This window comes from Thalassophryne amazonica, chromosome 2 (assembly GCF_902500255.1).
Source record: "Thalassophryne amazonica chromosome 2, fThaAma1.1, whole genome shotgun sequence".
Taxonomy (NCBI): domain Eukaryota; kingdom Metazoa; phylum Chordata; class Actinopteri; order Batrachoidiformes; family Batrachoididae; genus Thalassophryne; species Thalassophryne amazonica.
The window spans coordinates 138,618,467-138,759,337 of NC_047104.1; the positions used below are offsets into that span (position 1 = coordinate 138,618,467).

General features: G+C 42.1%; 1 protein-coding gene across 1 annotated transcript; it reads right to left on the minus strand.

Annotated features, from left to right (window-relative positions):
* Positions 1 to 254: 254 nt before the first annotated feature.
* LOC117531371 (interleukin-18 receptor 1-like) lies at positions 255 to 63,805 on the minus strand. Its single transcript, XM_034194455.1, has 10 exons — positions 63,689 to 63,805; positions 54,609 to 54,846; positions 54,056 to 54,209; positions 41,939 to 42,095; positions 41,781 to 41,843; positions 41,559 to 41,682; positions 37,577 to 37,734; positions 26,408 to 26,551; positions 21,636 to 21,788; positions 255 to 1,437 (listed from the first exon to the last, which is right to left on the minus strand). The coding sequence occupies exons 1-10, from the start codon at positions 63,729 to 63,731 to the stop codon at positions 1,091 to 1,093; spliced, it is 1,581 nt and encodes a 526-aa protein (XP_034050346.1). The 5' UTR covers positions 63,732 to 63,805; the 3' UTR covers positions 255 to 1,090.
* Between the last annotated feature and the right edge of the window lie 77,066 nt (positions 63,806 to 140,871).

The following is a 140,871-nucleotide window of genomic DNA, read 5'->3' on the forward strand; positions in this document are numbered from 1 at the left end:
CAGGTCATGGCCACATGCTTCAGGCTTCCTCCCTTGTTCTCGCAAGAATCTGCAAAACAACTCTATGTGTGGGCATGAACACACTTTGCGAGATTATCCTTAGCCATAACCAAGGTTGGGTAGTATTACTTTGAAATGTAATCCAAAAGTAATCAGATTACAAGTAATCCAAATGTATGTACATACATACATGTAATCCACATGTATTCCTTCAAAGTAATCCTACCCAACCCTGGCAATAACATATATTTTAAATGTCAGCAGGCTAGTGTGCACAGGTGTGCCTGCGGTTCAACACTTAGTTTCACAGCAACAATATAGACGGGGTACATCTTGTCTAGACATTCCACTGATACCAAACAGGCCGCATAAGCAGTTACACTATTCCCACAATTAGTCCAAAGTAGAATAATGAGTACAATGTCTTCAGCACATAATGTGCTCTTACAAAGAAGCCCTAAATCTAATACAGTGGATATTATACTAATATGAGTCTAAACACGTTCAACTGGACAGTGCAAGCATACACGAACACAATATGATCATAAGACAGTAGTTTTAGGATTATGGCAGAAACTTCATAGCGTGACTCAAACGTCAACATAACAGAATCAGGTCAAAAACATATACATTTTAATCATACAGACAGGATGATTTATTCTGGTTCTTTCTGAAATATAAGCACAAGAATTAGGAGCAGAAAATGCAGTTATAATCTTCAGACCCGGAGCACAAACGTTGAGGCGGTTTTGCAGGCGAGAGAACGCAGCTAGTCTGGTTAGCTGTGTAGGCTAACACCAACACGACCTCTCACATGTGCCTCATCTTCCCTTCTCCACTGGGAACCGGAAAAAAAAACTTTTCGCGGTTGCTTCGGTGATTGTAGCCGAAAGCAAAACAGTACATCATTTATCCGTGTGAAGTTATGCTGTGTATATATTGCACAACGGGAGCGGCTGCCACCATAAGTGGTCAAATCCCGCAATATCACGCAGGGTTCAAACGAGACTGCGCTGCCCTATTGAACAAAGATATAACCTAAAATCAGTACATTGCGAATCACACACAGAGCAGACATGGGCATGATTTATCACTTTGATATTAGTTGGTGAGAATAGCAGTATTTTTTTGATGCACTTTGTGGGGCAGGTAGGTGATAGCGGAGGTGTTTCCAGAAGGAGGAGGACAGCGGCTGAGACACGGCACCCTTCCAGGTGACACAGTGACCGGACTTCAGGAGGAGTTGTAAGGCCTCTGGTAATGAACCAGGACTGGGTGTTCCTGTTGTTTTGATGAAAACCAAGTGAGTCTTCCTCTCCACTAGGGCTTCATGGATAGCACTCAGTAGGCCAGACTCAAGGTCAGGATGTGGGTAGGTTGGAACTAAAACCACTGTACGGCTCTGCTCTATGCACTCTAACATCGCCTCTGCTGCAGCTGCAACCAAAAGCTCAAGTTATTCAAAAACCACCAACTAAGAGTGTGTTTTACAACACATAATGAAACATCCAGCAAACTGAAACCATGGAAATAGAGACCTGGAATGGACATGCGCGCCTCAATCTGTTAGCGTTGCTCAAGACAGGGCGGCAACATTAAGGGTGGAGATGTGCAGATCATAAATAATAAACTGACCGCTTTTTTCGCACTAGCGTCGCTATTTCTTAACAGATTTTAATAAATGTAGGCTTGTTTTAAAGCCCTTTGAAAGCTCTTTCTCGATGCATGTGTGGGTGAACTTTTATGTAAAATGCAGAAATTTGGGGAAATTATCACAAACTGTGCTGCTTTTCTCGCTCTATTGTCGCCATTTAACAGATTTTAATAAAAGTAGGCTTCTTTTAAAGCCCTTTAATTGATTTATGTCTGGGTAGAAAAAAAATGTTATATGTAAAGTGTGGAAATTTGGGGAAAAATAGGCAATTCTGTTCATTTACTGTGATGTTTTTTTCCTGTCATCATAATTCTCGATGGATTTTTATAAATGAGGCCTTGTAAGTTGTATTCAAGCTGATTAAAAGCTCTAATGAACCCATACATGCCTGGATAAAAAATCCTTATGTATTAAAATATAAATCTGAAGTATGCCTTGCCATTGTGCTCATTTACCTTGCTGCATTTTCCACTGTAATATTATTGCTTGTCTTTTAATGACAACAACATATATATGATTTTTACTAACATTTTATTACAAGTAGATATAAAGCCATTCAGAATTTATGACTTTTGACCCTCAGTCAGGGTAAAAAGTACCACCCCATCCCCTCCAACCACACTGTTAAAGTGTAAATGCCGCCTGTGACCACCATATATATATCATATTAAACAACTGCAAGTGTATATATATATATACACACACACACACACACACAAGGTTGGGTAGGATTACTTTGAAAGAATACATGTGGATTACATGTATGTATGTACATACATTTGGATTACTTGTAATCTGATTACTTTTGGATTATATTTCAAAGTAATCCTACCCAACCTTGTATATATATATATTCCGTATTTGTATGCATGTGAACGCAGCTTAATGAAAAGAACTTACGACTTTAAAATAGACATTTGTTTTACATAATTACTCTACATTAAGGCTATTGTCCAGTTCATTTTAGTGCAGTTGATGGCGAAGCATTGGCTGCCTTTTTTCCTCTCATTTTGCTTCTGTTTAACAGGTGCCATAACTGACTCAAGGCGCTCTCTCCACCGGCAGTAATGGCCGCCGTGTGGCACGCCGCTAGTCACGTGACGTCCATTCTAGGTCTATATTTCCATGACTGAAACAATCTCAGGGTAACCAATCCTGCTCCTGATGATCACCCTCCCTTCATGTTTTCCATGTCTAACTGCTGCAACAACTCCTGGTTAGTCAAGTGTGGTGTTTCCTAGCTCTTGATTAGCTGATTTGGCGGATTAGGAATAGGTGGAGCAGGGAGAGCTGGAAAACATGCAGGTGATCTCCAAGAGCAAGGTTGTGACTAGGCATGGGCCGGTATGAGATTTGGACGGTATGATAACTGTGGGCAAAAATACGGCGGTTTCACGGTATTATATATAGCTTTAAAATGTGCTTTAACAACATTATGACTATTTGCATATGAAGTGCGTGTGATTCAGGCGCACTAATTGACGCGATGTCTACCGCTACGAGCACTATACCACTGATAAATTTAGAGAAAATACCATAATAATAGTCTCTCTTTTAGACATGTAGCATCTGCCGCGTGGGAAACATGACTTACTTGCTTCGGGAGAAACGTGGTTGGAATAACATCCGGAACTCTGGATGCTCAATATTGGCCCAGCTTCACCAACAAAGTGCTTGGAATAGATGTATTTGTCCTTCTTGACGTTTGTGGGAGAAATTTGGTCGACCACCAGCACGACTCGAGTCCACTGCTTGTACTTCTCAGTGGTTTCAAAGATGGGAAAAAGTTTACTCCTTCCATGTAATCCTTTGCAGGTATCTTGAATCGCTCCGAGTCCGACACAGGCCATAGCTACGGTGCTTTGTTGCCACCGTTTTTGGTTTGAAGGGCTATTCCGCAGAAAATAAAACGAAAAAACCGACTTGGCCCTTTTAGATGGAGGGAAAAGTTCAGCGCAGGCTTCGCCTCCTTCAGCCATGATGCAGAGCTAGCTAACGTTAGCTACCTGTTTGTAAACAGAGACAGAGGTGTGCGCCAGGGGGAAGGGCGGCAGCAGCCGCCTCCACTCTGCCTGTCAAGAATTCTCATACCCCGCTCAATACCATTAGGGACGTGTAATGGAAAATTTTTGTGGTTTTGATACCGTGGCTGTTTCATACCCCGGTATACAGTGAAACCGGTTATCGGCCCATGTCTAGTTGTGACCCTTGCCGTAGTGCACATAAGCACTTGTCCACACAACATACCTTTGCCTGGTAGGACATCGCGATCATAGATACAAAGATTGTAACCAAACTCTTCTTCCAAAGCCGTCTCTAAATATTTTCTGTCATCTTCCATCAGTCCTGCTTTGGTGTTGCTCTCATAACACATCAAGAAGGCATCATAGCATTTCCCATCTTCAGAAATAAACACAGAAAAACAGCTCTGTCACTCCTGTCACTGTGTAAAGCCCATGAGATGACAGTTACGTAAGTATGTTAAAGACAGCAGTTAAATGTGATTGGCGGTTGCAAGATAACAGAATCCTGTAGCCCAGTAATATATGAACAGTTCATTTACAAAAATAAATGACTCAGAAATCTCATGTGTAATTGATCATTTATATGCTGTACTGGGAGCATGTGCTAGTGCCACGCATCACCACACAAGAGAACCACACTGGCACTGGAAACTACAAAGGCAGCCAATTGGTCCTGTTGTGGAATTTATGAGATGATGTTCAGCATAAAATGAGAGCAGCGGTGAACAAGCAATCAGGAGTCAGATATATCGAAGCAGAGAGATTTATTTTTCGTCGAAGCAGAAACAGATGCATCTGGAGAAGTCCTGGAAAAATACAGCATACAGTGTACCGTGAGAGTCTTCTGCCTTTCCATTGTCAGAGACCTGTGTTACGGACCTCTGCCATAATAAAATAAAAATCATAATACAAACATGACCTTTAGCTAGTCAGGACCATGATTAGATGTTTAGTCGTAAATTGGAGAAACACAAAGAGTTATATCAACAAGGAGGGGGAGGACCCTGAGCTGGTAGACATAGGCCCCTTCACACATAGTACGAATCTTGTCGAATTGCACATGAAGCAGGAATCGTATGAAATGCGTGTAACATCGTAGCTGCCTCCAACACCTCGTACACCTGCTGCTACAACTATTTGCGCACACCAGCGGCTGAAAGTCAGAGTGTGCGCTGTGAGAGCCCGTTCGATCCCTCTCGTGGCAGGTGTCGGACAAATTCCAGGTGACACACACGAACATCTAACACCACTTGCCTGACAGAAAATGTGTGGCTATTCGCGCTGTCAGCATGAAAACAGTCAGCAGACGAACACTTTCGAGCTGGATGTGAAATTTGTCTAAGTGTGAAGTTGCAAAAAGCAACACACGTGGTGCATGTGTCTCGCACTTGAGTGTGTGTTGCACACTTGCATAAAATGCTTATATGTATGTATAGCACTGATCGCATGGGGGCCGGACAGCGAGGTCTGAGAGCACACAGCACGGGGGGGGGGGGGGGGGGGGGGGGGGGGGATGTCAGTTGATCACAGCACACTGACAGCTGGATGACAGCTCAGTGCATACATTACAAACACAGAAACCACCACCAGGACAGCTATATAAATAATTACAACACCTACATATGCAGTTACATAACAAATAATAAAAATTAATGACCACATAACTCAGAGACACATTGGTCTGGGCACTGAATGGACAGGGGGGGCACTCAAATAAGCTGTTTCACTGTGATTCGCCCTGATTTGTACAATGTGTGAAGGGGCCCTAAGGAAAACATCAATGTTTCCTCTACAGGTCTAACACCACCTTCTGAAAGCATCTATCAATTTTTTCATCTCGGTGATACCTCCTCTTGGCCTTTGAGGCATTTGCACACTGGATAATTCTCAGGGAAGTACAATACTGAATTTCCATTGCTTACACCCAATGTTTGGATATGATTAGGTATCGAATCTTATTTATTTATTTATTTGAGGAGTTGGGGGTGGGGTGTTTGGGGTGGGTGGGGTTGAGGCAATAATGCAGAAAAATAAGTCAGGAATCACAAAACAGTAATGGGAGACCAGCGTCAGTCGGTCTCTGGCAGAATTCTGTTTGGACTGTGATTGAGTAGCAATCACACCAGGTTGTCATTCAAGTCTTTTGCCAAGTCTTCAAGACATGAGAAGGTCAGCTTCACGATTCAAGCTATGTCTTCAAGTTAGGCTAAATGTTCTGGTGCTCACAATATAACAGGCAAGGATACGTCCCCAGGACTGTGTGTACACCAGTTCTAGATACCACTCTATGCCAGTAAGCCATGCCATGCCCAATCTCCATGCAACGCTCAAGGATCACATTATGTGTGGTCTTCAATTCACACCTGGGCTCGGTTTCATAAAGCAATCTAATCTTTTACTCTACTAAGGTTACTTAGTCGACTAAGGTTAGTTGCCCAACATTATCCATTAAATCTCCGTTTCACAAACTTGTAGATTAGCCGTCTTATGTTAGTTGACATTTGTTACGGTCATTGTGGCCTCGCAAGTGCTGTTACCAGGAAATGCCTCCAATGCATGACAGTTTTTTTTTTACTTCCGGGTTGGTCAGTTTGCTACAAACAAGGCGGAGTCCACTGCAGCGGAGAAGTGCTCCCGACCTCAGCGTCAGTAAACATCTCCAATGGATTATTCTGCACCCGGCACACCCGCTCCCGCCACAAGTCTCTCCTTCCTTCCTCCTCCATCAAGTGGTGGCACATGATAGCCACCTGTTTTGAGGTAAGACAGTGACATTTTGTCAACTAAAATAAGATTACTGTACCAGGCTAACTCCGTCACCTGACTCCTTCCGACGTGCGGAACTCCTCCACACGTCTGTCTCAATGTGCCGAAAAAGTGCTGATGTCCACGTCTTTTCACAATTCCTGTGCTAGTCAGACGACATACCGGATCAAGACAGCGTCCAGTTTAGAAATGCACGGCACATTCCACTGTTACAGGAGTTTTTGTCATGGAAAGAGGAGCGGAGGAATTCCGCGCGTCGCGGTGGAGCCGCATGGCGCAAAGCAACGCCGTGAAGAAGCCTCACAGGACATGTTCTGGCATGTCCAGCTCATGCACAATTTCTCGGTTAGTCACACGACTGAAAATTCAAAGCCATTTCAAAGCCGTCCTGTGAGACCAACACGGAGGTGGTTTTGTGCCACGTAATGAACTGCTCCGTGGCGCGTCCCTCCGCTTTTCTTTCCATGAAAAAAAACTCCTGTAACAGTGGAATGTGCCGAAAAAGTGCTGATGTCCACGCCTTCTGCCTTTTTGTGAAAGTCAGACGACGTCCCGGATCAACAAAGCCTTCACGTTGGAAATGATCTGGTTGTTTCAGCGGGGTGTCAGCCTGTCGATCGGCGCTGGGAGCGCGGTGTGCTCTCAGGAGTTGTGGGCCGTCCTTAAAGCGGCAGTAACACTCCTTAATCTGTGTAATCCCCACAAAATTGTCCCTGAAAGCCATTGTTGTGTGGGCCGCTGAAGAGGAGGTACTGCTGGCCCACTACCACCAGAGGGCGCCCTGCTTGGAGTGCGGGCTCCAAGCACGAGAGGGCGCCAGACCCAGAGGAAGTGACAGCTGTCACTCATTACTCCAGCTGTCACTCATCTACACCACCATATAAGCCGGACTGCAACTCCACCTCCCCGCCGAGAAATCGACCACCAGTACCAAGGTAATTTCTCTGCTGACTGACACATTGTGTAACCAACTGAACTTCTATTGCAGCCGTTTTCCTGAAGTGTTGCCTTGTCTGGAGGATTGGCGTTTGGTGTGACAGTGACGGCTTCACCTCGCACCCCATCCCAGATAAGTGGTTGATCAGGAGCTGCACGAGTGTGTGTGATTTGGAGGTGGAGGTGCTCCCTCCTAACGGTGTCTGGACTGTAAATTACTGAGTGTGCGGACTCACACTCACACATCATCTTTCTGTTTTCTGCCAGCAGTACCAGGGTCGACAGCCGAAGACAGAGGCCACCTGGGGACTCGGGACTTGGCGGCTCCGGTGTTCTTCAGACCGTTGGTGGTGGAGGCCGTGTGGGACGCGGCTTCTCTCTCGTCGGGCGTCTTCTATCTTCGAGCCTGCCCACACGTCACCTGGTGTTTATTGACTGTGACAATTACGACACATTTCGTTGTGTATTATCACAACATTAAATTGTTACCTTTTGGCTTACTCATTGTCCGTTCATTTGCGCCCCCTGTTGTGGGTCCGTGCTACGACACCTTCCCAACAGCCATATTAATTTTCCGAACGGTGTCCACCTGGAGGTCTCTCACAGTTTCTGGAAAAAAATTGATGCAGCAAAGCTCCAAATCGCTCAGACATTTATTCGCAATAAAAATCCGACGAGGGGGTGGACCACTGCTCACACAAAGGCTGCTCACAGGCGAATAACACAACCGACAGGCGTGAAAAAACTCACGCATGCGCACGAAGGTTCAAGCTTGGCTGATGCAATCACACGTGATTCAAATCCATATGGTTTTTGCAAAAAATTAAAAGGTCTGATACTTTTTGGACAGACCTCGTATCTCCATGTCATACTAAGTTTCACACGATGTCAGATCTTCACACCACATCTTATCAGATGTCTGTGTTACACTGTTTTCATTCCTTGTCCAGTCTTTGCATCATGTCAGGACTCCACACCATATCAAGCCCTCACGTGAAGTACATCACATCACTATATCAGTTTTTCACTCTGTGTACACCTTCACTGATGAGTATGTGTGTTTGTCCTGAATATGAGTTCACTTGTAGTCAATCATAACAGAAATGGCTGATTTATAATTATTTTAAACTGTAAAGCTTAATTTTTTTTTTAGCATGAAGATATTTCTACATTTCTCCCATTGAGGACTTTTGTTTATTGATTTATTTCATTTGCATTTATATGATTTTCAAATGAACTTTTCATGTGTACAAGGTAAACAGAGGTTGTATGTTGGATGAAACAGCCATGAATTAAGACTCACCTGATCTGGTGCGGCAGAAAGCAACAGTGTCTCGTAGAAAAAGAGCAATGTCAATTTTAAGCGTCACATAAATAACGAGTGTTACACCCAGCACCAGTGTGATGCACACAATGCAGAGAGCCATCAAGAAGAAGGAGGGATGAGCTGTAAGGGTATAAGGAGAAGTTACAAATTATACAAATCAGAATAAATCAAGAAACTGCAAAAAAACAATCACATCAAACATTCATGCCACTTGAATTAAATTGACACCCACGTATCAAACCTAAGGGGATTTTAAACCTTGTCTGAAATACAGCCCCAAATCGGAAAAAGCCTGGGAGGTTATGGAAAATGCAAATTAAAAAAAAAAACCCACACTGATTCTTGCATTTATTTGTACTTCTAGTTCACTGCAGACAGTATGAACCCACGAGATTTCATGTTTTCTGTGGTCAATTTTATTTCATTTGTTAATATGCATCCATTTCTGCAACACATTCCCATAAAATTGGGCTAGAAATAAGGTAAGAACAATTAAATTAGAAGAACAATTAAAATGTTATTTCAAACAGGTGATGTCAACAGGCAATTGTAATCATGATACACATATTGTTTCCACAAAATGCTGGCTCAAAGATGGGAAGAAAGGATTTACAGTTTATCAACTGATAATTATAGTGGGTGATTTTAACATCCACACAGATGCTGAGAATGACAGCCTCAACACTGCATTTAATCTATTATTAGACTCAATTGGCTTTGCTCAAAATGTAAATGAGTCCACCCACCACTTTAATCATATCTTAGATCTTGTTCTGACTTATGGTATGGAAATTGAAGACTTAACAGTATTCCCTGAAAACTCCCTTCTGTCTGATCATTTCTTAATAACATTTACATTTACTCTGATGGACTACCCAGCAGTGGGGAATAAGTTTCATTACACTAGAAGTCTTTCAGAAAGCGCTGTAACTAGGTTTAAGGATATGATTCCTTCTTTATGTTCTCTAATGCCATATACCAACACAGTGCAGAGTAGCTACCTAAACTCTGTGAGTAAGATAGAGTATCTCGTCAATAGTTTTACATCCTCATTGAAGACAACTTTGGATGCTGTAGCTCCTCTGAAAAAGAGAGCCTTAAATCAGAAGTGCCTGACTCCGTGGTATAACTCACAAACTCGCAGCTTAAAGCAAATAACCCGTAAGTTGTAGAGGAAATGGCGTCTCACTAATTTAGAAGATCTTCACTTAGCCTGGAAAAAGAGTCTGTTGCTCTATAAAAAAGCTCTCCGCAAAGCTAGGACATCTTACTACTCATCACTAATTGAAGAAAATAAGAACAACCCCAGGTTTCTTTTCAGCACTGTAGCCAGGCTGACAAAGAGTCAGAGCTCTATTGAGCCGAGTATTCCTTTAACTTTAACTAGTAATGACTTCATGACTTTCTTTGCTAACAAAATTTTAACTATTAGAGAAAAAATTACTCATAACCATCCCAAAGACATATCGTTCTCTTGGCTGCTTTCAGTGATGCCGGTATTTGGTTAGACTCTTTCTCTCCGATTGTTCTGTCTGAGTTATTTTCATTAATTACTTCCTCCAAACCATCAACATGTCTATTAGACCCCATTCCTACCAGGCTGCTCAAGGAAGCCCTACCATTAATTAATGCTTCGATCTTAAATATGATCAATCTATCTTTATTAGTTGGCTATGTACCACAGGCTTTTAAGGTGGCAGTAATTAAACCATTACTTAAAAAGCCATCACTTGACCCAGCTATCTTAGCTAATTATAGGCCAATCTCCAACCTTCCTTTTCTCTCAAAAATTCTTGAAAGGGTAGCTGTAAAACAGCTAACTGATCATCTGCAGAGGAATGGTCTATTTGAAGAGTTTCAGTCAGGTTTTAGAATTCATCATAGTACAGAAACAGCATTAGTGAAGGTTACAAATGATCTTCTTATGGCCTCAGACAGTGGACTCATCTCTGTGCTTGTTCTGTTAGACCTCAGTGCTGCTTTTGATACTGTTGACCATAAAATTTTATTACAGAGATTAGAGCATGCCATAGGTATTAAAGGCACTGCGCTGCGGTGGTTTGAATCATATTTATCTAATAGATTACAATTTGTTCATGTAAATGGGGAATCTTCTTCACAGACTAAGGTTAATTATGGAGTTCCACAAGGTTCTGTGCTAGGACCAATTTTATTCACTTTATACATGTTTCCCTTAGGCAGTATTATTATCTATCCATGAAGCCAGAGGACACACATCAATTAGCTAAACTGCAGGATTGTCTTACAGACATAAAGACATGGATGACCTGTTGTGTGGGCCGCCAGAAGAGGAGGTACTGCTGGCCCACCACCAGAGGGCGCACTGTCTGGAGTGCGGGCTCCAGGCACCAGAGGGCGCAGCCGCCTCACAGGAGCAGCCAGGGTGACAGCTGTCACGCATCACCTGCAACAGCTGTTACCAATCATCCGATCAGCAGGGGTACATCAGCAGGACGACGTCTCCACCTCTTTGCCGAGATATCGTTCTACCTGGAAGGTAACGTACTCAGCTAACTGTGAGACACTAACCCTTTGTGACTTTGTGCGTTGTTTAGCAGACTCCTTTTTCCACGAGAGGTGCAGGTAGTTTTCCTACCGTGCGGATTGCTGGGTGCAAACGCGCCCACAGTTAATTGTTTCTTTGTTCCTCGCCAGCAGTACCAGGTCCGACACGCGGAGGCAGTGGCCACCTGGGAGTTCGGGACTTGGCGGCTCCAGTATTCCCGGGGTCTGGTGGCGGAGGAAATCGTGTGGTTCCGGTTCTGCTTTGGACAGACGTCTCCTATCTTCGAGCCTGCCCACACAACACCTTTTGTGAATTGACTTTGTCTATTGTTGCAATCTGTTGTATTTGTTGTGCCCATTCACAACAGTAAAGTGTTGTTATTTGACCTACTCCATTGTCCATTCATTTGCGCCCCCTGTTGTGGGTCCGTGTACCTACACTTTCCCAACAGGATATCTCGGCCAACGTCATGGACTCCGAGGGGCGTCAACAGGCTGTTGAACGGCCAATGGAAGAGCAGGGCGCACAGGCGTCCGCAGGAGGAATGATCGGTGAGTTGCAGCGAATCCTCACCGCCTTCACGGCTCGGTTGGATCTAATGACCGAGCAGAACGTCCTCCTTAACCGCAGGGTGGAGGCTCTCGCCGCACAGGTGGAAGCGCGCCCTCAGGGTGCTGCTGCGGCTCTCCCTCCTGTCGACCCTGTGCGTAACAGTGACGTTCCACAGGTCGTTCAACGACCCCTCCCACCTTCCCCGGAAGCATACATAAGCCCTCCAGAGCCGTACGGAGGTTGTGTGGAGACGTGCGCGGACTTCCTTATGCAGTGTTCGCTCGTCTTCGCACAACGTCCTGTCATGTACGCGACTGATGCCAGCAAGATAGCTTATGTAATAAATCTGCTTCGCGGTGAGGCACGCGCTTGGGCTACAGCGCTCTGGGAGCAGAATTCACGGCTCCTTCAGACATATGATGGGTTTGTGAGGGAGTTCAGAACAGTGTTCGATCACCCAAATAGAGGAGAGACCGCTTCAGCCGTGCTGCTGTCAATGAGACAGGGGCGCCGGAGCGCAGCTGCCTATGCAGTCGACTTCCGCATCGTGGCTGCGAGGTCTGGCTGGAATAGCACTGCCCTCCGCGCCGCCTTCGTAAACGGACTGTCGTTGGTCCTAAAGGAGCACCTGGTGGCTAAGGACGAACCGCGGGATTTAGATGGGCTTATTGATCTCGTTATACGATTAGACAATCGGTTAGAAGAACGCCGTCGGGAACGAGACGAAGGGCGTGGCCGGGCACGCGCCGTCCCTCTCCCTTCCAGTTCCGACCGAGTTCTGCCCTCCCCACGGCCCCTACGCTCCGTGTGGTTACAGCTCCCCCTGCTGACGAAGCTATGGACACGAGCAGGGCCACATTTAGGGCACCAGACAGACAGAGGAGGCTGGCCCGCGGAGCGTGTTTTGTTTGTGGCTCGATAGAGCATCAGGTAAGAGACTGCCCCGAGCGGTTAAACACCAACGCCCGCCCCTAGAAACTGGGCTAGGGGTGGGCCGAGACATTCACGTGGGACACACCCATATTGCACACGACTCCCAGTTACAATCCTTTATGAGGATTTAACCTGAAGGCCCCAGCACTGGTGGACACGGGCTCTGAAGGGAATCTGTTAGACAGCAGATGGGCCAGGGAGATAGGTCTCCCTCTGGTGGCGCTTACCTCGCCTGTGCAGGTGCGAGCACTAGATGGCTCCCTACTCCCTCCAATCACACATAAGACACCACCAGTAACTCTGGTGGTGTCAGGAAATCACTGGGAGGAGATCGAGTTTTTTGTGACTCCTGCCACCTCCCGTGTGTTCTAGGGTTCCCTGGATGTTAAAACAATCCCCGGATCAATTGGCCGTCCGGGGTAGTGGTTCAGTGGAGCGAGACCTGCCATCGGGTATGTTTAGGTTCCTCGGTTCCTCCCGGTTCCCAGGCTAAGGAGGAGGTCAGAGCCGCCCAATCTAGGGACGGTGCCGGTGGAGTACCATGACCTTGTGGATGTGTTCAGTAAGGATCTGGCGCTCACCCTTCCCCCCACCGTCCGTACGATTGTGCCATTGATTGGTTCCAGGCGTTGAGTTCCCATCCAGCAGGCTGTACAACCTCTCACGACCTGAGCGCGAATCAATGGAGACCTACATCCAGGACTCTTTAGCTGCCGGGTTGATCCGGAATTCCACTTCCCCGATGGGTGCAGGTTCTTTTTTGTGGGAAAAAGGATGGCGGACTACGTCCATGCATTGATTACAGGGGGCTGAACGAAATCACGGTTCGTAACCGATACCCTTGCCCTTGTTGGATTCAGTGTTCACGCCCCTGCATGGAGCCCAAATGTTCACCAGCTAGATCTCAGGAATGCGTATCACCTGGTTCGGATCCGGAAGGGAGACGAGTGGAAGACGGCATTTAACCCCGTTAGGTCACTTTGAGTACCTGGTCATGCCGTTCGGTCTTACAAACGCCCCCGCGACGTTCCAAGCATTGGTTAATGATGTCTTGCGGGATTTCCTGCACCGATTCGTCTTCGTATATCTGGACGATATACTCATCTTTTCTCCGGATCCTGAGACCCATGTCCGGCATGTACGTCAGGTCCTGCAGCGGTTGTTGGAGAACCGGCTGTTTGTGAAGAGCGAGAAGTGCGATTTCCACCGCACTTCTTTGTCCTCCTGGGTTTATCATCTCCCCTAACTCCGTCGCTCCTGATCCGGCCAAGGTCGCGGCGGTGAGAGACTGGCCCAACCCCACAGCCGTAGGAAACTGCAACAGTTCCTCGGCTTTGCTAATTTCTACAGGAGGTTCATTAAGGGCTACAGTCAGGTAGTTAGCTCCCTGACAGCCCTGACCTCCCCAAAAGTCCCCTTCACCTGGTCGGATCGTTGCGATGCCGCGTTCAAAGAGTTGAAACGGCGCTTCTCGTCTGCACCCCTTCTGGTGCAGCCGATCCTAGTCGCCAGTTAGTGGTTGAAGTGGACGCCTCGGACTCAGGGATAGGAGCTGTGCTTTCCCAGAGCGGGAAGACCGATAAGTTCCTTCACCCGTGTGCCTATTTTTCCCGCAGGTTGACCCCGGCCGAACGGAACTATGACGTCGGCAATCACCTTTTGTGAATTGACTTTGTCTATTGTTGCAATCTGTTGTATTTGTTGTGCCCATTCACAACAGTAAAGTGTTGTTATTTGACCTACGTGTTGTGTGGGCCGCTGAAGAGGAGGTACTGCTGGCCCACCACCACCAGAGGGCGCCCTGCCTGGAGTGCGGGCTCCAGGCACCAGAGGGCGCCGCCGCCTCACGGGAGCAGCCTCGGTGACAGCTGTCACCCATCACCTGAGACAGCTGACGGCAATCATCAGTGGGGTATATCAGCAGGACGGCATCTCCACCTCATTGCCGAGATATCGTTTCTACCGGAGAGGTAACGTATCGAAGCTAACGGAGTATATCTTTTTGGATTGAGCTAGTTTGTGGATTACTGTTTCCAACGAGAGGTGGAGGTAACTTCCCTGCTGTTCGGAGTCCTGGGTGCAAACGCGCCCCCATCTAACTGTTCTTTGTTCCTCGCCAGCAGTACCAGGTCCGACACGCGGAGGCAGTGGCCACCTGGGAGTTCGGGACTTGGCGGCTCCAGTATTCCCGGGGTCCTGTGGCGGAGGAAGCCGTGTGGTTCCGGTCTTACCTTGGAGAGGCGTCTCCTATCTTCGAGCCTGCCCACACGACACTTTTGTGAATTGACTGTTGTCCATTGCTGTGATTGGTTGTATTCGTTGTGCACATTCACAACAGTAAAGCGTTGTTATTTTGACTTACTCCATTGTCCGTTCATTTGCGCCCCCTGTTGTGGGTCCGTGTTCCTACACTTTCCCAACACTACTCCATTGTCCGTTCATTTGCGCCCCCTGTTGTGGGTCCGTGTACCTACACTTTCCCAACATGACCTCTAATTTCCTGCTTTTAAACTCAGATAAAACTGAAGTTATTGTACTTGGCCCCACAAATCTTAGAAACATGGTGTCTAACCAGATCCTTACTCTGGATGGCATTACCCTGACCTCTAGTAATACTGTGAGAAATCTTGGAGTCATTTGTGATCAGGATATGTCATTCAATGCGCATATTAAACAAATATCTCTAAAATTAGAAAGGTCTTGTCTCAGAGTGATGCTGAAAAACTAAATCATGCATTTATTTCCTCTAGGCTGGACTATTGTAATTCATTATTATCAGGTTGTCCTAAAAGTTCCCTGAAAAGCCTTCAGTTAATTCAAAATGCTGCAGCTAGAGTACTGACAGGGACTAGAAGGAGAGAGCATATCTCACCCATATTGGCTTCTCTTCACTGGCTTCCTGTTAATTCTAGAATAAGAATTTAAAATTCTTCCTTCTTACTTATAAGGTTTTGAATAATCAGTTCCCATCTTATCTTAGGGACCTCGTAGTACCATATCACCCCAATAGAGTGCTTCGCTCTCAGACTGCAGGCTTACTTGTAGTTCCTAGGGTTTTGTCAAGAGTAGAATGGGAGGCAGAGCCTTCAGCTTTCAGGCTCCTTCCTGTGGAAACCAGCTCCCCAATTCAGATCAGGGAGACAGACACCCTCTCTACTTTTAAGATTAGGCTTAAACTTTCCTTTTTGATAAAGCTTATAGTTAGGGCTGGATCAGGTGACCCTGAACCATCCCTTAGTTATGCTGCTATAGACTTAGACTGCTGGGGGGTTCCCATGATGCACTGAGTGTTTCTTTCTCTTTTTGCTCTGTATGCACCACTCTGCATTTAATCATTAGTGATTAGTGATCTCTGCTCCCCTCCACAGCATGTCTTTTTCCTGGTTCTCTCCCTCAGCCCCAACCAGTCCCAGCAGAAGACTGCCCCTCCCTGAACCTGGTTCTGCTGGAGGTTTCTTCCTGTTAAAAGGGAGTTTTTCCTTCCCACTGTCGCCAAGTGCTTGCTCAGAGGGGGTCGTTTTGACCGTTGGGGTTTTTCCGTAATTATTGTATGGCCTTGCCTTACAATATAAAGCGCCTTGGGGCAACTGTTTGTTGCGATTTGGCGCTATATAAATAAAATTGATTTGATTTGATTTGATCAACAAATGCATAACAAAGTGGTGCAGTGGTGGAGTGGTGCAAATGAAACCACCTGCAGCTGAACATTGCCAAAACAAAGGAGATGGTAGTGGACTTCAGAAGGTCTGGGCCCACTCTGCAGCCAGTCTCCATTGAGGGGGTCGATGTGGAGGTGGTCCAGACTTACAAATATCTGGGGACACTTATGGACGATAGGTTGGATTGGTCAGCCAATACTGACACCCTCTACAGGAAGGGACAGAGCAGACTGTACTTCCTGAGGAGGTTAGGGTCCTTCAGGATCTGCCATAAACTCCTGCGAATGTTCTACCAGTCTGTGGTAGCTCTTCTCTGTGGTGGTCTGCTGGGGGAGCAGCATGAAGAGGAGGGACGCCGGGCGACTGGACAGGCTGGTGAGGAAAGCTGGTTTAGTGCTGGGAACAGAGCTGGAGACACTAACATCAGTGGCAGAGAGAAGGACCCTCAGTAAACTGCTGGCCATCATGGACAATGTTGAGCACCCTCTGCACAGTGCCATCATCAGGCAGAGGAGCTCATTCAGCGGCAGACTGCTGTCCCAGTCCTGCCACATGTACAGATTCAGGAAGTTTTTGTCCCTCAGGCCATCAGACTGTTCAACTCTTGACCTTTTATTGCTTTCTTTTGCACTACCAACACTGTTTACAATGCTTACTTCTTTGCACAACCTACACTGTTCACATTGTGTACTGTTTACATCTGTGCTACCTCCTCACTACTGCACTACTACATTTACTCCTCCGTCATATTCTCTGAGACTGGATGCTGTACTTGCACACAAATTTTATTTTTTAGTTAGTAGCTTTTATTGATTAGTCCATTTTCTTTCATTTACTAACCCTATTTGTGTGTCTGGTGCAATGTGTGTGTCTTGTCTAATGTGTAAGCTGCTGGATGATGCCTTGAATTTCCCTCTGGGATCAATAAAGTATGTATGTATGTATGTATGTATGTATGTATGTATGTATGTATGTGTATGTATGTATGTATGTATGTATGTATCTATCTATCTATCTATCTATATCTATCTATCTATCTATCTATCTATCTATCTATCTATCTATCTATCTATCTATCTATCTACCTACCTACCTACCTACCTACCTACCTACTACCTACCTACCTACCTACCTACCTACCTACCTACCTATCTATCTATCTATCTATCTATCTATCTAAAATGATTGAAATGCTTTAAATAAACACCATTTCTCAAAGAAATATGGGATAGGATTATATGTGGTTTATATTTCTATGTATAAATATGGGACATTTCTCCATCCAGAGTGGATATCATGAAACGATTCAAGGAATCTGGAGGAATTTCAGTGTGTAAAGGGACAAGAGCACAAGCCGAAGCTGAACACCCATGATCTCCAACCCCTTAGACAGCACACCATTCATCAATAGCTGACATAACAACATGGGCAAGGGATTACTGTGGGAAACCTTTGTCAAACATGAAGCAAACAGTATGGAGTTATATTCACATGTGCTACTTAAAATTTTACAGTGCAAAAAAAAAGACATGTTAAACTTGTTTAGAAGCAGCATTGACTTCTCTGGGTTCTGAGGCATCTGGGTTAGATTATGACACAGTGGAAACATGTTGTAGTCAGACAAATCAATGTTCCACATCTTTTTTGGAAGAAAAATACCCCATGTACTACAGACCAAGGATGAAAAGGACCGTCCAGAGTGATCAGCAACAAGTTTAAAAGCCAGGGTGTGTCATGGGATGGGGTTGTGTCAGTGCCCTTGGTAAAGGTAATTTACACTTTTGTGGTGGCAGCATTAATGCAGAAAAGTACTTTTAGATTTTAGAGCAACATGTGCTGCTTTCAAGAAATCATCTTTTCCAAGGACATACTATACAAACATTTTTGACAAGACAGTGCACAACAACATTCTGCACACATTACAAAAGCAAGACTGCAGAACAACAGGGTATGAGTAGCCACATAATTGCTTCAGAAAATGATTCAGTGCATTGAAACACCCAAAATACAAATGTATATAGTAGTTTTACAAAATATTTACTGGGTTGATAATCTTGAAATACTAAAAGCATTGGTTCAATAATTAGGCTTTACAAAATTATGTAAACACTAATTGAACTGCTTCAGAAACGTATGTCCAAATGCTCAGAACACTCTACAAAAATGTATCCTTTTTTAAAGTATTTGAAACAGAATATGAAGCAGTTATGTGAGACCATGATTCTGTATAAATAAAATTGAACAACTGTTTCAAAAGTATTCATGGTTTGGAAATTGGGCAAAACATTAAATGAAACAATTAATTCAAATAATCAATAGTTCACTATTATAAAACACTGAAAACACAAACTGGACCATTAATGTTCCCAGTTGCATAATGTGTAATGCTTGATAAAATATCACATCAGGAAATATTCTGTTGTTGTTGATGTTAATATTTGAAAAACTAAACTAAACAAGTGCAAGAAACAATGATTTGCTGAGGAGTGTTACTACCGCTTTAAGGACGGCCCACAATGGCGCACGGCGCGCCGCACTCCGAGCCGTGATCGACAGGCAGAAACCACCAGATCATTTCTAAACGGATGGCTGTGTGGATCCGGATCGTCTTGTGCAATTTCTCTGGTTATCACAAGAGCTGGACATCAGCCAATTTCCGGCAGATTTCACTTTTAACAAGAGGTTTTGTCATGGAAAGCCGCGCGGAGGCTTCGCGCGTCATGACGGATTCGCTGATGGAGCGAGACAAAGAACACCTCCATTTTGGAGTGTCAGAGGACAAGTTGGGACATGCCCAGCTCTCCACAATTTCTCTTATACTCACTCGACTGGTAAGCCACTGAAAGCCGAGATAGGCATGTCCCAACTTGTCCTCTGACACTCCAAAACGGAGGCGTTCTTTGTCTCGCTCCATCAGCGGCTCCGTCATGACGCGCGAAGCCTCCGCGGGTCTTTTCATGACAAAATCTCTTGTCTTGTTGTCTCTGTCTCTAACAGTTTCTGAAAATATTCTGATGGAACAAAGCCCAAATCATTCCGCCATTTCCTCGCAATGAAAAAACGACGAGGGGGTGGACCAGTGCTCACTCAAAGCCTGCCCACAGGCGAATGACGCAACCGACAGGCGTGAAAAAACTCACGCATGCGCACGAAGGTTCAAGCTTGGCTGACGTAAAAACATATGAATCAAATCCATATATTTTTGCATAAAATAAAAAGATCCGTTACTTTTTGAACAGACCTCGTATTGTGTATAGTATGTTGCTATACAAAAATACAAAAATATGACGGAAACCCTAAATCTTACAGTTTCTCCAGAAATAAATTCAATATTACCAAATGCTTTAAACAGCAAGTGATAAAATTGTTACAGAAATTCATTGTGACTAAATTCTCAAATTATCAACATAAGTAAACACTTACATTATGTTTGTGCACAGTACACGCATGACAGACACACAGCTATAATGCATACCTTTTTGACAAGGGTCACGGTGACATTACACGAACAACTGGACTGTGAAATGGAGGTAGATTCCAGTTTACAGGTGTATACGTTTGATAAGTCCTCTTCTGACACTTTTCTGATGACAAGGGATGCTGTCATCCTTATCTCATCATTATGTTTATTGCTAGAAAGAGATTAAGAGGAAGGATGAGAAGTGAAGTGAATGACCATATATATATTAAACAACTGCAAGTGTATATATATATATACACACACACACACACACAAGGTTGGGTAGGATTACTTTGAAAGAATACATGTGGATTACATGTATGTATGTACATACATTTGGATTACTTGTAATCTGATTACTTTTGGATTATATTTCAAAGTAATCCTACCCAACCTTGTATATATATATTCCGTATTTGTATGCATGTGAACGCAGCTTAATGAAAAGAACTTACGACTTTAAAATAGACATTTGTTTTACATAATTACTCTACATTAAGGCTATTGTCCAGTTCATTTTAGTGCAGTTGATGGCGAAGCATTGGCTGCCTTTTTCCTCTCATTTTGCTTCTGTTTAACAGGTGCCATAACTGACTCAAGGCGCTCTCTCCACCGGCAGTAATGGCCGCCGTGTGGCACGCCGCTAGTCACGTGACGTCCATTCTAGGTCTATATTTCCATGACTGAAACAATCTCAGGGTAACCAATCCTGCTCCTGATGATCACCCTCCCTTCATGTTTTCCATGTCTAACTGCTGCAACAACTCCTGGTTAGTCAAGTGTGGTGTTTCCTAGCTCTTGATTAGCTGATTTGGCGGATTAGGAATAGGTGGAGCAGGGAGAGCTGGAAAACATGCAGGTGATCTCCAAGAGCAAGGTTGTGACTAGGCATGGGCCGGTATGAGATTTGGACGGTATGAAACTGTGGGCAAAAATACGGCGGTTTCACGGTATTATATATAGCTTTAAAATGTGCTTTAACAACATTATGACTATTTGCATATGAAGTGCGTGTGATTCAGGCGCACTAATTGACGCGATGTCTACCGCTACGAGCACTATACCACTGATAAATTTAGAGAAAATACCATAATAATAGTCTCTTTTAGACATGTAGCATCTGCCGCGTGGGAAACATGACTTACTTGCTTCGGGAGAAACGTGGTTGGAATAACATCCGGAACTCTGGATGCTCAATATTGGCCCAGCTTCACCAACAAAGTGCTTGGAATAGATGTATTTGTCCTTCTTGACGTTTGTGGGAGAAATTTGGTCGACCACCAGCACGACTCGAGTCCACTGCTTGTACTTCTCAGTGGTTTCAAAGATGGGAAAAAGTTTACTCCTTCCATGTAATCCTTTGCAGGTATCTTGAATCGCTCCGAGTCCGACACAGGCCATAGCTACGGTGCTTTGTTGCCACCGTTTTTGGTTTGAAGGGCTATTCCGCAGAAAATAAAACGAAAAAACCGACTTGGCCCTTTTAGATGGAGGGAAAAGTTCAGCGCAGGCTTCGCCTCCTTCAGCCATGAGCAGAGCTAGCTAACGTTAGCTACCTGTTTGTAAACAGAGACAGAGGTGTGCGCCAGGGGGAAGGGCGGCAGCAGCCGCCTCCACTCTGCCTGTCAAGAATTCTCATACCCCGCTCAATACCATTAGGGACGTGTAATGGAAAATTTTTGTGGTTTTGATACCGTGGCTGTTTCATACCCCGGTATACAGTGAAACCGGTTATCGGCCCATGTCTAGTTGTGACCCTTGCCGTAGTGCACATAAGCACTTGTCCACACAACATACCTTTGCCTGGTAGGACATCGCGATCATAGATACAAAGATTGTAACCAAACTCTTCTTCCAAAGCCGTCTCTAAATATTTTCTGTCATCTTCCATCAGTCCTGCTTTGGTGTTGCTCTCATAACACATCAAGAAGGCATCATAGCATTTCCCATCTTCAGAAATAAACACAGAAAAACAGCTCTGTCACTCCTGTCACTGTGTAAAGCCCATGAGATGACAGTTACGTAAGTATGTTAAAGACAGCAGTTAAATGTGATTGGCGGTTGCAAGATAACAGAATCCTGTAGCCCAGTAATATATGAACAGTTCATTTACAAAAATAAATGACTCAGAAATCTCATGTGTAATTGATCATTTATATGCTGTACTGGGAGCATGTGCTAGTGCCACGCATCACCACACAAGAGAACCACACTGGCACTGGAAACTACAAAGGCAGCCAATTGGTCCTGTTGTGGAATTTATGAGATGATGTTCAGCATAAAATGAGAGCAGCGGTGAACAAGCAATCAGGAGTCAGATATATCGAAGCAGAGAGATTTATTTTTCGTCGAAGCAGAAACAGATGCATCTGGAGAAGTCCTGGAAAAATACAGCATACAGTGTACCGTGAGAGTCTTCTGCCTTTCCATTGTCAGAGACCTGTGTTACGGACCTCTGCCATAATAAAAAAAAAATCATAATACAAACATGACCTTTAGCTAGTCAGGACCATGATTAGATGTTTAGTCGTAAATTGGAGAAACACAAAGAGTTATATCAACAAGGAGGGGGAGGACCCTGAGCTGGTAGACATAGGCCCCTTCACACATAGTACGAATCTTGTCGAATTGCACATGAAGCAGGAATCGTATGAAATGCGTGTAACATCGTAGCTGCCTCCAACACCTCGTACACCTGCTGCTACAACTATTTGCGCACACCAGCGGCTGAAAGTCAGAGTGTGCGCTGTGAGAGCCCGTTCGATCCCTCTCGTGGCAGGTGTCGGACAAATTCCAGGTGACACACACGAACATCTAACACCACTTGCCTGACAGAAAATGTGTGGCTATTCGCGCTGTCAGCATGAAAACAGTCAGCAGACGAACACTTTCGAGCTGGATGTGAAATTTGTCTAAGTGTGAAGTTGCAAAAAGCAACACACGTGGTGCATGTGTCTCGCACTTGAGTGTGTGTTGCACACTTGCATAAAATGCTTATATGTATGTATAGCACTGATCGCATGGGGGCCGGACAGCGAGGTCTGAGAGCACACAGCACGGGGGGGGGGGGGGGGGCGGGGGGGGATGTCAGTTGATCACAGCACACTGACAGCTGGATGACAGCTCAGTGCATACATTACAAACACAGAAACCACCACCAGGACAGCTATATAAATAATTACAACACCTACATATGCAGTTACATAACAAATAATAAAAATTAATGACCACATAACTCAGAGACACATTGGTCTGGGCACTGAATGGACAGGGGGGGCACTCAAATAAGCTGTTTCACTGTGATTCGCCCTGATTTGTACAATGTGTGAAGGGGCCCTAAGGAAAACATCAATGTTTCCTCTACAGGTCTAACACCACCTTCTGAAAGCATCTATCAATTTTTTCATCTCGGTGATACCTCCTCTTGGCCTTTGAGGCATTTGCACACTGGATAATTCTCAGGGAAGTACAATACTGAATTTCCATTGCTTACACCCAATGTTTGGATATGATTAGGTATCGAATCTTATTTATTTATTTATTTGAGGAGTTGGGGGTGGGGTGTTTGGGGTGGGTGGGGTTGAGGCAATAATGCAGAAAAATAAGTCAGGAATCACAAAACAGTAATGGGAGACCAGCGTCAGTCGGTCTCTGGCAGAATTCTGTTTGGACTGTGATTGAGTAGCAATCACACCAGGTTGTCATTCAAGTCTTTTGCCAAGTCTTCAAGACATGAGAAGGTCAGCTTCACGATTCAAGCTATGTCTTCAAGTTAGGCTAAATGTTCTGGTGCTCACAATATAACAGGCAAGGATACGTCCCCAGGACTGTGTGTACACCAGTTCTAGATACCACTCTATGCCAGTAAGCCATGCCATGCCCAATCTCCATGCAACGCTCAAGGATCACATTATGTGTGGTCTTCAATTCACACCTGGGCTCGGTTTCATAAAGCAATCTAATCTTTTACTCTACTAAGGTTACTTAGTCGACTAAGGTTAGTTGCCCAACATTATCCATTAAATCTCCGTTTCACAAACTTGTAGATTAGCCGTCTTATGTTAGTTGACATTTGTTACGGTCATTGTGGCCTCGCAAGTGCTGTTACCAGGAAATGCCTCCAATGCATGACAGTTTTTTTTTTACTTCCGGGTTGGTCAGTTTGCTACAAACAAGGCGGAGTCCACTGCAGCGGAGAAGTGCTCCCGACCTCAGCGTCAGTAAACATCTCCAATGGATTATTCTGCACCCGGCACACCCGCTCCCGCCACAAGTCTCTCCTTCCTTCCTCCTCCATCAAGTGGTGGCACATGATAGCCACCTGTTTTGAGGTAAGACAGTGACATTTTGTCAACTAAAATAAGATTACTGTACCAGGCTAACTCCGTCACCTGACTCCTTCCGACGTGCGGAACTCCTCCACACGTCTGTCTCAATGTGCCGAAAAAGTGCTGATGTCCACGTCTTTTCACAATTCCTGTGCTAGTCAGACGACATACCGGATCAAGACAGCGTCCAGTTTAGAAATGCACGGCACATTCCACTGTTACAGGAGTTTTTGTCATGGAAAGAGGAGCGGAGGAATTCCGCGCGTCGCGGTGGAGCCGCATGGCGCAAAGCAACGCCGTGAAGAAGCCTCACAGGACATGTTCTGGCATGTCCAGCTCATGCACAATTTCTCGGTTAGTCACACGACTGAAAATTCAAAGCCATTTCAAAGCCGTCCTGTGAGACCAACACGGAGGTGGTTTTGTGCCACGTAATGAACTGCTCCGTGGCGCGTCCCTCCGCTTTCTTTCCATGAAAAAAAACTCCTGTAACAGTGGAATGTGCCGAAAAAGTGCTGATGTCCACGCCTTCTGCCTTTTTGTGAAAGTCAGACGACGTCCCGGATCAACAAAGCCTTCACGTTGGAAATGATCTGGTTGTTTCAGCGGGGTGTCAGCCTGTCGATCGGCGCTGGGAGCGCGGTGTGCTCTCAGGAGTTGTGGGCCGTCCTTAAAGCGGCAGTAACACTCCTTAATCTGTGTAATCCCCACAAAATTGTCCCTGAAAGCCATTGTTGTGTGGGCCGCTGAAGAGGAGGTACTGCTGGCCCACTACCACCAGAGGGCGCCCTGCTTGGAGTGCGGGCTCCAAGCACGAGAGGGCGCCAGACCCAGAGGAAGTGACAGCTGTCACTCATTACTCCAGCTGTCACTCATCTACACCACCATATAAGCCGGACTGCAACTCCACCTCCCCGCCGAGAAATCGACCACCAGTACCAAGGTAATTTCTCTGCTGACTGACACATTGTGTAACCAACTGAACTTCTATTGCAGCCGTTTTCCTGAAGTGTTGCCTTGTCTGGAGGATTGGCGTTTGGTGTGACAGTGACGGCTTCACCTCGCACCCCATCCCAGATAAGTGGTTGATCAGGAGCTGCACGAGTGTGTGTGATTTGGAGGTGGAGGTGCTCCCTCCTAACGGTGTCTGGACTGTAAATTACTGAGTGTGCGGACTCACACTCACACATCATCTTTCTGTTTTCTGCCAGCAGTACCAGGGTCGACAGCCGAAGACAGAGGCCACCTGGGGACTCGGGACTTGGCGGCTCCGGTGTTCTTCAGACCGTTGGTGGTGGAGGCCGTGTGGGACGCGGCTTCTCTCTCGGGCGTCTTCTATCTTCGAGCCTGCCCACACGTCACCTGGTGTTTATTGACTGTGACAATTACGACACATTTCGTTGTGTATTATCACAACATTAAATTGTTACCTTTTGGCTTACTCATTGTCCGTTCATTTGCGCCCCCTGTTGTGGGTCCGTGCTACGACACCTTCCCAACAGCCATATTAATTTTCCGAACGGTGTCCACCTGGAGGTCTCTCACAGTTTCTGGAAAAAAATTGATGCAGCAAAGCTCCAAATCGCTCAGACATTTATTCGCAATAAAAATCCGAGGGGGTGGACCACTGCTCACACAAAGGCTGCTCACAGGCGAATAACACAACCGACAGGCGTGAAAAAACTCACGCATGCGCACGAAGGTTCAAGCTTGGCTGATGCAATCACACGTGATTCAAATCCATATGGTTTTTGCAAAAAATTAAAAGGTCTGATACTTTTTGGACAGACCTCGTATCTCCATGTCATACTAAGTTTCACACGATGTCAGATCTTCACACCACATCTTATCAGATGTCTGTGTTACACTGTTTTCATTCCTTGTCCAGTCTTTGCATCATGTCAGGACTCCACACCATATCAAGCCCTCACGTGAAGTACATCACATCACTATATCAGTTTTTCACTCTGTGTACACCTTCACTGATGAGTATGTGTGTTTGTCCTGAATATGAGTTCACTTGTAGTCAATCATAACAGAAATGGCTGATTTATAATTATTTTAAACTGTAAAGCTTAATTTTTTTTTTAGCATGAAGATATTTCTACATTTCTCCCATTGAGGACTTTTGTTTATTGATTTATTTCATTTGCATTTATATGATTTTCAAATGAACTTTTCATGTGTACAAGGTAAACAGAGGTTGTATGTTGGATGAAACAGCCATGAATTAAGACTCACCTGATCTGGTGCGGCAGAAAGCAACAGTGTCTCGTAGAAAAAGAGCAATGTCAATTTTAAGCGTCACATAAATAACGAGTGTTACACCCAGCACCAGTGTGATGCACACAATGCAGAGAGCCATCAAGAAGAAGGAGGGATGAGCTGTAAGGGTATAAAGGAGAAGTTACAAATTATACAAATCAGAATAAATCAAGAAACTGCAAAAAAACAATCACATCAAACATTCATGCCACTTGAATTAAATTGACACCCACGTATCAAACCTAAGGGGATTTTAAACCTTGTCTGAAATACAGCCCCAAATCGGAAAAAGCCTGGGAGGTTATGGAAAATGCAAATTAAAAAAAAAACCCACACTGATTCTTGCATTTATTTGTACTTCTAGTTCACTGCAGACAGTATGAACCCACGAGATTTCATGTTTTCTGTGGTCAATTTTATTTCATTTGTTAATATGCATCCATTTCTGCAACACATTCCCATAAAATTGGGCTAGAAATAAGGTAAGAACAATTAAATTAGAAGAACAATTAAAATGTTATTTCAAACAGGTGATGTCAACAGGCAATTGTAATCATGATACACATTGTTTCCACAAAATGCTGGCTCAAAGATGGGAAGAAAGGATTTACAGTTTATCAACTGATAATTATAGTGGGTGATTTTAACATCCACACGATGCTGAGAATGACAGCCTCAACACTGCATTTAATCTATTATTAGACTCAATTGGCTTTGCTCAAAATGTAAATGAGTCCACCCACCACTTTAATCATATCTTAGATCTTGTTCTGACTTATGGTATGGAAATTGAAGACTTAACAGTATTCCCTGAAAACTCCCTTCTGTCTGATCATTTCTTAATAACATTTACATTTACTCTGATGGACTACCCAGCAGTGGGGAATAAGTTTCATTACACTAGAAGTCTTTCAGAAAGCGCTGTAACTAGGTTTAAGGATATGATTCCTTCTTTATGTTCTCTAATGCCATATACCAACACAGTGCAGAGTAGCTACCTAAACTCTGTGAGTAAGATAGAGTATCGTCAATAGTTTTACATCCTCATTGAAGACAACTTTGGATGCTGTAGCTCCTCTGAAAAAGAGAGCCTTAAATCAGAAGTGCCTGACTCCGTGGTATAACTCACAAACTCGCAGCTTAAAGCAAATAACCCGTAAGTTGTAGAGGAAATGGCGTCTCACTAATTTAGAAGATCTTCACTTAGCCTGGAAAAAGAGTCTGTTGCTCTATAAAAAAGCTCTCCGCAAAGCTAGGACATCTTACTACTCATCACTAATTGAAGAAAATAAGAACAACCCCAGGTTTCTTTTCAGCACTGTAGCCAGGCTGACAAAGAGTCAGAGCTCTATTGAGCCGAGTATTCCTTTAACTTTAACTAGTAATGACTTCATGACTTTCTTTGCTAACAAAATTTTAACTATTAGAGAAAAAATTACTCATAACCATCCCAAAGACATATCGTTCTCTTTGGCTGCTTTCAGTGATGCCGGTATTTGGTTAGACTCTTTCTCTCCGATTGTTCTGTCTGAGTTATTTTCATTAATTACTTCCTCCAAACCATCAACATGTCTATTAGACCCCATTCCTACCAGGCTGCTCAAGGAAGCCCTACCATTAATTAATGCTTCGATCTTAAATATGATCAATCTATCTTTATTAGTTGGCTATGTACCACAGGCTTTTAAGGTGGCAGTAATTAAACCATTACTTAAAAAGCCATCACTTGACCCAGCTATCTTAGCTAATTATAGGCCAATCTCCAACCTTCCTTTTCTCTCAAAAATTCTTGAAAGGGTAGCTGTAAAACAGCTAACTGATCATCTGCAGAGGAATGGTCTATTTGAAGAGTTTCAGTCAGGTTTTAGAATTCATCATAGTACAGAAACAGCATTAGTGAAGGTTACAAATGATCTTCTTATGGCCTCAGACAGTGGACTCATCTCTGTGCTTGTTCTGTTAGACCTCAGTGCTGCTTTTGATACTGTTGACCATAAAATTTTATTACAGAGATTAGAGCATGCCATAGGTATTAAAGGCACTGCGCTGCGGTGGTTTGAATCATATTTATCTAATAGATTACATTTGTTCATGTAAATGGGGAATCTTCTTCACAGACTAAGGTTAATTATGGAGTTCCACAAGGTTCTGTGCTAGGACCAATTTTATTCACTTTATACATGTTTCCCTTAGGCAGTATTATTATCTATCCATGAAGCCAGAGGACACATCAATTAGCTAAACTGCAGGATTGTCTTACAGACATAAAGACATGGATGACCTGTTGTGTGGGCCGCCAGAAGAGGAGGTACTGCTGGCCCACCACCAGAGGGCGCACTGTCTGGAGTGCGGGCTCCAGGCACCAGAGGGCGCAGCCGCCTCACAGGAGCAGCCAGGGTGACAGCTGTCACGCATCACCTGCAACAGCTGTTACCAATCATCCGATCAGCAGGGGTACATCAGCAGGACGACGTCTCCACCTCTTTGCCGGATATCGTTCTACCTGGAAGGTAACGTACTCAGCTAACTGTGAGACACTAACCCTTTGTGACTTTGTGCGTTGTTTTAGCAGACTCCTTTTTCCACGAGAGGTGCAGGTAGTTTTCCTACCGTGCGGATTGCTGGGTGCAAACGCGCCCACAGTTAATTGTTTCTTTGTTCCTCGCCAGCAGTACCAGGTCCGACACGCGGAGGCAGTGGCCACCTGGGAGTTCGGGACTTGGCGGCTCCAGTATTCCAGGGGTCTGGTGGCGGAGGAAATCGTGTGGTTCCGGTTCTGCTTTGGACAGACGTCTCCTATCTTCGAGCCTGCCCACACAACACCTTTTGTGAATTGACTTTGTCTATTGTTGCAATCTGTTGTATTTGTTGTGCCCATTCACAACAGTAAAGTGTTGTTATTTGACCTACTCCATTGTCCATTCATTTGCGCCCCCTGTTTGTGGGTCCGTGTACCTACACTTTCCCAACAGGATATCTCGGCCAACGTCATGGACTCCGAGGGGCGTCACAGGCTGTTGAACGGCCAATGGAAGAGCAGGGCGCACAGGCGTCCGCAGGAGGAATGATCGGTGAGTTGCAGCGAATCCTCACCGCCTTCACGGCTCTGGTTGGATCTAATGACCGAGCAGAACGTCCTCCTTAACCGCAGGGTGGAGGCTCTCGCCGCACAGGTGGAAGCGCGCCCTCAGGGTGCTGCTGCGGCTCTCCCTCCTGTCGACCCTGTGCGTAACAGTGACGTTCCACAGGTCGTTCAACGGACCCCTCCCACCTTCCCCGGAAGCATACATAAGCCCTCCAGAGCCGTACGGAGGTTGTGTGGAGACGTGCGCGGACTTCCTTATGCAGTGTTCGCTCGTCTCGCACAACGTCCTGTCATGTACGCGACTGATGCCAGCAAGATAGCTTATGTAATAAATCTGCTTCGCGGTGAGGCACGCGCTTGGGCTACAGCGCTCTGGGAGCAGAATTCACGGCTCCTTCAGACATATGGGGTTTGTGAGGGAGTTCAGAACAGTGTTCGATCACCCAAATAGAGGAGAGACCGCTTCAGCCGTGCTGCTGTCAATGAGACAGGGGCGCCGGAGCGCAGCTGCCTATGCAGTCGACTTCCGCATCGTGGCTGCGAGGTCCGGCTGGAATAGCACTGCCCTCCGCGCCGCCTTCGTAAACGGACTGTCGTTGGTCCTAAAGGAGCACCTGGTGGCTAAGGACGAAACCGCGGGATTTAGATGGGCTATTGATCTCGTTATACGATTAGACAATCGGTTAGAAGAACGCCGTCGGACGAGACGAAGGGCGTGGCCGGGCACGCGCCGTCCCTCTCCCTTCCAGTTCACGACCGAGTTCTGGCCCTCCCCACGGCCCCTACGCTCAGTGTGGGTTACAGCTCCCCCTGCTGACGAAGCTATGGACACGAGCAGGGCCACATTTAGGGCACCAGACAGACAGAGGAGGCTGGGCCCCGGAGCGGTTTTGTTTGTGGCTCGATAGAGCATCCAGGTAAGAGACTGCCCCGATGCGGTTTTAAACACCAACGCCCGCCCCTAGAAACTGGGCTAGGGGTGGGCCGAGACATTCACGTGGGACACACCCATATTGCCACACGACTCCCAGTTACAATCCTTTATGAGGATTTAACCCTGAAGGCCCCAGCACTGGTGGACACGGGCTCTGAAGGGAATCTGTTAGACAGCAGATGGGCCAGGGAGATAGGTCTCCCTCTGGTGGCGCTTACCTCGCCTGTGCAGGTGCGAGCACTAGATGGCTCCCTACTCCCTCCAATCACACATAAGACACCACCAGTAACTCTGGTGGTGTCAGGAAATCACTGGGAGGAGATCGAGTTTTTTGTGACTCCTGCCACCTCCCGTGTGATTCTAGGGTTCCCCTGGATGTTAAAACACAATCCCCGGATCAATTGGCCGTCCGGGGTAGTGGTTCAGTGGAGCGAGACCTGCCATCGGGTATGTTTAGGTTCCTCGGTTCCTCCCGGTTCCCAGGCTAAGGAGGAGGTCAGAGTCCCGCCCAATCTAGGGACGGTGCCGGTGGAGTACCATGACCTTGTGGATGTGTTCAGTAAGGATCTGGCGCTCACCCTTCCCCCCCACCGTCCGTACGATTGTGCCATTGATTTGGTTCCAGGCGTTGAGTTCCCATCCAGCAGGCTGTACAACCTCTCACGACCTGAGCGCGAATCAATGGAGACCTACATCCAGGACTCTTTAGCTGCCGGGTTGATCCGGAATTCCACTTCCCCGATGGGTGCAGGTTTCTTTTTTGTGGGAAAAAAGGATGGCGGACTACGTCCATGCATTGATTACAGGGGGCTGAACGAAATCACGGTTCGTAACCGATACCCATTGCCCTTGTTGGATTCAGTGTCACGCCCCTGCATGGAGCCCAAATGTTCACCAAGCTAGATCTCAGGAATGCGTATCACCTGGTTCGGATCCGGAAGGGAGACGAGTGGAAGACGGCATTTAACACCCCGTTAGGTCACTTTGAGTACCTGGTCATGCCGTTCGGTCTTACAAACGCCCCCGCGACGTTCCAAGCATTGGTTAATGATGTCTTGCGGGATTTCCTGCACCGATTCGTCTTCGTATATCTGGACGATATACTCATCTTTTCTCCGGATCCTGAGACCCATGTCCGGCATGTACGTCAGGTCCTGCAGCGGTTGTTGGAGAACCGGCTGTTTGTGAAGAGCGAGAAGTGCGATTTCCACCGCACTTCTTTGTCCTTCCTGGGGTTTATCATCTCCCCTAACTCCGTCGCTCCTGATCCGGCCAAGGTCGCGGCGGTGAGAGACTGGCCCCAACCCACCAGCCGTAGGAAACTGCAACAGTTCCTCGGCTTTGCTAATTTCTACAGGAGGTTCATTAAGGGCTACAGTCAGGTAGTTAGCTCCCTGACAGCCCTGACCTCCCCAAAAGTCCCCTTCACCTGGTCGGATCGTTGCGATGCCGCGTTCAAAGAGTTTGAAACGGCGTTCTCGTCTGCACCCCTTCTGGTGCAGCCCGATCCTAGTCGCCAGTTAGTGGTTGAAGTGGACGCCTCGGACTCAGGGATAGGAGCTGTGCTTTCCCAGAGCGGGAAGACCAGATAAGTTCCTTCACCCGTGTGCCTATTTTTCCCGCAGGTTGACCCGGCCGAACGGAACTATGACGTCGGCAATCACCTTTTGTGAATTGACTTTGTCTATTGTTGCAATCTGTTGTATTTGTTGTGCCCATTCACAACAGTAAGTGTTGTTATTTGACCTACGTGTTGTGTGGGCCGCTGAAGAGGAGGTACTGCTGGCCCACCACCACCAGAGGGCGCCCTGCCTGGAGTGCGGGCTCCAGGCACCAGAGGGCGCCGCCGCCTCACGGGAGCAGCCTCGGTGACAGCTGTCACCCATCACCTGAGACAGCTGACGGCAATCATCAGTGGGGTATATCAGCAGGACGGCATCTCCACCTCATTGCCGAGATATCGTTTCTACCGGAGAGGTAACGTACGAAGCTAACGGAGTATATCTTTTTGGATTGAGCTAGTTTGTGGATTACTGTTTCCAACGAGAGGTGGAGGTAACTTCCCTGCTGTTCGGAGTCCTGGGTGCAAACGCGCCCCCATCTAACTGTTCTTTGTTCCTCGCCAGCAGTACCAGGTCCGACACGCGGAGGCAGTGGCCACCTGGGAGTTCGGGACTTGGCGGCTCCAGTATTCCCGGGGTCCTGTGGCGGAGGAAGCCGTGTGGTTCCGGTCTTACCTTGGAGAGGCGTCTCCTATCTTCGAGCCTGCCCACACGACACTTTTGTGAATTGACTGTTGTCCATTGCTGTGATTGGTTGTATTCGTTGTGCACATTCACAACAGTAAAGCGTTGTTATTTTGACTTACTCCATTGTCCGTTCATTTGCGCCCCCTGTTGTGGGTCCGTGTTCCTACACTTTCCCAACACTACTCCATTGTCCGTTCATTTGCGCCCCCTGTTGTGGGTCCGTGTACCTACACTTCCCAACATGACCTCTAATTTCTGCTTTTAAACTCAGATAAAACTGAAGTTATTGTACTTGGCCCCACAAATCTTAGAAACATGGTGTCTAACCAGATCCTTACTCTGGATGGCATTACCCTGACCTCTAGTAATACTGTGAGAAATCTTGGAGTCATTTGTGATCAGGATATGTCATTCAATGCGCATATTAAACAAATATCTCTAAAATTAGAAAGGTCTTGTCTCAGAGTGATGCTGAAAAACTAAATCATGCATTTATTTCCTCTAGGCTGGACTATTGTAATCATTATTATCAGGTTGTCCTAAAAGTTCCCTGAAAAGCCTTCAGTTAATTCAAATGCTGCAGCTAGAGTACTGACAGGGACTAGAAGGAGAGAGCATATCTCACCCATATTGGCTTCTCTTCACTGGCTTCCTGTAATTCTAGAATAGAATTTAAATTCTTCTTCTTACTTATAAGGTTTGAATAATCAGTTCCCATCTTATCTAGGGACCTCGTAGTACCATATCACCCCAATAGAGTGCTTCGCTCTCAGACTGCAGGCTTACTTGTAGTTCCTAGGGTTTGCAAGAGTAGAATGGGAGGCAGAGCCTTCAGCTTTCAGGCTCCTCTCCTGTGGAACCAGCTCCCAATTCAGATCAGGGAGACAGACACCCTCTCTACTTTTAAGATTAGGCTTAAAACTTTCCTTTTTGCTAAAGCTTATAGTTAGGGCTGGATCAGGTGACCCTGAACCATCCCTTAGTTATGCTGCTATAGACTTAGACTGCTGGGGGGTTCCCATGATGCACTGAGTGTTTCTTTCTCTTTTTGCTCTGTATGCACCACTCTGCATTTAATCATTAGTGATTAGTGATCTCTGCTCCCCTCCACAGCATGTCTTTTTCCTGGTTCTCTCCCTCAGCCCCAACCAGTCCCAGCAGAAGACTGCCCCTCCCTGAACCTGGTTCTGCTGGAGGTTTCTTCCTGTTAAAAGGGAGTTTTTCCTTCCCACTGTCGCCAAGTGCTTGCTCAGAGGGGGTCGTTTTGACCGTTGGGGTTTTTCCGTAATTATTGTATGGCCTTGCCTTACAATATAAAGCGCCTTGGGGCAACTGTTGTTGCGATTTGGCGCTATATAAATAAAATTGATTTGATTTGATTTGATCAACAAATGCATAACAAAGTGGTGCAGTGGTGGAGTGGTGCAAATGAAACCACCTGCAGCTGAACATTGCCAAAACAAAGGAGATGGTAGTGGACTTCAGAAGGTCTGGGCCCACTCTGCAGCCAGTCTCCATTGAGGGGGTCGATGTGGAGGTGGTCCAGACTTACAAATATCTGGGGACACTTATGGACGATAGGTTGGATTGGTCAGCCAATACTGACACCCTCTACAGGAAGGGACAGAGCAGACTGTACTTCCTGAGGAGGTTAGGGTCCTCAGGATCTGCCATAAACTCCTGCGAATGTTCTACCAGTCTGTGGTAGCTCTTCTCTGTGGTGGTCTGCTGGGGGAGCAGCATGAAGAGGAGGGACGCCGGGCGACTGGACAGGCTGGTGAGGAAAGCTGGTTTAGTGCTGGGAACAGAGCTGGAGACACTAACATCAGTGGCAGAGAGAAGGACCCTCAGTAAACTGCTGGCCATCATGGACAATGTTGAGCACCCTCTGCACAGTGCCATCATCAGGCAGAGGAGCTCATTCAGCGGCAGACTGCTGTCCCAGTCCTGCCACATGTACAGATTCAGGAAGTCTTTTGTCCCTCAGGCCATCAGACTGTTCAACTCTTGACCTTTTATTGCTTTCTTTTGCACTACCAACACTGTTTACAATGCTTACTTCTTTGCACAACCTACACTGTTCACATTGTGTACTGTTTACATCTGTGCTACCTCCTCACTACTGCACTACTACATTTACTCCTCCGTCATATTCTCTGAGACTGGATGCTGTACTTGCACACAAATTTTATTTTTTAGTTAGTAGCTTTTATTGATTAGTCCATTTTTCTTTCATTTACTTAACCCTATTTTGTGTGTCTGGTGCAATGTGTGTGTCTTGTCTAATGTGTAAGCTGCTGGATGATGCCTTGAATTTCCCTCTGGGATCAATAAAGTATGTATGTATGTATGTATGTATGTATGTATGTATGTATGTATGTATGTATGTATGTATGTATGTATGTATGTATCTATCTATCTATCTATCTATCTATCTATCTATCTATCTATCTATCTATCTATCTATCTATCTATCTATCTATCTATCTATCTACCTACCTACCTACCTACCTACCTACCTACCTACCTACCTACCTACCTACCTACCTACCTATCTATCTATCTATCTATCTATCTATCTATCTAAAATGATTGAAATGCTTTAAATAAACACCATTTCTCAAAGAAATATGGGATAGGATTATATGTGGTTTATATTTCTATGTATAAATATGGGACATTTCTCCATCCAGAGTGGATATCATGAAACGATTCAAGGAATCTGGAGGAATTTCAGTGTGTAAAGGGACAAGAGCACAAGCCGAAGCTGAACACCCATGATCTCCAACCCCTTAGACAGCACACCATTCATCAATAGCTGACATAACAACATGGGCAAGGGATTACTGTGGGAAACCTTTGTCAAACATGAAGCAAACAGTATGGAGTTATATTCACATGTGCTACTTAAAATTTTACAGTGCAAAAAAAAGACATGTTAAACTTGTTTAGAAGCAGCATTGACTTCTCTGGGTTCTGAGGCATCTGGGTTAGATTATGACACAGTGGAAACATGTTGTAGTCAGACAAATCAATGTTCCACATCTTTTTTGGAAGAAAAATACCCCATGTACTACAGACAAGGATGAAAAGGACCGTCCAGAGTGATCAGCAACAAGTTTAAAAGCCAGGGTGTGTCATGGGATGGGGTTGTGTCAGTGCCCTTGGTAAAGGTAATTTACACTTTTGTGGTGGCAGCATTAATGCAGAAAAGTACTTTTAGATTTTAGAGCAACATGTGCTGCTTTCAAGAAATCATCTTTTCCAAGGACATACTATACAAACATTTTTGACAAGACAGTGCACAACAACATTCTGCACACATTACAAAGCAAGACTGCAGAACAACAGGGTATGAGTAGCCACATAATTGCTTCAGAAAATGATTCAGTGCATTGAAACACCCAAAATACAAATGTATATAGTAGTTTTACAAAATATTTACTGGGTTGATAATCTTGAAATACTAAAAGCATTGGTTCAATAATTAGGCTTTACAAAATTATGTAAACACTAATTGAACTGCTTCAGAAACGTATGTCCAAATGCTCAGAACACTCTACAAAAATGTATCCTTTTTTAAAGTATTTGAAACAGAATATGAAGCAGTTATGTGAGACCATGATTCTGTATAAATAAATTGAACAACTGTTTCAAAAGTATTCATGGTTTGGAAATTGGGCAAAACATTAAATGAAACAATTAATTCAAATAATCAATAGTTCACTATTATAAAACACTGAAAACACAAACTGGACCATTAATGTTCCCAGTTGCATAATGTGTAATGCTTGATAAAATATCACATCAGGAAATATTCTGTTGTTGTTGATGTTAATATTTGAAAAACTAAACTAAACAAGTGCAAGAAACAATGATTTGCTGAGGAGTGTTACTACCGCTTTAAGGACGGCCCACAATGGCGCACGGCGCGCCGCACTCCGAGCCGTGATCGACAGCAGAAACCACCAGATCATTTCTAAACGGATGGCTGTGTGGATCCGGATCGTCTTGTGCAATTTCTCTGGTTATCACAAGAGCTGGACATCAGCCAATTTCCGGCAGATTTCACTTTTAACAAGAGGTTTTGTCATGGAAAGCCGCGCGGAGGCTTCGCGCGTCATGACGGATTCGCTGATGGAGCGAGACAAAGAACACCTCCATTTTGGAGTGTCAGAGGACAAGTTGGGACATGCCCAGCTCTCCACAATTTCTCTTATACTCACTCGACTGGTAAGCCACTGAAAGCCGAGATAGGCATGTCCCAACTTGTCCTCTGACACTCCAAAACGGAGGCGTTCTTTGTCTCGCTCCATCAGCGGCTCCGTCATGACGCGCGAAGCCTCCGCGGGTCTTTTCATGACAAAATCTCTTGTCTTGTTGTCTCTGTCTCTAACAGTTTCTGAAAATATTCTGATGGAACAAAGCCCAAATCATTCCGCCATTTCCTCGCAATGAAAAAACGACGAGGGGGTGGACCAGTGCTCACTCAAAGCCTGCCCACAGGCGAATGACGCAACCGACAGGCGTGAAAAAACTCACGCATGCGCACGAAGGTTCAAGCTTGGCTGACGTAAAAACATATGAATCAAATCCATATATTTTTTGCATAAAATAAAAAGATCCGTTACTTTTTGAACAGACCTCGTATTGTGTATAGTATGTTGCTATACAAAAATACAAAAATATGACGGAAACCCTAAATCTTACAGTTTCTCCAGAAATAATTCAATATTACCAAATGCTTTAAACAGCAAGTGATAAAATTGTTACAGAAATTCATTGTGACTAAATTCTCAAATTATCAACATAAGTAAACACTTACATTATGTTTGTGCACAGTACACGCATGACAGACACACAGCTATAATGCATACCTTTTTTGACAAGGGTCACGGTGACATTACACGAACAACTGGACTGTGAAATGGAGGTAGATTCCAGTTTACAGGTGTATACGTTTGATAAGTCCTCTTCTGACACTTTTCTGATGACAAGGGATGCTGTCATCCTTATCTCATCATTATGTTTATTGCTAGAAAGAGATTAAGAGGAAGGATGAGAAGTGAAGTGAATGACAGTCACCTATATTTGCAGTGGTAGGCACAGTTCCGCAAAAACGCTAATTATCGAAGCTAACTTTTTTGTTAGTGGATTAGCTTTTCAGCTAAGTTCAAAACCATCAGCGGACCAATTACCTTCCGATAACTTTTACACCACTAACGTTTTTTTTTTTACATAGTAACGGTGAAAAAAACGTTATAAACTCCGTTGGCTCCTGTCTGCTATGTATTTTGCAGCAGTAAGGCAACTGAGAGTAGCTGAGCTCAACTCTAACCCAGCAGAAGGGGCCTGGCCACCAGGCTACTAGAAAAGAAAGAAAAACAACAACAACAAAACAAAAGTCATTACCCTTTACATAATACAGCAGGCCAGCCATGAGGCTGAAGACCTCAAAAGGAAAGTTCGTTTGACTTATGGTTTTGATAAAAGGAAAGCACGTTTGACTTATATTTTTGATTTACAAATCAAATTAATCCGGATAGTTTAACGGCATTAAAATGGAAAATGTCAACTCTGTCACTTGTACAAGTGAAAATATAACACATATCTTTTAATTTTAAAATAATGCACTAACTCTGACGTTTTGATCATTAACACAGATGCCAAACATTCATTTAACCCACACAAAACTTCACATGAGTGTTGGCTTTTACAAATAAATGTATATTTGTAAAATATGTAATTTTTTTCATTTGTTAACAAAAGGCATTTTAGCCAGGTGCCATTCATTCATTCACTGCCATCCAGTAGATGGCATTTCTTTGCGCCGAGCGGCTGCACTGTGACGCTCGGAACTCCTCCGCACGTCTGTCTTAATGTGCCGAAAAAGTGCTGATGTCCACGTCTTTTCACAATTCCTGTGCTAGTCAGATGACATACCAGATCAAGACAGCGTCCAGTTTAAAAATGAACGGTACATTTCACTGTTACAGGAGTTTTTGTCATGGAAAGAGAAACGGCTCCACCGCGCGTTGCGGTGCAGCCGCTCGGCGCAAAGAAACGCTGTGATGAAGCCTCACAGGACACGTTCTGGCATGTCCAGCTCATGCACAATCACAATCGGATATTCACACGACTGGAAAGCAACCGGAATCCATCTGAAATCCACCTGAAAGCCGTCCTGTGAGACCAACACCGAGGTGGTTTTGTCCCACGTAATGAACAGCTCCGTGGCGCGTCCCTCCGCTTTTCTTTCCATGAAAAAAACACCTGTAACGGTGGAATGTGCCGGAAAAAGTGCTGATGTCTACATCTTCTGCCTTTTTGTGAAAGTCAGACGAGGTCCCGGATCAACAAAGCCTTCACGTTGGAAATGATCTGGTTGTTTCAGCGGGGTGTCAGCCTGTCGATGGGGGCTGGGAGCGCGCCGCGCTCTCAGCAGTTGTGGGCCGTCCTTAAAGCGGCAGTAACACTCCTTAATCTGTTTAATCCCCATAAAATCATCCCTGAAAGCCATATTAATTTTTCGAACAGTGTCCACCTGGAGGTCTCTCACAGTTTCTGGAAAGAAATTGATGCAGCAAAGCTCCAAATCGTTCAGACATTTATTCGCAATAAAAATCCGCCGAGAGGGTGGACCAGTGCTCACACAAAGCCTGCTCACAGGCGAATGACGCAACCGACAGGCATGAAAAAACTCACGCATGCGCACGAGGGTTCAAGCTTGTCTGACGCAATCACACGTGATTCAAATCCATATGGTTTTTTAAAAAATAATAACGTCTGATACTTTTGTAATAGACCTCGTATTTTTTCTGCTTCAGGCTCAAAACCTCTCAGTTCCCCCTCGTACATTAGGCTTTTCTCATACAGAAAGGTATTAGCTGTTAGAGAGAGGAGAGAAGGGAGGGTTGGGAAGGAGTGGCCTCGAAGGAAACCATGTGGTACTATTGTGACATCAAGAGACAGAAAAATCATTCAGCACACTGTTAATTCACACACACAGTTGTGGTTGTAAAGCTCCCCTGGCACGAGCATGTCTCTGATTCACACAGTAGCATGCAAGTCATCATGACGATCCCACCCGCTGTAATCCCAGCTGGACGCCGTTCTTTGTTCTACCGGCTGTCACGCACTCTGCGCTGGATGCTGTGTATATAAAATAATTGTTTTGTGTCAGATGAATCATTTTCTCTGCAAATTGGCTGTTGAAAATGGCTGTAATCACTTCCTGAATCACACAGGACCGCTCCAGCTTCAGCCATTCGCGCGCACGTGCACGCTTAACAAGCTGCAGAAAGCATTTTGAGCCATCTAAAAAGGTATTTGTCATGTTTACATTGTCATGGCATGGTAAAACAGTTGCGTGTTCTTTCCTCCTTGTGTGCATCTGTTAAAGTATGTTTATAACAGATTTAACTTCTTGTTATAATAGTTTAGACAAGCTGCGCTCTGATGCGATCCGCTGACGTCACCACTCGCTCTGTTCACTTCTTCACTCCACTTGATGAGCTGCACATCGTGTTGGCAATTAGATCATGCCACGTAGCACAACATGTATGCGTGAAAGATTTTTTTGAACATTTAAAAATTCTCTGTGCGCAATAGCACGCACCGGCGTCCCTCTCACGTACTGTCTGCACCCATTAAAGAGAAGTTTACTCTCCAGCACAACACAGGTCATGCTAGTGCGTGAGTCAAAGGCATGCTCGTGTCAGGGGGCCTTATGTTTATATACACTCATCATGGGTGTGAATGTCATGGGAATTTACGGCTTTTAATGATGTCTTTGAACTGTTCCTCTTGTCGTTGTGGCCAAATAGCTCAATCTTTGTCTCATCTGGCCAAAAATCCTTATTCATGCAGTGCCCCTGCAAATTTCAGTCCAGTTTGATGGTGTTGATTTTGGAGCAGGGGCTTCTTTCTTGATCAGCGCCCTTCCAGTACACAGCAATGTAAAACTTGCTTCACTCTAGAGAATGACGCTGGTGTTCCAACAGTTTGCAATTCACGGGAGGACAAAGCATTTGTGGTTCCTGAGTTGTTCCAGAAGATCCTAACCAATTTACTCTCAGTTGACAGTTTTGGGTCTTCTTCCAGACCTTGGCAAAGTGGTGGCACATCCAACTAGCTTTTACATAAGTATAATTGTTTGAACTGATAATCTTGGAATCTATAGTTGTTTAGAAATTGGCTCCAAGAGACTTTCCCATCTTGTTTAAGTCTACAATTATCCTTTTTTGACCTCCCTAAATTCTTTGGACTTTTCCATTGTTCAGAGTATTGATCAGTCTAATGAGTTCTGTCAAACATGTCCTTTTTATGGTGGCAAAAAGAGAAACTACCAGTTGTGATCAATCATGATCACTAAGGAGGAGTTAATAGGCCTTGACCTTATCACGTTAAAAGATATTGCAGAACCTTCTGTACCACGTATTAAAAAATGTAGGTACATGTATGTATATACCTGAGCCTGTATTTATAATTTTGACCCTGTTTGGATTAGAGAAGATCCAAAATAAATTCAAATTTGCGCACCTAAGTCTTGTTTTTTTTAAAGTCATCATTCCTCCCTGGTAAAAGAACAGTTCAAGGACATCATAAACAACCCTAAATTACCATGACACGTGTATGTAAACTTCCTACCACAACTGTACAATTCACAACACATAGAACTATCAATAGGCGTTTTTCAGAGTTTCACAATTTTCAAACAGAAAGTGACAAGGACGGGCTGACAGATCATTGTGGGTATATCTGAAACGGCAGAATTTAAAAAGGAATGAAAAGGCTTTTGTATCGTACCCCAGTGTTTGTATTCCAACCACAGTTTGAGTATGTGTTTGAGGTGTTTACCTTGTATTCTTGTAGTACACTCGTAGGCTGTCATTTGTTTCCACAAATGATTTCCCACTTAACCAATATACTAAATCAAGCGGTGAGTACATAACAGCTTTACAATCAATAATCAGCATTGACCCTAGGAAAAAAATAAAAATAAATAAAATCACAGTTAACATTGGCTTTAAAAGTTGTGATTTATAAGCATATAGCCTTGTGTATTTGTTCTACACTCACCAAAATCTACATAAAATACATCACGTGCATTCGGTGTAATAATCGCTGGGGTTTTCCATTGTTCTGGCAACACAATGGAAAGACACATTACAGTTTTTATCTTCAAATATGGATATCGATTCAGTGCATTTAAGATTTGTAAAATATGTTTCTCTTACGACCAGGTTTGATATCCAGTACTGTTGTAAAGGTCATCTTATATTTTTGACTTTGATAAAGGTAAGACCTGGTACATGTGTACATGCCACGATCTTTATCTTCTGCTCTCTGAAAATAGTAATAGTCTCCAAGTGAATCTGGTAATGACCCATCCTCCTACAGAAGATTAAATTAAAATGTTAGACATAAAATTTAACATTTTTCTTGTTTCACTTAAAATTTTCAGCACTCAAGTCAGCAAAATGGATAAAAAAATAAATAAAATAAAAATTTTAACCACACTAGTAAATGGCTCACCACATATGATATTAATGATGATGAAATTGCTCAAGCAAATTTCAAGTTGCATTTTGTGAAATCAAACAATCAATAAAACAACCTGTCTGGAAAGTAGAGAAAAAAATAGACAAATATCTACCCAGCTATTTACTGTAACCTTAGATATGACAGAGTTATATCTGGTTCCTCAAGTAGTTGGTGGATTAAATATCCAATAAGGTATGCTTAATGTCATGGCCTCTATGCAACCAATGCAATGTCCTCATTACAAATAAAAATTTGAATTATTATGGAAAAAAACAAAGAAAAAAGGCAACCATCACCATTAGGAGGTGAGGTGACGGCCAGGTGCAGGGGCATTCAACTCGTTCCAGAAAGGGCTGAGAGGGTGCAGGATTTCTTTGTAACCACCCACATCACCAGGTGATTTCACTGATTAACTGATTCCATCTGCTCAAAGTGATGTTAATCAGGGAAATCACCTGGAGGAGTGGGTGGTTACAAAGAAAACCTGCATCTTCTCGGCCCTTTCTGGAACAAGTTGAATACCACTGACCTAGTGGTTAAAGCAGTGGGCTTGTAAAAAGACGGTTCTTGGTTCAAATCCCAATCAGACTGGAAGATCACTCAGGGTCTTTGGGCAAGGTCCTTAATCCCCAAGTTGCTCCCACTGTGTAGTCAGCACTTTGGATGGCAGCACCCTGACATCAGCGAGTGGGTGAATACCATGTAAAACGTTTTAACCAGGAAAGCACCATATAAAGGCAGTCTGTTTACTTTTAAAATGACTATTCCTAGGGTTTGGAAAAGCATAGGCATGCAACTTACATAATGCAATGAGTGAATGAATAGATAGATCGATTAATTGAAACACAATAAATAACAAACACCTTAAACGCTTGTATGGTCTCAGAATTTAATGTATTGCAAAACTCCAGTCAAGATATTCCTGTACCCATTAAACCCAAAGACAGCCTAGATACTGTAGGTAGAAGAATCCACATCTGTGATTTTTGCTAACACAACTCAAAGCCATGCTAATATTTTTTTTTTGCCCCTCCAAATTAAAAGGGCATAAATGAGGATGAACTGTTAAAATTTGGTGAACATTGATGCATGAGATCAATCCAAAAATTTACTTTGTTTTGCTTATATATTATTCCACAGGCATGTCTGCCACTTGCTGAACACTACCATCTTAGTCCGGGAGCCCAATGGGGTTTTATTAGCAATTTTTGCCCAAAAGGTTTGAGGTGAGCACTACATGTGGTGTTGCTTAGGGTCTTTAGAAACGGCATTCTTAAGTTCCACAAATGTGGGATAAAGGAGGGGGAGCCACTGAGAGTAATCCCAAAATAGTTATGAACTGGAAATTTGTGCCCAAATAAAATATTACTGTCTACTGAAAGGTATTGGTGTACTGATCCCAAAAATATAACTTAAGAAAACTTATTCAGCGGGAAAGGCCTCTTAAGAAATCCCCCAATTAACAGTAATTAAGGGGTTAATTAGCAATTTGAGCCCATCAATGAAACTTTGGCTAAAACATAGATCGGAGTAACCAAAATCAAAATCGCTTACTTAAGAATCTAATCTTTGTGGGCTTGTTTACTTAAGAAGGGGATCCACTTAAAGTCCGCCTAATTTAATTATGAATTAGTCATTTGTGCCCAAATAAAATATGACATGCTATTTAAAGGTATTGGTGTACTGACTTCAAAAATATAAATTAAGAAAATAATTTCAGTGGGAAAGATCACTTAAGAAGTCCGCTAATTAGTAGTAATTAAGGGGTTAATTAGCAATTTGTGCCCATCAATGAAACTGTGGCTAAAGCAATGACTGGAATGACCAAAATCAAAATTGCTAACCTAAGAACTTAATTTTTGTTGGTTTGCTTAATTAAGAAATGGGGAGCCACTCAAAAAAAGCAGCTGAGAAATTACTGAAAAAGAAAATCATCGTTCAAAAATGTTTTATTGAAGGAATTACACTGTAATTAAACATAAAATGCTGTCATTAAAATGATCAGCTAGCCTTTCAGTACCTCAGTTAACATTCAGAAAATAAATGATCTTCACAAAACAAGCGGATTAATCAACAATTTCCACAATATTAGCAGATGAACAACACATTTTGTGTTTTGAAATTATTATATATAGCCAGGTGCTATTAGTTTAGGTGAATTACCCAGTATGTAAAATTAAACTTCGGTTTTCTTTCTTTGACCTCACAAACAACAATCAACATTGACATGTGCTCTAGAGTCATTCACCTCATATCAAATTAAAGCTTTTTCACAGTGTGAACATTTTAATCAGAATCAGCGAGGTGCGCCTCATCAGAGCCAAGATCCCCTGCCTCATCATCTGTTGAGAGCACATAGCCGTCATCACTATCCCCAACACTGGCAAACGCTCCTTCCTCTGGAACCAAGGCATCAGGAAACTGCTGACCCACGAACCAGATGATGTTGTATGTATCATTCTCAAGCTCCCAGACAATCACTTTTTTGTCTGCATTTGCCCAGATGGTGGCAATGAATGCCGAGCGGTTGACAAGACAAGTCAGTTCTGATTCACATGGTAGAAGTCCACTTGCATCCAAACCCTTCAGTTTCTCTAAGGGATTTCTGGTTGTGGCTCTTGGGCCACAGGCCTTCTGGAATACCTTGTGTCTGAACTTGTTGAGAGGCATCTCTCTCTCCTTTAGCTTTGCTCCATACATAGAAGCCGTGAATGCTTGGAGCGCCGTAAGGTTGCTGTCTGTGACCCCCTCAGATACAAGACTGGTGAAGACTCAATGTATGTCGTTGTTTTTTTCGAGTTTTGTAAAGGGACGCTTCTTTCCTTTTCTCACAAAAGCAGATGTGTAGTCACAGCCAGTGAATGCATGAAGTGCAGGCAATGACTGGCATAGGAGTGGGACTAAAACTTCACCTATGGCTGTGAGATTTATGTACCTCCTTGTAGTCTTTGTGCTTGTCCCTGTATCCATCCACAGTGTGGCAGTGAAGATTGGAGAATGGTACAAAAGAATGATGGCTATGTCTGTGTCACTTTCCCTTACAACGTTTCTGGTTTCTCCACTGTTGTTAATTTGCCTGGCATGGAAGCACACCATGGTATCAGCTTATTCATGATTCGTTGTCATGTCTTCAACCGACTCATGGATCACCTGACCATCTTGTACATAGTAATGGTAACAGTTCCCACGCATTCCTAAGTAAATATCACATGATCCAATGATATGGACCTAAGACTGGTCATGCCATTCGTCAGCAAGAAAGAGTGTCGATATCTTCAATGCAAATTGTGGTGGAGGGTGGACTTTTTTCTGGTTCCGGAGCACAGCGGTGTTCTGCTGTATCTGTTAGCTGTTTGAACTGAGCTGTTTGAGTTCTTTGAATTAACAGTCTTTTTCAAGACTTTTTTACTTTTTTTTACTTTTTCACCGTGCTCCAACGCCTAAAGAAGACCTCTAACGGTCGAAGCATCGCGACGGAGCTCTTTTATCAGCTAACCTTCATCAGCGTTGGCAAGCTAACTAGCTTGCTAACGCTTTCGTTTTTATTTTTATTTTATTTTTTAGCACTGTTGTCGTGCTGCTCCACAGCCTGCCTAGTGGATTTTTATTTTATTTTAGCACTGTTGTCGTGCGTTACCTGTGCTGCTCCACAGCCTGTCCAGTGGATTTTTATTTTGTTTTAGCACTGTTGTCGTGCGTTACCTGTGCTGCTCCACAGCCTGTCTAGTGGATTTTTATTTTGTTTTAGCACTGTTGTCGTGCGTTACCTGTGCTGCTCCACAGCCTGCCTAGTGGATTTTTATTTTGTTTTAGCACTGTTGTTGTGCGTTACCTGTGCTGCTCCACAGCCTGTCTAGTGGATTTTTATTTTGTTTTAGCACTGTTGTCGTGCGTTACCTGTGCTGCTCCACAGCCTGTCTAGTGGATTTTTATTTTGTTTTAGCACTGTTGTTGTGCGTTACCTGTGCTGCTCCACAGCCTGTCTAGTGGATTTCTATTTTGTTTTAGCACTGTTGTCGTGCGTTACCTGTGCTGCTCCACAGCCTGTCTAGTGGATTTTTTTTTTTGTTTTAGCACTGTTGTTGTGCGTTACCTGTGCTGCTCCACAGCCTGTCCAGTGGATTTTTATTTTTATTTTATTTTATTTTTTAGCACTGTTGTTGTGCGTTACCTGTGCTGCTCCACAGCCTGTCTAGTGGATTTTTATTTTATTTTAGCACTGTTGTCGTGCGTTACCTGTGCTGCTCCACAGCCTGTCTAGTGGATTTTTATTTTGTTTTAGCACTGTTGTCGTGCGTTGCCTGTGCTGCTCCACAGCCTGTCCAGTGGATTTTGATTTTTATTTTATTTTTTTTGGCACTGTTGTCGTGTGTTACCTGTGCTGCTCCACAGCCTGTCTAGTGGATTTTTATTTATTTTTTACCACTGTTGTCGTGTGTTACCTGTGCTGCTCCGCAGCCTGTCCAGTGGATTTTTATTTTATTATTTTATTTTATTTATTTATTTATTTATTTATTTTTGATTTATTATTTTTTTTTAGCACTGTTGTCGTGCGTTACCTGTGCTGCTCCACAGCCTGTCCAGTGGATTTTTATTTTATTTTTTAGCACTGTTGTCGTGCGTTACCTGTGCTGCTCCACAGCCTGTCCAGTGGATTTTTATTTTATTTTTTACCACTGTTGTCGTTCGTTACCTGTGCTGCTCCACAGCCTGTCCAGTGGATTTTGATTTTTATTTTATTTTTTTGGGCGCTGTTGTCGTGCGTTACCTGTGCTGCTCCACAGCCTGTCCAGTGGATTTTTATTTAGCGCTGTTGTCGTGCGTTACCTGTGCTGCTCCACAGCATGTCTAGTGGATTTTTATTTTGTTTTAGCACTGTTGTCGTGCGTTGCCTGTGCTGCTCCACAGCCTGTCCAGTGGATTTTTATTTTTATTTTATTTTTTAGCACTGTTGTTGTGCGTTACCTGTGCTGCTCCACAGCCTGTCCAGTGGATTTTTATTTTGTTTTAGCACTGTTGTTGTGCGTTACCTGTGCTGCTCCACAGCCTGTCTAGTGGATTTTTATTTTGTTTTAGCACTGTTGTCGTGCGTTACCTGTGCTGCTCCACAGCCTGTCTAGTGGATTTTTATTTTGTTTTAGCACTGTTGTCGTGCGTTACCTGTGCTGCTCCACAGCCTGTCTAGTGGATTTCTATTTTGTTTTAGCACTGTTGTCGTGCGTTACCTGTGCTGCTCCACAGCCTGTCTAGTGGATTTTTATTTTGTTTTAGCACTGTTGTCGTGCGTTGCCTGTGCTGCTCCACAGCCTGTCCAGTGGATTTTTATTTTTATTTTATTTTATTTTTTAGCACTGTTGTTGTGCGTTACCTGTGCTGCTCCACAGCTTGTCCAGTGGATTTTTATTTTTATTTTATTTTATTTTTTAGCACTGTTGTTGTGCGTTACCTGTGTTGCTCCACAGCCTGTCTAGTGGATTTTTATTTTATTTTAGCACTGTTGTCATGCGTTACCTGTGCTGCTCCACAGCCTGTCTAGTGGATTTTTATTTTGTTTTAGCACTGTTGTCGTGCGTTGCCTGTGCTGCTCCACAGCCTGTCCAGTGGATTTTTATTTTTATTTTATTTTATTTTTTAGCACTGTTGTTGTGCGTTACCTGTGCTGCTCCACAGCCTGTCTAGTGGATTTTTATTTTATTTTAGCACTGTTGTCGTGCGTTACCTGTGCTGCTCCACAGCCTGTCTAGTGTCGGATTCCCTGTTTGGGAATCCGCTAGCTTAGCGTAGCTACTAGCTCTTAGCCGTTTTAGCATGGCGGCTTCTCCTGTCTCTCCCGTACTTTTCTGCTCTGGGTGTGAAATGTTTAGTTATTCCTCGGCCTCTTTTAGCAGTAACGGTACATGTAATAAGTGCAGCTTATTCGTAGCTTTGGAGGCCAGGCTGGGCGAATTGGAGGCTCGGCTCCGCACCGTGGAAAATTCTACAGCTAGCCAGGCCCCTGTAGTCGGTGCGGACCAAGGTAGCTTAGCCGCCGTTAGTTCCCCCCTGGCAGACCCCGTGCAGTCGGGAAGGCAGGCTGACTGGGTGACTGTGAGGAGGAAGCGTAGCCCTAAACAGAAGCCCCGTGTACACCGTCAGCCCGTTCAATTCAATTCAATTCAATTTTTTTTTTTTATATAGCGTTCACATCTCTAACCGTTTTTCCCCACTCGACGATACACTCGCCGAGGATCAAACTCTGGTTATTGGCGACTCTGTTTTGAGAAATGTGAAGTTAGCGACACCAGCAACCATTGTCAATTGTCTTCCGGGGGCCAGAGCAGGCGACATCGAAGGACATTTGAAATTGCTGGCTAAGGCTAAGCATAAATTTGGTAAGATTGTAATTCACGTCGGCAGTAATGACACTCGGTTACGCCAATCGGAGGTCACTAAAATTAACATTGAATCGGTGTGTAACTTTGCAAAAACAATGTCGGACTCTGTTGTTTTCTCTGGGCCCCTCCCCAATCAGACCGGGAGTGACATGTTTAGCCGCATGTTCTCCTTGAATTGCTGGCTGTCTGAGTGGTGTCCAAAAAATGAGGTGGGCTTCATTGATAATTGGCAAAGCTTCTGGGGAAAACCTGGTCTTGTTAGGAGAGACGGCATCCATCCCACTTTAGAGGGAGCAGCTCTCATTTCTAGAAATCTGGCCAATTTTTTGGGATCCTCCAAACTGTGACTGTCTAGCGTTGGGACCAGGAGGCAGAGCTGTGGTCTTATACACCTCTCTGCAGCTTCTCTCCCCCTGCCATCCCCCTATTACCCCATCCCCGTAGAGATGGTGCCTGCTCCCAGACCACCAATAACTAGCAAAAATCTATTTAAGCATAAAATTCAAAAAGAAAAAATAATATAGCACCTTCAATTGCACCACAGACTAAAACAGTTAAATGTGGTCTATTAAACATTAGGTCTCTTTCTTCTAAGTCCCTGTTGGTAAATGATATAATAATTGATCAACGTATTGATTTATTCTGCCTAACAGAAACTTGGTTACAGCAGGATGAATATGTTAGTTTAAATGAGTCAACACCCCCGAGTCACACTAACTGTCAGAATGCTCGTAGCACGGGCCGGGGCGGAGGATTAGCAGCAATCTTCCATTCCAGCTTATTAATTAATCAAAAACCTAGACAGAGCTTTAATTCATTTGAAAGCTTGTCTCTTAGTCTTGTCCATCCAAATTGGAAGTCCCAAAAACCAGTTTTATTTGTTATTATCTATCGTCCACCTGGTCGTTACTGTGAGTTTCTCTGTGAATTTTCAGACCTTTTGTCTGACTTAGTGCTTAGCTCAGATAAGATAATTATAGTGGGCGATTTTAACATCCACACAGATGCTGAGAATGACAGCCTCAACACTGCATTTAATCTATTATTAGACTCTATCGGCTTTGCTCAAAAAGTAAATGAGTCCACCCACCACTTTAATCATATTTTAGATCTTGTTCTGACTTATGGTATGGAAATAGAAGACTTAACAGTATTCCCTGAAAACTCCCTTTTGTCTGATCATTTTTTAATAACATTTACATTTACCCTGATGGACTACCCTGCAGTGGGGAATAAGTTTCATTACACTAGAAGTCTTTCAGAAAGCGCTGTAACTAGGTTTAAGGATATGATTCCTTCTTTATGTTCTCTAATGTCATATACCAACACAGAGCAGAGTAGCTACCTAAACTCTGTAAGGGAGTTAGAGTATCTTGTCAATAGTTTTACATCCTCATTGAAGACAACTTTGGATGCTGTAGCTCCTCTGAAAAAGAGAGCTTTAAATCAGAAGTGTCTGACTCCGTGGTATAACTCACAAACTCGTAGCTTAAAGCAGATAATCCGTAAGTTGGAGAGGAAATGGCGTCTCACTAATTTAGAAGATCTTCACTTAGCCTGGAAAAAGAGTTTGTTGCTCTATAAGAAAGCCCTTCGTGAAGCTAGGACATCTTTCTACTCATCACTAATTGAAGAAAATAAGAACAACCCCAGGTTTCTTTTCAGCACTGTAGCCAGGCTGACAAAGAGTCAGAGCTCTATTGAGCTGAGTATTCCATTAACTTTAACTAGTAATGACTTCATGACTTTCTTTGCTAACAAAATTTTGACTATTAGAGAAAAAATTACTCATAACCATCCCAAAGATGTATCGTTATCTTTGGCTGCTTTCAGTGATGCCGGTATTTGGTTAGACTCTTTCTCTCCGATTGTTCTGTCTGAGTTATTTTCATTAGTTACTTCATCCAAACCATCAACATGCTTATTAGACCCCATTCCTGCCAGGCTGCTCAAGGAAGTCCTACCATTATTTAATGCTTCAATCTTAAATATGATCAATCTATCTTTGTTAGTTGGTTATGTACCACAGGCCTTTAAGGTGGCAGTAATTAAACCATTACTTAAAAAGCCATCACTTGACCCAGCTATCTTAGCTAATTATAGGCCAATCTCCAACCTTCCTTTTCTCTCAAAGATTCTTGAGAGGGTAGTTGTAAAACAGCTAACTGATCACCTGCAGAGGAATGGTCTATTTGAAGAGTTTCAGTCAGGTTTTAGAATTCATCATAGTACAGAAACAGCATTAGTGAAGGTTACAAATGATCTTCTTATGGCTTCGGACAGTGGACTTATCTCTGTGCTTGTTCTGTTGGACCTCAGTGCTGCTTTTGATACTGTTGACCATAAAATTTTATTACAGAGATTAGAGCATGTCATAGGTATTAAAGGCATTGCGCTGCGGTGGTTTGAATCATATTTGTCTAATAGATTACAGTTTGTTCATGTAAATGGGGAATCTTCTTCACAGACTAAAGTTAATTATGGAGTTCCACAAGGTTCTGTGCTAGGACCAATTTTATTCACTTTATACATGCTTCCCTTGGGCAGTATTATTAGACGGTATTGCTTAAATTTTCATTGTTACGCAGATGATACCCAGCTTTATCTATCCATGAAGCCAGAGGATACGCACCAATTAGCTAAACTGCAGGATTGTCTTACAGACATAAAGACATGGATGACCTCTAATTTCCTGCTTTTAAACTCAGATAAAACTGAAGTTATTGTACTTGGCCCCACAAATCTTAGAAGCATGGTGTCTAACCAGATCGTTACTCTGGATGGCATTTCCCTGATCTCTAGTAATACTGTGAGAAATCTTGGAGTTATTTTTGATCAGGATATGTCATTCAAAGCGCATATTAAACAAATATGTAGGACTGCCTTTTTGCATTTACGCAATATCTCTAAAATCAGAAAGGTCTTGTCTCAGAGTGATGCTGAAAAACTAATTCATGCATTTGTTTCCTCTAGGCTGGACTATTGTAATTCATTATTATCAGGTTGTCCTAAAAGTTCCCTAAAAAGCCTTCAGTTGGTTCAGAATGCTGCAGCTAGAGTACTGACGGGGACTAGCAGGAGAGAGCATATCTCACCCGTGTTGGCCTCCCTTCATTGGCTTCCTGTTAATGCTAGAATAGAATTTAAAATTCTTCTTCTTACTTATAAGGTTTTGAATAATCAGGTCCCATCTTATCTTAGGGACCTCGTAGTACCATATTACCCCATTAGAGCGCTTCGCTTACTTGTAGTTCCTAGGGTTTGTAAGAGTAGAATGGGAGGCAGAGCCTTCAGCTTTCAGGCTCCTCTCCTGTGGAACCAGCTCCCAATTCAGATCAGGGAGACAGATACCCTCTCTACTTTTAAGATTAGGCTTAAAACTTTCCTTTTCGCTAAGGCTTATAGTTAGGGCTGGATCGGGTGACCCTGGACCATCCCTTGGTTATGTTGCTTTAGACGTAGACTGTGTTTCATAATTATTGTATGGCCTTGCCTTGCAATGTGGAGCGCCTTGGGGCAACTGTTTGTTGTGATTTGGCGCTATACAAGAAAAAAGTTGATTGATTGATTGAAATTGTGAATTTGGTGTATATCTTGAATCCAGGAGATGAATTTTTGTAACTTCTTAAAATAGTGTAAAAATTGTAAACATGAAGAGTGTGATTAAGCCTTTTGTCACTGAGACATGCACTTCCCCTTTATTCGCAAGAATCAATGTCGTGTAGAAGCAACCAATGAGGTGACTGCATGCTAAATTGCCATTGGTTATCCCATAATTATGAATTGTTAGTCGTGGAGCATGGGGCCGCATACACCTTTGAAGTGAAAAATATATGTGTACCTTCAATGAAATTTTTATTATTTAAATTACGGGGGAATAAGAGAACTTCTCAGGCAACAGCAGGGTGCACCGACCTCTGTATAACCACAAGAAGAAAGCTATAGTAAACCAAAGAGAGAGTATGTACATCACATGTACTGATTGTTGGTTGGGAAGCATGAGTTTTCCAGAAAGTGAAAGTGAAATCTGAAAATCCCCTAATCCGTTGAGTGGCTCCCCCTTTCTTAAAGAAGCAAACCCACAAAAAATTAAGTTCTTAAGTTAGCAATTTTGATTTTGGGCATTCCAGTCATTGCTTTGCTCAAAGTTTCATTGATGGTGCAAATTGCTAATTAACCCCTTAATTACTACTAATTAGTGCACTTCTTAAGTGGTCTTTCCCACTGAAAATATTTTCTTAATTTATGTTTTTTGAAGTCGGTACACCAATACCTTTAAATAAAATGTCATATTTTATTTGGGCACAAATTACTAATTCATAGTTATATTAGGGGGACTGTTGCAGAGGTGGTGGCCAAGTGGTTAATGCGCTTGGTTTCAGTACAGAAGGTTCTGGGTTCAAATCCCACCCCTCCCACCTTTCTCCATGTAACGTGGAGTTGCGTCAGGAAGGTCATTGGGCGTAAAACCTGTGCCAATTCAACATGCAGATCCACCTCAGATTTGCTGTGGCGACCCCGAGTGCAAACAAGGGAGCAGCCGAAGGGACTTACAATTATATTAGGGGGACTTTAAGTGGAACCCCCTTCTTAAGTAAACAAACCCACAAAGATTAGATTCTTAAGTAAGCGCTTTTGATTTTAGTCACTCCGATCTATGTTTTAGCCAAAGTTTCATTGATGGGCTCAAATTGCTAATTAAGCCCTTAATTACTGCTAATTGGGGGACTTCTTAAGAGGCCTTTCCCGCTGAATAAGTTTTCTTAAGTTATATTTTTTGGATCAGTACACCAGTCCCTTTCAGTAGACAGTAATATTTTATTTGGGCACAAATTTCCAATTTATATTTCAGTGGCTCCCCCTCCTTTATCCCACATTTGCGGAACTTAAGAATGCCGTTTCTAAAGACCCTAAGCAACAGTGCTCACTTCAAACCTTTTGGGCAAAAATTGCTAACTGTCTGCTGGACATGTCTGGGCTCATTGCAGGGAATAAGCATCATCACTTTAGGAGCAGGTGTGATTGAAATCATACACCTCTTGAAATTAGCTTAATTTCAAAAGGTTAGATCATGTGACCACCAAGACCAAGAATGCACATCATACTTGGAATAGATACTAAAATAATGCAAAATATGAGTTGTTGACCAAATAGGAGAAGATTTAGCAGTTTATACCTCGAAATTTGGTGTAACAGCAACTATCCAAGTTTTGATGTTTGACATCCGAGCAGATTTCTAAATATTAAATTCACTTGCTGTGTTCTGTCTCGCTCAATGACATTTCGATGCATAGACAATATTCGTTGGGATTTACTACTCCATTTTTTTAATTTTTTAGTCACGTACTGACATGTGACATAATGTATGACACACAGAGATTCAATTATCAAAGCCAAATCCATGTCTCGCGTTAAAAAGTGATCTATCAAAAATACCTTGTTCCATAAAGTGCCATTCATGGTAATGTTCATTGCAGGAGGGATACGAGGATCACGACACTTCAGCTTGCAGGATTCATGGCTGTAGCATGTCTTACTCATCTGTGTTGTGTGTATTGTCAGCCTGAACAAGAAGGTCCTGCTGGCATTCCTGGAAAACAAAAGTTGGAGTTTGTAGACTGTCTTATAGAGAGTGGGTTGTTGCTACATTCAGACTGGTAATGAGGCAAAGACCACAAGGTCTTTAATGTACCTCAACCCACAACACAACAAATCTCAAAGTTCAGTTAATGACTGCTGGTTATTAACTGTAACTGTTGTATGGAATTTTGTCAAAATTGTTGACTACTGATGACTACGCTCTGTAACATTTAAAAAGCAATATGACTGGAATATTCATTAACCAACTCATGTATATGAGATACCTATATGTATATGTAAACTATGGTTTACATAGATTAATGCCAAGAACTAGATTATTGCTGTCCATTTAACATAATGATTGTACATCTTTTTCAGGGAAAGTAGTCTTCTGTCTTTTGATCTTTACCCCATAGAACATGAGTAATTCCCTTGATGGCTTAGAGAAACGTTCAGAATAACAAGGTTCCTCCCATGTATCACCAAACCCATCTGTCTCTGCTGATCCGGTGGCATGTTGGTCAGAATGGTCTCTTCAGTGGTGTCTGTGGTCCAGATCACATTACCATCATAGTTACACCGCAGCATTACCATCTGCCCCATTTGGGCATACTCCTGTTTTGCCTTCAGGGTGCATGTACCGATCACTGAGTGTGAGAACATGAAACATGGCATAAATGGGTTGGTTGACAGGAAGAATTATACAGTCAATAAATTGTTAAATAGATGATCTAAATGTTGCTGCTACATGAATAATTCAATAATCCTTCAGTTGTGTTTGATGTTGTGGTTACACATTGATCCAAGATAACATCTGGATTGTTTCATCAACAAGTGGCAGTGCCATGATGCAATACACTGTAAAAGCCAATGAGTTCATTCATTGCCAATTTTTGGCCCTTATTACCATCTACATTCCAAAAGTGAGGTAATCGGGCCCAGTTGTCCACAACAGCCATCTAAAGTTGTGTGGCTCGTATTAGACATGGTTATACACCAGTTTCCTATCAATTACAAGTGCAATAAATGCAGTCCAATGACAGGAAAGCACTGTGAGTACACTGTGTAGTGTATGCATTAATGTCTGTAGTAGTTATACAGTAACAATACGTTACTACACAGCTAAAATATATCTGTTGAGAAAACTGTCTTCTGCTGAAAAGTGCAGCAATGGGATTATTGATGTATACTGAATTTCCAGAGGGGATTTAAAGAGGTCAGGGAACAGTGAGTCTACAAACACACATAGACTGGCTGCACTCAACTGCCCACTCCAGTCAATGAAATCGCTTTGCTCAAAAAAAGAAAATATTCTGTATTGAATTTGGATTTCTGCCTGTAATTGTAACCTGGCATCAAAGTGACTGCACAACCAAATCCATACTCAAGCAGAAATGATTTATTTCATGATGCAATAATAAAATAAAAGCCAAAGTCATCTGTAAAATTAAAGTAAAAGACATATATTACGGCCTATCTGCCCAGATTACAGATTACATCTGATTATTCCAGCCCAGTGTCACGTCGTTTTTTTTTTGTGCTCCCGTGACGAAATTAGTCAAATTTTTGCATCTGGATTTTTTTAACTCACTATTCCTAACCCGGATAGCCCTTAGCTAGTACTCCCGGAGCACCCCCCCACAGGGTGCCCCAAGGGACACGGTTGAACGCCTTCTCCAGATCCAAAAAATACATGTGGACTGGTTGGGCGAACTCCCATGAACCCTCGAGCACCCGATGGAGCGTGTAGAGCTGGTCCAGTGTGCTGCGACCAGGACGAAAACCACACTGCTCCTCCTGAACCCGAGGTTCGACCATTGGTCGAATTCTCCTCTCCAGTACTCTGGAATAGACCTTACCGGGGAGGCTGAGGAGTGTGATCCCCCTATAGTTGGAACACACCCTCTGGTCCCCCTTCTTAAACAGAGGGACCACCACCCCGGTCTGCCAATCCAGAGGCACTGTCCCCGATCGCCACGCAATGTTGCAGAGGCGTGTCAGCCAAGACAGCCCCACAACATCCAGAGACTTAAGGTACTCAGGACGGATTTCATCCACCCCAGGAGCCTTGCCACCAAGGAGCTTTCGAACCACCTCGGTGACTTCGGCCCGAGTAATGGATGAGTCCGCCTCTGAGTCCCCAGTCTCTGCTTCCTCTTCGGAAGACGAGTGTGAAGCGTCCGGGATGAAAATCAGCACCTCCAAATCCGAGGCCATGGTTCTCGACCGGAAAAAGGTGTTTTACCCTCTTCAGGTCGGTGGAGTGTCCTTGCCTCAAGTGGAGGAGTTTAAGTATCTCGGGGTCTTGTTCATGAGTGAGGGACGGATGGAGCGTGAGATCGATAGACGGATTGGTGCAACATCTGCAGTGATGCGGTCGCTGTATCGGACCGTCGTGGTGAAGACAGAGCTGAGTAGGGGGGCAAAGCTACGTTCCGATCCTCACCTATGGTCATGAGATTTGGCTCATGACCGAAAGAACGCGGTCGCGAGTACAAGCGGCGAGATGAGTTTCCTCCGCAGGGTGGCTGGGCGCTCCCTTAGAGATAGGGTGAGGAGCTCGGTTACTCGGGAGGAGCTCGGAGTCGAGCCGCTGCTCCTCCACGTCGAAAGGAGTCAGTTGAGGTGGCTCGGGCATCTTTTCCGGATGCCCCCTGGATGCCTCGCATTGGGAGGAGGCCCCGGGGAAGACCCAGGACACACTGGAGGGACTACATCTCTCGGCTGTCTTGGGAACGCCTTGGGGTTCCCCCGGAGGACCTGGGAAAGGTGTGTGTGAATCGGGAGGTCTGGGCGGCTTTGCTTGAGCTGCTGCCCCCGCGACCCAACTCCGGATAAAGGGGAAGAAAATGGATGGATGGATGGATGGATGGACTATTCCTAACCCTACTCCTACCCTGACCCTAACCTTAACCATAACCTAATCGTACTCTTTCCCCCCACCGTAACCATAACCATCCCGACCCCCCCGCTTCACTTTTAATTTCGTGCAGCCATCATGGAATAAATTAGAATGAATTTGTGCTGCCGTGACGAAAATGACGCGCTTTTCGTCACAATATCACGAACCAATAGATTAAGGTATATTTTGTGCTGCTGAATCACGACTTGCTGTGAAATTAAGTTGGATTATTCACATTTGTGGATCATGACGCATCACAGCATCACAATTTATTTATTTATTTTTTGTCTTGTCCAAGGACGCAGACAGGTATCGTGAATGGGGTTAAAATCCAGGTCTACATATTGGCAGACCAACTCCTTATCCACTCATCCACCTGCTCTATTACAGAATAATATGCATATGTCACGGACATGAATGAGCGAAGCTCGTCAGCATCTCACCATGTCATTTAGGTCCTTCGGACTTTATTTTGAGTAAATGCTTCAGCAGAGCATTAGCATAGCAAAAACCTTTCAGCTTCTGGGGGAGCTCACCCCCCCCCAGACCCCCCACCTTTTTAAGCATTTTACTTATTTTGCCTTTCAGCTTCTGGGGGGGGCTCTGCTCCCCATACCCCCCACATTTTTAAGCATTTTTCTTTTTTTGCTTTTGAGCTGACCCCCCCAATTACAGCCCTCTTAACCCCCTGCCACTTTAAGCATTTTTTAATGTAGATGTAAATTAATATTCAAAGTTTTCAGCTAGTTGACAGTAGGGCTGTACAATATGACCAAATTATCACATCTCAATATTGGCATATAAATTGTTATGTAAATGTCACTTATATACATTCTGTCCATATTACTGAGCCGCTTAGGTGGGTAGGGAGAGTTCCCATGGGATAAAAAAAGCTTTTCAACCTACCATCCCTGGTTCTCAAGACCAGGCACCTAAGTTCAATCCAATCCACTTTATTTATATAGCACATTTAAACAACAGAACAGTTTCCAAAGTGCTGCACATAAAAATGATTATACAACTATACAAAACAATAAACCCACTCAGATACTAATAAATAAATAAACATAAAAACAATAAATAAATAAAACACTAGGCCAAAGACAACAGAGGACCATACAACTCATGCAGAGCTAAAAGCCAGAGAATAAAAGTGGGTCTTCAGACGAGACTTAAAACACTCCATTGTGGGGGCTGTTCGAACATGGAGAGGCAGAGCGTTCCAGAGTCTGGGCCCAGCCACAGAGAAGGCCCTGTCCCCCCTGGTCTTAAGTCTTGTCCTAGGCACCACAAGCTGGAGCTGGCCCTCAGACCTCAGAGCACGCGCTGGGGAGTAAATTTGGAGGAGGTCTACAATATATTGTGGGGCCAGTCCATTTAAAACTTTAAAAACAAATAATAAAATTTTAAATCAATTCTAAAATTAACAGGGAGCCAGTGCAAAGATGCAAGAATAGGTGTAATATGTTCATGTTTTTTGCTCCCAGTTAAGAGGCGTGCAGCAGCATTCTGGACTAACTGCAATCTGTGAAGTGTATTTTGATTAATTCCATAAAAAAGTGAATTGCAGTAGTCCAGGCGTGAAGAAATAAAAGCATGCATGACGCGCTCCAAGTCAGAAAAGGATAAAATTGATTTAATTTTGGTTAAAAGACGAAGCTGATAAAAGCTGGATTTAACAACCGCCTTGACCTGCCTGTCCAGTTTAAGATCAGAGTCCATAATGATGCCAAGGTTGGTGGCTGTGGGCTTCATGTGTTGACTGAGTGGCTCTACTCTCTCTCTCTCTCTCTCGCTTTTTTTTAAAAGATATTTAGGTGTACCTTAGTAAACACTAGTAGAGTTCCACCTTAGTTTTGGAATGTATAATAGAAGATATACCTTACTGAATTTTCATATCAACATGATATACAATATGACTATGATTCGACACAAAGTGCAGCAACAGTAAAAATTAAACATTCTTAAACAGAACAGTAATAATACCACACTCATTTTGCACTCATCATAAGGTTAAGATACTGTGCCCTCCAAAAGTATTGGAACACATGGAATTTCACACATCTTAACTTGTTTATGCCATTTTACATACAAGAAAAACAAAAAATAAAGAATAAAAATTTCTAAAATTATCTTCCTCAAACTCAAACTGAAAGCAAATCTCTAAAACTTGATAAAACCTGTAAATAATAATCAGTTTTCTTGCCAGTTTTCTTTAGACAAGTCAGGGGATGGAAACATGATAAATGATAAGAATGGTGACAAAGGTCAGTTTCAGTTTGTAACAGGGGTCAAAAGTTAAAGTTGTTCCATTAATTTTGCTCCAGCTGTATTTCTGCTGAATTTGATGCTTGTATCACCACTTTATCACCATCACCAAATATGTAGGACTGCTTTTTTGCATTTGCGCAATATCTCTAAAATTAGAAAGGTCTTGTCTCAGAGTGATGCTGAAAAGCTAATTCATGCATTTATTTCCTCTAGGCTGGACTATTGTAATTCATTATTATCAGGTTGTCCTAAAGGTTCCCTGAAAAGCCTTCAAATAATTCAAAATGCTGCAGCTAGAGTACTGACAGGGACTAGAAGGAGAGAGCATATTTCACCCATATTGGCTTCTCTTCATTGGATCCCTGTTAATTCCAGAATAGAATTTAAAATTATTCTTCTTACTTATAAGGTTTTGAATAATCAGGTCTCATCTTATATTAGGGACCTCATAGTACCATATCACCCCAATAGAGCGCTTCGCTCTCAGACTGCAGGCTTACTTGTAGTTCCTAGGGTTTGTAAGAGTAGAATGTGAGGCAGAGCCTTCAGCTTTCAGGCTCCTCTCCTGTGGAACCAGCTCCCAATTCAGATCAGGGAGACAGACACCCTCTCTACTTTTAAGATTAAGCTTAAAACTTTCCTTTTTGAAAAAGCTTATAGTTAGGGCTGGATCAGGTGACCCTGAACCATCCCTTAGTTATGCTGCTATAGACTTAGACTGCTGGGGAGTTCCCATGATGCACTGAGTGTTTCTTTCTCTTTTTGCTCTGTATGCACCACTCTGCATTTAATCATTAGTGATTGATCTCTGCTCTCTTCCACAGCATGTCTTTTTCCTGGTTCTCTCCCTCAGCCCCAACCAGTCCCAGCTGAAGACTGCCCCTCCCTGAGCCTGGTTCTGCTGGAGGTTTCTTCCTGTTAAAAGGGAGTTTTCCTTCCCACTGTCGCCAAGTGCTTGCTCATAGGGGGTCGTTTTGACCGTTGGGGTTTTTCTGTAATTATTGTATGGCTTTTGCCTTACAATATAAAGCACCTTGGGGCGACTGTTTGTTGTGATTTGGTGCTATATAAATAAAATTGATTTGAATTGATTTGATTTGATTTGAAGGATTGTTTCAGTTATCTGCTGCACTAAGCCAACAATACGCCACCCGAATTAAAGGAGAAATGCTGCTTTTAACAACCTGGACCTCATTTCTGACATAAAATATGGTCGTTTACTCACCAGTATAAGTTTGGTGTCATTAGAAGTCCATAGTTCAAACGACGTGTTCAGTTCAAATCTGAAGCAAACATTTTTCTTTTTCTTCTAAGGTGGAATAGAACTTTTTGTGGTACACAGCACAAACTACTGGACAGGAGGAACCTAGCAGTCAGTGTGACTCACTGATTTCAAAATGCAGCTCTTTCAACCAGACGTGTGATTCCGTGACATGTCAATCATCTGTGTCCAATCAGATTTCAGGAGAGTCCAGTGAAACCCCGGCCTACACTCTAGCTCCACTCATGCCAGGAAGTGTTCAACATTTCCTGTCTCACTTTGACTGAGAATTCGGCACTTCCTGTTTAAGTGTGAGCTTTCCACTGAGTTCCCGCAAGATTCCATGGGATCTCGTCTGTCAATCCCGCGAGATTCCATGGGATCAATCAATCTGTCAATCCAGGAAGTGTTTAAACATTTGAACATTTCTTGTTTTACTGTGGACTTGAATTTTGGCACTTCCTGTTTAGGACGCCCTGTACCATGAGTGAGCTCCGCGCCACTGCACGACACTTCGCTCATATTATACATGGATACAAAATACATAAAACAATGAACTTAAATTCATTTATTTTAATTTGTTAATTAAACATAAATTAAACATGTTTATTTGCTTAATTCATATATTGTTTGGTACTTGCATTACTTGACATAAATGGTTCAAGTCAGTAGATTTCCTCAAACTATTTGAACTGTACTAACTCATCAGGTTTTACAGTGTGTGGTAACAGTATATCTTGACCTTTGTGAATCAGTAATATGACATATTTGTTTTACTTCCAAGTTCCTAATTTCCAGTGACTGTTGGTCTTGTGATTTCATGTGGAATTAACATAGGCTAGTCATGTGAAGCGAAGAGTCATCTGCCCTCCACTGTTGTTGTTTAAGATATGAATAAAGTAAATGTAGAGACAAACATATTAGAGGCAGTGACACTTGTTTATATCAAAGTTGAGGGGTCATAATGTGCTAAAACTGTTTTTTACATACTTTTTGCAGTTACATATACAGTATTTTGCATTTCATGTCAAATATTGCCCACAATTTCATAACTGTGTATGTAGAATTTTCCCTGTGATAAGAAAAGTTCTGGCATTACATTGCTTGTTTCAGACTTATGTGACATTGGTCAGAGACTTCCTGTGTGAGGCGTATTTCAATGGAATAAAGAAACACACCCCGAGAGGGTATACTAAGCAACAGTTCTTTCTGCTGAAACATAAAGCTCTGAAAAAGTAGTTTCCGACAGGGCTGAAATTATTTTCTGGAGTGTATGCCCAGGTATCATGGTACAACAATGTACCATGATGCTTGCTGAAAATGTTAATAGTACGACCTCTTTAAATGTCACATGGTTGATGACACAGTAAAAAAAAAAAGAAAAAAAGTCAGTGACCGGCCCAGTTTCACCCTGCCCGTAACCCTAATTATAACCCCCACCGGCGCCCCATCACCCTGCATTTCGTGCTCCTGTCACGAAAATGTGGTGCTTTTCGTGATGCTATCACAAAATGCCGTGAGACAGGGTTGTCAATGACATATGAACAGGTTTGCAAACTGTAAATACTCTGAAAACAGATTAAAAGAACTTTTGATGAATGAAGAAACACACAACTTAATATCTTTCTAAGTTGTTGAAAGTATACACACGTCAACCTATACAGACTGTCCGTAAATGATACAGATTTTTCCGAGTTACAGAGTCATACGGACGAAAAATAAAGTCTTACAGATATTCAGGGTTTTCTGTTGTAAATTTATTTTACTGTTGTTTTTCTTAAACATCATCAAATTATGGTTCTAAACAAAGGATTATGAAACCGGATGCTTGTTTCCCAAGTCTCGCGCATTACCGTAAGTTGTGGTAACTTCTAGACTGGTCCCTGATACTTAAATTACGTATCAGGGACCTCATTACATTACATTAATGTGGGGACAAGTGACCCAGTGTCCGCAATCGTGAGACTTCGTTTGTATCCGGTCATGCGCACGATCAAGTGCCAAATGGTCATTGTTGCGTGGTTTTGTAATTACACAGTGTCTTTGAATAGTGTATTACTGAGCAAAAGAACGGGGACACCTAAAAAAAGAATGAAGTCCAGCGGGCGGTATCTCCCTGAATGGAAGAAGATGTGGGGTCATTGTGCCGGCGAAGAATGAGGAATATGTGCACTGCACAATTTGTGTGCGAGACATCAAGGTAGGAAATACTAATGATCCTGACTTTAATGTCATTGTGGCAACTCACAACCATACTGAATTTTGTATATCTATAGTGTATTTAATTGAACAGCTGTGTGACACAATATTCATGGGAAATATATTGAGTTCGTACAAAATACCTACAATGTACTTGTAGACATTTCATTGAGATTTTATTGAGAGCAAGCAATTTTACTGTGGAGCAAGAGGATTTAACTGTGGAGGACTTCCACCATAAAAGAGCCCATGGAGATCCCTGGTGTTAGTTATCAATATGTGGACAAAAACCCAGTTACGTGATACCGCTATGCGGTTGTGTGTAATGTAACAAAACTGATTTTGGTGCGATTTGGAGGTTATAAGGATTTTGTGTTCATTTTATGGATTTTCTCACTTGGTCATCCAGGTGGACCCTCAAAGGGGTTGACATGTATGAGTATGTGTTGAAATCAGTTTGTAAAAAGAGCCATAATACAGCATATACCATTTAGTTATGATCAGGTGGTGAACACATACACACATAAATAAATGAATTAATTAATTAATTTGAAAGCAAAATATGAGACTGCTAAATTTTGCCTTTATGTAAGCCTTTGTTAAAAAGGATTATACTTTTATCTTTATGATGACAAGATTATCATTAATATATCGGTGATACAGCAAATAACAAAAAAAGAAAAGCCAACCAAATGTCTGCTAACTGATTTTTAAAAACATTTATTCATTTATTTGATTATTATTTTTATTCTGCTGTTTGAGTCACACACTTTTTTGCAGATTGTATATGTTCTGCTGCACATTTCTACCTGTTATATACCTTGTTGTTGGTAAAGTGGTAACAAATGTGCCTTACCTTGGAGTAATGCAATGAGAAAAAAGAGTAGCACAGATTCCATTTTTAGGTGTAGAACCTTTAGAATCCCGCAGAACGTGTTACCATGTGGTGTCCTGAGGACTGACAGCTGAAGCTTCTCCTCATCAAAGCGCACACAGGAACTGAAACAGAAAATTCAGCGCATGAAACCAACCTTTAGACCCGGTGACCCGGGTCACCACGTGACAACATGGACCACGTGACGTCCCCCGAGCGGGGCGCGCGCAACGCTTTGCTTCCCCCCCCCCCCCACATATGCATAAAGTCTGTTTCTGAGGACGGCAGGAGACACACACACGGATAAAAACTTGTCAACCAGAAAGAACTTTCTACATAAAGAAGTTTATCCTGCTGCAGAGTGACCGTTTGTGACATGGGCGTAGACAGTGGGTGGAAACAGCCCCCCCAACCCCCAAGATAGTAAAGAAACACTTTTTAATACATTTTCACACGTTACTACTACTACCACTAATAATAATATTAATATATTTTTAACAACTTAAACATTCAGTCAATATTATGCTGAGTGTCCACATTTTTACTCCTACAATTCAGTGCTCAGAGGAATAGGGGGTCTATCTATCTATCTATCTATCTATCTCTATATATATATATATATATATATATATATATATATATATATATATATATATATATATATATATATATATATATATATATATATTCCCAGAGCAGTCACTGCACTGAACAATAACAAATTACATTAATCTGCACTTTTCAAAGTTTCTTGTGCAATATCTGTATCCATGTGCAATATTTTCCCGTGCAATGTCATTCCACAATTGTACATAATTCATGTTTTACATTTTATATTTTGTCTACATTTTATTTTTAGTTGTACATATATTTAAATAATTTGTTTTGTTAATTTTTATTGTCTGTTAATTTGGTTAAAAATTACTTGCACCTCGGAAAAGCACCTTTTGGAGTTGCACTCAAATCTCATTGTAGTGTAAATTACAATGACAATAACGGCGATTCTGATATATATATATATATATATATATATATATATATATATATATATATATATATATATATATATATATATATATATATATAAATGGTGTGTTTTATTCTGGAAAAAATAAAACAGAAAGTAGTAGTTGTTCTGTAAGACACAGTACAAAAATGCATACATAAATGCAAAGTTCACATGGGAGTGAATTAAATATGTTTGTGATGTTTTAGTGGAAAATGTAAGATGTGGACACCAACAATTTATAAATGTTCAGGTACAACAAGCATAGTGAACCTGTCTGGGTTAAAGCAGGGGTCTCCAACCTTTTTTCCTCTGAGAGCTACTTTTACAAAATGAAAATGACTGAGAAATACTCACGTTTTGCAACATTTGTTTTTGTACCTTATTTTAACCCGAACAAGTTCAGTATGCTTGTTGTACCTGAACATTTACAAATTGTTGGTGTCGACATGGGGGAAAAAAGCAAATCATTAGTTTTTGCTTGCTTCCGTTTTTGCACAGACTTTTAAAGAAAATCAAAGTGTAAATGTCTTTGTAAAACTCACATCACCACTGCTGTGTGGGACACGGAGAGATAACGCTTACTTCTCCCCTAAGTCGGAGCTGCGCATCCTGGGGGACGTGGTACATATTTACATCCAGGCTTATTGTCACTTGCCTGTGTCGAGCGGAGAAACATTAATCTGACTCACTGGCAAGAGTGCAACTGATTGATTGACAGCTAATTGGCCAAAAAACATTTGTGTAAGAAGAGGGGTGGGACATGTGGGAATTTAATTGGATGTAAATCTAAAGTAAGTTTACAGTAACCAGTTAAGGTTTCAAATGTGTGTATAATTCATGAACCCTTTGGCGAGCGACTTCTAAAGGGGCTGCGAGCTTCAAGTATACAAATAATGAATGTTTATGAGTTCAATGGTACGAATATTTAATTTGGTGAAAGCTGGAACCAAAGCCTCGTTGAATGGTATGTTCCAGCTTTCACCAAATTAAATATTCGTTCCATTGAAAGAATGTAAACACATTTATTATTAATTTTATATAACTGGTAAAGTAGAACCTTGTCATTTGATATTTTATTAATTTATAAACAACAGAATAGGGACTTACATTTTGGTTTTCCACTGCTGCTGCAAGGATAGTTTGACAGCGGTGAGATGTGCAGTATCAATCACAGACTCATTCAAGGTGAAGGTTGGTAAGGTTAGACCTTACTTGTGTGAAGCGCCTTGAGGCAACTTTTTGTGACTTGGCGCTATATAAATGAAAATAAATTGAAATTGAGGTGAGATCACACCAAGGATCAGCTCTGAGTCCTTTATTGTTTGCAATGATAATGGACAGATTGATGGATGAGATCAGACAGGAGTCTCCATGGACTATAATATTTGCAGATGACAACGTGATCTGTAGTGAGTCATGTAGAAAGCAATGTGGTAGAGAGGTGAAGAAGAGAGTGCAGGCAGGGTAGAGTCAGTGGGGAAAGGTGGCAGGAGTGATCTGTGACTGAAGAATATCTGCAAGAGTGAAGTGGAAAGTTTACAAGACAGTAGTGAGACCAGCAGTTGTACAGCTTAGAGATGACGGCACTAACAAAAAGACAGGAGGCAGAGCTGAAGATGTTGTGATTCTCTTTGGGAGAGATGAGAATAGACAGGATTCAGAATGAAAATGTCAGAGGGACAGCTCAGGTGGGACGGTTTGGAGACAAAGTCAGAGAGGTGAGATTGAGATGGTTTAGGGTATATAGGGAGAAGGATGCTGAGAATGGAGCCAGGCAGGAGAAGAAGAGGGAGGCCAAAGAGGAGGTTTATGGATGTGCTGAGGGAGGACATGCAGGTCCTGTAAGAGGAAGATACACAGGACAGGGTGAGATGGAAACGACTGATCTCCAGTGGCGAGCAGCTGAAAGAAGATTATAATAAAAACATTCTTTGTATTAAAAAAAAAAAAATCACATTTTTTACTTTTTTACACAGAAGCAATAAATGTAAAATGAAAACTGCTGTAAATCTAGTTGTACATATTAATAAATTACAGACCTGATAACACAGTCAGGGTGCCAATAAACCAAAAGTGTGCATGATGCGTTCTTCAAATATCTATCTATCTATCTATCTATCTATCTATCTATCTATCTATCTATCTATCTATCTATCTATCTATCTATCTATCTATCTATCTATCTATCTATCTATCTATCTATCTATCTATCTATCTATCTATCTATCTATCTATCTATCTATCTATCTATCTATCTATCTATCTATCTATCTATCTATCTCCTTGTTATTTTTGGAAAATTCTTTAATCAGATTTTAACGAATGAAAAGGAAATAACATTTATTTACAAAAGCAAGAGAATTATGCCCAGTTAAATTTATTTAAATTTTCAATGTTGAAATTGTTACAAAGTTTTTAACATAAATTTCACTGCCCATTTTTTCAGCATATCTATCTGTCTGCAGTTGTCTGCAATACTTTACTTGTCTACCACATCATACTCGAGTGTAACAAACAATGACAAAGCAAAAGCAAATAAGGATGTTTTGTGCCTGAGCTGTTTCACTTCAACACCATTTCACTGTCATGTTAGCAGATAAATTGTTGCCAACATATTTGACTTCCGATAAATCAGTCATTAGGAAATAAAAAGGGACTGTTTTGTTTTTAAAAATGATTGTGCACATCTTTTTGGCTGGAGTTTCCAGCTTGCCTTCTGGGAAACTGTAACTGAGACATCACACCTTTTTCTGTTCCACACTAAAGCTGAAACAACTGAAAAAGGCTGTTTTGTCCATGCAGTGTCTGCAGTCACAGCCACTCAAAACTCTAACTCCTTCAGAGTCGTCACGGATGTCTGGGTGGCTTCGATGCTTTCAGATGATGTCATGCCAGAAGAGGCAAAAGTTGCAGTTCCTTAACTGGCCGCTAGAGGCTGCGTCCAAAAGTGAGCAAGTTCCCATTCAAGTTAATGTTACAGTTTTTCTTGGCCGTTTTGGTAAATTTCTTGAATCATCCTCGACATTTGCAAAACAGCAAGTGCATTTCTCAAAACAATTCGTACAAATACCAAAATACCATGAATTACCTGCAAAAGCCATTTTTTGTTCAAAATCCTTAGTTCATCCCTCAGAAGTAAATATCTGTGTTACGTAATGAACATGTCAGTCCCATCAGAATGGAAAGTCCTTGTGTACGGATGAGACAGTCAAACTGCTTAATCATATTGTCAGTATAACAGGGTCACATCCCTGAAGGGATGTTCTGATGTAAACTATGGCTAAAGCTTTGATGACAATTACTGTAAATTATATAATGGCTAAGTGGATCCTTGTCATTTGATTGGGGGGGTTGTATGTCACGTGACATGGATTATTCATACCATCTGACGTTGTGATTCATTGACTGTGCAATAGTTCTTTTTTTAGCATGATATTTGGTGCGATATGAAATGTGCTATTGCACATTATCGGATTATCTTTTCAGATAACTTTGAAAATCATTATTGGACTAATTAACTTCCGATAAATTTTTGTCCAATAATTTGTAGACCGTTAACGTGGTAAACAAAACTGAACAGCTACAAAACTTATAAAATTTAAAATCACTTGAGCATTATTGTTTTATCTTTATCAAAGATAACTTTTCAGTTATCTCATTATCTGTTATTGACATTAATTTTTTGGTTATCTGTGCCCACCACTGTTTGTGGACCAATATAATCAAGAAGGATCAGCACTCAGGAAGCCTTATCAATGCTACAGAGCATGTCGGACTGTGAATCTGATGGTGGAAATGTGGACGACTTTACATTTCAGACTGAAAATGTCATCACCGATTGTTCAAGTAATGAGGATGCGACTGCTCTTGCACCAGTAAATCCTGGTCTAAATCCAAGGGTTGCGTTGGTGCCATGCGATTCATGTGGGCAAATAGATTTGGCCACCCAGATATCAAAGCCATAATGCCCCGTAATCACTTTCTTGAAGCGGTACCTTCACTTCAACAACAAGGACACCCGCAAGGAACGCTGACAAACGGACAAATTTGCAGCAATTTCTGACATTTGGCAGCGGTTTGTTCAGAAGTGTGTGTCGTCCTACAGTCCAGGGCAGCATGCTACCATGGATGAGCAATTATTTCCGTCAAATGTTCATTGTCCCTTTGTGCAGTACATTGCATCCAAGCCTGGCAAGTTTGGAATCAAATTTTGGATTCCTGCATATCTGGACACGAAATACATGTGTAATGCCATCCGTTACTTGGGAAAAGATCCCACTCGTCCGGTGGGAGAGAGGCTGTGAGAGAATGTCGTTTTAAAGTTGATGGAACCATTTATGGACCAGGGAAGGACTGTAACTATGGACAATTTCTTCACCTCTCTGTCTTTGGCAAACAGGCTTCTTCAATGAAAAACAACTCTGTTTGGCAACATCACCAAAAATCATCACGGGAGATACCAGCAACTGCCAAGGAAACCTCGGGCCACCAGTTGTACTCAACACGAGTGTTCACATCTGAAGTGCCTTGCTCATGGTGTACGCAACAACAACAAAAAAGAAATCTGTCTGTCTTCTGAGCACCATGCATCAGAAAGTGGAAATTGTGGACACCCGAAAACAAAAACCAACACTGTTGTTGATTACAATAATTTCAAATGCAGTGTTGATTAGGGATGGGTATTGATAAGATTTTATCGATATCGATGCCATTATCGATTCTGCTTATTGATCCGATTCCTTATCGATTCCCTTATCGATACCTCGTGAATTTTGTACTAAAAGTAGGCTTTACAGGTCTTCTATGTATTTCCTTGAGTCTTAAAATAAATAAATATGAAATTAGTCACTGTATCCTTGATCTCTGGACATAAATAAAAATAAACAAAACTGTGTTTCGCTTTGAAGTTATTAATTCACACTGAATTCTATCATCCTATCTTGACTTGTCAGAGAGCCGCGCAACGATTGGAGCTGTGTGAACAGAACGGAGGATGATTCTCATTTCTTTCTCGCAACGAGACAGGAGTCCCAGTTAGTAACTTTAATCCACACAAAAGTGAATCACAACTCATATTCAGGGATGAAAGTGGTGAAAAACAAAAAAAGCTGAAACCCAAAATTACCCCCCAACACCACCTGCACGAAAATGTTTCAATTCTAGAAGCTCTGAAATACAATCTGGGACTATTCCAGACAATAAACTGGAGTGAGTGCAGAATCCATTTAGGTGAGAAAAAAAAAAAAAACAACTTTCCTTATTCGGATTCATTCTACAACCCCTGGCAAAAATTATGGAATCACCGGCCTCGGAGGATGTTCATTCAGTTGTTTAATTTTGTAGAAAAAAGCAGATCACCGATATGACACAAAACTAAAGTCATTTCAAATGGCAACTTTCTGGCTTTAAGAAACACTATAAGAAATCAAGAAAAAAATTGTGGCAGTCAGTAATGGTTACTTTTTTAGACCAAGCAGAAGGAAAAAAATATGGACTCACTCAATTCTGAGGAATAAATTATGGAATCACCCTGTAAATTTTCATCCCTAAAACTAACACCTGCATCAAATCAGATCTGCCTGTTAGTCTGCATCTAAAAAGGAGTGATCACACCTTGGAGAGCTGTTGCACCAAGTGGACTGACATGAATCATGGCTCCAACACGAGAGATGTCAATTGAAACAAAGGAGAGGATTATCAAACTCTTAAAAGAGGGTAAATCATCACACAATGTTGCAAAAGATGTTGGTTGTTCACAGTCAGCTGTGTCTAAACTCTGGACCAAATACAAACAACATGGGAAGGTTGTTAAAGGCAAACATACTGGTAGACCAAGGAAGACATCAAAGCGTCAAGACAGAAAACTTAAAGCAATATGTCTCAAAAATCGAAAATGCACAACAAAACAAATGAGGAACGAATGGGAGGAAACTGGAGTCAACATCTGTGACCGAACTGTAAGAAACCGCCTAAAGGAAATGGGATTTACATACAGAAAAGCTAAACGAAAGCCATCATTAACACCTAAACAGAAAAAAACAAGGTTACAATGGGCTAAGGAAAAGTAATCGTGGACTGTGGATGACTGGATGAAAGTCATATTCAGTGATGAATCTCGAATCTGCATTGGGCAAGGTGATGATGCTGGAACTTTTGTTTGGTGAGATTTATAAAGATGACTGCCTGAAGAGAACATGTAAATTTCCACAGTCATTGATGATATGGGGCTGCATGTCAGGTAAAGGCACTGGGGAGATGGCTGTCATTACATCATCAATAAATGCACAAGTTTACATTGATATTTTGGACACTTTTCTTATCCCATCAATTGAAAGGATGTTTGGGGATGATGAAATCATTTTTCAAGATGATAATGCATCTTGCCATAGAATCAGAATCAGAATCAGAAGAAGTTTATTGCCATTGCCAGTGAACAGGATTCATAGACTAGGAATTTGCTTCGGTACAATGGTGCAACATTAAGAGGCGATAAAATGCTAGGATAAAATATAACATGTGTGTCAAAATAAGATAAAATATAAGATAAAAAAAGAAATATGAAATAGGAAAGGCTGTGTGCAACAGAAAAACAGAGAAACAGAAAAAACAGTGCAGGTGGAGGAGTGCAATTAAAAACCAAAGTACATTGTCTAAAGTGACCCGTGATAAAAGGATAAAGTGGCCTGCAAATAGTCCGGATCTTAATCCAATTGAAAATCTTTGGTGGAACCTGAAGAAAATGGTCCATGACAAGGCTCCAACCTGCAAAGCTGATCTGGCAACAGCAATCAGAGAAAGTTGGAGCCAGATTGATGAAGAGTACTGTTTGTCACTCATTAAGTCCATGCCTCAGAGACTGCAAGCTGTTATAAAAGCCAGAGGTGGTGCAACAAAATACCAGTGATGTGTTGGAGCGTTCTTTTGTTTTTCATGATTCCATAATTTTTTTACTCAACTCAACTCAACTTTTTTTTTATATAGCGCCAAATCACAACAAACAGTTGCCCCAAGGCGCATTATATTGTAAGGCAAGGCCATACAATAATTACTCAGAATTGAGTGATTCCATATTTTTTTACCCTCTGCTTGGTCTAAAAAAGTAACCGCTACTGACTGCCACAATTTTTTTTTCCTGATTTCTTTTAGTGTTTCTTAAAGCCAGAAAGTTGCCATTTGAAATGACTTTAGTTTTGTGTCATGTCTGTGATCTGCTTTTTTTCTACAAAATTAAACAACTGAATGAACATCCTCCGAGGCCGGTGATTCCATAATTTGTGCCAGGGGTTGTAGTAGTATTCTGTTCTTACTAGGATGCAGCAGTTTCTAGTTTGGCAGATAGTTCTGGAGGAAATCACTGAAGAAATTAACAAACTTGGTTTGACCGAAACAAACTGTCATTAAACTTAAATAAGACAGGGATGAAATGGAGGTGTAAGAGTCACTAGGTGTTCACAGGAAACATTTATTTCTGTATGTATTTATTTATTTATGTTAGTTGCTATTATATATTTTCTGTTGTGTTTCTATTCAGGTTCTTTTTGTCTGTTTCTCTAAAATTGTATATAATAATCATTAGATTTTTAATATATAAGCAAAAATAAATTTAAGGAATATTACAATTTGAAAACAAATGCACCCGAACGTGATGACGGCTGCAATTGCTAAATGCTAACTTTTAACATTGAAAATGCCATAGACATGCTAACGCGTTAGCATCGCTCCCGTTTTTAAGTTATAAAATACATCTATCAACTGTTTCAGAAGACCATAACAGGTCGGTTTAACATAGAAAAGGTAAATAATACTCACAGATGTATGTTCTTTAGGGTTTTAGCGGGGGATAATTAAGCAAAAGAAAAAAATAAACGAAGCAATCGACCAAAGCATTGCTTCAATTTGCGAACCACGCTTCGATTGGTTCAAGGTTCAAAGCAAAGCCGCGCTGCAGAAAAGTTGATTAAGGACCCGCTGCAGGGTCTGTAATCAATGTAGAGAAATGATCATTTTCCTGACAAACACCCGCCAAAACAACGGCCACTCTGAAGGACCGATAACAGAATCGTTAAGCACAAAGCTTATTGATGTCGGTGGATCGAATCATTTCTTAACGATACCCAAAAGGAACCGGTTCTCGATACCCATTCCTAGTGTTGATATCACGGACCAGAAATTACGCAACTACTCCGTGCGTGCAGGAACACAGAGATGGCCCATGGCTGTGTTTTACAACCTGTTGGACATGGCTGCCACAAATGCACATGTTTTATACACAGCATGTACAGGATCTAAAGAAAGTTGGCAATTGTTCATGCTGGAGCTCGCCGAGGAACTTCAAAACAGATATTTGCAGGAAAAGGCACTAGGGGAAGAGAGCAAACAGCAGCATTGTGAGATGAGATTTTTCTCAGAAGAAAAAGACAGTGCCAGGTGTGCATACTCTGCAATAATAACAGAGGCACTGAATGTTGTGTACACTGACGAAAATACACCTGTGGCAAATGTAGGAAAGATGCATCTTGGGAATGTGGAAACTGCTAGTTATGACAACTGTATGCTACATTTGTGTGCTTTGTATAGCCTCCACATGTAACAAGCCTTTTGTTTGGGAAAATAAAATTTTGTTTTCTTCCTGAAGTTATACTTTCTGTTTGTTGTTATTCCAAGATGAAATGTTTTTTGTTTTGTTTTGTTTGGGGGGGGGGCTTACCCCCCCCCCCCCCAGTTCTATGACATTGTGATCTTAATAGAGTAAATTGTCATTGAAATTGGTGCTTCGCCTACAACCAAATGGACTGCATTTATATAGCTCTTTTCCATCTGCATTAGACGCTCAAAGCGCTTTACAGTTATGATCTGCTGGACTCAAGCCCAACACCTTAGCCACTAGACCAGGGATGGCCAAGATCGGTCCTCGAAAGCCACATTCCTGACACTCTTAGTTGTCTCCCTGCTCCAACACACCTGAATCCAATGAAAGACTCGTTAGCAGCCTTTTAATGAGCCTTTCATTGGATTCAGGTGTGTTGGAGCAGGGAGACAACGAAGAGTGTCAGGAATGTGGCTCTCGAGGACCGAACTTGGCCACCCCTGCACTAGACCATCACCTCCCATTAAAGTATTAAAGCACACACCCCATTTAAAGCACTAATGGTCAAGATCTTCACAGCCAGATGTGTTTGGGACACTGTCCTTCAGTGAGACACTAAAAACACAAGATGATCCTGGTCTGAAAAAGATCGAAAATAAATAATTAATAATAATAAAAAAAAGGTTGAAGCCTTCATATGAAGAATTTAATTTTGTTATGAAAGAAATCTCACAATAAAAAAAATCATCAGTTCCACACAAAATTTACACACAGAAGAATTTAAGTGAGAATTTTCTATTTCAGTAAAGTTAGTTCATATTGGATCAGATCATGGACAAGGAGATACATAATAATGGAATGGAGCCAACCTGATGACGTCACAAAGACTTAAAAGGTTCTTCAAGTTCATAGTAGCTCAAACATCACAAAGCTCATCAATGCTCACAACAGATGAGATGCCTAAGTGTGTGAACAGTTCACTTTAGGCAGTGAACACAAACATCAGTCTGAAGAAAACAAACCTTCAAATACGAGAAATTAAAGAACACTTTGAAGTAACAATTCAAACTCAGCCCGTGAGGATGCCTCGTAAAGTCCTAAAACCAGTTTTTCCTCATTTTGACTCTGTGAGTCCCCGTTCTGTCTTTCTTGGATTGTATGTTTTATTTTATTCATGTGTTCATATTTTCACTGTAAAACCCGATGAGAGAGTTCAACTCAAACCGTTTGAAGGAAATAATGATATTAAAACATTTTGTAAACTCAAATAATTCAAACTTGGGAATTGGCTGATTTGCGTTCAGTTTATTAAAGGATATAGTTTGAAGTATTTTACAGTCATTTGAACTAATTCAACTAATTCAAACAATTTATTGCCACTCTAATAATTCTACGTTGTGACTAATTGTCTTGTGGTTTTGCTGTCTTGGCTCGGTGTGTCTCTGCCTCGGCTCCGTGTGACACTCACAGTATCTGTGTTTTGTCTGACTATGATGTCTTGGGGATCCCACAAATTCTCAGGACATCCCAGAGATCAGTCCGATCAACTGAATCAAACACTTTGGGAAAATCAACACCGACTGCAAAGAAGCTCTGCAGACTGTTTTTGTTTCAGTGCAGCTGATTGGTCAGCTGAAAATAATCACTTCATAAAGAATGCATGTTGCTAACTGATTGTCTCTTGTTGTGTTTGTAGCCCCCTAATCTGCTGGACTCAGACTCTGAGACTGAAGGACCACAGTCTCTGGAGACACATCTTCCTGATGCCGATTCATGGAAGGTCAAAGTTCAAAAAGACACTGAAGCCAAGCAGCTGCGACTGCTCGAAGTGTTCGCTGCCAGTCACAGAAGGGAGGATGAGATCAAACAGGCTGTGTTTGAGGAGCAACTTAAAGAAAAGGACAGAATGATACAAATGTTGTTAGACAAACACACCAGCTTCCAGCAAGTGATGGAGGAAACGGACATCAAGGTCCAGAAGATGATGGACAGAAAGGAGGCTCAATATAAAAAAATGCAGGAGGAAAAGGAGATCAGCTTCCACAAAGTGATGGACAGCAAGGAAGTGGAATTCCGAAGGAAGCTGGAGGAAAATGATGCCAAGTTCTGTCACATGATGAACAGCAAGGAAGCAGAGTTCCAAAGGAAGCTGGAGGACAAAGACATCAGCTTCCATAAAATGATGGACATTAAAGAAGCTGAGTATCAAAAAATCCTGCAAGAGAAAGAGTCCAACTTCCAGAAGGAGCTGGACATGAAGGAGGAGATGTTGAAGAAAGAGATGAAATCACAAACGCAGCGTTTCCGCTCAGACTTGGCAGCCACAAAAAACCGCTGGTGTGTTTTTGCTGGTGTTTGTGTTGTAATTGGATTTGTGGCAGCAAAATGTCTTCAGTAACAAAACTTGCAGCACAAATAAATTTTATTTTGAGAAACAATCGATAAAATTTTGGTGCTTTGTCTTTGTACATTAAATCATTGCACTACATCAATCTCTCCAGCAGGTGTCCTCCAAGAGTACAATAACAGGAATTATGCAAGAACTTTTCCGTAAATGTGTCTCAACATGACGTCATCAAACTCCAGATTCCTCACAGCTTGACATTTCTGAGCGTTTATTAGCAGCAGGTGAAATCAGGCTAACTTCTCCATGTTTATGACTTCATTTCTCAGAGCATTCGAATAGTCAGCTCATTTGATATTTTATTTATTATTGAGATGAACTTTAAGCATTCTCAGGTGATATGAAAATTCAGTAAGGTATATCTTCTATTCAGTGGTGGGCACAGTTCCGATAATCCGATAACTATCGAAGATAATGTTTTCATTATCGGATTATCTTTTCAGATAACTTTGAAAACCACTATCGGACTAATTATCTTCCAATAAATTTTTGTCTAATAATTTTTATACTGTTAACGTGGTAAATAAAACTCAACAGCTACAAACACTTGAGCACCTACCTGTTACAAGCCCGGCGCCAGAAAAAAAATATTAAGGGGGCGATGAGTTTATCACAGGGCACCCCCCCCCCCCCCCCCAAAAAAAAAGTGCGCACTGGAGGGTATGTGTCTCTGAGCGTGCGTAATGAATTGGGTGCGCTCCTGGACAGCTCATGTATTTAGGCTACACCGTTGTAAGAGACTGACTGAGTAAGAGTAAAGAGTGATGACAGTATTTTTTAATTATTATTTGAACGTATAGACCCTCGGTCAAGTGATCTCCTGCTTACCACAAAACCAAACCAACAACTGATCTGAGGAACAACACGAGACAGTAGATTAACCCCACATACAGCCCTCCATCACAAGTGCGCAGCTCCTTCACACTTTCACCATTTCTTTCAAATGGAACAGTATACAGCTGATTCATATTCATTTGGTGTGTGTTTCAGCACCCTGCTAGTCGTTGAGATGCTGAGCGGATGTTTTCAAAGATGTTGTCCTCTATAATGGCACTCTGTATCTCTTTTAGTCTTGTGGCATTGTTTTCTACAACCACGGTGCAAATAGCCTCCTCCTGTCCTCTTGTTCAGGTGTGAAACGCGGGTCCATCTATGTGGAAAAAATATAGTAATGCAAAATACAAAACTGAGCAAGATAAGATGTCACTGTATAAGGTATACTTACTGTGTAGTGTAAAAAGTGAGACTGGCTAATTGGCATTACAAATATTTGTAACTTATACAAGTAGGTAGAGCCTTTTTTTTTCTTATACCTAAGTTTAATTTCAACCTCTAGAGCTACAGCTTCCACTTCACCACTAGGGGTCACTCCCAATCTGGAGACAAATACTCCAAACGTTTCTGGTCACACCATTATTGAGCAGTACGGTGAGTGTAGGTAATTGTGTGTCTGTGTGTAGATGTAAGTCTTACACAGCTTTCTAACAATGAGATAAGCACTGTATACTGGGGTTTCAGTGGTGAGTCACTTGTGTCCTGCAGAAATGCGCCATATGGCACAAATGCTGTATTTGACGTTCCCACACAATGCAAGTGCTACGCCTCCTGTGAGTGTCCCTTAGTAACCATTTATTTGATTCAAAATCATTCCAGTGGTATACAAGCCTCTGTGGTAACCTTTAGCATTTTGCTAATGTTTAACATGGGCGCAATTTGGTGGGGGATACCTTTTCAACCAGGGGGGACAGAATATGGTATGTCCCCCCCACCTTCAGACATATATGTGTGTACTTGAAACATGCTATGTCAGTCTTATGTGCAAACTATGTCAGTCTTATGTGCAAAACCACACATCAGAATAGTATCTTTGTTTCTGCAAGTTTGTACTTTTAGCAGCACTGACTTGTTTACAACAGCTGTTTCTTGTTTGTCACATTCGGCATTTTCTGGAACTACATTTGCCCAGATTTGAAACCAAAATAGTTGCCTCAAGGGACTAGTATCTACACATAAGTATCAGTGGACCATATGCTAATTTACTAAATTCTGAAAGTTAGAAAAGGAAATCAGAAAAGCTATCTGGGACCTCGGAAAGCCCATCTGCAATTATTGCTTGATCTCCAAAATCAGTCTATGCAAGCGAAATTATGTTGAGTATGAGTGTTATTAGTGCCACTTCAAAAATTAAATTCATGATAAGTAATTTATCCTAAACTTATGATCTGTTGTTTTTTCAAACTTATGCAAAAACAAATCTTGAGAAAAAAATACAGTATGCGATAATTAATAATTATTAAGAGCCTATTCTTTCATATTTATGAATACATTTTACCACATTGCAGTTGTTTTTTTTTTTGTTTGTTTGTTTGTTTTTATGAAAATGCAACCTATCATTCTTTTTGAGTTCTAAACATGTGGTGATACCTTATTTACACCAGGATGTTAAGAAAATCAATGCTGGCTATTCTCAGAATAAAGTACTAGCAAGTTCTTCTATTCAAGGCCTCTTGTTGTCTGAAAGAACCAGTTCAGTGAATGGTTGTGTGCAGCACAAGAAGGCATCTAATATTTATTATATGTCAGTATTAAATTACTCTTTTTCATATTACTACCCTAACCAGGCATCTTCTTTGTTATTAGGTCTCTGTGGCGAATCCTTGGGTACCACTGGAAATATTTAGTGTCAAACAAACAGTTACTTATGGAGATGAGGTATTCCACTTGCATTGAGAGGACATGTCAGCTATGACATTTTGGGCAGGTGGTACATTTCTCTGGGCATGATCATGCTTGAAGGTGCCTCATTGTTGAGGACCCCAGGCAGGGGTTCTCAGCCTTTTGGAACTTAAGCCCCACTTCTGATTGTTAAAAAAAAAATTTGTGAGCCAACTTTTCAATTAAATGAGGGGGGAACCCATGACACAAAAAAATAAAAAATGCAGTATTTAACAAAAAGAAACAATGCAGCATTAATAAGGACTGTCAGCTCGTCCAGCTGCATGGCAAAGTATGGGCTTGTCTTTATTTTGTCAAGTTGGCATTCAACGTTGTCAGTTCTGCTCACATCTTCGGAGAGAGGTCCAGCGTGAATTTTGGGTTAAGCTGTGATTGGAAAAGGTTCCTTGCAACAGGAGCTGTAACTATATACATAATTAACTTTCAACAGTTGCACTTGTAATGACTCTCTTTTGTGCCTGAAGCCTTACGATATATTCTTTTGGCTTCCAGCACATCCTGGGTGCTTTACCTGTAAGTGTCACACACAGAACATCCCATTTGGATTCGTAATGGCAGGCAGCGCCACGAGTGCAGTTTTATCTCCCACTGCACATTTTCATCTCAGAAACTTGTTCAAAACTGCACCCAAACTTTAGTTATCGCTGCTATCCATGTCTTCTGTTTCTTCTTCTTGTTTTGTTGTTGTTTTGTGGATTACAATTAATAACATATTGACTGGAGTTGTGATATTTAAACATAAAAGATCATTGAAATTATGGATTTAAATTTGACGGTTTTTATGTCAATTCTAGGAGACATTTAAATATAAACACTGGTCTGTACCATATTTTAAACTACTACCTCAGAGGCCCACGAGAAAGCACTCTGAGGCCCATCTGTGGACCACGGCCCACTAGTTGAGAATAGCTGGCCTACGGGATACCTGTGTTGCACCTGGGTGGTTCACATGCTTATTTTTGAGCAGGGGATGAACAGGTGGTTTCCATCCAGACCTGAAGTTGTTCTACAGTGAGGCAGATGTGAGAAAATTGAGCCTCGAGCTCACACTCCCAGACCTGACTTAACCCCAACCAATCAGACACAAAAGTAAAGAGAAAAAAATGCATACAAAATTTTGTTTTAAAGCTTTAGATTATGATTGCAGAGTAGATCTTTTATTTGTGCAAGTCCCAATGTAGTTGTGATATTAGGTCAGCAACAGAATTGGTTGTTTTTTTTATTGTTTCTAAATGTAGTTTCACATTAATTGGAAAAAGCAGGGTTCAAAAAAGAATGGATGAATGAATGAATTCAGTATCAGAAGGCAAAACACATGATTCAGTGAATATCTCCTATTTTATATACCAAAGTGATCCAGGCAACACTCAGCCAAATGAATGCCACAGTGCAAATTACCAGGAGATACTCGGCAAATGAACACGTCATCTTGTTTAATCTATATTGTGCATTATTTGATATATTATATAAAAAAATATTATGTTCAGCCTGTAATTATTGCTAAATTAGACAACCGTGACAGTCAATTTAAAGTTTCCAATTGACCTAACCTGCATACCTTTGGCTGTGGGAGGAAGCCGAAGTACCGGGAGAGAACCCACACAGACACAGGAAGAACATACAAACTCCACAAAGAAAGGACTCGTAGGAAGTGATTCCACAGCGTTCTTGCTGTTAGGCAACAGTGTTAACCACTGAGCCACCGTGCTGCCTCCGTGCTGTCTGTATTTCTTAATTATTGATGTAAATGAAGTCCAAGAAGTAAATGATGGCTCCACCGCGACGCGTGGAACTCCTCTGCACGTCTGTCTCAATGTGCCGAAAAAGTGCTGATATCCACGTCTTTTCACAATTCCTGTGCTAGTCAGACGACATACCGGATCAAGACAGTGTCCAGTTTAGAAATGAACGGCACATTCCACTGTTACAGGAGTTTTTGTCATGGAAAGAGGAGTGGAGGAATTCCGCGTGTCGCGGTGGAGCCGCATGGCGCAAAGCAACGTTGTGATGAAGCCTCACAGGACATGTTCTGGCATGTCCAGCTCATGCACAATTTCTCAGTTAGTCACACGACTGAAAACCCATCGACAGCCGTCTGAAATCCACCTGAAAGCCGTCCTGTGAGACCAACACAGAGGTGGTTTTGTGCCGCGTAATGAACTGCTCCGTGGCGCGTCCCTCCGCTTTTCTTTCCATGAAAAAACTCCTGTAACAGTGGAATGTGCCGAAAAAGTGCTGATGTCCACGCCTTCTGCCTTTTTGTGAAAGTCAGACGACGTCCCGGATCAACAAAGCCTTCACGTTGGAAATGATCTGGTTGTTTCAGCGGGGTGTGAGCCTGTCGATCGGCGCTCGGAGTGCGGCGTGCTCTCAGCAGTTGTGGGCCGTCCTTAAAGCGGCAGTAACACTCCTTAATCTGTGTAATCCCCACAAAATCGTCCCTGAAAGCCATATTAATTTTCCGAACGGTGTCCACCTGGAGGTCTCTCACAGTTTCTGGAAAAATATTGATGCAGCAAAGCTCCAAATCGTTCAGACATTTATTCGCAATAAAAATCCGACGAGAGGGGTGGACCACTGCTCACACAAAGCCTGCTCACAGGCGAATGACGCAACGGCAGGTGTGAAAAAACTCACGCATGCGCACGAAGGTTCAAGCTTGGCTGATGCAATCACACGTGATTCAAATCCATATGGTTTTTGCAAAAAATAAAAAGGTCCGATACTTTTTGGACAGACCTCGTATAATAAACAACTGTTTTGACACTTTATAAAGGAAATTTGAGGTCTTGTGTGAAAGGCTGTACAACAAAAAGGTTCAAACAATAAACACAAATGCACATTTTGAACAATATATTCAAAATGGTCTATGCGTTTTGTTGTCCATTAATATGGTAAACAGTGCTTGATGCTGAGAAAGCAACAGAGTTATCCAGTAACATTTACATACAAACTAGTGGAGCAATCCTGATAATTACACACTCTTTGTTTGAGCACGTGAGATTGTCATCAGAGGCTCTCCGTGTGCTCCTGCTTTCACTGATCGCTGTGCGTAATTGCACAGGGCACACTGAGTACGTACTAATAGTACGTACTCAGTGGAGCACCCAGGGGGCTATTCAAATGGGCCAACTAGTAACACATCACTCCTGACAATGATCTTTGGCTTTTCACGTGAGGTACATCTGCCCTACGATTGGATTTTGGAAAACCATGTGACAGTGAACCAATTGTGAATGGACACTCACATTGCGCACGTCATCACACAGCTTCTATGAGGAGTACAAAGATGGCCGATGGCTGGCTCAAACGTCCACGGAGTTAACTTTTCAGCAAAAAAAAGTAAGTTTCTATCTCATATCATTAAAAAGTTATTTATAATTTAGTAAACCTTGGTTAGCCGTCGTATACGACAGCATCAGCCCCAGAGGGTTAAATCAAATGACACCTCTTTCCAAACATTGTAATACAGACAACAAATTACAACAGACTAAAAAGTTTTTTCCTCCCAAAATGAGACGTCCTGCTTTCTTTATGAATTACATTGACGCTGATGTGCAGCACAGCCGGCTGAGCTCAGCTCAGAGGTATGGAGTTATATTCATGCCATTAATGTCTGAAAGGAAATGCTTTGGAGAAAAACTACAGATATTGTTTATTTTATGTCCAGAGATCAAAGATCCAGTGACCAATTTCATATGTATTTACTTGAAGACTCAACTTGAAAACTTTACTTGCTGACATACAAAACCTGTAAAGCCTACATTTAGTACAGAGAAAATTCACAAGAGGTATCGAAGGGAATTGATAAAGAATCAGATAGATAAGCGGAATCAATATTGGCATCGATATCGATAAAATCTTATCAATACCCATCCCTGAAGGTGAAGTGGTGAATGATCTTCTGCTTACAATGGATTCGGACACCACTGCGGTTCTGTTGCTGTTAGATCTCAGTGCTGCATTTGATACAGTGGATGATCATATTCTACTTGATAGGCTGGAAAATCATTTTGGGATTACTGGGAGTGCCCTTGCATGGCTGATGTCATACTTGACCAGTCGTTCGCACTGTGTTTTGTACAGTAACACTACCTCTAACCTTAGTGACATGAAATTTGGGGTTCCACAGGGGTCTGTCTTAGGCCCCCTGCTTTTCTCCCTTTATATAGCACCCCTTGGGCACATATTGCGGCGTTTTGGGATTACCTTTCACTGCTATGCAGATGATACTCAGTTATACATGCCGATAACTGCTGGTAATCTCATTCACATAAAATCCTTAGAAGATTGTCTTGCAGCAGTGAGAAGTTGGATGTCTAGAAACTTCCTACTTTTAAACTCTGATAAGACTGAAATGATGGTTCTTGGTCCAGTGAGACATCGGCATCAATTTGACCAGTTAACGCTCAGCCTCGGCTCGTGTGTCATACATCACACTGACAAAGTGAGGAACCTTGGGGTAATTTTTGATCCTTCGTTGTCCTTTGGCCTCCACATTAGAAATATTACTAGGACTGCTTTCTTCCACCTGTGAAATATAGCGAAGATTCGTCCCATCCTATCTATGGCTGATGCTGAGACCCTGATCCATGCATTTATCTCTTCTAGATTGTACTACTGCAATGTTCTATTTTCTGGTTTACCGCAGGCTAGCATTAGGGGTCTCCAATTGGTTCAAAATGCTGCAGCCAGACTTTTAACACAAAGCAGAAAGTTCGACCACATTACACCCATTTTGGCATCCCTTCACTGGCTTCCTGTCCCAGTGAGATCAGATTTTAAGGTTCTGCTACTAACCTATAAAATTATTCATGGACTGGAACCTCCCTACCTAGCTGACCTAATTAAACCTTACATACCGGCCAGGGCTTTACGTTCTCAGGGTGCAGGACTACTTTGTGTCCCTAAGGTGAATAAGAAGTCTGTGGGTCACAGAGCTTTCTCTTATCATGCCCCTGTTCTGTGGAATGATCTCCCTGCGTCAATAAAACTGTCAGATTCTGTGGAGATTTTCAAGTCAAGACTTAAGAAGCACTTATTTTCCCTTTCATATGGCTAGCATACTGGTACAGTTTTGTTTTACGCTTTTTACACTTTTAAGTCATTTACTAATAATTGGAGCGGGCTGCGGCCTCAACTTTACTTAAATTCTGGGGTCTTTCAGTGAAGTTTAGGGCTAGTGGCCAGCAATCACTTTAGTATTTCTGTTTTTCTTGTTGTTTAATATTGGCAAATTATACAGTATTTTTTTTGGTCTTTCTGATGCCTGATTCTGTTTTTTCTCTCTGTTTAAGGTGCAGCTCCATCCAGAGATGGGCGTTGTATTCGTGTTGGCGATCCTCCTGTCCAGTGCGCCAATAGCATTTCTTGTATATTTGTCCGTGAATTGTTCTGTAATTTATGTCTGTAGCATGGCCCAAGCAGAGGGTCACCCCTTTGAGTCTGGTCTGCTTGAGGTTTCTTCCTCAGAGGGAGTTTTACCTTACCACTGTTGCTCTGGGGGTTGGTAAGGTTAGACCTTACCTGTGTGAAGTGCTTTGAGGCAGCTCTGTTGTGATTTGGTGCTATATAAATGAAAATAAATTTAAAAATTTAAATTGAAGTTGAATGAATTGTATTTATGTTAAAATGTGCAGACAAAAAAAAAGACACACAGAGATGTTTTAAAAAATGATGTTTAAAATATGACAAAACACAAAAATAGAAGAATACAAAGTTCTTGGGGGAGGTGATGGTGTAGTGGTAAAGGTTTTGGGCTTGAGACCAGAAGATCCTTGGTTCAAATCCCTGCCTGACTGGAAAATCACTAAGGGCCCTTGGGCAAGGTCTTTAATCCCCTATTTCTCCAGGTGTGTAGTGAGCCCCTTGTATGACAGCACTCTGATATCGGGGTGAATGTGAGGCATAATTGTAAAGTGCGTTGAGCGTCTGATGCAGATGGAAAAGCACTATATAAATGCAGTCCATTTATTTCTTAAAAACACATGTTTAAAATAATTGAAAATGGTGCAAAATATGTGAAAGAATAGAAAGTTCTTTAAAAACATGTTTAAAATGTTTACAAAGGCTGTAAATGTTGTGTGTTGGGGGGGTGTGGCTGGACATTTTGGTGTTCTTTTCTTTTCTTTGCTCTCCAGGTGGTATGAAAACTGATTTGTCTGTGGAGAAGGTGCTGGCTGAAGAGTCCTTCACCCTCATCAACGTTATGTGCAGCACCTGTGGATGGTGCTCACATGCAACCTTAAAGACTTTCAGCTGAAGCAGATAATTAGATGGCGTTCTGCATTTAAGCCATGTGTGATTAAAGCAGAATTGCTGGGAACTCGACCTTGTGGTGTTCGTTTGTGAGACGCTGAGGACCGCGCCTGGGTTTGACATCGTGCCTGTGAAGGAAGAAGGGTGAGGGACACATGCTGTCAGCACACATCAGAGGTGAATAATTGTTTGACTAATTGTTGATAGTAACTTGGTATTTTGTTACGCAGTATATTTGAATTGTGATAAGAATTGTGCAGCTCGCTTCTCACTGCCGTGGCGTGCGGACAACTGATCCTCCACTTGTTGTGAGAAGCTGCTCATTTACATAAAGCTTACATACAGACCTGAATGTGTTGCTGATAGTGTGTGCCTTTTGAAGGATATTGCTGTAACTGCTGACTTACCTCACCTCTTCTATCCTTCGCAGAGAGTCGGTTTGTCGTGTCTACCTGGGGGGTGTTTGGCGGTAAAAGTGAGTCCAGAAGCGCCGGGCTTCGATCCTTTAGGCGCTGGAGAGCGTGCCAGCCTTCACTCCACCAGACTGATGCATTTTTTGTTCATTCACTTTGTTATGCACCAGATGGTGGAAAGAATAAATTGTTTTGTTATTGGAACTGCTTTCTGGTTATTTTAGCGCTGGGTTCCGTCAGACGCAGGTCCGCTCCTCAACCCGCGTCGACACAACAGTAAAATGTGTAAATGCGTAGACAGTTCCTTAAAACACACAAATACTTTTGAAATGTTTTAACATGTGTAAAAAAATAATAATAATAACCACACAAAGATGTTGAAATTGTGTGTATGTGTGTCGGCAGGGGCAGCTACACATTTGTTCTCTGACTGGGGGGGGGAGTTCACTCTCCCACACTTTGAAAACCCCTGGGCTAAACCGTAACAGTACTAATGTTTCGGCAGCAGAGAAAGAGTATAATGGGCGGAGGTGAGCAGTGATTTTTAGGTGAAAGAAGGCAGTTCTGGTGATATGGTTGATGTGTTGTTCAAAAGTGAGGTTGCTGTCAAAAATGACTCCAAGGTTGCGAATGTGGGGTGATGGAGCAGAAGCACCTAAATCGCAAGTTTCCACAACTCTACCCAACACCAAATCCATGCAAGCATTGAACAGTGAAGGAATCAGAACACACCCCTGATGAATGCCAGTTTTCACTGGGAAAAACTCAAGAGTCTTTGTATCCACTCCTTACAGCACTCACAGTTCCTGTGTATAGGCTGATCAGGAAGTCCAGTAACTTCTTGGGTTCCCATGAATTCTCAGGATGTCCCGGAGAGCAACCCAATCAAGTGAATCAAACACTGCACAAAATCAACAGAGGCTGTGAAGAAGCACTGCAGATATTCACAGTTGCATTCTGTGAGTACTCACAGAGCTAGAATGTGGTCAATGGTTGACTTCTTGAATGTGAAGCCAGACTTGTTATCGCTGATCAGCAAGTAGCTAGAAGTAAATCTTATTATGACTAATCCTTGCAAGCACCTTCCCCAGCACAGAGAGCATTGTGATACCCCTATAGTTCTTACAATCCATACAATCACCATTTCCTTTCCAGGATGGGACAACAGGTTCCTTTCTACATCTGTAGGGATGATATCCATCTCCCAGACTGAAAGAAAGATTGTTTGCAATGACAAGAGAATGGCACCTCCACCCATCTGGAGGAACGCAGCTCCAATGTCACAGATCCTTGTTTTTTAACTTGACCCTCAACTGTTTTGTGGCCTTTGTGATGTCTTGGGTGGTCAATTTTAATAATAATAACAATGTAATGGACAGTAGTCACACCCGAGTAGCTCATTCTGAGTAGCTGAGAGTAATATAAGTAGAGCAGGAAGAAGTAGGAATTGTTTCAGGTCTGTGCAGTTTGAGAACTTCTGCCCTGCAGTTTAGCATGAAATGATGGATGGCTCTCACTTTGTTGTTGTTACTTTCTTATTGAGGAAGGTCACAGTTCAAAGGAACACGTAAAATTGAGGTTCCCACCCATCCTGCCAGTCATGGGTCAGAGTGCAGACAGCTTTCCCAAACAAGTCACCTCAAGCTTGTTTTCAATTCTCCTAATCTTGGAAGCCACAGCGTGCACTCTGCTAACGTCTCAACTGAAGGTAATCTTTTAGGTTATGAAATTAATCTATGTTTAAGATTAAAGATGGGAAGGAAAAGGACCTCTCAGTGCTCCAGGCAGAGAACTCTGGGTTCAGTCACTTTGGAAATGATTCCAGTAAAAGAGCCAATACGAAAGGCAAAGAAGGTCGAGTAGGGTTGATTATTGGTTGGTGTTTATGCAATACTACCTGGGTGTCGCTCTTCCCTTGCATGACTTGCACAGCCTCACCAGGATTTTGAACAGTTCAAAGTTGGCAAGGTGACAAGGATCCTTGCCAGAGCCCTCTTGGGAGTCAGGAAGCCCTCTGAATGTAGCCGTCACAGCTCATAATGTGTGAGAATTATGAGAGAACTTTGTGAGAGGTTGACAACAAATGAAACTACATTGTGAGTGAGTGAGTGAGTGAGTGAGTGAGTGAGTGAGTGAGTGAGTGAGTGAGTGAGTGAGTGAGTGAGTGAGTGAGTGAGTGAGTGAGTGAGTGAGTGAGTGAGTGAGTGAGTGAGTGAGTGAGTGAGTGAGTGAGGAGACAAAAATGAGGATCTGACATTCCACGCAGGAGACATGCAGGAGCTTGTTCAGTTTTTTACTGGGTACAGTTGGGGGAATTTCCACAGCGTCTATTCACATAATTGCAGGATAATAACAGGATAATACCAGCTGAACACTGTGCACAAACATGTCATCATTTCAGCCACGGTTGGCATTAGACATCCGTGAGAGTGCAGCACAGCATAGGCATGCAAATCAGCAGATCCTTGCATCTGCGAAGGCTGCGCTTAACATTTGTCAGCTTGCAAGGAACATTTGTCGGCATTAGAGCGGCACTCACACGATATCTATGCGGACATCTTCACCTCGAGTCAATGCGAATGTGCCAATGCGTTGATGTGTTATTTATACTACTTCAGTGAGATACCAACTGGAAATGTACTAATTTTTTCTCCAACTACTAAGACAGTCTCAGACAGTCACAGCCCAGTGAGATAGGACCCTTAAACACAGCGTGTGATACATGTGGGGTGGGAGTGGGGGGGTCTGAGTTTAGGGAATATCCTGTGTCAAAAAAGAGGATCCATTGAAACAGTACTTCCAGAGTGATGAAAAGTAATGATGAAACAAATCTATTAGAACACAAAAAATAAGGGAAATACAAAGTATCCACTTTATAAATGATGACACAATGTCCGGAAAGGGTGGGAAAAGGGTGAGATAAGTTTATAGTTGGTGTCTGAGAGTATATAAGGTTCATGGAATGGTGAGTTTGCAGAGGATGAGCCCAAGATTATTTATCTAATTGGTGTCTTAGTTCTCTGGAAACCCCTTTCATCAATGAACTAGGGCATCTTTTGTTGAAACAGGTGCAGTGAACATTTTCATTGTTGTTTCATTATTTTTAATGAATGCACATCACATATCTGCCACTGCAGCTGCTCGCCTTGTCTACTCAGATCCATTTTCTCACCACAAAACCTCTCCCCACCTTTCACGTGTGTTTATTTGATATGTGTATTTGCACACTCCTGTTGAACGGGAATGGCAGGTGACACTCTGATTGGCTGATGTTATGATACACCTGTAGAACACCCACAACCAGCCTTGCATAACTTAGACAATTATTCCAGGTCCTTTGCACCTATCCTCAGGTCTGGGGTCTGAATTAGAGAGTAAAGTGGCCTAGCCATGCCCAAACTGCTTGACCGACAGACCCATTGTTCATGTGGAGCAGGGGTGGGTAACTTATTCCAGAAAGGGTCAAGAGGGTGCAGATTTTCTTTGCAGCCACTGACTCCACCACACTTTGAGCAGATGAAATTGGTTAATCAGTGAAATGACCTGGTGGAGTCAGTGGCTGCAAAAAAAATCTGCACCCTCTTGACCCTTTCTGGAACAAGTTCCCTACTCCTGATGTGGAGCTAAGAACCTGTGGGACTTTGATAGGTGAAAGTACAACGTCTTATGGGTCATCTGTGCTCCTCTGCAGACTGCAGGAGCACAACAGGCACTGACTCTACGTTGGCTGGCGTGTAGAAGAAGGCTTAATCAATGGGTGGGGTTATATGAGACTGAGAAAATTGCAGTCCTTCTGGGAGATTGCAAAACAAAAGTGTTTGTGTATATTTTGCTCATATGAGAACAAGCTCTGAAAAGTGAGTTTTAAGTATGACCCAACATCCTCAACATTGTTTCTTTCTCCCTTTATCCCTCTTATGTGTGTTTGTGCGAGAGTGCGTTGTGTGTTTGGCACGCTCATCATCACTGGACTTTTGATAGTTTGTCTCAAGCTCCATTTCAAATCCAGATGTTCCCACCCTGTTTGCATGCCATCCAACAATGACCAGAAAACATTCTTTTTAAAACCAAAGCATTTTGCATGAGTGGAATGCTTGTGTTGTTGAACAATCACCACATGATCAGCATTTTTCCCTGATGGAATAATGCAGAACCAACACTGTGTGTACAGTATGTCCACTCTAAGGCAACTTGTTACAGATGGATTTAACATGAATCTGATGACTGAGTTTGATTAAATTATGCTTTTATTCTGACATTGTGGAACAACTAGATCAGTGGACCACCAAAACTGGATTAGATCCCTGGGCATGGGATAAGCATCAGTATCAGAAGACCTCATGGTCCATAGTACACTATGATTTGCTTCTTCTTCATTCTGACATTCTCCAAACGTGCCTGTCACTTGAGAAATTGCTCACTCTGGCTCACTTTACTCTTTCTTCTTTTCCCCTCAGTCCCAATAACCTAACTAATACACATGCCAGCAATCATCTTATCAACACCTCAGTATGTAGCCAGAGACAAATCATCCAAGTCTTGGATGGTCTTGTGTGTGCAGCCTTACTATCTAAGGGTACTATCTCACTGTACTGTGATAGAATGCAAATGGCATTTGTGAGGGAAATAGCTGGATTTCGCGTGATGTTCACTGGGTGCCACTTTTTCCTCGCTTCACTCGCTGTGCGTCACAAACATCCCACCTGGATTTTGAACTGTTCAAAGATGACAAGGCGACAAAGGTCCTCCCTAAAAGCTCCCAGAGACATTGCAGGTGATGTGTGACCACCTGAATGTACTCGCTGGGACTCGTAATGTGAGAGATTTGTGAAAGAACTGTAGGAGGGGTGCCCACACCTATGAGCTGCTGGGGAGCACGCCAAAATAGCGAAGATGATCGGAGAGGTACCAGACATTTCTCAAAGTGGCCAAGCTGCTGCCAGCCTGGACACAGCTGCCGCTGGCTTCGGGACTCCCATTTGAGCATTCTGGACTTCTGCATTTAATGTTTTTGGTTTTTTGTTTTCCTTTTTATTTAGGAGCACAATTCTGCAGGAGCAGTGTGCACTGTGCTGTCATTTTAAATATTTTTTTTTAATCTGGAGCTCTTTCTCTCTCTCTCTCTCTCTCTCTCTCTCTCTCTCTCTCTCTCTCTCTCCTCTCGCTCTCTCTTTGAGGATGTGTGGTGGGAGTTCTTTGATGTGGTGGCTGTGAGGATGTCGTGCTTTCATTAAACAGCACACTGCTCAAATCCAGCTCTCCCACAGCACACATATGTGTCTTTAAACCAGGAAAATCTTTCTGCTAAATCCCATGCCATGGAAATGTGACATCATCTGTCCATCATAGCTAAAATGAATGTTGTTAGAAGGAAAGGTGATGTAACACAGTGGTAAACATACCACTGTCCCAGCTTTTTACCTCCACCATGGAGGTTATGTTTTCAGTCGAGTTAGTTTGTTTGTTTGTTTGTCTGTCTGTCAACAGGATAACTCAAAACGTTTTGAATGGATTTTGATGAAATTTTGTGGAGTGGTTGGAAATGACAAGAGGAACAAATGATTCAATTTTAGTGGTGATCCGGATCATGATCCGGATCCAGGAATTTTTTAAAGGATTCTTCACCATTGCGGGATAGGGGGAATTTTGACATTCTAGTTTCTAACTCCACAAAAACAAGGCAGAAAGGCTTGAAAAAAATTAGGGTGTAACATAGTCAAATGTTCTATCAAACAACAAAGTTTGGTCATGATCGGATCCGGATTCCGGATCTGGTGATCCAGAATATGCAAAAATACGTATAGGGAAAATAGAAAATGTGTCAGTGTGAGGTGACAAATGAAGCTAGAGATGCGCAACTAACACCAAATTGTATCTGAATCTGTACTGATTCAGTAAGGTGTCATCAGATTTGATGTAGCTTCAAATGTTATGGAGCTAGATCCAGAAGAAAACCGCCATTACCGAAAAATCGTTTTTATACAATAACTTTTGAACTAATAAAGACATAACAGTGATTTCAAGTTCTAGTGGTATGTTTTCATGGTCAAGGATGTCACATACGATAAAGGAAAGAAAAGTGTATGTATCATAGTTTTGGTTGTAACTCTGAATTATTGAATAGATCACTGTGCCTAGGAGGGAATCTCTTTAGGGTCAGTGACCCTATGGCCTTGTGTAGCACATGCAACACTTAAAAAATAGTTCTATTTCAGAATTTACTGTTATTTATTTAGAGAAGTGTTTCATAAATGTTAAAAAATTCATATATTTGCAGTTTAGTTGAATAATAAATTGAATTTAGTCTCATTTGTTTTTGTCTATAAGCACATGCAATATCAATATCAGTGCTCAGATGACAGTAGCTTCTGGGAAAGGTGCAAGTTGCAATAAATTGTGATGCCAAGCGCTAAGGATACATGCTATCCAGTCACAGCAGATTAAACTTTTTTACTACTGCACTGTAAAAAAAAAAAACAATAGTTGAGAATACCTCAAATTTGCAGGCAACAGTCTGCACTAAGACTTTTATGTTGTGCCGATGATGAACTATATACTATAACATATATTTCATCATTGGCACAACATAAAAGTCTTAGTGCAGACTGTTACCTGCAAATCTGAAGTATTCTCAACTTTTTTTTTCTTACAGTGTGAGCAAACATCATTGTTAGACTTTTTAGGTTCAATGATTCCACGGCGTGTAGATGTTATGGCGTCAGTGACCCCATGGCCTTGGCAGAGGTTTGCACTCTCTGAGTGCTTCTAGTTTGAAACATGTTGCAGGCATTTCAAAATGAGCAACTATTTGCACCAAAACAATAAAGTTTATCAGTTTGAACATTAAATATCTTGTCTTTGTGGTGTATTCAATTGCATATAGGTTGAAGAGGATTTGCAAATCATTGTATTCTGTTTTTATTTACATTTTACACAATGTACCAACTTCATTGGAATTGGGGTTGTACATAACATATGAGAAACGTGTTATTTAAGCAGAAATGAAGCAGTTTTGAGCACCAGAGAGACCAGTCAGTGATGTCACGGGGTTGCTCTACTATGATTGGCTGTCACCCCCCACCCCCCCCACCCCCCCAAAAATGGATGAAAACAGGAAACAGAATGTGACTTTTTAACCTCTTAAAATAGGTCAAGGTCAGCCATCTTTGAACTTGTCCAAGTTTTATGTCCCACGAATGTTCCCTGTGAATTTGAAGACCTTGATAGAATATTAGCAATTCCTACATTATATTTGCATAAACTGACTAATAATGTGGCAAGCACCACATTTACCACTTAATAATAAATAAGCTGTTAATGTCACACAATCTAAAGTAAGTACAGTTGTTTATTAAATAAAAATGTCTGCTGGTAAGATGAAACAGAAAAAAACTGAGAAGAAAAGAGCAGAGTTGTGCACATTTGTCAACGTAACACATTAATGCAACAGAAAGAGTTAATAGAGAAAGAAATCTTTGTTTTCTTAATGTAATATTCATTTCTGTGACTCAAATGCTGTTTGTCTCCTGGAATGAAACTGGTCTGAGTGCAGGCCAGAGCACAGAAACAGCCACGCCTGATCCCCAGGTCTCTAAACAATGAGTCTGAAATCCATGTGTGCACACCAGTGCACACGTTCACTCCACGTGACCGTTCATGTCCCACATGCTGTGTGTACACATCTGGAGGGCATTTCAGGTCACAGTCTCTGTAAATTTCAAAAAATGTCACAGACAAAAGTATACTTCCATCACAGCCTCCTCCTATCCTGTTCCTCTTCCTATAGTAAAGGGCACATCCTCGTGTGCATGTGCAGTGCATGCACACAGACAGTTATTTATTTTCAAAGTGTTCATGATTTGGCTTTAACTTGTGATGTTCAGGAGGGGAAGCCCTCAGCTGATGGGAATGGTGTGTGTGTGTGTGTGTGTGTGTGTGTGTGTGTGTGTGTGTGTGTGTGTGTGTGTGTGTGTGTGTGTGTGTGTGTGTGTGTGTGTGTGTGTGTGTGTGTGTGTGTGTGTGTGTGTGTTGGAACTGGTTACATCTGTGTCAGTGCTTTAAAGTATGTTACAGTAAGATAATTAAGCACCATAAGTAAGATACAGTAAGTTCGTTGTTTAACTCTTGTCATATAAAATATGGTTAGCAATCAATCTTCTGCACTGTACACCCAAATAAATACAGATTACTTAAAATATCTGGGAAACTTGTTGCCTTAAATAAAATTTTTCAAGCAATGCAATGTTTGGCGAATGTGTTCATTTAGGTTGGATTGTACTAAGACAACAACTATTACAATATATGAATACATCTATTTCAATTTCAATTTATTTTCATTTATATAGCGCCAAATCACAACAAAGCTGCCTCAGTGCACTTCACACAAGTAAGGTCTAACCTTACCAACCCCCAGATCAAGTACACAGGTGGCAGTGATAAGGAAAAACTCCCTCTGATGATTTGAGGAAGAAACCTCAAGCAGACCAGACTCAGAGGGGTGGCCCTCTGCTTGGGCCAACTAACTGGTTTAGTCAGTGGCCTTGTGGAAACACATCATATAGAGAGTAATCCTGACTACAGGAGGCTTCTGGCACTGATGTTTAACTCTAGAACCCTGCTTTGAGACAGATGAGAGACTATGACTGACCCTGGATGAGAAGAAGGTTCGTCCCCAGCCAAGGCATTTTCAGCAGGGTGGACTGGAACAGTGCAGTCGAAGTCACTTGTTCAAGGACACATACAGGTAGATCATACCTCTAAACAGAACCCAGGTCTTTAAGTTGAATACTCAACTCCTGTACAACTGAGTCACTTGGTCTACTTGCTAGTATCTGAGTTGAAATAACCTGTTGAAACAAAAATGGGAACTTTACACATTTGACAAAGATTCATACATATTACTTCTTTGTGATTCAGTGATACCATAATATATGTTTCTGTGATATTTGATATTTGATCAAATTTGTACAAAATTTTAAAATGTGATCTTTGACTAAGATGTGACCTTTCTATCATGACCTTTCTAGAACACTGGATTGAGAAATCACTTGGCTCTAAACCTGAAAATATGAAATGTAGTTTTAGAAATGTTTTAATTCAAATGGACAAACTGTGTTGGGTTTACCAAAAAGTAGTGTAATATATGAATACGATTTTAAAACAATGTAGAAATAAATTGGAAAACAATAAATTATATGGTGTGCAGTGCAGCAGCTCCAACCAAAGGGAATAGCATGGAATAGAAAAAATGGAATAGCTTGCCATATTACTAAAACAGGCCAGCATGGTGGGCAAGCACATATGCAGCGCACAAAGCATTAACTAACAGGGACACTGTTGTCAGTGGTTGAGTTTAAATGGGTGAATGTGAGGCATTATTGCAAAGGCCTTGACATGTCTGCATTCCCAAATGGAAAAGTGCTATAGAAATGAAGATGATTTATTTAAGTATTGTAACATAAAATCGAGGAATCAGAATGGTTCCCGTCAACACCTTCGCATTGTCTGCTATGGCCATTGGATTACCACCTGTTATCTCCACTGTCACATGTGAAGATTGTTTCCTGACTACTGTGCCTGAATTACCTGAATTAATAGAAATATTTGGATGGACAAGTCCACACTGAGATACGTTGTTTGCAGCACTGTTAACAGTAAGGTAAAAACTGTTGACTTTTACACTAGTGTGTGCTCTGCTCTGAGTGAGCTGACTTTCTTTTTCTATGAAGGTTGATGTGTATGATTACAACCCCTGGAAAAATTATGGAATCACCGGGCTCAGAGGATGTTCATTCAGCTGTTTAATTTTGTAGAAAAAAAGCAGATCACAGACATGACACAAAACTAAAGTCAGTTCAAATGGCAACTTTCTGGCTTTAAGAAACACTATAAGAAATCAGGAAAAAAAATTGTGGCAGTTAGTAACGGTTACTTTTTTAGACCAAGCAGAGGGAAAAAAATATGGAATCACTCAATTCTGAGGAAAAAATTATGGAATCATGAAAAACAAAAGAACGCTCCAACACATCACTAGTATTTTGTTGCACCACCTCTGGCTTTTATAACAGCTTGCAGTCTCTGAGGCATGGACTTAATGAGTGACAAACAGTACTCTTCATCAATCTGGCTCCACCTTTCTCTGATTGCTGTTGCCAGATCAGCTTTGCAGGTTGGAGTCTTGTCATGGACCATTTTCTTAAACTTCCACCAAAGATTTTCAATTGGATTAAGATCCGGACTATTTGCAGGCCATGACATTGACCCTATGTGTCTTTTTGCAAGGAATGTTTTCACAGTTTTTGCTCTATGGCAAGATGCATTATCATCTTGAAAAATGATTTCATCATCCCCAAACATCCTTTCAATTGATGGGATAAGAAAAGTGTCCAAAATATCAACGTAAACTTGTGCATTTATTGATGATGTAATGACAGCCATCTCCCCAGTGCCTTTACCTGACATGCAGCCCCATATCATCAATGACTGTGGAAATTTACATGTTCTCTTCAGGCAGTCATCTTTATAAATCTCATAGGAATGGCACCAAACAAAGGTTCCAGCATCATCACCTTGCCCAATGCAGATTCGAGATTCATCACTGAATATGACTTTCATCCAGTCATCCACAGTCCACGATTGCTTTTCCTTAGGCCATTGTAACTTTGTTTTTTTCTGTTTAGGTGTTAATGATGGCTTTCATTTAGCTTTTCTGTATGTAAATCCCATTTCCTTTAGGCGGTTTCTTACAGTTTGGTCACAGACGTTGACTCCAGTTTCCTCCCATTCGTTCCTCGTTTGTTTTGTTGTGCATTTTCATATTGCTTTAAGTTTTCTGTCTTGACGCTTTGATGTCTTCCTTGGTCTACCAGTATGTTTGCCTTTAACAACCTTCCCATGTTGTTTGTATTTGGTCCAGAGTTTAGACACAGCTGACTGTGAACAACCAATATCTTTTGCAACATTGCGTGATGATTTACCCTCTTTTAAGAGTTTGATAATCCTCTCCTTTGTTTCAATTGACATCTCTCGTGTTGGAGCCATGATTCATGTCAGTCCACTTGGTGCAACAGCTCTCCAAGGTGTGATCACTCCTTTTTAGATGCAGACTAACGAGCAGATCTGATGTGATGCAGGTGTTAGTTTTGGGGATAAAAAATTTACAGGGTGATTCCATAATTTATTCATCAGAATTGAGTGAGTCCATATTTTTTTCCCTCTGCTTGGTCTAAAAAAGTAACTGTTACTGACTGCCACAATTTTTTTTCCTGATTTCTTAGTGTTTCTTAAAGCCAGATAGTTGCCATTTAAAATGACTTTAGTTTTGTGTCATGTCTGTGATCTGCTTTTTTTTCTACAAAATTAAACAACTGAATGAACATCCTCCGAGGCCAGTGAATCCATAATTTTTGCCAGGGGTTGTAATGTCTGTGTTTTCTATGAAAGTAAATGTTATTAGACATCTTGCTGAAGTATTATTAGTAGTGTACATTTTGATTGTAAACCATTTGGGACCAATTTTTTTCTGCTTGAATTTGTAATGTTTTTGTTACGGTTGGGGACCGGGTTGCGTGTTGGACCCAAATGCAGGAGCAGTAAGACAAAGACTGGAGGAACAACCAAATGTTTATTTAATCAAACAGGGGAGACTGCACAGTAGACAGGGCAACTGGACCGGGACCAGGAACTGACTGGACTGGGACCAACCAGAGACCGGGACTCGAACCAGGGACCAACAGGACAACAGGACCAACCGGGGACGGACAGGACTGGGACCCGGGACTGACTGGACAGGGACCAGGTGAAGTGAGCCTGTGGAGCTACTGGGGCTGGATGAACTGCAAGGGAGATGAGAGGGCTGATGAATATGTGCAAGTGCACCATGATACATAAACCTCAGTGTTAACTAAATAGTTCCTTCAGCTGCAGCTCAGGGACAGAGTTCCAAAAGATGATAGAGTTCAAATCCAAAGTTCAGTTCAAAGTCAAAGTTCAAATAATGAAAATATAGTTCAAAACCAAAGTTCAGGATCCAGTCTCTGTGTTTAGGTTTTCTGTTCTGCACTCCGATAACCAATTACATTAGTCTCAGGACCTTAGCTGTTGAGGTGTACGGTAAGTGGATTTGTTCACAGAAGGCACCAAATGGTTAAACAGTTCAGTCAGTAGAAAAAAACTACTTTTCAGTGCTCACTGTTCCAGAACCGGCACTGATGGGTTTAACCGTGATTATAGAATATCTGTTGATCACTTAGCGACGTGGAATAGATCAATGGCTGATTAATGCGAGACGCAGCGGATGGAAGAACACAGGAGAAATTCAGCAGAAGCATCTAAGTTTAAACACTTACAGCAGATGGAACGTGACCTTGGAATTAACCTGAATGATCCACATTAAACACAGAAGTTAGATATCGAGCTAGAACTTACACAGTAAAAGAATACTGATTGATAACTTAAACATTACTATCCAGATGTGCAAAAAAGTACATAGACAGTTAGGTTTAGACTGAAACACTCAGAGGAAATAAAGACTACATTAAGTCTGAATGCTTAAGTAAGAAAACAATTAATTTAGTCCAGAGACCTGGAAGCTCCACACGAGTGCTCTCTAAGCCTGGAATACCACGAGAGGAAAAAACACGATGAGTCATAAACTGCGCCTGGAAGCGGCAGTGAAAAAAAAACACGACTAATTACATCTTGCGCCTGGAAGCGGCAGGTGGAAGAAACACGAGGAGTTAGATTCTGCGCCTGGAAGCGGCTATGAAGAAAGACTAAGAATTATATGCTGCCTGGACATGGAAGCCCACAGCGGAGGAGTTAGACAGTACGCACGGAGCACGAGACTCCAGTCTGAAACAAAAAAAATGAAGAGCTGCAGTAGTGGCGACTGAGCGCCAAACAAAAAAGAGAAAAAAGGTTACCGGCTGAGAGCGATGGTATGGCACAGCTGGCACCCGTGGCAACCTGGTTCCGACCAGGAGGAATGCGGAGGTTCTTCTGGAGATGGTGAGGAAGGTGAGGAGACAATCTGGCCCCGAAACACCTGTTGCTACAACTATTTGTGCACACCAGCAGCTGAAAGACAGAGTGTGCGCTGTGCGAACACATCAATGCTTCTCGTGGTAGTTGTCAGCCAAATTCCCGGTGACACGCATGAACATTTAACACCGCTCGCTTGGCAATTAGAAAATGTGTGGCACGACAACAGTCTGTAGACAATCACTGTCGTGCTGGCAGTGAAATTTGTCTAAATTCCCCACAATTGTGGCTTTGGTGTGTACGCTGAACTGACAGAAGGTGTGTCCACCCACTGAAGCGGCTGTGGAGATCTGTCATTCTGGACATCCCAGCTGGACAACATGTACTGTGTTTGGACAGACATGGACTAACAACTGCCCACTGTGACGCGCGTGTGTCTGTTTGCTGTCATCACTTGGACATAAATAAAAACATATATCACTGAGGCAATATATGCTGTGGGCCCCCAGGTTGAAATAGACCGTCAGATCAGAACACACAGCGGGCGATTTGGCTTTCATGTCACCCACATGAGCTCTGTTCCATATGACGCGGTGTCAGTTCTGGCGTGCTGTCCACAAGACACGCGTGTCGGGCAGTACATGTGCGTGTGCCTGCTGGACACATGCGCGGGCTGGCTGGACACGCGCCAGCAGATGTGGACATGAGAAGAATGAACTGCTTCTCATTCATGTCATTTCTTGACTGTATGTCTGTGACCATGGGTCATCTACAGAGGAACAGACAGATCATATTTGTATTGCCAGCTTGATAAGAGGGATTCAATACAAAATGCTGTGTTTTTATGGTGTATGGTTTAATTTTTTTTAAATACATCCATCTCTTTGTCGATTTCAGGGATTTTCCAAGCACTATTTACAGGTTAGTGATGGTAGCTCAGTGGTAAAGTTTCGGGCTGGCAATCAGTAAAGTGCAGGTATGAATCCTATATATATATATATATATATATATATATATATATATATATATTCCACATCAGCGGCGCAATGTGGCTCCACAGGTACCGCCTGGTTTTATGTTTTATTTATTCCACATCAGTGGTGTGATGTGGTTCCACAGGTACCAGCTGGTTTTTATGTTTTATTTATTCCACATAAGCAACAGGATGTGGTTCTTTATTCCACATCAGCAGCGCGATGTGGTTCCACAGGAACTAGCTGATTTTTTATTTATTCCACATGAGCAGCGCAATGTGGCACACATCCACTGTGTTCCTGCTCGAAAGACACCGTCATGTGCACGAACCCTCGCACTGGGATCGTGCACGCCTGCCTATCAGTGCGATGTTTTGTGGTGCGCTAATTCAAACTGTTTCGCCGTATTTGACCAAACTTCACACTCTGTGTGAAGGGGTCTTAATAGTGTTTCTGAACTTTAAAACCGCTAACAAAAGGACACTTCCCAATCGGTTTATAAAAAAAATGACAAAATAAATTATGTCATTGTATATGGATTTTATTCGGGAGTGGGTGTGGCTGTATACAATGGGAGGAGCATGTACCCCAGCTGAGAGATACTTTTATTAATTATTAATTAAATATGTGAGCTGTCATGAAGAAATTGACACTAATACCAAGGTTATCAAGACCCACCATGGTAGAGCTTTAATTCCTGCTTGTTGGATTTTCAGAAATATTTTAATGTATTCAGTAGAGCTTGAGGTTTCTGTCTGTCTTAATACAGAACACGTGTTCACTTAGAGGCACAAAGACACAGCTGCTACAGGGAAATGAACTTGGCAGTAATAAACAGGGTGCAGCACATGTTGTGGGTTGTGCTGTACGCATTACCGTTACATAGTCAAGGATGATACAATATGTGAATAGAAACTGAATGCTGCTCCAGAGCAACAATCAGTCAGTCTCAGCTCACACGCTTAATGTCATCCTGTCAATATGCTGTAAGGACGATACACAGTAAATGAGCTCCAAATCCACTCTGACAGCTCGAGACTGTTGGAGACCAACAATACTGTGCCTCGTGTGGCTCCATGTTGTGTAGAATAGTCAGGTGCCACAAATGGTGAGGCATTATGAATGTGAAAGATCAGTTTAGGTTTAGGGGCATGTGCTGGTACCACACAGCGCTGCATTCACCTCCAGAAAGGATCACCCTGAGTCCAGAGGGAAACACATCACACGGCCATCAGTGATATTTCCTCACATTGCCAGTCCTTCACCTGGTTTGAGTCTTGTACTTCAGAAAGTTCCTGGCATTACCTGGGGGAAAATAGTATCTGGAAGCTCAAGATGTGACCTTCTTCTGCAGAGTTATAGTGAAACGTGAACATTGGTGGACCAAGTGCATTGATGCTATGTTGAAAAATAACACTATGTAACACAATTTTTGTTCCTGGCTTCTAAGTGTTATATTTCAACTGCTTATGTCTAAAGTCTATGGAAAAATGACTACATTCAGCACAAACTTTGATTTTATTTTTTTTTTTAACATTTTAGAAAGTTCTAAAAGATTCTTGAAATTTCTTGATAATTCTGAAAAGTTCTAGAAAATTCTGGACAGTTCTAGCAGTTAAAGAATATTCTAGAAGACTACTCAGTAGTAGTAAAGGCGAATCGAGAATATTCTTGAAAACAGACAAATTTCAAAATATCATTGTCCTGATCACAGAAGCAAAGTTTCTGTGGAATAACAGCTATTTTCTATTTATTTAAGGCATAACAGGTTAGGAAAACACACTGTACCCAGGAACAAAACAAAATAAAAATTTGTTACATAGTGTAATGCAAAACAAATTTGTCATTAAATTCTGCCTGGGTTTTTCTATTATTACGTCCTCCAAGGACATAATAAAATGACCTGCATTTATTTGTCTGTCTGTCTGTCTGTTAGCAAGATTACGTCAAAACTACTGCATGGATTTAGACAAACTTTCACCACGGATATATATTAGTCGATGGTAGACTATTCAATTTTGTAGATGATCCAGATCTGAATCCAGATTCTGGATCAAGATTTCATTTTATATATGCTTTGAAGAATTACGTAAAAACGACTTCACGGATTTTGGCAACATTTTCAACACAGATACGTATTAGGTCATTGAAGACTCCATTACATTTTGGAGGTGATCTGGATCCGGATTCTGGATCAAGTTTCACTTTATATAGTCTTTGAAGGATTACGTCAAAACTGCTTCACAGATTCTCAGCAAATTTTCACCACTGATACATATTAGGCCATGGAAAACTCCATAAAATTTTGGAGGTGATCCAGATCCGGATTCTGGATCAAGATTCACCTTATATACAGTCTGAAGGATTATGTCAAAACTACTTCACAGATTCTCACCAAATTTGCACTACAGATATATATTAGGCCATGGAAAACTCCACTGAATTTTGGAAGTGATTTGGATCTGGATTCTGGATCAAGATTTCACTTTTTATACGCTTTGAAGGAATATGTCAAAACTGCATCACGGATTTTGATGAAATTTCACCACAGATACATATTAGGCCATGGAAGACCCCATTCAATTTTGGAGGTGATCTGGATCCGGATTCTGGATCAAGTTTCACTTTATTATATAGGTTTTGAAGGATTATGTCAAAACGATTTCAAGGATTCTCACCATATTTGCACCACAGATAGATTTTAGGGCATGGAAGACTCCACTGAATTTTGGAGGAGATCCGGATCCGGTGTCATGTACAATTCTTTCCGCCTCACTTAGAAAACAGCACTTGGAACTTGAGGTGGATGGATGAGGAAAGAAGCAAAACACCTTCGCAATTTACGTTGCTATTTTGATGAAATTCTTCATTTACAGCTATTGTCAGTTATTTAATCGTGTCCGTCTGGACGACTCTGAAATACCCTGTGGGTATTTGTTCGTTCGTAACTATTCTGCGAGGGCAGTCATCTGCTCACTAAACACTTGCATTTTTGTTGAGTCCATGATTAACCAGTGTTTACGATTAAAATAGATCAAGTTTACTTCTGCCCTGGTGCCAGCTGACAGGTAGAGATGCAGACAACGAATAAATAGATCCACACATGCGTAACATTCTGCACTTTTTTCTAAGTGAGGCGGAAAGAATTGTACGTGACACCGGATTGGTGGATGTCAGAAATCTCTGATTGCTCTTGTTCATTATATTATTATTATTTATTTAATTTTTTTCTTCTTCTTGCTGCTTCATATATAGTGAGGCTGTTTTGGACTCATTACCATGTGTGGATTCCCTCTGGGAGCCCCACCCAACACATGGGTGAACCCACAGCTGACCACAGGTAACAGGTTAACACACACATCACTAGCGGCCTTTTTGTATTAAAAGATGTTTGTTGTACACAAAGGAAGCAGTTTAGATTAGGGATAGGCCGATAATCAGCTGGCCGGTAATCAACCAATAATCAGTCAGCCGGTAATCAGCCCAGTTGACAACTGGTCTATCCCTAGTTTAGATATGATAAACACAAATACAGCCTTTAAAAAAAAAAACTCAGTTTCTAAAATAGCTTGCTCGCTTGAGGCACTGAATCTAACAAAAATAAACCCTTGTGGAAAATATTTATGTGAATAAAGTCTGTTGTCAGACAGAAAAAGCTCACACACACGGCGTCAGATTGTGTGTGTGCCCGCCCTGTCACCACCTGTTAATCAGCGACAGGCCCGCGTCTCTGATCCCTCGGGACTGCGTCTGTCCTTTAAGGTTATGATGAATTGTTTCACGGAGTAAAAGGTCCCAGTGAGATTCTGTTTCAGGTTTATCAAAACAAAGTGGAAAAGTTTCTGTTTTTTGGCTGAAACCACTGGGCGGAGCCTCTTGAGGCTTAGTTTGATCCAGCTGTGAGCCAAAACAAAAGGTATTGCATCACACCTGATTACAGTACAACTGCATCCAAATGCAAACACCTGTAGATACACTCAATGTATGAGCATGGATGGAATTCAGGAACTACGTCCATTTTTTTTTCTTTCGTTGTCTTCCCTAAAGTCTTGATTGATGAGAACAGCTGGGAATTCAGAAAGAGAAAAACAAAATCCTGTTATAATGTTGAAAAAAATGAAATGAAGCCATAGTGCTTCCTTTCTTTTGTGGCTTGGGGAGGAGAGAACAAATAATGTTTCTCATTATAAAGACATTTTAGAGATTTTCATGAGCAAGAAATCACAATTAATATAGTAATAATTAATAGTAATTAATAGTAATAACAATAGTAATAAATTAATAATAATAAATAGTAATTAATAGTAATAGTAATAAATTAAGAGTATATTAGCATTGATATTAAAGTTGAAGCCTTGAATTTGTCAGATTGAGCTCTATTTTTACATCTTTTTGGGTTCAACTTTTCACTCAAGGTTAAATCAATAATTGATCCAGTACTGAGGTTGAACACTAACACTGTTGAACACCTGCACAATGTAGGCCTATGGAGCAAGCTAAAAACCTTACCGTAAACTACTTTTTGTCACCACTACAGCTAAGAAGTAGCATGTATCAATACAGTGGAGAAAAAAAATAAGTTCTCAATGGCGGATCAGGCAGAGGAGCTGATGGCTTATGACCGTTGTGAAGGCGGATGAAGGAGGTCCTCAAACCCCAGTCATGTGAGATTTCCCATCCATCATACCATGCTAGGGATCGGTCAAGGACAATGGGGTTTTTCGGCATACAATGACATTTCTACATTAAACAAATCCATCCGCAGGCATCTCCACATCGATCCTGGTTGCAGAGTTTCTATGTTGTGCTGTACACCCACAAATCTTTCAGCACCCAACAAACACCACGGCACCATCATCCATACTTATATTCTACCACCAACCTTGAAGAGATGAAAACCGTCAATGCCAAACCAGACACCATTCTATCTGATCAGTTCATCCTCCTGAGCATCTTCAATGCCCTGGTGGGAAAGGACCACCAGCTCTGGAACAGAACCACCAGGAGAAATGGAGCACAATGTCATCGGCACCGTGCTTCTCACAAGGTTTACTGAACATGATCTCATCATCACCAACACCATCTTCAGGCAAGAACAAAAGTTTAAAGTCTCCTGGCAACACCCTTGCTTGAAGAATAAGCACCTCTCTAAAATAGCGACCAGAAAGATGTCCTGTCCATCAAGGCAATGACTGGTGCACATGACTGTTGGATGGATCATCTTCTGATCCATTCTAGAATCCAGCTTAACATCCACCTCATGAAATGGCCTGCACACCACAAAACTGTCAACAGGTTCAGCATCACTAACGTCGTGCTTTGTTCCACCGACTCCGACGCATTGTGCGCTGGGCACTGCGCATATAAAATAATTACTTTCTAGCAGATTAATCATTTTCTGTCCAAGTTGGCTGTTGAAAACGGCTGTAATCTCTTCCAGAATCACAAAGGAGTACTCCAGCTGCTGCTTTTCTCTTAATGAGATGGAGAACGTATTTGGAGCCTTCTAAAAGGTCACCTTGTCATATTTATACTGTAATAGCTTGGTAACACAGTTGCATATTCTTTCCTTATTGTGTGCAGCTGTAAAAGTACATTTATGATAGGTTTAACATCTTGTTATAATCGTTCAGACGAGCTGCACTCTGTTGCCATGCGCTGATGCAATCACTCACACTCAAAGTGTTTTCGACTTGTTTGCGTAATGTTCACGTGAAGTTCACATAATGAATGCATTATAGAGATTTGGAACATTTCAAAGTTTTCTTTGCGCACTTGCACGAAACTGCACACAGTTTACAACGAGTTTGAGATGAGTTTACTCTTGTGCACGGCAGAGTGCATGCAAGTGCGCGGATCAAAGTTGTGCAAGTGTCAGAGCACCTTAACATCCCATTCCAACTCATTATATGAACTTTGCATAATTTATTACCACCCGTGAAAAATGTCAGCTACCTATTTTATAAACACTACCCAATCTAGAGCCCATGGATCCCCATGGGCAATGCACTAGTTTCTCTTTATCTTAACACACACACTTGCAAAACTGTGATGTCTTTCACCTCGATTAAAAAAAGCCTTCTTCACCAAAACTGATTACTGCCGCCTGTAAATCTATCAATTTGTGAAATGTAAGTTGTTGTATTTACAGAGAATTTATCAGGCAGTGCAGTGCGCACCCTCTTATTTTACTGTGTAAAACACTGTATCTTTCAATGAAGTAAATTTTTGGGCTTTGGCCTCATTGTTCGAGTAGCTGCCTCCTGTGCTGGTGACTGTGAGTTTGAGATCCAGAGAGCAACATCTCACATGTGTTATACAGGCATGGTATCACTCATGCACATTAAATGTAAATGTAATCACATTTATTTGTTAACCCTCTGGGGCCGACGCCGTCGTATACGACGGCTCAGACCAAGCTTTACTAAATTATAAATCTTTTTAATGATGTGAGATAGAACCTTACTTTTTTGCTGAAAAATTAACTCCACAGACTTTTGATCCACCTTCGGCCATCTTTGTACTCCTCATAGAAGCTATGTGATGACGTGTGCAATGTGAGCGTGCAATCGGAATTGGTTCACCGTCACATGGTTTTCCAAAATCCAATCGTAGGGCAGATTTACCTCACGTGATAAACCAAGGATCATTTTTAGGAGTGATATCTTACTAGTTTGCCCATTTGAATAGCCGCCTAACTCCTCCAATGCAACCTGCGCCATTACGCACAGCGAAAGTGAAAGCAGATGGAGAGCCTCGCATGACAGTCTCATGTGCTCAAACAAAGAGTGTGTAACTATCAGGATTGCTCCACTAGTTTACATTTGAATGTTAATTGATTACTCTGTGGCTCACTCCCTCTGGCATAAAACACTGTTTACCATATCAATGGGGTGAGGGAGAGGGGCCACTCCTCAGATGGAGCATAAACACATAGACCATTTTGTATATATTGTTCAAAATGTGCATTTGTGTTTATTGTTTGAACTTTTTTGTTGTACAGTCTTTCACACAAGACCTCAAATTACCTTTATAAAGTGTCAAAACAGTTGTTTATTATACAGTAGTGTTCAGAATAATAGTAGTGCTATGTGACTAAAAAGATTAATCCAGGTTTTGAGTATATTTCTTATTGTTACATGGGAAACAAGGTACCAGTAGATTCAGTAGATTCTCACAAATCCAACAAGACCAAGCATTCATGATATGCACACTCTTAAGGCTATGAAATTGGGCTATTAGTAAAAAAAGTAGAAAAGGGGTTGTTCACAATAATAGTAGTGTGGATTTCAGTCAGTGAGTTTGTTAGTTTTGTGGAACAAGCAGGTGTGAATCAGGTGTCCCCTATTTAAGGATGAAGCCAGCACCTGTTGAACATGCTTTTCTCTTTGAAAGCCTGAGGAAAATGGGACGTTCAAGACATTGTTCAGAAGAACAGCGTAGTTTGATTAAAAAGTTGATAGGAGAGGGGAAAACTTACCTGTAAGTGCTGTGACAGTTAGAAGACACCTGTGTGAAGCTAATTTATTTGCAAGAATCCCCGGCAAAGTCCCTCTGTTAAATAAAAGACATGTGCAAAAGAGGTTACAATTTGCCAAAGAACACATCAAATCAATTTTTATTTATATAGCGCCAAATCACAACACACAGTTGCCCCTAGGCGCTTTATATTGTAAGGCAAAAGCCATACAATAATTACAGAAAAACCCCAACGGTCAAAACGACCCCCTGTGAGCAAGCACTTGGCGACAGTGGGAAGGAAAAACTCCCTTTTAACAGGAAGAAACCTCCAGCAGAACCAGGCTCAGGGAGGAGCAGTCTTCTGCTGGGACTGGCTGGGGCTGAGGGGAGAGAATCAGGAAAAAGACATGCTGTGGAAGAGAGCAGAGATCAATCACTAATGATTACATGCAGAGTGGTGCATACCGAGCAAAAAGAGAAAGAAACAGTCAGTGCATCATGGGAATAGCAGCATAACTAAGGGATGGTTCAGGGTCACCTGAACCAGCCCTAACTATAAGCTTTAGCAAAAAGGAAAGTTTTAAGCCTAATCTTAAAAGTAGAGAGGGTGTCTGTCTCCCTGATCCGAATTGGGAGCTGGTTCCACAGGAGAGGAGCCTGAAAGCTGAAGGCTCTGCCTCCCATTCTACTCTTAAAAACCCTAGGAACTACAAGTAAGCCTGCAGTCTGATAGCGACGCGCTCTATTGGGGTGATATGGTACTATGAGGTCCCTAAGATAAGATGGGACCTGATTATTCAAAACCTTATAGGTAAGAAGAAGAATTTTAAATTCTATTCTAGAATTAACAGGAAGCCAATGAAGAGAGGCCAATATGGGTGAAATATGCTCTCTCCTTCTAGTCCCCATCAGTACTCTAGCTGCAGCATTTTGAATTAACTGAAGGCTTTTCAGGGAACTTTTAGGACAACCTGATAATAATGATTTACAATAGACCAGCCTAGAGGAAATAAATGCATGAATTAGTTTTTCAGCATCACTCTGAGACAAGACGTTTCTAATTTTAGAGATATTGCGCAAATGCAAAAAAGCAGTCCTACTTATTTGCTTAATATGCGCATTGAAGGACATATCCTGATCAAAAATGACTCCAAGATTTCTCACAGTATTGCTAGAGGTCAGGGTAATGCCATCCAGAGTAAGGATCTGGCTAGACACCATGTTTCTAAGATTTGTGGGGCCAAGTACAGTAACTTCAGTTTTATCTGAATTTAAAAGCAGGAAATTAGAGGTCATCCATGTCTTTATGTCTGTAAGACATTCCTGCAGTTTAACTAATTGGTGTGTGTCCTCTGGCTTCATGGATAGATAAAGCTGGGTATCATCTGTGTAACAATGAAAATTTAAGCAGTGCTTTCTAATAATACTGCCTAAGAGAAGCATGTATAAAGTGAATAAAATTGGTCCTAGCACAGAACCTTGTGGAACTCCATAATTAACCTTAGTCTGTGAAGAAGACTCCCCATTTACATGAACAAATTGTAATCTATTAGATAAATATGATTCAAACCACCGCCTTTAATACCTATGGCATGCTCTAATCTCTGTAATAAAATTTTATGGTCAATAGAATCAAAAGCAGCACTGAGGTCTAACATCAAGTGGCCTAAAGAGAAATGGAGGAATATTTTGTGGACTGATGAGAGTAAAATTGTTCTTTTTGGGTCCAAGGGCCGCAGGCAGTTTGTGAGACTACCCCCAAACTCTGAATTCAAGCCACAGTTCACAGTGAAGACAGTGATGCATGGTGGTGCAAGCATCATGATATGGGCATGTTTCTCCTACTATGGTGTTGGGCCTATATATCACATACCAGGTATCATGGATCAGTTTGGATATGTCAAAATACTTGAAGAGGTCATGTTGCCTTATGCTGAAGAGGACATGCCCTTGAAATGGGTGTTTCAACAAGACAATGACCCCAAGCACACTAGTAAATGAGCAAAATCTTGGTTCCAAACCAACAAAATTAATGTTTTGGAGTGGCCTGCCCAATCCCCGGACCTAAATCCAATTGAGAACTTGTGGGTTGACATCAAAAAAGCTGTTTCTGAAGCAAAACCAAGAAATGTGAATGAATTGTGGAATGTTGTTAAAGAATCTTGGAGTGGAATAACAGCTGAAAGGTGCCACAAGTTGGTTGACTCCATGCCTTGCAGGTGTGAAAAAATCATGAAAAACTGTGGTTATACAACTAAATAACTAAATAAAATTACTCATAACCATCCCAAAGACGTATCGTTATCTTTGGCTGCTTTCAGTGATGCCGGTATTTGGTTAGACTCTTTCTCTCCGATTGTTCTGTCTGAGTTATTTTCATTAGTTACTTCATCCAAACCATCAACATGTTTATTAGACCCCATTCCTACCAGGCTGCTCAAGGAAGCCCTACCATTATTTAATGCTTCGATCTTAAATATGATCAATCTATCTTTGTTAGTTGGCTATGTACCACAGGCTTTTAAGGTGGCAGTAATTAAACCATTACTTAAAAAGCCATCACTTGACCCAGCTATCTTAGTTAATTATAGGCCAATCTCCAACCTTCCTTTTCTCTCAAAAATTCTTGAAAGGGTAGTTGTAAAACAGCTAACTGATCATCTGCAGAGGAATGGTCTATTTGAAGAGTTTCAGTCAGGTTTTAGAATTCATCATAGTACAGAAACAGCATTAGTGAAGGTTACAAATGATCTTCTTATGGCCTCAGACAGTGGACTCATCTCTGTGCTTGTTCTGTTAGACCTCAGTGCTGCTTTTGATACTGTTGACCATAAAATTTTATTACAGAGATTAGAGCATGCCATAGGTATTAAAGGCACTGCGCTGCGGTGGTTTGAATCATATTTGTCTAATAGATTACAATTTGTTCATGTAAATGGGGAATCTTCTTCACAGACTAAAGTTAATTATGGAGTTCCACAAGGTTCTGTGCTAGGACCAATTTTATTCACTTTATACATGCTTCCCTTAGGCAGTATAATTAGACGGTATTGCTTAAATTTTCATTGTTACGCAGATGATACCCAGCTTTATCTATCCATGAAGCCAGAGGACACACACCAATTAGCTAAACTGCAGGATTGTCTTACAGACATAAAGACATGGATGACCTCTAATTTCCTGCTTTTAAACTCAGATAAAACTGAAGTTATTGTACTTGGCCCCACAAATCTTAGAAACATGGTGTCTAACCAGATCCTTACTCTGGATGGCATTACCCTGACCTCTAGTAATACTGTGAGAAATCTTGGAGTCATTTTTGATCAGGATATGTCATTCAAAGTGCATATTAAACAAATATGTAGGACTGCTTTTTTGCATTTACGCAATATCTCTAAAATTAGAAAGGTCTTGTCTCAGAGTGATGCTGAAAAACTAATTCATGCATTTATTTCCTCTAGGCTGGACTACTGTAATTCATTATTATCAGGTTGTCCTAAAAGTTCCCTAAAAAGCCTTCAGTTAATTCAAAATGCTGCAGCTAGAGTGCTAACGGGGACTAGAAGGAGAGAGCATATCTCACCCATATTGGCCTCTCTTCATTGGCTTCCTGTTAATTCTAGAATAGAATTTAAAATTCTTCTTCTTACTTATAAGGTTTTGAATAATCAGGTCCCATCTTATCTTAGGGACCTCGTAGTACCATATCACCCCAATAGAGCACTTCGCTCTCAGACTGCAGGCTTACTTGTAGTTCCTAGGGTTTGTAAGAGTAGAATGGGAGGCAGAGCCTTCAGCTTTCAGGCTCCTCTCCTGTGGAACCAGCTCCCAATTCAGATCAGGGAGGCAGACACCCTCTCTACTTTTAAGATTAGGCTTAAAACTTTCCTTTTTGCTAAAGCTTATAGTTAGGGCTGGATCAGGTGACCCTGAACCATCCCTTAGTTATGCTGCTATAGACGTAGACTGCTGGGGGGTTCCCATGATGCACTGTTTCTTTCTCTTTTTGCTCTGTATGCACCACTCTGCATTTAATCATTAGTGATCGATCTCTGCTCCCCTCCACAGCATGTCTTTTTCCTGGTTCTCTCCCTCAGCCCCAACCAGTCCCAGCAGAAGACTGCCCCTCCCTGAGCCTGGTTCTGCTGGAGGTTTCTTCCTGTTAAAAGGGAGTTTTTCCTTCCCACTGTAGCCAAGTGCTTGCTCACAGGGGGTCGTTTTGACCGTTGGGGTTTTACATAATTATTGTATGGCCTTGCCTTACAATATAAAGCGCCTTGGGGCAACTGTTTGTTGTGATTTGGCGCTATATAAAAAAAATTGATTGATTGATTGAAATACTAGTTTAGTGATTCACAGGATTGCTAAAAAAGCAGTTTGAACATAATAGTTTTGAGTTTGTAGCGTCAACAGCAGATGTTACTATTATTGTGAACACCCCCCTTTCTGCTTTTTTTGTTGTGAAGGTGTAGGAACACGGACCCACTACAGGGGGCGCTAAATGAACGGACAATGGATAAGCCAAACAGTAACAATTTAATGTTGTGAAGTGCACAACGGAATACAGACAAATACAGTTTTGGTACCACAGACAATTAAATGTTGAGTGACGTGTGGGCAGGCTTGAGGATAGGAGACGTCCGTCTAGAACCGAGCCGGATCCCACACGGCCTTCACCGCCAACGGATCTGAAGAACACCGGAGCCGCCAAGTCCTGGAGCTCCAGGTGGCCACCGTCTCCAGCTGTCAGACCGGGTACTGCTGGCAGAGAACAGAAACAGTTTTGATGAGTGTGAGTTCGCACACTCAGTAATTCCACCGTCTGTGTTCTTTTGGGAGGGAGCACCTCCACCTCCAATCACACACTCGTGCAGCTGCTGTCTAACCACTTATCTGTTTGGGGTGTGAAGCGAAGCCCTCAGACCACCAGAGGGTTAAAGTAAAAATGATGTGCAATCAATCAAGCCTCTATGTAACGACAGTCTGTGTGCTTTAAATATCAACTGTGTAGAAAATAATGTTTATTTCTCTAAATTGTAAATGGAAAACAAAGCTGTTCACATTGAATTAAACTATCTCACACATCAGTTGGTTTAATGCACAGGATTTTAAACCTTGTGAAAACACAGTTTGGTGTCAGACACAGTAGACAGAAGCTGAAACAGAAAAATAACAAAAATAGATTGAACATAAAAGTCTCCTGATGGATGAAACACCCCAACAGAACAAATCATCATAAAACATGGGAAAGACTTTTGATGGAATAATGCAGAGGTCTCCCTCTTGCTGAGGACACACACACACACGCAGAGAGAGGAAGCTCTAACTAACCCATAAATCTCCACACTTCCTGCTGGTCACTGATTAGACTGTGGAAAAGGGGTTAATGTGAAAACAGCTGTTTTGTGTGTGTGTGTGGGGGGGGGGGGGGGGGGGTCGGAACATAGGAACAACAGGGAACAGAGAGATGTGTCACATGAGTTTACTTCTGTTTACTCTTGTATCAAAGGATTGTTATCATGAGACAGTCAAAATTTGATTGACTGTGTTTTGATGTCATTCAAACTCTATTTGAAATGACACCAGCTAGAGTGTGTGCACGGCAGTTTCTCCAAAGCAAAACATGTCAGTGAGAAGAATATGTGCAAACTCGATGTGACAGTGGTATTTTATCAAAGACTGCCAATTTGAACACGCCAAGTGGAAAAATAAATAAATATACACAAATAAAGGACAGTTTTATTATGTTATGGGAAAGAGTAGTAGAAGCTAGGCTTAGAAAACAGGTGAAGATCTGTGAGCAGCAAAGAGCACTACAGATGCAATGTTTGCTCTGAGAATACTGTTGGAAAAGTACAGAGAAGGACAGAAAGAGTTACATTGTGTGTTTGTGGACTTAGAAAAAGCTTATGATAGGGTGCCAAGAGAAGAGTTGTGGCATTGTATGAGGAAGTCTGGAGTGGCAGAGAAGTATGTTAGGGTAGTGCAGGACATGTACAAGAATAGTGTGACAGCGGTGAGATGCGCAGTTGGAATGACAGACTCATTCAAGGTGGAGGTGGGATTACACCAAGGATCAGCTCTGAGCCCTTTCTTGTTTGCAGTGGTGATGGACAGGTTGACAGATGAGATCAGACAGGAGTCCCCATGGACTATGATGTTTGCAGATGACATTGTGATCTGTAGTGAGAGTAGAGAGCAAGTTGAGTCTAGTCTGGAGAAGTGGAGATATGCTTTGGAGAGAAGGGGAATGAAAGTCAGTAGAAGCAAGACTGAGTACATGTGTGTGAATGAGAGGGAGCCCAGTGGAATAGTGCAGTTACAAGGAGTAGAAGTGGTGAAAGTAGATGAGTTTAAATATTTGGGGTCAACTGTTCAAAGTAATGGAGAGTGTGGTAGAGAGGTGAAGAAGAGAGTGCAGGCAGGGTGGAGTGGGTGGAGAAAGGTGGCAGGAGTGATTTGTGACCGAAGAATATCAGCAAGAGTGAAGGGGAAAGTTTACAAAACAGTAGTGAGACCAGCTATGTTGTATGGTTTAGAGACAGTGGCACTAACAAAAAGAAAGGAGGCAGAGCTGGAGGTGGCAGAGCTGAAGATGTTGAGATTCTCTTTGGGAGTGACAAGAATGGACAAGATTAGGAATGAACATATCAGAGGGACAGCTCAGGTGGGATGATTTGGAGACAAAGTCAGAGAGGCGAGATTGAGATGGTTTGGACATGTGCAGAGGAGGGACCCAGGGTATATAGGGAGAAGGATGCTGAGGATGGAGCCACCAGGCAGGAGAAGAGGGAGACCAAAGAGGAGGTTCATGGATGTTCTGAGAGAGGACATGCAGGTGGTTGGTGTGACAGAGGAAGATACAGAGGACAGGGTGAGATGGAAACGATTGATCTGCTGTGGCAACCCCTAACGGGAACAGCCGAAAGACAAAGAAGAAGACACAAATAAAGGACAGTTTTAATCGGTGTGGTTGGGTCGGTTGTGTGCCATCCAGGACACAAGGCAGCGCCACAGTGTGGTGAACGCAGTGATGCTTGACACCAGCACATGCTTATGCACGTTTCTGCTGTTGTCTAACACACAGTACAAAGGACAAGGAGAATGGTTAGGGTGGGCTTTGAACCCAGAAACCTTTTGCAGAAAGACAAGATTACTAACCACTGCATGACCATGTGCCCATTAATAAAACACAGCAGCAGATCACAGCTCATCAACACGGACATTATGTGGGCCCCTCTGCCTCTCTGGAAATGATTAGCCTTCGACTTCTGTGGTATGAACTCATGAGTGAAGCAGAAATATCAAAAGTGGGAGTATAACAGGAAACCTGCTGTTGACGAAAAGCCATTACTGATGAGGTTGTGGGACATCTGAGTCACACAGATGGTTTCAGGGGCCGATATTGTCCCTGCAGCAGTGGAAGAACATTGGAAAGATTTACACAGTCTCCTGTAGAAGAAAAGGTCCACATCCACATGGTTTTCTCCCTAATACAAATACTTAATAACGGTTTTCCTCACACTCAGAGGTGACTAATTCCGGCTTCCGTCAGTTAAAGTCCTTCCCACATATTTGTTCCATCCACACACTAAACCTGCTGACTGTAATTTGTTTAACTCTTCAAGTAGACAAGTTAATCAGTGAACTCACCGGTTTTAGGAGCACAGGTACAAACAGTAGATGATTGGACATTTGCTTAGTGAAGCCGGGGTTTACCCACCTCGGCTCACACGACATACACACACAGCATCTTAGCATCTTCAACCACTGTGAGTTCAGCTATCATCTCAAGATGTGCTCTCACTGTGTGTGTGTGGGGGGGGGGGGGGGGGGGGGGGGGGGGTTCCTCAATCAAGCACAGCTGATGGAGATAAAAAACCTTTCATACCGAGAGTGAGACAATCTCTGGATAGCAGCCCCATTCTTTGTGAAGGTCCATGAGGTGGAGAGCTGGCCTAGATTCAGCAGGCCCTGTCTGTGGTTGTCGCTCTCCTCGCCGTGTGGTTGATCTCTCAGGGCTGGGCGGATCCTCACAGTGACTCAACTTGGATTTGGATGGGATCGATCTCAGATAAATAAAGTAAGTCAGTGTCCTCCAGGCTGTGAGTTTGGATTCTTAAAGCATGTTCATGTGCACGGTGTGCTAATAAAGCATAAATACTTTGGAGCAGACTTCACTGCCGTCTTTTGTTATACATCACATTGCGTTTCAAGGTTAGAGTGTGACAGATGATTTTTATCTCTGAGATAAATACACACTTAGTTCTTTCTGGAAGAAACTGCTGAACTTGGAGTGCAATGTGCAGTGTGAGATCTCAAACTTTTTCTTTTCTTTTAAATGAATGTTTTTTTCTGTAAAATGTCCAAATGCTGTGGAAAACGTCCTGTTACAATTTTGCGGCTCCCAGGGTGATGTCTTTTCCTGAAAAATGTAGATGAGTGGGTGAATTAGTTCATCCTTGCTCACATTTGTGTAGATGATAACTCAAAAACAATACATGCTATCATCTTTAAATTCACCAAGTTACACACACACACACACACACACACACACCAGAGGAACCTCGGTTCAAATCCCAGCCTGACCGGAAAATCACGAAGGGCCCCTGGGCAAGGTCCTTAATCCCTAGCTGCTCCCAGTGTGCAGGGAGCGCCTTGTATGGCAGCACCTTGACACTGGGGTGAATGTGAGGCATTATTGTAAAACACTTTGAGCGTCTGATGCAGATGGAAAAGCGCTATATAAACGCAGTCCATTTACCACACACGCAAAACAAGGATGAACTGGTTAACTTGTGGTAAACTTCGATGCACCAGCACAGTCTGAAAAATAACCAATGTAATATCTTATACATCTGTCTGCTCTGCCTCTCATGTTAACGTCCGTTAATGAGCAAAGTTAAGCCAGCATCTGTGGCGAAAAGCATATTGCCCACTGTGTCGACGGTGTGCAGTTTCTGGTGATGACTTTGTTGTTTTTTGTTTGTTTGTTTGTTTGTTTAATGCATATGGGTCAGTTTAGGACAGTGAACAATTTCCACTTGAATCTGATATATAGGCCACATTAAAAAAAATAATGTGAAGAGCACAACAGAAAAATCAGATCTGAGCAGTCAACTGGAATTGAACATGAAGTCCTGCAGTCTGGATGGAGTGTTTGTGACATCATCATGACATCCTTTGTGAAACACTTAATGACAAATGATTACCTGATCATCTTTGGATTACACTGGTCAACATGAGATTTCTGGCATGGAGTTTTTCATTGGATTTTGGGTAATTTGGGGGCACTGAATCTGAAGTTACTTTTTGTAATATGAAAACAAATTAATTATATATATATATTGTTTTTTTTTTTTTGTTTGTTTTTTTTTTGCTGAAGTGCCGCTGGTCTGCTCTGTGTAAGCCTGATCCCGTCAGATCCCATAAGCTATGCAGTGCAGGATCTGGTTAGTACTTGGATGGGAGACCTCTTTGGAACACCAGCGGCTGTGTGTTTTTCTCCCAGTAACACTGGAGTTGCGTCAGGAAGGGCATCTGGCGTAAGACTTGTGCCAAATACCAGTGCAGATCTGGCTGTATCTGCTGTGGCGACCCCAAACAAAAACGGGAGCAGCTGAATGGACGACAACAACATATTTTTTGTTCAAAGTTTAAAAATTTATGTTGCGTTTAAGCACCCATATACAGTGAGGAAAATAAGTATTTGAACACCCTACGATTTTGCAAGTTATCCTACTTAGAAATCATGGAGGGGTCTGAAATTTTCATCTTAGGTGCATGTCCACTGTGAGAGACATAAACAAAAAAAAAAATCTGGAAATCACAATGTGTGATTTTTTAATAATTTATTTGTATGTTACTGCTGCAAATAATTTGAACACCTACCATCCAGCAAGAATTCTGGCTCTCACAGGCCTGTTAATTTTTCTTTAAGAAGCCCTCTTATTCTGCACTCTTTACCTGTATTAATTGCACCTGTTTGAACTCGTTACCTGTATAAAAGACACCTGTTCACACACTCAATCAGTCACACTCCAACCTGTCCACCATAGCCAAGACCGAAGAGCTGTCTAAGGACACCAGGGACAAAACTGTAGACCTGCACAAGGCTGGGATGGACTACAGGACAACAGGCAAGCAGCTTGGTAGAAGACAACAACTGTTATGATTATTTATTAGAAAGTGGAAGAAACACAAGATGACTGTCGATCTCCCTCGGTCTGGGATTCCGTGCAAGATCTCACTTTGTAGGGTAAGGATGATTCTGAGAAAGCTCAGAACTACACAGGAGGACCTGGTCAATGACCTGAAGAGAGCTGGGACCACAGTCACAAAGATTACATTAGTAACACATGATGCTGTCATGGTTTAAAATCCTGCAGGGCAGCTAGGTCCCCCTGCTCAAGCCAGCACATGTCCAAGCCCGTTTGAAGTTCACCAGTGACCATCTGGATGATCCAGAGGAGGCATGGGAGAAGGTCATGTGGTCAGATGAGACCAGAATAGAGCTTTTTGGAATCAACTCCACTTACCATGTTTAGAGGATGAGAACAACCCCATCCCAAACCATCCCAACTGTGAAGCATGGGGGTGGAAACATCATACTCTGGGGTGCTCTTCTGCAAAGGGGACAGGATGACTGCACCGTATTGAAGGGAGGATAGATGGGGTCATGTATTGCGAGATTTTGGCAAACAACCTACTTCCCTCAGTAAACCTGGTGATAAACTACAGGAAATGTTTGACCTCTGTAATTGCAAACAAAGGCTACTGTACCAAATATTAACACTGATTTTCACAGGTGTTCAAATACTTATTTGCAGCAGTAACATACAAATAAATTATTAAAAAAAATCATACATTGTGATTTCCAGATTTTTTTTTTTTTTTAGATTATGTCTCTCACAGTGGACATGCGCCTAAGATGAAAATTTCAGACCCCTCCATGATTTCTAAGTGGGAGAACTTGCAAAATCACAGGGTGTTCAAATACTTATTTTCCTCACTGTATAGACTACTGTTTGCAATGGAAAACAGCTACTCCTTTAAGAATGCATTTCCAAAACTACGTTTATGCTTGCACACTTGTTGAGCATTATTGACCACAATATACAAATACTAAATAAGTGAAATATATTGAAAAAATACAATCTGGAGCATTATGTTCATCATGGGTCTTTCTCACAGAATTCAATTTGCAGCTTTTAACCAAAAGTACGCAACAAAAAAAAAAAAGCATGAATAGGTAACACTGTTACTTTAAAACAATCAGTACGACTATCTATACAGGGAAACTCGATCTGCATACCATGGCTCATGCGTTATATCCTCCTCTTCTTCATCATAAGTCGATGAAGACTTGGAAGAATTAAACTTGTCCTCATCAATGTCTGGGACCTTGGTGAAAATGGGTACGGCTATTTCATCACTGTGGAGAACCGGTCGTATAGCAGACGGTACGCTGTGGTATTGGAAGTGTTGTTTGGTTTTCTTATTACATCCCTTGGCGCATACAAGGTAGAAGTAGCGGTCATCGAAGTGTTTTTTTTATTTTATTTTTTTGTTCTCTCCAAACCATCGGCTCTTTCCTTGAGACCAGGATCTCAGTGTTTCGACACAAGTTGTGCAAACTTGGTGAGGCTTGTCCTGGTCACCAAGAGGTACTCTGAAATAAGCAAGGTGCACTCTTTTGATAAAGTATTGATATTGTGTCTTTCAATTCAATTTTCAGTTTATTTTCATTCATATAGCACCAAATCACAACAAAATTGCCTCAAGGCGCTTCACACAAGTAAGGTCTAACCTTACCAACCCCTAGAGCAAGCACACAGGAGACAGTGGTAAGGAAAAACTCCCTCTGATGATTTGAGGAAGAAACTTCAAGCAGACCAGACTCAAAGGGGTGACCCTCTGCTTGGGCCATGCTATCGACACAATTGACAAAATAATTTACAAAACGAATATACAGGAAATTTTGCCGGTGCACAGGATGGTCTTTGAGGTAGTAAAGTGAAGCAACCACAGATAAAACAGAAAATATCTGGGTCGTTGCAGCTTCGCTTGGAAGCCGTAGACATGTTAACTACCTTAGCGTAAAAAAGAATCAGGGCAAAGTCTGAACCTGTCACACAATAACAAACATTCCTGCTAAGAAACGTATGCTGTTGCAGTCAAACATATTTTCAAAAATGATAACATTTCTTAACCTTAATATTTTGTCTGGAAACAGCTATTTTTGTAACTTTCTGTTTACTTCTCGTATCAAGCATTGAAGCAAAAGCTGTAGTCTCACACACCTCTTTGGCACCATAAACGATATTAAGGCTCTTTGTTCGCATTTCATGAACCTGGTTTAAAAACTATGCTGTTGAAACTGCTTTTGTGCATGATTAATGGCATCAAACCCGTGAGTGAATGAGCAACTTTTGTGTAATTCATCAATACGGAACACGCAGACTACAAAAAAACATGATGTGCTAGAGGGAATCTGAGTTCAGATTCGGATTCAGCACCTCAAAGTTATCCTAAATCAGTTCTCAAAGTCCATGCAAGAAAAAAAAAATTGACCAGTGTTATTTTTGTAGTCCTTTTGCTTTTGAAATATTCTGAAAAATGTGTAACAATAATTTGACAGCCTTGAACTTTGATCAGTCTGCACCAAAAGTTAATCCTCTACAGACACTCACATAAGGAATGTTCATCCCAAGTTAGGTAATAATCTACCAACCCATTTCCAAGTTATTTTGTACAAAGACACACGTACACACACACACACACACACACACATACACGTGACAATATCCGGCTGCACAGGTGGCATCCTAGGCAATAAAATAAAACAAACAGCAAATTGTCACAGTACAGAAAACATTTGATGCATTTGCCTAATAATTGAGTGAAATTACTTCATCACCAGCATTTACAACAATTTTCAGCTGAGTAACTACTGAGTTTTACCACTACTTTTGAGTATCAGGTACCTTAAAAGGTGACTGTGATGATGCTACTTCACGAAATATTAAGCATGTTCTTATAAAGTTTCTTCGTAAATCACTGTGTTCTCCACTTCTGATGATGCTTTGGCCAAAAAATGTCACAAAACCACAACACAGCGCTGTTGCATTGGGCTATAAATAAACATTTTTCACACAAATCTGGAGGGAGAGAATATGCTGCAGCTGTAGCTTGCATGTTGTGTCTGGGTGAGTCCTCATCATTCAGACAGAATATACTGCTGACAGCTGCCCAAAATACAAACTGTGTAGTTATCATTAAATATTTAGATCTGATGACTTACATCAACCCAGTCGGTGGGAAAAAAAAATTAATTTACTGTGTGGAACTGACTGATGACAATTGAAATATTTCTCATTTTTACTGGCTAAATGAACAATAATATGTTTGTAAGTTATAGATTAAACTCTAATGGATAAAAACTAGTCAGAACAGACTACGGCTCCTTGTGGATACCACAAATGATTTGCCAAATCGTTCACAATGGTGTGAGTCATTTTCCACAGAGGCAGAAAATCACACACTTTGCCAAGCCCGGGGGTGTACCCACCGTCACAGTGCAAAACTCCTTCCTACAGGCTCAACGTGTTTAGAAGAGCTTAGTCATTAAAAGAGTGTATTTTGTAGGACAGTAAGTGAGGCAGAGACAGAAATATGTCATTCTGCTTCCCTTATCTGTCCACTTTACTGCACTATGATGTGTGTGAGGAACATTAAAAAAGAAAAAAATCTCACCGCTTCAATTCTCTTAGCACCACAAATCATTTCAACTATGTTTAAAAAAACACACAAAAATGTTGGTGATTTTCTTCACATTGACATTTTTGTTGTTTTGTGTTGCACAGTTCATGCACAAATAGAAATATTGAAAAAAATTACATCACATCAACATTTTTTTCCCATAAAACTGCACTGTAGGACTAAAAAAGGGACACTCTGTGTGTGTGTGTGTGTGTGTGTGGTGTGTGTGTGTGTGTGTGTGTGTGTGTGTGTGTGTGTGTGTGTGTGTGTGTGTGTGTGTGTGTGTGTGTGTGTGTGTGTGCATGAGTGTACTAAAGAATTATTAAACAAGCAAGTTAGGTTAATAATTCATATAATATACAGTAGTGTTCAGAATAATAGTAGTGCTATGGGACTAAAAAGATTAATCCAGGTTTTGAGTATATTTACATGGGTTAGTATACTATAGTTACATGGGAAACAACATACCAGTAGATTCAGTAGATTGAGGGCATCCACTTGCTTGCCTCTACTGGTGGTTGGCTCTCACTGCGGTATTGTATCACTTCCTGTTCCGGAGCACAGCGGTGTTTTTCTGTATCTGTTAGCTGTTTAATCTGCGCAGTTAGAATGATCTAGTTATCTAGATTACGATTTGTTTCCCAGTGCATTCTTTACCTACCTTAACTAAAGCACTCCTTCTGCTGAATCACCTCTAAATTATTTACACATTATTCACTTTGCGTGTTTTTAGGAATCCGCTAGCTTAGCGTAGCTACTAGCTCTTACCCGGTTTAGCATGGCGGCTTCTCCTGTCTCTCCCGCACTTTTCTGCTCTGGGTGTGAAATGTTTAGTTATTCCTCGGCCTCCTTTAGCAGTAACGGTACTTGTAATAAGTGTAGCTTATTCGTAGCTTTGGAGGCCAGGCTGGGCGAATTGGAGACTTGGCTCTGCACCGTGGAAAATTCTACAGCTAGCCAGGCCCCTGTAGTCGGTGCGGACCAAGGTAGCTTAGCCGCCGTTAGTTACCCCCTGGCAGATCCCGAGCAGCCGGGAAAGCAGGCCGACTGGGTGACTGTGAGGAGGAAGCGTAGCCCTAAACAGAAGCCCCGTATACACCGCCAGCCCGTTCACATCTCTAACCGTTTTTCCCCACTCGACGACACACCTGCCGAGGATCAAACTCTGGTTATTGGCGACTCTGTTTTGCGAAATGTGAAGTTAGCAACACCAGCAACCATAGTCAATTGTCTTCCAGGGGCCAGAGCAGGTGACACTGAAGGAAATTTGAAACTGCTGGCTAAGGCTAAGCGTAAATTGGTAAGATTGTAATTCACGTCGGCAGTAATGACACCCGGTTACGCCAATCGGAGGTCACTAAAATTAACATTAAATCGGTGTGTAACTTTGCAAAAACAATGTCGGACTCTGTAGTTTTCTCTGGGCCCCTCCCCAATCAGACCGGAGTGACACGTTTAGCGCATGTCTCCTTGAATTGCTGGCTGTCTGAGTGGTGTCCAAAAATGAGGTGGGCTTCATAGATAATTGGCAAAGCTTCTGGGGAAAACCTGGTCTTGTTAGGAGAGATGGCATCCATCCCACTTTGGATGGAGCAGCTCTCATTTCTAGAAATCTGGCCAATTTTCTTAAATCCTCCAAACCGTGACTATCCAGGGTTGGGACCAGGAAGCAGAGTTGTAGTCTTACACACCTCTCTGCAGCTTCTCTCCCCCTGCCATCCCCTCATTACCCCAACCCCGTAGAGACGGTGCCTGCTCCCAGACCACCAATAACCAGCAAAAATCTATTTAAGCATAAAATTCAAAAGAAAAATAATATAGCACCTTCAACTGCACCACAGACTAAACAGTAAATGTGGTCTATTAAACATTAGGTCTCTCTCTTCTAAGTCCCTGTTGGTAAATGAGATAATAATTGATCAACATATTGATTTATTCTGCCTTACAGAAACCTGGTTACAGCAGGATGAATATGTTAGTTTAAATGAGTCAACACCCCCGAGTCACACTAACTGTCATAATGCTCGTAGCACGGGCCGAGGCGGAGGATTAGCAGCAATCTTCCATTCCATCTTATTAATTAATCAAAAACCCAGACAGAGCTTTAATTCATTTGAAAGCTTGACTCTTAGTCTTGTCCATCTAAATTGGAAGTCCCAAAACCAGTTTTATTTGTTATTATCTATCGTCCACCTGGTCGTTACTGTGAGTTTCTCTGTGAATTTTCAGACCTTTTGTCTGACTTAGTGCTTAGCTCAGATAAGATCATTATAGTGGGCGATTTTAACATCCACACAGATGCTGAGAATGACAGCCTCAACACTGCATTTAATCTATTATTAGACTCTATTGGCTTTGCTCAAAAAGTAAATGAGTCCACCCATCACTTTAATCATATCTTAGATCTTGTTCTGACTTATGGTATGGAAATAGAAGACTTAACAGTATTCCCTGAAAACTCCCTTCTGTCTGATCATTTCTTAATAACATTTACATTTACTCTGATGGACTACCCAGCAGTGGGGAATAAGTTTCATTACACTAGAAGTCTTTCAGAAAGCGCTGTAACTAGGTTTAAGGATATGATTCCTTCTTTATGTTCTCTAATGCCATATACCAACACAGTGCAGAGTAGCTACCTAAACTCTGTAAGTGAGATAGAGTATCTCGTCAATAGTTTTACATCCTCATGAAGACAACTTTGGATGCTGTAGCTCCTCTAAAAAGAGAGCTTAAATCAGAAGTGCATGACTCCGTGGTATAACTCAAAACTCGTAGCTTAAAGCAGATAACCCGTAAGTTGGAGAGGAAATGGCGTCTCACTAATTTAGAAGATCTTCACTTAGCCTGGAAAAAGAGTCTGTTTTGCTCTATAAAAAGCCCTCCGTAAAGCTAGGACATCTTTCTACTCATCACTAATTGAAGAAAATAAGAACAACCCCAGGTTTCTTTTCAGCACTGTAGCCAGGCTGACAAAGAGTCAGAGCTCTATTGAGCTGAGTATTCCATTAACTTTAACTAGTAATGACTTCATGACTTTCTTTGCTAACAAAATTTTAACTATTAGAGAAAAAATTACTCATAACCATCCCAAAGACGTATCGTTATCTTTGGCTGCTTTCAGTGATGCCGGTATTTGGTTAGACTCTTTCTCTCCGATTGTTCTGTCTGAGTTATTTTCATTAGTTACTTCATCCAAACCATTTCAACATGTTTATTAGACCCCATTCCTACCAGGCTGCTCAAGGAAGCCCTACCATTATTTAATGCTTCGATCTTAAATATGATCAATCTATCTTTGTTAGTTGGCTATGTACCACAGGCTTTTAACTGGGTGGCAGTAATTAAACCATTACTTAAAAAGCCATCACTTGACCCAGCTATTCTTAGGTAATTATAGGCCAATCTCAACCTTCCTTTTCTCTCAAAAATTCTTGAAAGGGTAGTTGTAAAACAGCTAACTGATCATCTGCAGAGGAATGGTCTATTTGAAGAGTTTCAGTCAGGTTTTAGAATTCATCATCGTACAGAAACAGCATTAGTGAAGGTTACAAATGATCTTCTTATGGCCTCGGACAGTGGACTCATCTCTGTGCTTGTTCTGTTAGACCTCAGTGCTGCTTTTGATACTGTTGACCATAAAATTTTATTACAGAGATTAGAGCATGCCATAGGTATTAAAGGCACTGCGCTGCGGTGGTTTGAATATATTTGTCTAATAGATTACAATTTGTTCATGTAAATGGGGAATCTTCTTCACAGACTAAAGTTAATTATGGAGTTCCACAAGGTTCTGTGCTAGGACCAATTTTATTCACTTTATACATGCTTCCCTTAGGCAGTATTATTAGAGGGTATTGCTTAAATTTTCATTGTTACGCAGATGATACCCAGCTTTATCTATCCATGAAGCCAGAGGACACACACCAATTAGCTAAACTGCAGGATTGTCTTACAGACATAAAGACATGGATGACCTCTAATTTCCTGCTTTTAAACTCAGATAAACTGAAGTATTGTACTTGGCCCCACAAATCTTAGAAACATGGTGTCTAACCAGATCCTTACTCTGGATGGCATTACCCTGACCTCTAGTAATACTGTGAGAAATCTTGGCGTCATTTTTGATCAGGATATGTCATTCAAAGCGCATATTAAACAAATATGTAGGACTGCTTTTTTGCATTTACGCAATATCTCTAAAATCAGAAAGGTCTTGTCTCAGAGTGATGCTGAAAAACTAATTCATGCATTTATTTCCTCTAGGCTGGACTATTGTAATTCATTATTATCAGGTTGTCCTAAAAGTTCCCTAAAAAGCCTTCAGTTAATTCAAAATGCTGCAGCTAGAGTACTGACGGGGACTAGAAGGAGAGAGCATATCTCACCCATATTGGCCTCTCTTCATTGGCTTCCTATTAATTCTAGAATAGAATTTAAACTTCTTCTTCTTACTTATAAGGTTTTGAATAATCAGGTCCCATCTATCTTAGGGACCTCGTAGTACCATATCACCCCAATAGAGCGCTTTGCTCTCAGACTGCAGGCTTACTTGTAGTTCCTAGGGTTTGTAAGAGTAGAATGGGAGGCAGAGCCTTCAGCTTTCAGGCTCCCTCTCCTGTGGAACCAGCTCCCAATTCAGATCAGGGAGACAGACACCCTCTCTACTTTTAAGATTAGGCTTAAACTTTCCTTTTTGTTAAAGCTTATAGTTAGGGCTAGATCAGGTGACCCTGAACCATCCCTTAGTTATGCTGCTATAGACGTAGACTGCTGGGGGTTCCCATGATGCACTGTTTCTTTCTCTTTTTGCTTTGTATGCACCACTCTGCATTTAATCATTAGTGATTGATCTCTGCTCCCCTCCACAGCATGTCTTTTTTCCTGGTTCTCTCCCTCAGCCCCAACCAGTCCCAGCAGAAGACTGCCCCTCCCTGAGCCTGGTTCTGCTGGAGGTTTCTCCTGTTAAAAGGGAGTTTTTCCTTCCCACTGTAGCCAAGTGCTTGCTCACAGGGGGTCGTTTTGACCGTTGGGGTTTTACATAATTATTGTATGGCCTTGCCTTACAATATAAAGCGCCTTGGGGCAACTGTTTGTTGTGATTTGGCGCTATATAAAAAATTGATTGATTGATTGATTGATTCTCACAAATCCAACAAGACCAAACATTCATGATATGCACACTCTTAAGGCTATGAAATTGGGCTATTAGTAAAAAAGTAGAAAAGGGGTGTTCCCAATAATACAACCCCTGGCAAAAATTATGGAATCACTGGCCTCGGAGGATGTTCATTCAGTTGTTTAATTTTGTAGGGAAAAAAAAAGCAGATCACAGACGTGACACAAAACTAAAGTAATTTCCAATAGAAACTTTCTGGCTTTAAGAAACACTACAAGAAATCAGGAAAAAAAAATTGTGGCAGTCAGTAACGGTTACTTTTTTAGACCAAGCAGAGGGAAAAAAATATGGACAAACTCAATTCTGAGGAATAAATTATGGAATCACCCTGGAGTGGAGTTGTGACCGAACTGTGACCGAACTGTAAGAAACCGCCTAAAGGAAATGGGATTTACATACAGAAAAGCTAAACGAAAGCCATCATTAACACCTAAACAGAAAAAAAAACAAGGTTACAATGGGCTAAGGAGAAGCAGTCGTGGACTGTGGATGACTGGATGAAAGTCATATTCAGTGATGAATCTCGAATCTGCATTGGGCAAGGTGATGATGCTGGAACTTTTGTTTGGTGCCGTTCCAATGAGATTTATAAAGATGACTACCTGAAGAGAACATGTAAATTTCCACAGTCATTGATGATATGGGGCTGCATGTCAGGTAAAGGCACTGGGGAGATGGCTGTCATTACATCAATAAATGCACAAGTTTACGTTGATATTTTGGACACTTTTCTTATCCCATCAATTGAAAGGATGTTTGGGGATGATGAATCATTTTTCAAGATGATAATGCATCTTGCCATAGAGCAAAAACTGTGAAAAGACACATAGGGTCAATGTCATGGCCTGCAAATAGTCCGGATCTTAATCCAATTGAAAATCTTTGGTGGAAGTTGAAGAAAATGGTCCATGACAAGGTTCCAACCTGCAAAGCTGATCTGGCAACAGCAATAAGAGAAAGTTGGAGCCAGATCGATGAAGAGTACTGTTTGTCACTCATTAAGTCCATGCCTCAGAGACTGCAAGCTGTTATAAAAGCCAGAGGTGGTGCAACAAAATACTAGTGATGTGTTGGAGCGTTCTTTTGTTTTTCATGATTTCATAATTTTTTCCTCAGAATTGAGTGATTCCATATTTTTTTCCCTCTGCTTGGTCTAAAAAAGTAACTGTTACTGACTGCCACAATTATTTTTCCTTGATTTCTTATAGTGTTTCTTAAAGCCAGAAAGTTGCCATTTGAAATGACTTTAGTTTTGTGTCATGTCTGTGATCTGCTTTTTTTCTACAAAATTAAACAGCTGAATGAACATCCTCCGAGGCCGGTGATTCCATAATTTTTGCCAGGGGTCGTAGCAGTGTGGCATTCAGTCAGTGAGTTTGTTAGTTTTGTGGAACAATCAGGTGTGAATCAGTTGTCCCCTATTTAAGGATGAAGCCAGCACCTGTTGAACATGCTTTTCTCTTTGAAAGCCTGAGGAAAATGGGACGTTCAAGACATTGTTCAGAAGAACAGCGTAGTTTGATTAAAAAGTTGATTGGAGAGGGGAAAACTTATACGCAGGTGCAAAAAATTATAGGCTGTTCATCTACAATGATCTCCAATGCTTTAAAATGGACAAAAAAAAAAAAAACAGATGTGTGGAAGAAAACGGAAAACAACCATCAAAATGGATAGAAGAATAACCAGAATGGCAAAGGCTCACCCATTGATCAGCTCCAGGATGATCAAAGACGGTCTGGAGTTACCTGTAAGTGCTATGACAGTTAGAAGACGCCTGTGTGAAGCTAATTTATTTGCAAGAATCCCCGCAAAGTCCCTCTGTTAAATAAATACATGTGCAGAAGAGGTTACAATTTGCCAAAGAACACATCAACTGGCCTAAAGAGAAATGGAGGAATATTTTGTGGACTGATGAGAGTAAAATTGTTCTTTTTGGGTCCAAGGGCCGCAGACAGTTTGTGAGACGACCAACAAAATCTGAATTCAAGCCACAGTTCACAGTGAAGACAGTGAAGCATGGTGGTGCAAGCATCATGATATGGGCATGTTTCTCCTACTATGGTGTACTATGTGTTTAGGTTCTTGTTGTCATATAAACATTATTATCATTATTATTATTATTATTATTATTATTATTATTATTATTATTATTACTGTTGTTATTATTATTTTATTACTTCTATTTTGTTATTTTATTTTTAAATGAACCACAATGAAAATAAGTGTTTTCACTTTCTTGTGTCATCCATGTATTTTTACCGTATTTACAATTATAATATCTACTTAAATTGAACTTATTAAATACACGCACACAAGCAGGCACTCACATTTTTAATATAAAGATGATTTACTGCCCCCTGCTGGATTGGCGTGTGAGTCCAGAATGTAATTATCAATGTCAATTGTTCGCTTATATTATGTACTTACGTTGAACTTGCTAAATAAAATCACGCACGCACACATATATGTACACAGATGCCACTTCGTTTTTAATATAAAGATGATTTACCGCCTCCTGCTGGATTGGCGTGTGAGTCCAGAATGTAATTATCAATGTCCATTGTTCACTTATATTATGTACTTACATTGAACTTGCTAAATAAAATCACACACACACACACACACACATACATGTGCACAGACACCACTTCGCTTTTAATATAAAGATGATTTACTGCCCCCTGCTGGATTGGCGTGTGAGTCCAGAATGTAATTATCAATGTCCATTGTTCACTTATATTATGTACTTACATTGAACTTGCTAAATAAAATCACACACACACACACACACACACACATACATGTGCACAGACACCACTTCGCTTTTAATATAAAGATGATTTACCGCCCCCTGCTGGATTGACGTGTGAGTCCAGAATTTAATTATTAATGTGCATTGTTCAACATTGTTAGCTAATATCGTAGTTTCTCCAAAAATATTAGTCCTATCAATATTCCATTTTGGCAGCATTTATCCTTGACCTAAAATACATAAGCATACCAAACGGCAAATGTCAGCTCTCCACGGTTTGTCCGTGATCAAAGCCATACACACGTAAGCACACACACACACACACACACACACACACACACACACACACACACACACACACACACACACACACACACACACACACACACACACACACACAGAGGTCACTTGGCTATTAATATAGAGATAATGCTTAATGGAGCTGAGAAAGAGACGATAATCACAAGATTTAATCTCAAAATAATTCTTGGAATGCACAAACCATCAAACCTGGTATTTCCTTTTAAGTGTTGATCGACAACATGTTAGTTCACATGAGATCCTAAAGGTTGCACAATACATGTGCTTGCCAACTGTTTTATTGTGTCTCCGTCTGCGTTTCTGTGGGTTTGAACTCAGCAAAAGTTCTCAAGATTTTATTGCAGCTTCTTAAAACACATGCAGTGATGTGGATCATGCCAAACAGCTGTTCTCTGGTCACTGGGGACGAGTAGGAAGTGCAGATGGAGCTGATTTTTTTTGTTTTTAAGGACAGAATGGGAAAATACAGAACAAGCTAAGTATGAATGTGAGCGAGAGAGAGAGTGTGTAATGGGAGAACTAAAGAGAGAGAGTTCAGACATGTGAGGACATCTACACTTGTCTGATTGTGTCTGCGGTCAGAACCGAGAGGAGGGCAGTGGGAGGAAAAAAACAATTAACATGAACAGTACTTTGGGGAATGTGGGTTTCCTTGACAACAGAGAGCGCGGTCAAACAAACAGCGTCTTTCATAACAGTTCAGAAGATGCATAAATTTCTCTGTAGTGCACATTCATGTGAATATCCTGTATTAGTTACATTGTTGTCACTCAAATCTGAGGTTGGGTGATGTAATATTTGGAGTGTCGCTTCAGGATTTTAGTACCTCTAAGATTTGTAAAAGTTCTCTATCTGGAAGAGGGAACAAATCAGCCAGTTTTTGCTGGTCAGATCAGGTCTGGGGGCATGCTCCGGTGCTGCACATCACCACATCAACCAGACCACAGAACCACCTTGGGTCCTGGATGGAAACCACCCAAGCAGATAACCGGTCCATAACCCCATCTCTCAAAAGTCAACATCTATCTGCCAAAGCCAGGTGAAATGCAGGTGTCCACTTAGTCTTCTCCAGTCACTGGGGTCTACAACAGTGAGACGCTTACGTGATCAGGCTGTGGCACTTGGCCAAAATGCCATAGTTTAAATTAGGGAATAACCCTGTTGTGTCTGATGAGTGCCGGTGTTCATGCTAGATTATGGTCACAAATAGCTGTTTTAACGGCTCCACTAATGCGTCGCCGGTAGAACTCAATTTGTGACTGTAAAAATCCAGCTTTAACATCCGCAAAATCATCAGACACAACAGGATTATTCCCATTCTAATCCAATTCCAATGTTTGCACAGATCTGTGTCCACCACTGACAAAGGGTGTGGTCGGCTCATCAAAGCTTACCGTAGCAACAGCGTCTTCATGCCAAACTTTAAATTCTGTGAGCAGAATCCACATCACTACTTTCATATGGTATCTTAAATTAATCCATTTCGGTGTTGTTGCTCCGCTAGTTGTTGTTTTTCTTCTTCTTCTTCTTCTTTGTGTTTAATGCCAGTTGGTAGCCTCGCGCGCTCAGCTGGCAGCGCCATTATTGACATCTGCGTAGCAACGTGGGCTGACAGGGCGCGGAGTAACACATTACATGTGAAACGGTTTAATATTTTGCCACCATTTACACGATATTTTATGGTTTGAAATCTCACACGATTAACAATCAGATTTGCGAAAAATATGTAATTGGATTAGAATTCCCTGTACCTATACGAGGCTTTGGACCCATGTGTTACTAAGTGCTGCCACATCATCAAAACACCAAGTGAAGGAAGATCTTTAGGAGAATGGTACATGCGTTGCTTTTCTATAGCATTTTTCCATCTGATGCAGACACTTAAAGCTCTTTACAATGATGCCTAACAGTGCTATACAAGGCCTTCAACTGCACACTGGTGGCACCTTGAGGATTAAGGACCTGTCTGGCAGGGAATCAAACTGAGGGTCAAACGCCGACCTCTCCAGACCATCACCTCCCCAGTGAATGAAATAGAAAGAAACCCCAGATCATTGGTGTTCTACCCCTATGTGGGAATTCCAGAGAATCAATGCCAAGCCTCACTGAAAGCTGTTCTTATGACACTTGAACACTTTGGGTCCCATCTTGATAATTTGTGGAGCACAGTCTAAAGTGCCTGGCACAAGTGCATTTGTGCTAACTGGGCCTCGAGGCACATAGGACAACCATGAAGTTTCTCCATCCCTGCCTGTTTGTGGCCATTTTTTCAAAGGAGCTCCAGAAGATAGAAATTTCTGCCACTGCTGTGAAAGCAGCAACCCCACACCACAATCTGATTCACTGTTACTGATGTTGAAAGACAGACAGCAAGAGATGAATTATTATATGAGCAGAGCGCTCTATGGTAGACGGAGGCACAAACTAGAAATGACACAAAAAACTCCACATTGGGGAAAAAGCCACAAACCGTTGTCATAAAAAAACGTAAAAAGCCACAAACCAACGGTAGACGAACATAGACATTATAAAGAAGAGTAGACGCCACATTGGTTGCTGAGGTGCAAGAAATGCGGCCGCCCTCTTGGAGAGGCCAGCGTAGTGATTCTATCACAAGGCACAGTGAAGGTTTGATTTTATAATCTTATTTTCTTTCTTAATCTTTCTAACATAATATGTGTGAAATATCAAGTGTTCCAATACTTTTGGAGGGCACTGTATCCTAACCTTAAGATGAGTGCAAACGAGTGCGGTATTATTACTGTTTTGTTTAAGAATGTTTAATTTTCACTGTTGCTGCACTTTGCGTAAAATCATAGTCATATCATATTGATATGACAATATTTCAATATGATAATTTGGCCATATTGTAGGCAGAAAAAGAAAAATGCTTAAAAAAGTGGGGGGTCTGGGGGAGCGGAGCCCCCCCTACCAGAAGCTGAAAGGCAAAAAAAAAAAATTAAAGGTGGAGGGCCTGGGGAGGCGGAGCTCCCACAGAAGCTGAAAGGCAAAAAAAAAAAAAAAATTAAAAGGCAGGGGGTTTGGGGGGGCAGAGCTCCCGCAGAAGCTGAAAGGTTTTAGCTATGCTCATGCTCCACTGAAACATTTACTCAGAAAAAGTCTGAAGGACCTAAATGACATGGTGAGATGCTGAAGAGCTTCGCTCGTCATGTCCATGACATATACATATTAGTGCAGGTGCAACTGTTTTATATCAAATAAAGAGGAATAACTTGCAGGACATTATTCAAAATAAAGCTGCAACGTCAGAAAAATCAGATGTTTTAAGCAGAAATCGGAACCAGAGCTTCCTGTTTTAATATAATGTTGTAAACTCAGGGATTACCAGTTCTGCTCCTGAAGATCACCTCTGCATGTTTTTAATGTGTACCTGCTACACATAGCTGATTGGTCAAACCTGGTGTTTGGTAGCTGCTGATTGTAGAGAAACTTGAATCTTCAACTGGAGTGGGTTGCTTGACAAGAGTCAAGACAGAAGTCAGACTACCAGACCAAGAATTTTAGCTGAGGAAGCTTCTGCAGTTTTAAGCGTAACGTCCTCGTGTCAAGCAACCCAGTCCAGTCGAAGATTCAAGCTTCTCTACTATGGAAACCACCTGGACAACTGAGAGCCTACACAGAAACATAGCTGCTGATTGGCTGAGCGCACCTGACTTGGTTAATTAGTGGTGGGTGGAGCAGGGAGCGATGACAAACGTCATCGCTCCCTGCTCGAAATGGCATTAGGTTTGAGACTAGATTGCATTACTGGTTAATGTTATTGTTGTGGTTTTGAAATTAAGCTATTTTTATAATGTTTAAACAATTTTGATAGCATTTTCTCCATTAGCAGTTTCATAAAATCATGTTTGTGTCCGTTTGTGTAAGTCAATATTAATTCGTGCCCCCTGGTCACATCCTTAATAGAATCCCGTGCACGTCACACTGCAAACAAGACCCACTCCCTCGTGAAGTAGGAAACAGCCCTTAATAGCACCACGTCTCTGGGGATCGTGCTTTGAAAAGAATGGATTGCTGGAATTTCCCCTGAATGTGACGTCACTCAGGGAACTTCCTTGTGTTGTTGGCTCAGGAACTGGAACATCTCTTGGACAATATGGAAGAAGCTGCCGATATTTATTATAATACACCTGTTACCTTTACCATAACCATGTCCAAACATGCCTAAAGATCACCATATTCACCTCTGAGTGTGCTGCATGTCAGAGCCAATACCCCCAGTTGTACCACCTCCACAGGTGGCGTACATCCCTTGACTGATGCAGGAAGGCATCTGCAGTGGTAACAGTGACTCTGGCAATGTGTCAGTATCTGACAATCCAATGCAGGAACGTATTGCAAAAAATGTTTTTGACATACTTGTACAAAAATGAAATCACAGAGCTCAATATAAGAACTAGAGTCTGCACTCACATTGAGCCGTGTCCCGGCAAGGAGGCATGGTCAACATTTTGGATCCGAGCAACTCAGTAGGCAACGCGCATAGACGCTTAATTAGTTTTGTCAAGAAACAGGTGGAATATGCCGGAAAGCTGCGCATGTTGGCAGTGCCTCAAACGGAGGAACAAGGGAGACAATATTTCCTTCCATAAGTAAGCGGTTTCGGTTATTCTTGTCACTTTGTTCGTGACATTTGGTCGATAAACAGGTGTATGTTGCCTGCCTGTGCCTGTGTCGTCCGAGGACTCTTCACTTATGTCTAGTTGATATTTTCTCCTGCTAGACCGATGTCTAGTAAATGCTTGTGGTTAGTGATTAAAATTGTTCAACAAGACCAACGATTTTTTTTATTTTATTTTGTGCCTTAAATAACCGAGCCGCTGCTCGCAGATTATAATGACCCGTGCTGGGGCACTCGCACCCTCACACAGAGATGTGCACACACACCACTGACTTCATGAATGAAATTTGGTCAATAAAGGATAATTGTGTGTGTGAGAGAGAAAACTGACCCACCTTTCGTCAAAAAAGTGACAGCTGCCAATCAAAATCGGCCACGTCACTAAGCCCCGCCCCCTCTATGACGTCATAGCCAATCAGAATCGATGACGTCACTATGTCCCGCCCCTAAGCCCCTCCCCTAGTCCCGCCTCCAAGCCCCGCCCCTTATGACGTCACAGCCAATCATAATCGATGACGTCATTATGCCCCGCCCCTAAGCCCCGCCCCTGATCCCGCCTCCGAGCCCCCGCCCCTTATGACGTCACATCCAATCAGAGTCGATGACGTCAGTATGCCCCGCCCCTAAGCCCCGCCCCCAGCTCCTCCCCTAGTTCCGCCCCTGGCTCCTCCCCTAGCCCCACCCCCAAGCTCCTCCCCTAACCCCGGCCAAGCACCGCCTCCAAGCCATACCTCCCCTCCCACCCAGGGTCTAATATTTTAATGTCATTTATTTCATGAATTAAAGAACGATTAAAAATACCTAGATCTTTTTAATGTATTAAAGAATTAACTAATTCTGAAATAATTAAACATAAATCACTGTCTATTATTTAATGACCCTTTAATATCTTTAATTCTTAAATTATTACGTTTCCTTTTCTGTTTTTTAATTCGTAAATTAAAGAAGGGGAACAAATACCCGTCTCTCTCGGCTGTAAGTCTTTGCAGCAAGACGGTCAAATACCCACGCATAGAGCCGCTCGCGGAAACATGACCCCACGGCTGTAAAACCTGTTGCAGACGCTGTGTCTGTGTGAGTGCGTGTGTGTGTGCGTGTGTGTGTGTGTGTGTGTGTGTGTGTGTGTGTGTGTGTGGCGGGACACCCGCTGAGCGGAGATGCTGCCCCGAGGTGATGAACCCGAAGAACAATAAACAATGCTCCTTATCACTCACGCCAGATGATGTTTTCTTTTAAGATATTAGCCGATCGATCATGGGGCGCGGGACACCCGCTGAGCGGAGATGCTGCCCCGAGCCCGAACAATAAACAATGCTCCTTATCACTTACGCCAAACGGTGTTTTTAGAGCAAAAGGTAAGGAATTACGCCCCGCGGACGAAGAAGGGTTTAAAAATCCCCTTTCGACGATAGAGTGACATACAGCATTCACCATGGCGAGACGAACTCCGATCCTCCGCTACATCTGCGAGACCCCGGTTAACATCACCATGACAACAGAAGGCTCGCTTGCCCCAAAAAAAGCGAGAATGTACGTCAGCCGTCTGAGCCAGCCGATACCGGAGGAAGATCTGACGTACAGCCTGGAGGGGCACGAACGTTTAACTTACACGTTCGACCCGTATTATGCCCAAGTAAGTTTCTTCACTCTGGCCGAGGGTGAGACTGCCACTCGAGGAACCCCACGGGTGGCGCTTACTTCCGCCGATTGGGGTGTCTTCTCCGCGGCGGCGGGCTCGATGATTCGCGACACGGTCAACCCTGAACCTCCAGGAGATCGGACGCCGGAAAAGAAGAAAACACGCTTCCAACTCACCTGGCTCAGCGCCCAGGGGCCTCGCTATAGGGTGATATTCCAGCGTGGACCTCCTGACACTGTCTCTGAGGGTGAAATTAAGTTGGAGCGGGTTAGTGCCAGCGGCCACGTCAGAAGCGTCACAGCTGCGGCTGAGAGCTGGCATGAGATGTTCAACACCTGCAACGACAGGATTACGGGCCTCTTTACAAGGTGCCTGGCCTGGAGGGACGTTATCGAAGTCCGAAAAAACTTGGCCCCTCTTTTTACTTAAAAAAAATAAATAAAAAATAAAATAAAAAAAAAAATAAAAAAAAATAAAAAAATAAAAAAAACTCTGACGTAGCTCCTCCCCGCATGCACGGGGATTTCTATAAAAACCAGGGGACCACATCTCATTCAAGCATCGGACGACGAACCAGCATGAGCTCCTCAACCTCTCCCATTGCAGCGGCCGACGACATCGCTTGTGACTGCGCGCTCGACTGTGGAAGAGACCGGCCCTCCCTGAGCCAGGCTTCACGGACCCGCGGTGGGTACGAGAGCCCGTGGGGAGTTCAGCTCGAGGCGGTCTGGGGCGAGATCCATCCTTCTCACGCGCTTTCCAGCCCGGGAGGCGTGGGGTCTCTTCCCGCTGTCACGGAGGCCGCGAGTCCGCGGGAGGTACAAGACCTCGAGCCGGCTGAGAAATACGCCACATCTTTCGCATCTGACCGGCCTGACGGGTTCCTGTCAGAGGAATTCCTGAAAACGGTGAAAGTCGGCGTGGCACACTTACTTTTGGCTGTGATCAAAAGTTACAGACAAAAACTCTGTTACGGGTGTGAGATCGATCACCCCAGCCAGCGCCAGCACGAGTGCCTGGACCCGTTAAATGAATATTTCTTTACCGGACATTTTGAGAGATTAATGGTGAGACTCTGGAGACCGACCTTCATCCCGGCTGTGGTAAAGCTCCTAGCCCAGCGCTTCCTCAACCCATCGGCTGCGAGGGTTCAGGGGGTGGTAGAAAACATCCTCACTGAGCTGAAATACACTGATACTTTTGAAGCAAAGATCAACGAACTGTACACATGTTTCGGTGAAGACGCAGATCTCGACCTGGAGGGGATGGTAGCCGTCTATAACCCAGACGACTGAAGAAAAACCTGTTTTTTTTTTTTTTGTTTTTTTGTTTTTTTTTTTTTAAATATCATTATATTGTTTTACAGTCATGGGTAATTGTGTGATGATTCTCTTTCAAAGCTTGCGGGAAGTTTATATTATACGTGGACTCTCGTATAAGCTGGAGCGGGTAGTCATTCGCAGGCTGGAGATCCCAGACGCCCCGCCTTTATGCGCTATGGAGAGGGTTTTCGACGTTATCAGACGTCGCCCCGGGCCCGGAGTCTGGACAGATCATATCTACAGCGCGGCTCTCCATTCATCTGAAAAATCTCTGTACAACGTATTACTGAAAATCTCTGTTTTGACCACTGACGATTTTACACGGTGTAATACGATGCATCTGCTTACATTATACACTCTGTTTGTGGATGTGATAGCGTGCCGGGTGAAACAGATGGGGGTGTCCAGAGGGGAGATTGTTCCTACACTTTTACAGCTGAATACTGAAATAAACCGTAAATGCGGGGGAGATGTATTACTGAGAGTTTTCCAGTTTTGTACGTGAACGTATGCTTTTTTCCTTCACGTATGCTGTGTTTAATAAACATGAACAATTGCTTTTTTCTCTGTGTGTGACTTTAATGAATGTAATAAAGCACATATTCTAAACCTTATACGGCCTGTGTTCTTTCCTATAATATTGTTGAAAAAGGGTGAAATGTTTTTCATATTGCAAGACAGAGTCATACAAACGAGGTTTTGGTGGAAAAAAGGTGCTCGTATGAATTAATGAGGGGTTTTAACACGGTCTCATTAAAAGCTCGAGGCTGCTCTGTGAGCGCTCTCCGCGGTGCTGAATCAGAGTTCAATTTAACGTTTCCAAGAGCTCCTATTTAAAACGTATACTTTTTTCCTTCACACATGTTGTGTTTAATAAACATGAACAATTGCTTTTTTCTCTGTGCGTGACTTTAATGAATGTAATAAAGCATATATTCTAAACCTTATACGGCCTGTGTTCTTTCCTATAATATTGTTGAAAAAGGGTGAAATGTTTTACAAATCAAATTTATATAGTGCCAAAACCACAACAAAACAGTTGCCTCAAGGCGCTTCATATTGCAAGACAGAGTCATACAAACGAGGTTTTGGTGGAAAAAAGGTGCTCGTATGAATTAATGAGGGGTTTTAACACGGTCTTATTAAAAGCTCGAGGCTGCTCTGTGAGCGCTCTCCGCGGTGCTGAATCAGAGTTCAATTTAAAACAAAAGACTAATATTTATGGTCGCTAAAACATATAAAAATGCAAAAGGACTATCCGGTTCATCATTCTGAAGAGATCCGTCTTAAAAGATGGGTGATGAGGGTTTAATGAAGGATGTATATTATAGTCCGGTAAATCCGGGGAGTTTTGGAGGGCCGGAGCGTTTACGCAGGGCTCTGCATGATCAACACAGCTCTAAAATTCGTATGAAGCATATCAGAGATTTCCTGTCGGGGGAAGATGCATACACATTACACAAACCTGCCAGGACGCATTTTCCAAGAAATAGAGTATTTGTCACAAACCCGCTTAACCAATTTCAGGCGGATTTATGCGACATGCAGGGGTTATCAGATTTTAACGACGGGTACAAGTACCTGCTGACCGTTATCGATATCTTCTCAAAAAAAGCGTATGCCAGACCTCTGAAGTCAAAGCAAGGGCGCGAAGTCTCACAGGCCTTTGCCTCACTCTTAAAGCAGAGCGGGGTGCCTCTGAAGATGCAGACTGATGCCGGGAAAGAGTTTTTTAACAAATCGTTCAAGGATTTAATGAAAAAACACCGGATTCTACATTTTGCCACCGCAAGTGATCTGAAAGCCTCGGTTGTCGAGAGGTTTAATCGCACGCTAAAGACGAGAATGTGGAGATATTTTACTGCTAAAAACACGAGAAGATACATCGACGTCCTACCGTCTTTACTCACGGCTTATAACGAGAGTTATCATAAAAGCATTAAGATGAGGCCGAATGAGGTTAATGATCGAAATGTCGATCAAGTGTTTCAAAATTTGTATGGGGCATCCACCCTACGCAGGAGGCCTGTGAAGTGTAAATATAAGGTCGGAGATATAGTCAGGGTCTCCAAGCTCAGGGGAGTTTTTGATAAAAAATATGAACAAAGTTTTACGGATGAAATGTTCACGGTGTCAGAATGTATACAACGTACGCCGCCCGTTTATAAATTGAAAGATTATGACGGTGAGATCATTGAAGGCTCATTCTATGAACCGGAATTGCAGAAGGTTAAAATAGCAAAAGACAGACCGTATCAGGTTCAAGAAATTATTCGTGAACGTTTTACCAAGGGAAAGAAATTTGTATTTGTCAGATGGAAAAATTGGCCCGAGAAATTTAACTCCTGGGTTCCCGCGGACCAGCTGATGGCCGTATAAATATGAGAACTTCCATCTTCAACCGACATATGAGAAATGGATCGGGATCTGAAACACGGATTTTATATGACTCTGCCTTCAAACGCCAGCCTAAAAGTATTCCCGGACAACACAATTTCATGCTACCAGGTGGACTTGGCTCGACACCTGGATCTAGAGGGTGACTGGGATGTGGCGCTGACGGAAATTTGTTATCCGCACACCTGGTTAAATATCCCGGAAAAGCCTTCCTGTACGTTCCAGGTGATGAAAATTACGGGCAAGAACAAACTCGCCGTTCACTCGCGATATTTTGACACGGGATATTATGATAACTTTGAGGTTATTGCAGGGCTGATAAACCCTCGTTTGAAGACTATAGATCCGAATCTGACTTTAAAATATGACGATATCCAGAAAAAGTTTCTGTGGGAAGGAGACGGTACCAGCCAGGTATATTTTGAAGCCCCGACGGCGTACATGCTGGGGATGCACCCTAATCAATGGCTGAGATGCGGACCCGGGGTCACGAGCTGTCCCCGCTACCCCGATATAAAAGCAGGGATGTATCACCTGTTCTGTTATACAGACGTTGTACAGCCTCAGGCGGTGGGTGACGCTTTTGCTCCTCTCCTCCGAGCGTTCGAAATTGGAGGTCGTTTCGGGGAAATAATTACAAAGAAATTCAACCCCGCTTATTACATCCCGGTCTCCAAAAGACATATTGAGACAATACGCATCGAAATCAAAAGCGATCAAGATCAAACGGTGGATTTCAGATACGGTAAAGTGGTTGTGACATTACATTTTAAACCGGCGGGATAAAAAAAAAATGGCTGGGGCAGCGCACAAAGCCGACATTTATAGATTTGTGCCTTACTATGAAAATCAAGTCGGGAATGGCCTTCACGGCTTCCACGGCGCTCCTGTTATGTACGGGCGCGGGCTCGGGAACATATTTTCGAAACTGTTCAAATTTGTGTCGCCGCTGATTAAACAAGGATACACGATCGCCAAACCTCACCTGAAAAACGCAGCCCGAAGCATCGCTTCCGACGTAGTGAGCCGCGTTGTTGAGAGGGCCGGACGGAGTCAGGAGCCCGAGCAGCAGCGGGGGTCCGGGATCATGGTGCTCTCAAGAAGGCCCCGGAAACGCCCCCCGGGGAAACGGGTCAAAACAGTTAAAAAGCGAAAGACCCCCGGAAAAAGCAGAACAGTTCGAAGGAAGCATAAGAAGAGGAGGTTGTCCGGGGATATTTTCTCTTAAACAATGTCTCTTTTGCGAAATAATTCCCCCGAATGCACCATGAGCGAATTGGATTTATTCGCCGTCCCCGGGACCCAGCTGTCCATCGAGCAAAGCCAATACGTTGAAGTCAGCCCGTTATCAGCCCTGACGGACATGGGCCCTATCGAGTTTTTTATCCCCGGAGACGGTGAGAGGTATTTAGACCTCAATAATACGCTGCTTTATCTGCGAATGAAAATTACAAACGCCGACGGGACTGACCTGGCTAATGACGCCCGCGTGGGCGTCATAAATTATCCTCTCAATACGATTTTCTCACAAGTCGACGTGACTCTGGGTGACCGGCTGATTTCCCAGTCCAGCGCGACGCACCCGTACAGGGCAATGATTGAGACGCTGCTGAACTTTTCCCCCGCTTCATTGAAATCGCAGTTCACGGGCGGTTTGTTTTACAAGGACACCCCGGGTCAGCACAATTCGACCGCTGTGGATGACGCGGGCCCGAATAAAGGCCTCGTGAGCAGAGCGCGCTTTAGCGCCGAATCGCGTGAATTTCAAGTTCAGGGTCCACTGCACGCGGACATATTTTTCTGCGAGAGGCTTCTTCTGAATAACATTGATCTAAGAGTTAAATTAATTCGAGCCAGCGATGCTTTCTGCCTGATGGGGCTGGCGGCCTCCACTTTCAAGCTGAAAATTCTGGGCGCATCCCTATTCGTTAAGAAAGTCACCGTATCCCCTGCAGTGAGATTGGGCCACTCCGCGGCTCTCATGAAAGGGAACGCCGTGTACCCGTTATCACGAATCAACGTTAAGACTTACGTGATCCCCAGCCATTCCAGGATATGCAACCAGGAGAACCTGTTTTTAGGAACCATGCCCAAATATGTGGTTCTGGGTATGGTGAATCACAATGCATTCAGTGGGAGAAGAGATCTGTCCCCGTTTGAATTTGCACACTATGACCTGGAGTACCTCGCACTCAGTCAAAACGGGAGACAGCTGCCGGCTAAAGCTTTCCAGCCTGAATTTAACAACGAACTCTCTGTCAGGGAGTTTTACAATCTCTACACCGCGACCGGACGACACCTCAAAGACCAGCCTCTCTGTATAGACCGG

Coding starts and splice junctions, on each gene's coding strand:
- LOC117531371 (XM_034194455.1), bottom strand. CDS start 63,731: ATGGAATCTGTGCTACTCTTTTTTCTCATTGCATTACTCCAAG. Junction 41,683..41,780: donor TGTATTTTATGTAGATTTTG/GTGAGTGTAGAA, acceptor TTTTTTTCCTAG/GGTCAATGCTGATTATTGAT. Junction 26,552..37,576: donor CGTGACCCTTGTCAAAAAAG/GTATGCATTATA, acceptor ATACCCTTACAG/CTCATCCCTCCTTCTTCTTG.